General features: G+C 41.0%; 5 protein-coding genes and 1 long non-coding RNA gene across 10 annotated transcripts; 2 read left to right on the top strand and 4 right to left on the bottom strand.

Moving 5' to 3' along the window:
* Nucleotides 1-9,157: 9,157 nt before the first annotated feature.
* Nucleotides 9,158-21,976, bottom strand: tspan31 (tetraspanin 31). The gene is made up of 6 exons (XM_026154172.2): nucleotides 21,394-21,976; nucleotides 16,001-16,168; nucleotides 12,988-13,068; nucleotides 12,742-12,882; nucleotides 12,300-12,410; nucleotides 9,158-10,892 (listed from the first exon to the last, which is right to left on the bottom strand). The coding sequence occupies exons 1-6, from the start codon at nucleotides 21,454-21,456 to the stop codon at nucleotides 10,818-10,820; spliced, it is 639 nt and encodes a 212-aa protein (XP_026009957.1). The 5' UTR covers nucleotides 21,457-21,976; the 3' UTR covers nucleotides 9,158-10,817.
* A 5,131-nt stretch (nucleotides 21,977-27,107) lies between these two features.
* Nucleotides 27,108-32,783, bottom strand: LOC145422870 (uncharacterized). The gene is made up of 3 exons (XR_013904076.1): nucleotides 32,570-32,783; nucleotides 29,270-29,521; nucleotides 27,108-27,316 (listed from the first exon to the last, which is right to left on the bottom strand). It is a non-coding gene; the product is annotated as an uncharacterized LOC145422870 (long non-coding RNA).
* Nucleotides 29,380-63,334, top strand: agap2 (ArfGAP with GTPase domain, ankyrin repeat and PH domain 2). Of its 5 annotated transcripts, XM_026154100.2 has the most exons (20): nucleotides 35,501-36,669; nucleotides 36,788-37,907; nucleotides 43,005-43,063; nucleotides 47,673-47,760; nucleotides 47,913-47,998; nucleotides 48,131-48,266; nucleotides 49,318-49,452; nucleotides 49,613-49,731; nucleotides 53,768-53,920; nucleotides 54,070-54,144; nucleotides 54,482-54,586; nucleotides 54,928-55,108; nucleotides 55,553-55,681; nucleotides 55,813-55,947; nucleotides 56,290-56,349; nucleotides 56,642-56,793; nucleotides 58,547-58,637; nucleotides 58,781-59,003; nucleotides 60,375-60,654; nucleotides 62,124-63,334. In XM_026154100.2, exons 1-20 carry the CDS (start codon nucleotides 36,610-36,612, stop codon nucleotides 62,322-62,324), a joined length of 3,588 nt encoding a protein of 1,195 aa, XP_026009885.1. In that variant the 5' UTR covers nucleotides 35,501-36,609; the 3' UTR covers nucleotides 62,325-63,334. The 5 variants fall into 5 exon arrangements, with proteins under 5 accessions (XP_026009888.1, XP_026009889.1, XP_026009885.1 ...); XM_026154103.2 differs by lacking the exons at nucleotides 35,501-36,669; nucleotides 36,788-37,907 and adding an exon at nucleotides 29,380-29,653; XM_026154102.2 differs by lacking the exon at nucleotides 53,768-53,920.
* Nucleotides 63,335-65,619: 2,285 nt separating this feature from the next.
* On the top strand, nucleotides 65,620-71,743 carry zbtb39 (zinc finger and BTB domain containing 39). The gene is made up of 4 exons (XM_080294762.1): nucleotides 65,620-65,758; nucleotides 67,930-69,243; nucleotides 69,460-69,813; nucleotides 70,403-71,743. The coding sequence occupies exons 2-4, from the start codon at nucleotides 67,963-67,965 to the stop codon at nucleotides 71,378-71,380; spliced, it is 2,613 nt and encodes an 870-aa protein (XP_080150888.1). The 5' UTR covers nucleotides 65,620-65,758; nucleotides 67,930-67,962; the 3' UTR covers nucleotides 71,381-71,743.
* A 3,027-nt stretch (nucleotides 71,744-74,770) lies between these two features.
* Nucleotides 74,771-77,526, bottom strand: ackr5 (atypical chemokine receptor 5). The gene is made up of 2 exons (XM_026154503.2): nucleotides 77,390-77,526; nucleotides 74,771-76,304 (listed from the first exon to the last, which is right to left on the bottom strand). Exon 2 carries the CDS (start codon nucleotides 76,299-76,301, stop codon nucleotides 75,225-75,227), a length of 1,077 nt encoding a protein of 358 aa, XP_026010288.1. The 5' UTR covers nucleotides 76,302-76,304; nucleotides 77,390-77,526; the 3' UTR covers nucleotides 74,771-75,224.
* Nucleotides 77,527-83,193: 5,667 nt separating this feature from the next.
* On the bottom strand, nucleotides 83,194-98,391 carry pip4k2ca (phosphatidylinositol-5-phosphate 4-kinase, type II, gamma a). Its single transcript, XM_026154362.2, has 10 exons — nucleotides 98,088-98,391; nucleotides 96,026-96,123; nucleotides 95,672-95,768; nucleotides 95,142-95,288; nucleotides 87,762-87,908; nucleotides 87,468-87,506; nucleotides 87,243-87,356; nucleotides 86,710-86,974; nucleotides 85,627-85,730; nucleotides 83,194-85,227 (listed from the first exon to the last, which is right to left on the bottom strand). The coding sequence occupies exons 1-10, from the start codon at nucleotides 98,244-98,246 to the stop codon at nucleotides 85,147-85,149; spliced, it is 1,251 nt and encodes a 416-aa protein (XP_026010147.2). The 5' UTR covers nucleotides 98,247-98,391; the 3' UTR covers nucleotides 83,194-85,146.
* Between the last annotated feature and the right edge of the window lie 4,612 nt (nucleotides 98,392-103,003).

Genomic DNA, 103,003 nt, shown 5'->3' with positions numbered 1-103,003 from the left:
TTCTATTCAACACAAATAAACAGTAAAAGCTAAACTCTGCTCTTCACATATTTACCTTGAGGTCAAACTATTAAACCAATGGGGCATGTTGATTTAGACTGTACATGAAGGGACAGAAATAGACTTTAACTGCATCCCTTTTTCTTAATGCACCACTAATACTACTGAAGCACTTTTAAAGGTGCTTACTTTAAAGTCTTGTGTGTAAAAATGGATTAAAACATCCCCAATCACCAAATGCTTTGAACACAATGTAAAGACATAATCACTTTGACTCTATGTCTCTCTATTTTGTTGAAGAGATAGCGACTGCAGTAGAAACAGAGCTGGGCTGTACCGTATTTTTCAGACTATAAGGCGCACTTAAAATCCTTTAATTTTCTCAAAAATCGACAGTGCGCCTTATGTATGAATTGTGATTGTGCTTCCTGACCTCGAACCGATTTTATGTGGTACACGGCGCTCGAAAAATCTGTCAAAAAATGTTTTAGTACAACTTTGGAAGACATAGGTGTAACAATTAAGTTTAACATCCAGGCATCCATGAAAACAGAATTTATTAAATTTAACGTAGTTAGCAGGAAGTTAGCTCGCTAGTTTCCACCTAAACATGATATCATGTAGCATGTTCTGACTGAGAGATTTCTGAAAAATTGAAAACGTACAGCTCTGCTATCACTTACAACATAAATGAAGACAGAAAACTAAACAGCAGTGACTTTTGTAGGGTTGCTGAAGTTTGGCTAGCTGGTATATAACGATATAAAATTCTGAATTTCATGTCACTTTTTTACAAAGTATTCAGTGTGTAAATCCTCCGAGCCCTGTTCCATGACAAAAATATACTTTTGTCATATTTTGAGTTTAAAATGACCAGTTTGTAAGTGCTTGTCTTAATAAGAATAACTTCCTGTCTGAATGTATGAATCCTGCAAACTCCAACAACAAGCAGAAGAATGTGCAAGTTGCTGTAAGTAAACTTATATGTTCTAAAGGCTGGAGTCCTGACTGTAACTCTACAAAATAATATTATTATTATTTGTTTGTTCAATTAATTTTGCTAAGGAACTGATGTGTGAGAATGTAAAAAACCAAGATATTAAACAAGCTTTTATCGTCAAATTGCCTGTCTTGGACAAAAACGCTGTTCTTTCAATGAAACTGAGCGATACTCAAATGTTTTACTTTACTTCAAAATGAATTCTATATGATTGGGTTCATGTTTGTTTTGGCCTTTTTGCCAGTATCTATGATCTCTCTTTGCTTCTGTCTCTTTTCTCATTCCCCTCACATTCCAACCAGTCATGGCAGATTACTGCTGGTTCTTTCAGCCGGTCTCTTCCTGTTAAAAAGCAGTTCTTCCTCCCCACCATTCCCAAGTGCTTGATCATAGAGAATCGTCAGATTGTTGGCATTCTCTCTCTTCCTTACTTTACAATATTAAGAGCTTTAAGATGCCTGATGCTGTGAATTGGAGATATATAAATAAACGATTGTGCATAATAACAGCTACAGTTTAACCAAACACAACAGAAAAATATATATATTTAGTGAGCAGTGCATCAGTTTTCAAACTCCAACAATATAAAATATAAAGTTCTGATAAATATTCCTGTAATTCACTTCTTAAATAAGACTTGCATAGTATGTTATATTTTTAATTTACATGAATAAACCGAGGCTGCTCCTTTATTGATACTTGATACTAACGGACCCTGAGATGAGATTAGAATTCATTACATTTGAGCCAAAACACACCACCCACTACTCTGTAATACAGACTTATCCTCTATAAAGTGGACCTCAGCATGCCTAAAATCTCTATTAATATCTGCACAAAACTCTCAGAGTTGGCCAGTCGCTCCACAGGCGTTGTCCTTGTGTCAGGTTGTGAGGCTGTAAATGATGCTGTAAAGAGGAGAGGAGGAAGCCGCCGCGCTGCTTTTTATCAGGATGGTGCGACAAGGTAATTAGGGAAACATCAGAGACTCGGGTCAAGAGGTCACTTTAATCTGCAGCTTTCAGAGAAGAAGATGCCTCATTGCGTCTCCCTCTCCTGCTCTCGCACACTTTGTATTCTCCACCGCCGCAGCACTTCCCACAAAATCCCCTGTCACATTGATCTTGATTGATTTTTCACACTCTGCTTGTTACAGTTATGGATTTATTTTAAGCGTAACATTTGTTTTGAGATACGGTGCCAGACTTCAGCTATCACGCCACCGTTTCCTTGTATCTACAGCTATATTTGTATGTGCACTGTTGCAGCGAGGTAATGATTAAACCGGGATGCAAGAGAGCGGCCCAGGTGCTTGTTTATAGATTTTTGACCATCGCAAAATTGGTCAAATTCAATATGCTCACATTGTTTTCATACAGAACGCTGGAAAAAAGTTTAACACTCGTGATTTTTCTAACATAAATTAGCATTAGACAGCACAGAAATAAATGATTTTGCAAATAAACTATTACATTGTGTGGGAGGGCTTGTTATGATGATGCTGTGGGGGGTAAAGTAGGCTACTAACATTTATGTTTAATGGTGTGTAAACTTGATTTCCTCAACTCATCTTCTACCTTTGCCTTCCCCATTCTTTCTCTGCCTCCTGTAACTCATTTTTAAAACTATTTTCTTTATATTGCCCATCAACTGCAGCGCTTTCTCCCAAATGTTTTTTGTTCTTCTGATGTATCAACAGACTACCTAAACTACCTCCTCACCAACACCACCCACTATTTTCCAAATATGTCAGTTAGACTGATATTGTCCCACCATATTCACCACGCCATTTATTAATCATTGCTTGGTTGCTCTCATTAGATGTTTGCATAACTACCTTGGAGTGGGAAAAACCAGACATTTCAACCATCTGTCTGGTAGCCTCAGATATAAAAATATCACAAGACATTACTTTTACCCAAGTCACTACTTGAACAGTTTTCATTATTCTTATGAAAGCATTTGTATGGCTTATCCATTAATTTTAATAATCTGAGACGTTCATCTATTACTTACGTCTTTCACTAAAATAAAAGTTGTAGCTTCAGCAGGCTGTGTGCAAAAACAGGGCCATCCAATAGCAGACTGACAAAAAAAGTTTTAACCATAAATTTGTGTTTTCTGGAGCAGTGATCCAGACTTATTTTGAAGTAACATGTATGCTGAAATTCATGGATTTGAATATATTTCCAATCTATGCTTCCGCTTGGTTGTCAAGTGTGTGTGTCCTGTGTTTCCTTTATTCTTGTCGATCTGTCCCTCCGACAAAAACATTTATCCCTTATATTTGGCAAACTATTTGAATTTTTATTCTTGTAATCTTAGCTAATTGTTTGAGCTGTTTAGCTGTTACATTTAAATATTTAAGGTTTTTAGCAATTATTTTTATTATAATCACTCAGTTTAATACACAGTAATACGCATATATTATTCTTAGCTATTTCAACAGTTTATCTAACTTACTAAATCTGTTACTTTTAGCTAACTTACTCTTACTTATAGCTAATATTACTAAATTGATTTATTTGTTATTTAACGCTAACTCACTAAATGCGTTACTTTTAGAGAGCTTACTAACTCTTGAAACTTTGAGCTAATTTTGTTAGTTGTAGCTATTTCACTAAAATGGTTTATTTGTTACTTTTAGCTAACATACTAAATTCTTTTTTTTTTTTAGCAAACTTACTGAAATTTTTACTTTTAGTAAATATTAACATATTTATTCATTCAATATTTAATATGTTTTGCTAACTGCTGAAAAATGGTTGATTTATTAACTTCACACATTTAAAAGTGTCTACACATTTCTAAATATTTTAAACTATATCTTAAAATTTTGTGATAGCTTTTGGTTACAATTTGGTTTATTCTTCACTCTTAGCTAACTTGAATGCTTGAATTACTTTTACCTTAGCGAAAACTAGTTGTAAATGTTTCTAAAAAGATAGCTAAAGATTAATAACAGTTTAAGGAATAGATAATTCTCCCAGTGGTTAGTAAATGATGTCAATAATTTCTTTGCTATTAGCGAGGCAAAATGAATCAGAAAATCTCCCATAACTAAATAATTTGGGGATTGTTTCTTCACGTGGAGGTGAAGGCATGAAAATGGAATATCTTATGAAAGTGAAATACCAATTCAAGACCTGAATGCTCAGAATAACTTCTTATATCACCTGCACTGCCGTTCCAGCTAAGATCTAACAACATGCATCCCTGCTCTGTTTCATTATTGATAGGCAATATTGACCTGTTTGTCTCTCTTAACTGATGAGAATGATTTACCTTCCTGTTTGTCCTCGCTGAGCTGTGAGAAGAATCTAGATACAGACCCAATAAAAGCATACAGGTTTATTCTCAGTAACTCCCAGCATCGAGGACAAACTTTCACCATTGATGCAGCAGGTATGTATACAAAAACACATAAAGACAAATTTATTAGACTACCACTGAAAGGTTTATACCACAGCTGTCCTAAATTAACAGTATTGGTAATTGCCAAAATAATGTTTAGTGTTGCTGTAATGATTAATTCACCAGTAGGAACAAACTCTTTTATCAAAATAAAGTTTTTAATGATAGAATATAATTGTTTTTGTCCATGAATTTTAAAATTTACTTGTTTACTAAAAAGCTGAAAAAGGCACATTATTACCTTTTGATTAAGATGCCAAATTACAGTTATTTATTTGGCTCCCTGAACAGAAAAAAATAGTTTTAACAGTTGAATACACTTGATTAATTTTTGACTTCTCAGAGAAGTCCAGCGTCAGCTCAAATTTGGATATAAAAACGTGATATCTTTAAAATATTTGTGTTTTGCTTTAGTTTGTTAGTTTGTTTTATGACAGGCGGTCACATAAATTTCTTAAGCACTGAATTCCATTAAACTAACAGCTTGTTGGGGTCCTTTGGTGGCTCTGTGAGTCTGAGACGTCATAATACAGGGTCAGTGAGGTCAGTTTATATTTTATCATAAGTCATCTGGTATCAGTTTTAGTATGTACATGAACTGGGAAATTATGAATGATAAAGTTTCCAAAATGAACATTTATCTTTACCTTTTTACATTTCAGCATTTATCATATTGTGACCCTCTATTTTTTATAAATGTCCCTTTGAATGGGCTTAAACCCCAGTTTCAGAATCAGTACCTAATTGAACAACTCTTAATACCAAAGAGTATGTTTTATTTGTGCAACCCGACATATTTTTTTTGGATCTCTTCATTAAAAGATTTTTATTTTGTGGCCTAAATCAAATTTGCATCGTTAGTGCTCAAATTTAGCCTTGGGATGGACACAACTATTTCATCCCAGAGCAGAAAAGAACAGCATTCGTGAACCTTTCATTAAAAAAGTAACCGTTTGAGTGCAACTCGCGGTAGTTGAGGTTTATTTTTAACTTTGGTTTGCCAGTTTGTTTTTACCTTAGGGGCTGGTTTGTTTATATTGAATTTGAAAAAAACATATTTTAATATATCTTTGAGCCTTGCACTGTGAACTCCAGTGGATTCTGAATGCAGGGCTTTTAGTTGTAATAGTAGAGTATCCTCTGCTGGAAATACTATATAACAGGAAGCAGTTTGTTGGTCCCTACTGATCTGAATACCATGCCCCATGCTGACAAGCTATACATAATTAGTTCTGCCTAACGGACAAGCCCTTGTAAAATCCATTCACCAGAGCGCTGTGATATAATGGACCAAATGTTTTAAGATCCTGTCTTGATGCGCTTGCAGAGCCCATGCTATATCTGTAAGAGGACAGATGGCCATCCCTGTTGGTGTGATTCTCCACAGCTTCTCCAAACTAATACACCCGGCATATGGACATGCAGCACAGGGTGGGGGACTGGCACCGGGCCCTTGGGACAGCACGCTGACAGGACAGGGGACAGTTTCTAAAATGCTGGTTCCCAGCCACACTCAAGACCCAAAGCCCTTAGCAGGCATATTTCACTTACATAAATGTTCCTGCGTCTCAGGGAAACGAACCCGCAGGTGCTCGCTGGCGGGCTTCATCCAGCACCAGAGATTAGGTCACGGCTTTCATGAAGCAGGGGGCAGTGGTGCTGGTGACAGTCTGGCATGGGCCATTAAGATGAGGGCAGAAGAGCAGTTTATCCTCATTTAGGATAACCTTGGTTGAAAGGTATCAGGATAATTTCCTTGTGTGTTATCTCTATTCTCCTATCAGAGTGTTCTTGAGCTCTCCTTCTGCTCTCGCCACACTACCCCCCTCCCCCCAACCCACCCAACCACCCACCCACCACCACATTTCTGGACCGATCCCAGCTAAAGGGATTAATGGCCTTCTGAAGGAATATCACAGGATATAACAAAACCTACTACCAGAATGAATTCATTTCACAGCTGCCACATCGATGCAGTCCACCTTCAGCTGGGAGGAAATCAATCTGTATGATGCCAGTCACAGGGAAAAGGCACCTCTGTGTAGAGATTCTTTGCTTGTCTCGAGGTATTTACACATGTCAGAGCAGGGATGAAATAGCAGTGAGTGGCGGAAAAAGAAATGGCAGCTGCACAGACTCTATACTGCCATCATGTGGCGCAAGGTGGCACATTGAAAGTCTCAACTGCAAGCTGGCTCCACAGTTTAAATCAGCTTTAAAGGAAAAATTCACATTACCATTACGAAGGTGCAAACGTGTTGTTTCCACCACCGGGTTGCTTTACACAGTGACAGCATAAATAAACTAAGAAGAAGCTAAAATGAACGCGTTCTGTACCCAGTAAAAATGTTTACTTTGTCACAATCTTTAAATCTATCAGCTGATGAAGGCTGCGAGGGTCTGGGCTTTCCTCAACTATAGAGTGGAGCCTCCTTTCATAAAAGAGCCATTTGAGGTCATTCAGCCATCTGACCAGGTTGGCTCCTGAGCAGCATCAGAACAGAGAGATTACATCTCTTGGCTGGCTGAGGAACTCCTCAGTGTCTCCCCAGAAGAGCTGAGGAGGTGGCTGGGGTGAGGGAGGTCTGGGCATCTTTGCTCAAACTGCTGCCAAGACCAGGATAACTGACAGAAAATGGATAGATGCAGCTGTCAGCAAGTCACCCTGGTATTTGTAGGAGTGATATCTGCAGGGCCGTGCCTAATGTGGAGCACAGAATTTAATCCACTGCCTTTTTTTACTACTAACATCCATCCTCCACTTTCTTCCACTTATACAATTCAGGACACCCTTGATAGGCAGGGCTAACACAGAAAGACAATCCCTCTGAGTTTGAACCCAAAACCTTCTTACTGTGAGGCAGTGGTCTTAAACCACTGTGCCGTCCTGTGGCAGAGCTAGAAAATTTTACATGGGTGGGCAAAGGAGGGGCAAGAGGTCTAGGTAGGGTAGCGCATACCCCTTCAGTGAAGTATGTGAAAATCCCCTATATGCAAATTAAGTCAACAAAATATCCACAAAACTGTTTATTGTATCTTTTCTTCAAAGAAAACAGACAATTTTTTAGGTTTAGACAACTGGTATTTTAAAGCATTTTAAGGACATAAAAGTTGGGGTGCAGCTGGGGGGGAAGAGAGGCTCTACAGCAGTTGCCCCTTGCCCCCCCCCGTGTAGATCCGCCCCTGGTGTATTGAATATTATCTTGAAGTCTGGGTTGCATGTGATTCACGCTGATCCTACTTAAAGTGCTTTCACATAGGGTCTGATGAGATGTTTCTCACTGTAACAATATCGCCTGGTCAGCAATGTTCCGGGGAAAATATACCTCGGGATGTTAATCACAAGTGAACAATGGCTGCAGATTGATTTACTTGAACAAAGCTCTGATGAGTCAGTGAAATCCACCCGACTATCAGCTGAGCACCGCTACAACGGGAAGGTACAACTCACGGAAATCTGACCTTTTGCACGTAGTTAACAAGCTCAGTGTTGCTAACCTGCTTCAGCTTGATTGACGGCCTTGAAACAGGATCCGAAACATTTCTTCAATTTACACGTGGACCCTAACAAATGCCTGTTGTCCGTAATTCTATTAATGATTATTCATCAGCCGACTCCCTTATCACCCACCAGGTCACTGGCAACCCACGATAACGGTTGAGTTTTATTTTGCAATGTTCAGAAACTATGAGATAAACATTCAAAACAAGTTTTTTCTTTAGCGTTAGTTTTTCTGTTTAATGCTTTTCCATTTGGTTGCTACATTCAAAACAAAATTTAACCCTAATTGTAGAAGGGCTGCCAAGAACTTAGTTTAAACATCATGCATTTATTAAACTTTAAAAATGCGCATTTTGACAGGGGATTCCTTTGAACTTACAAAATAACTGGAGAAAAATATTTTAAATAAGATTTTTTAGTTGTATGAAGTTGTCCGATAGGTTGGCTCAGAATAGCCGCTGTTTTTGACTGAAAAGTTCATTTCACAAGGTACAGTCCTTATCAACTAACACTTTGGTCACATCCCACCCAAAGTGGATCACCTGAGACTCTGATATCTACAGACAGGCAGATGAAGGCAACCATTAATAATCCTCCTACAGAATTATCTACGGAAACCTTTTACGTCTCATAAATACCTTTAGTTTCCCCCTCCAGTATGAACCAGTGGACCGAGTGCTTCGTTGTCACAAGAACAGGAAATCTTTCCTAACAATCTTTGATTTTAACAGTTAATTGGCCTTTTAAAATGGTCATTTGATCTTACTTATTTTAAAATGCTATAACAAACGGAACCACAAATACGCAATAAAAAAATAAATAAAAAAATTTGAATGTTAAATATACCTTTACAAAGCAGTGAGTGTCTTAGGTGTTTTTTTACAACACCACTGTAAAACAGGTGTGTTGATTATTGGCAAGATGAAACCATCTTTTGTTTTTATTTATTTTGACTGTCTTGTTTTAATAACTGCAGAAATATATTGGCTTTGGGTGCGTGACATTACATTAGTGATTCAGATCACACTAGTACCATTTTAGGAATGAATTTAGATAGGGTTCCTATTTTGAAAATTGACCACTCCATTTCTATCTTTGACTTCCTGCTGCCCTCATTTGCTACATGTTACAGTCCGTGGGGCGTCTGGTGGAATTGCAAGCATCACGTTGGCTGGCTTTATCAGAGCTAACATGGCCAGTGTGGACCCAGTCCTTCAAACAATGACTCAAAGAAAAACAGCTTCCAATTTGAGATTTTTATTATTTGGAAAAATTAAGTCTCAAAAATTCAACTTACATTTGAATAACAACTGCACGCAAATTCAAACTGAGGTGTAATATATGGCATAATAATGCTTAACATCTGTCATAATGTTTTGCTTACGACGAGAACTCCAAAGCAGCAGCGAGGAATCCGTAATCATTAAAGTCGACAGGTTCAAGTAAGACATGTAATTACAGCTCGTTAGTCCTTTAAGTTAAAAGCAATTCAAAAGAGGGGAAAATAAAAAAAAGTTTAAAGAGAGGCTGAGCAATTATTTATCAACAGGAAACGTTCCATATCGAGCAAAGCGATATCAAAACTACAACAAACCGGCTGTGCATCGTTAAACTTAAATAGATACGGAAAATATTTAACAAGCACATTTTACAAAGCATTTTAACACTGATGAAAAAAAGAAGCTGATGGCAAACAAAAAAGAAAAAAAAAACTGCACCAAAGAATCACAAGTTTTAAAATATTTAAGAAAAAGAAAAGGATGGCAACAAAAAGCACATTCTCACAATTAACACTATAAAAACCAAACTGGATTTTCAATAAACAGATTTGGCCAAATTCACTCGATTACTTCAAATTAAAAAAAAAAAGCACGTATTCAAGTTGTGTTTTTGAGATTTCTTCCAGTTATACAGAAGGTAACAAGATGTACCTTAATCCACTTGTCTACAACCAGAATCTACGCTAAGCGACGTCACTGTGCGACACTGAAGAAAATGTTAAATATAGGAAGAGGTGAGGATAATTCAGGCTTTCAGAGACTCTGAAACTGCAGGCAAACCTCATAGCAAGAGGTGGGAAACTACACAGCAAACCCATCAAGTACACTTTCTGTGAACTACAGTATGCAAAGACTATGTACAACATCGAGGCTGCAGCCCGTCGGCATTTAAAAGTTAGTTGGCTCAGTTACAGTTCATAAATATTTGAACTTCAAAGACTAGCAACTACATTTCCTAAAATAAACGACCTAATCCAAATTCCTGTTTTTTTGTGGAAAGAAAAAAAATTACATACATTTTTAACCCTTTCAAAAACTACTTTACACCACATGTCCAGTGTGTGCCTTCTCACCCACCTTGCTGACTTTCTCATCATGCTGGGACATGTTTGGATACACATCACATTACCAGGAGTATATTTGTCGTTAAGAGGTGGCACTACATTAGAGGAAAAGTCAAGGTGCATACAAGTTTATCTGTTGGACACCGCACAGTCGTTGGGTTGGATTGTGGAACAAGATCAACAAAGAGGCTGTTGGTCTGTGCACGCCTGAGAGGACGCATGCAGAGAAATCTTGGTGCAATCGAGAAATCTGATACTCAAATCAAGGCTGGGTTGTGATACCGACAAGTACCACTTCTCATCCTTTCACACATAAGTATCCAGGTCTTCCAGCTTGCATTTCTGGAGTTTGTTGGAGTTTCTCAGTCTCTGGTGTATGTGTGTGCGTTTTGCTTTTCTCAGTGTTTTTTTCAGGTGCTGCGTGCGCTTGTCCATTTGGTGTTGTGATGGTTGTGGCTCTGTATTTATATGCCCGAGTGTCTGCCTCTAGATGTGCGTTATTCTGTGTGTACCAGTGTATCTGAAACTGCACCTACTGCGCCGTGATGTGAGACAGACTATAGGAAAGCACTTGGGTTTGCTCGTGGATCCTTCTGGTTTCTGTAGCGCACAGCAAGCCACACTCCCAGGATCTGTTAACAGAGGATTTACATGTAAGAGAACAGCATTAAAAAGGCCCTTAGAAGTTATTTTTCTCACCAAAGCTAGACCACAACTCACCACAAATGTGCTCATCATGTAACACAAAAAGAAAGGACAACAGTGAAGTGAAAATACTGGACAAACTTGAACAAACTGATAGCGTCATTTGCAACCAGTCTGTGCAGGAGGGAGCAAATGTGTAGCAATCACGAGTCATTTTTATTTAAAAGAAAAAAAAAAAGTGAAGCTGTCTGTGAAACAGTCACAGCTTTTAATCTGTTAGTAGGGCAGCTGTGGCTCAGGTGGTAGAGCAAATAATCAGGAGGTCAGCGGTTCGATCCCCACCCCCCCCCCAAGTCCATCCTTGGGCAGGACACTGACACCTGAATTTCCCCTCATTCATTTACAGAGTACTTAGGCATGCAGGGTGTATGAATGTGTGCTTAGCACCGGCAAATTCTTCCCTTTAGTGTTACTGATACTTTGTGGGTTTTTATTAATGTGTGCCTCTGATCACAGATAGCCAGTAAGGATGCCAAGTATGGAGCAGCCACAGCAGGAGAAAGACAGGTTAGAGAAGATTCATGGATGTAGTGAAGGAGGACACGCACAAGATCGATGAAGAAGATGTGAGGAATAAGGCGAGACGAAGGCAGAAAAAAGTTGAAGTCTGACTCATTATGGTTTAGGCATTAAAATGACTTAAGGTTACACAATAAAACTACTCAGTTAACTTTCAAACACAGTGGTTGCTACTTTGTCCAAGGCTGTATTTATTGGTTTGCCACAATGACACGTCTCCCTGAAGAGTCTCATGAACATTCATGCTGCTCACTCTAATTACACTTATTACCACACATTACTTAAAAACAGTCATGAAACACGACTATTTCATGGTTTGGCATGAGAGCCATCTGGTAAACCTTCAGCACAGTCCAATAGAGTGGAGACTGCATAAAATGAATTTCAAAGACTGCATATTTAGATTTGGTCAGGACATTGGTAACAACTCCAACACTGTATAAATCATCTTTATTCCAACAGAGCCCAAAAATGTTCCGTTTTCCTTAGAACACCAACGAAATGAGAAAATAACAGTTCTGAAAGTAGGTCTTTAGAGCAGAATATCAGAATTTTACAATATGAAAATATATATGTGTTATATTATATGTGTGTGTCATCATGAAACAGCACATGGAATATGTGCTTAGACTGTTCATTAGTGAAAAATGAATTACACAGAAAAAAAAGCACATTCACCCACTACTTTTAGATACACCTGTTCATTAACCCAATCATCTAATCAGCCAATCACATGACAGTAAGTCAATACATTTAGACACATAGGTGTTGTCAAGCCAACCTGATGAAGTCCATTTAAAGGATCAGATACAAACCTCAGTGAAGCTGAAAAAGAGCCCGACGCCTCCGAGGATCTTCAGAGCCTCTGTGGCATGATCCAGCATCTTCGTTCCACAGGGCACACATCTACCTTTCGTTGTGCATGGCTAGAGTGAAAGAGAAAGGCGTTCTGTCTTTTTGCACTATGACTCAACGGGTTGTCAGCTAAGCCAGTATTAGCTACCAAAATCTATTCTGAGAATAACAGTAAGTGCCCTACTTTTTCCTAAAGGAAATGCTTATGTGATTTTTGCTTGAGGCTCATTGTGTAACTGGAAATACAGAAAAAAAAATCATTGATAGAGTGGGTAAAAAACAGAAATAAAATGGGGTTTATTTAGGCAACAACTGAAGTATGCACCTAAACCTTTCTAGTGGGTTTTTCCATGACTGTGTTTTTCTTTAGTTAATGAAAAAAATGTGATATTTGAGGCTTACAGCACGACAGCTCCCCAAGTCCTGGTTAAACTGCTGCAGTTTGACAGTGGTGTTGAAGAGCCCACAGCAGTTGAGTTGGGTCTCCAAGTCTTCCTTGGTCTTATTTTCCATGATTCCCCACGCAGAGTTCAGAAGTGTCTCCTGGAAAATGTAAACATGACAAATAAAAGCCAAAGGCATTAAATCATATACATTTCATATGAATTCAGAAATGCAGATTTTGAAATAGACATTATGTTGGCTCACCTGCTGCCCACGGTTCATTGCCAAGCAGGAACATGAAATTCCAAATTGGAAGAGGAAGACAATGAAGAGAATGACCATGTACTGAGAAGCAGGGGTCAAAGAAACAACGGCAGCAACTCCACATTTCAAACAACAAAGAATAATCATCTGTGAACTGGGAGGGATTTCGGCCCTGATTTCTTAAACTGTATGTAAAAGATGGATGTAGCCACTGTGACGTCATCCAGCGGTTTTTAAGATCCTGTTTTTGAAGCGGAGTATTTTTCCCATCTGCATCCTAGCTATGCGAAACCGGATCAGAGCATAGGATGGACATGACTGAGAAACATGGGTACACTGCATGCTCTTATGGCAGTGATTTGTTAATTACACTGTAGCTCTGTTCCAACTTCAGAAATTGTACTTCATGTTGAATCAAACAAGACTTGGAACTGAAGCTCAAAGCCGAGCCCGAAAAAAAGCTGATCAGATTAAAAAGATCAGGGAAGTGTAGGGCCGTTTTCCCATCGAGTTTTATAAAACCATGCTGCCCATTAAGGCACTTCAGCACTGGCTTTACATTCCAGGCTTAGTTCTCCAAACTATCTTGCTGCCCAGATATGAGCTTGTCCACTGTTGGGACGTTTGAAAGGAAGCTCCTCGACACACAGGTGAGGTAAAGATAAACTGTTACTAACAGGTTGTTTTACCTGAAGGCAGAAGAATTTGGACCAATAATTTGGGGGCTGTAATTCAAAATGATGTTTCTTTATGCACAATCACTCCAGATCTGACACAACGAATAGTGGCATTAATGTGCCACTCCAGGCTTAAAAAGACTGCCTTTATAACCCAGTAGCAAATATTTAGTTTTGTTTAACAGAGTCTAAGAGACGATCATTTGCCACTTTCCGTGTGTAGTTTTGTTTTTTAAAATTCTGCTGCTTCTGCTTTATTAATGCCAATACCAACAATTTCTTTTATTCTCTCAACTTCAGGCAGAAGAATGAGTCACAGTAAACCTACATAAAGGCCCACTTATGCAGGAATAATAATTCTGTTGTACACTGTGATGCTGCCAGAAACTTAAACTAACAAACATTTTTGGTGATACAACCCAGCACCTACATAAACTACATCCTGTGTTAGGTCTGACGGGCACCGCAAACCTTGAGACAGTTCAAAAGTATGGAAGAAGACTGGATGGGACTTAGGAAGGACAAACATTTAAACCAAAAGATAAGTACCGTATTTTCACGACCATAAGGCGCACTTAAAAGTCTTAGATTTTCTTCAAAAAGTGCGGCGCGCCCTATAGCGCGGTGCGCCCTATGTGTTGTAAGGAGGACGTAGTAGAGAACACCATGAGAACGTTAAAGGGTGAAGTGTGGGCGTTGATCGTATATACCGGGACAATCGCACATACCTGTATAAAAGAACAGGTATGTGCATTATGCAGGACATCGTTGTTTTAACAACCCTGAAAATGGCAAAGAGACAGGCTTACGAAGCACAGTTTAAACTGAAGGCCATCAGCTACGCGGAGGAACATGGAAATCGAGCAGCGGCGAGAGAATTTAAGATTAACGAATCGATGGTTCGCAAATGGAGGAAGCTGGAAAACAAGCTCCGGCAGGTCAAGAAGACGCAGCTGAGTTTCCGCGGACATAAGGCGAGGTGGCTCGAGTTGGAGGAAAGACTCGAGCGGTGGATCATCGAGCAAAGAGCGAGCAGGAGAAGCGTTTCGACGGTCACCATTCGGCTAAAAGCAGTTTCACTTTCACTTTTTATGAAACGGTGCCATTTTTCCATCCGGACCAGGACTACGGTAGCGCAGCAACTTCCAGCGGATTATAAGGAAAAGCTGGCCATCTTCCGCTCCTACTGCAGCAAACACATCGGCGACAAAAACATCCAGCCCAGCCACATCACAAACATGGACGAGGTCCCGCTCACTTTTGACATCCCGGTGATTCACACTGTGGAGAAGAAGGGGACCAGCACGGTAGCGATACGCACAACGGGGTATGAAAAGTCTTCTTTCACTGTTGTGCTTGGCTGCCATGCTAATGGACAGAAACTGCCGCCTATGGTGATTTTTAAGCGAAAGACTTTGCCTAAAGAGAAGTTTCCAGCAGAAATCATCATTAAGGCAAATGAAAAGGGCTGGATGGATGAGGAAATGATGAAAGACTGGCTGAGGGAGGTGTATGTAAGGAGACCAGGTGGTTTTTTCCACGCATCACCATCGCTCTTAATCTGTGACTCTATGCGTGCCCATCTCACAGCCGATGTGAAAAAACTAGTGAAGCAAATGAACTGTGAGCTTGCTGTCATTCCGGGAGGCCTGACAAAGGAACTCCAACCGCTGGACATCGGTGTGAACCGCCCGTTCAAAGTAAGGCTGCGAGCGGCCTGGGAGCGATGGATGACCGGTGGAGACCACAGTTTCACTAAGAGTGGAAGGCAGCGCCGGGCGAGTTACGCCACAATTTGCCAATGGATTGTAGATGCTTGGGCTAACATGTCTGCTGGCACTGTTGTTCGAGCTTTCGCAAAAGCCGGCATCGTTTCCGAGGAGCCGCACGGCACGGAAAGTGACTCTGACGGTGAAGACAGTGAACCTGGCATGTTTGATGGAGATTTAGCGCAGCTGTTCAATTCAGACACAGAGGATGAGGACTTCGATGGGTTTGATTGATGATAAAAATGTGAGTACCAAACTTTGTTTTGCTCCTGCTTTATTTTTAAATACGCACACTTGTATGCTTGTGTGTTGTTGATGATGACGATTACCGGCATAAGGTACCGAATTCAGGTTTGCTCCCGCTTTATTTTTAAATACGCATACGGTACTTGTATGCGCCCTATGGTCCAGTGCGCCTTATGTGTGTGTTAAATACAGTAAGGGCACACATAACTGAGACTGCGCCTTTTAGCACAGTGCGCCTTATGGTCGTGAAAATACGGTAATTTTTCCCAAATAACCCAGATCTACTGCGAACTTGTGCATCAACAAAGCTATAAAGGATACAAAGAAAAGCATGACTTGGTGGTGGTGCATGGCTCCGATCAGTCCTACAACAGCGATGAGCAGCAGGAAGACGCCCACTGCAATGACCCCTCCGATAATGTGGATACTGGACACCAGGCCGTAGCCCTTCCCCCATGCCGCGACTCCGATCAGCAGCAGCCCAACCAGCTGAAGGGAGCAAAGGGAAAGAGGTTAACCACGGTCAGCTGAGGCAGAGTGCATCAGATGGATCACAGCTTATCACGAGGTAACAGCACTGTGGTTTGATTACTACAAACACAGCTCAGTCTGTAGAGAAGAGTTCAGCTTTGGAGTTCAAGTGTGAGAAAGAGGCCGACTAAAAAACAAGTTTAGTGTTAAATACCTCACACAGCTTGAGGACATGAAGCTGCTGGTCCAGGACAGTGTTTTATGTATTTAAAAATGTATTTTTAAATCATCTGTAACCAATTCCAAACACAGTTATATTTTAGAGCATTTTTTATTATTCTTTCACTTCAAAATTGCTGAAATGAAAAACAAAACCATCTATTTAAATTGAGCACAAGCTGGTCTGGTAAACTAATGTCTTCAAGGTTGAGCTGATATGTTTGCCGACTCTGACCCTATTGACTGATCTCTGCTTGGTCACATCAATTTTGTGACGGCGCATGAACTGCATGTCAAAGAGTTGAAAGACACGAAATCACTACATGACAAAAATCTGACTTCTGTATTTGTGGAACAAACAGGGAAATTAAAACATCAAAAACTGAAGTCAACACTTCAACCTGCTCTTTCAGTTCAAAATACAAAAATATTGACTTACAATCATATGAGCTTTACGAAACTAGCAAAAACTCACCACTAAAATGTTGCATGAGTGATATTTTGGCAAAGAATAAACTACAAATTAAATATAAAAAAATAGGGATGCTCAGATCTGATATTTGGATGGGAGGCACGTCCAACGCGAACTCAAAAAGCTGGACTGAACGTCCGTGTTGATCCATTTAGCCACACAACAGTGGGAAATACAAGTAGAGCTAATATAACATGAAGGAAGATAACTGCAGTCTGCAGGCATTTCACATTGTGACACAAACTGATATTCTTCACATGTTGCAAAACTTTATATAACTGAAAACTGTGGTCAAAGGTCGATGCTTTGGCCTTCCCCTCTCACGTTTACTTTTGCTCGTTACATAATGTCTTTCTGGTTTAATGCAAGTTAGCAACACTTGCTGGAAAGCTTTTATTGCACTTACAGTAACAAAACATTGTTGTCAACTCAATATTTCACTGCTGCCTCTATTCAGCTCTAGACATGAAGCGTGTACGTGTGTGTGAGTGAGGAGACTGTAAATAAATGCAGATAATGCCTGAATACACTTTTTTCTACTGTATTCTATAAATAATCAGTTGCTTAAAGTTGTTGAAGGCATCATTTATTCTTCATCTCGACATTTCCCCAGTTGGGAATGGGTCGTTGTCAGGTGACCGAGTATAACCATGATCAAGCTGCATATTTTTTCCCCTCTCCTTCTTGGGTTTCTTGAAAGGCGCTATACAAATCTATATTATTATTATTATTATTATTATAATAATAATAATAATCTAGTTAAAGCAATGAGTCACTGTTTAAATCTATAAATTAAACTTTTTTGTACTCCCCCCCCAATTAATGTGTTAATGTTTACTTCCTCTCTCTACTTACATCCATTTCAGAAGTAAATCATAATCACAGATCCTTTTGAAATTCTACACCATAACCTGACATGCACCTCAATAGAAACCCAAGTTCAAGTCGATCGACGCAGCTTGGGACTATTTTGATTGATCTGTTCAGTTCCATCGAGTCCATCATCTATGCATTTCTGGCTTTTTCCCCCACAGGTATTGAATAATCATCGCCTCGATACAAGGATGTTAGCAAATTCCTGGATGGAGACTGCAGAATACATCGCAACATGGAAATGTACCAAGAATGAAGAAAAACGGACAACCGTATCATTTTGTTTCTACTGTGGCTGCCATCACATATAAAAACGTCATAAATGATACCAATGGCCACTTACATAGGTTATGATATAGGTTCTACAAAGATTCAGTGCAGACGTTTAAATAAGCATCGCAGGTATCAAAGTGTTCGTGTATTCAGCTCGCTGACGTCTGTTCCGATTCGATCCTGATTTAAAAACAAAAAAAATCTCAAACTCGTGACAGATGCGGTGACTCAGCCATCAACAGGACTGGCGGCATCACGTTCCTTTCTGACTGGGCAGGTCGTGTCACAAGTATTTCACTGGGCACCGAGTCGACAGGGACAGCGAGGTCTCTGTCCTGGTGTGTCAGTAACAGCTATGCAAACACCAGCTTTACTCCTGTTTTCACCAATGGCACACAGCACAGACGTTCGAGAGTTCAAAAGTTTATTTAGCCTTTTTTTCTTTTGCTTGCTTTCTTGACTAGTTTATTGTTAGCTTCATTTATTTTTACACCTGGTAACCTCTTTTTTTTTCTCCATTTTTAAAGTAACCTCTGCTTGCTGTCATTGGGCAAGGGGGAAGGGTACACCACAGGCAGACAAACACATTCACACTTACTACGTATCCTAACCTTAAAAACATGCCTTTGGACGATGGGAGGAGCCAGATTACCAGGCGCAAACCGACACAGCGAGAAGAAACTCCAAAACGACAGGTACCCGCTCGATTCAAACTAGGACCTTCTTACACTGCAGCAACCATTTCAACCACTGAAACTACCTAAAAATACTTTGGGTTACTTTCACTCATCATATTTGGTCAGAGAGACTTAATAAAAGGCAGAAGCTACTTCAAAGAAGGACAGCATTACGAAGCAGAGCAGGGCTACAGGTATTGATTATTTTAGTAATAAACTATTCTATCAACTACTCCTCCAAGTAATGGGATAACAAATATTTTGGCTTTACTGTAGATTTTCACTGTTTCACATCAAACAGGTGGCCAGATGAAGAACTCATGGCCACCTTTTCTCAGCAGTAGTTTTAATGGTGGTTAAAGGAAGAAGCTGAGTTCTCTGTCTTGGTAATGGCTCCACCTCTTTGCTGTGTGTAGACAGACTCTAGCATCACGTTAAACTATGACTTCATCGGCTTAATTGCTGCTGTTGTGTTATCAGCCCTTTTTGTTAAGAAAACTGAGGGCTGCTTGGGCTTAATGTTGTAATACAATATTATCATGTGTTCTCCTGAACCTGCCCACGCTCAGATGGTGAATTCTAAGAAATCGTGCATTAAACAAAGCATCGAAGCAAAAATTTGCATTTTATTTTTACTCATAGGGAGAGACCCTGCAGCAGGTCTCTCCTTATGAGGCAAAATTAGTCTACTGCAAATACATTTGCTGATCAACTTAATTTTCTTAAAATATTTGATCCATTTTCATTATTTCACTTTACCAATAAATAACAATTCAGTAAATTTATATTTGTTGATGCATATTTTGTCACATGAATTACAAAGTAGGAAATCCATTTAGGCTGAGCTTGATGTTTTCTTGTACATAAAGGATGATTTAAATTCGCCTCCTCACAGTGAGGAAGACAGATTATTAAATTTAACACTGGAATCAGTTCAGTACTCCATATTAGCAGACACCCAAAGCCGAGACATCAAACTGAAACTGGAAACTGCTGGATTGGTACATCCCTATTGATTACACAGAGTGTGACTGGAACAACAGAAACAACATCCTGCTGGCAATTCTAATGGCAAAAGAGCCAAACGGGACAGGCAAAAAAAAGAAAAGAAACAACATCCTGCTTAAACCTACCGAGTTTTTGTACTGTTACAGTACTGTGCAAAAGTCTTGAACCAATTTTGCTAGTAAAATGGGATTTAGGTTCAGAGATTCATTGAAGCATGTGCAAACATACATTTAAAATGAAGCAATAAAACTAACAGTCTGTGCTCTGTCCATATTTGCTATGACCACCTTTATTCTTCAGCACAGATCTTAAGCAAGCTTAATGTAATTTGTTTAAGTAATCTTCAGGAAAGGTTCTCCAGGATTCTTAAAGGGCACTGAAAACTTTTGTTTGGATGTTGGCTGGCTTTCGTCATGTTCTGTGCCAAGATGATCCCACACTGCTTCAGTAATGTTTAGGTCTTGGCTCTGGCGAGAGCAATCATTGGCAGCATGTCTGGGACCATTGTTATGATGAAGAAGTTTTTGCCAGACTCTTTCCAGACAGTACTGCATCGTGGATCAAACTTTGTACTTTTAAGAGTGTTGATGAGATCTCCTACACCACACCACTGACTGACATGCAGCTCTTAACCATGACAGACCCTCCATCGTGTTTTCCGCATGGTGTAGGAGCTCACAGTTGTACCCCTTGATGATATTCAGCAAACAGTAGATTTTTTTTGTTTCTAAAGAAAATTGATTTTTAAATACTTATTATATGCTGCAGTGTCCTCCACTTGCCCACTTTCCTCAAGAATTTCCTTAAGGAGACACTGCACACCATACTGAGACATGCCAAGTTTTAGGCTCTCTGGGAATCACGTTATTTTTGTAAAAATACTAAAATGCTTTGTGCCTCTAACACCATGGAACATTTGGCATTTACTAGCAGAATGAGTGCTTAAAGAGGCACTTTTTTTTGTCTGTTATGTGTAGACGACATAGACTCTTCCTTTCAGGTTTATGCTTTAATAAATCATAGGTTTGTGTTAAGTGGCTAAACAGACACCACTGTATAGTAATCAGAAAGGGAATTAACATAGCGTATTATGCAAACAAAGCAAATTTCAGCCTGACAACGACCAGTCAAATCTTATCTTTCTTCACATTTATAGTCTTTGAATGTAAGAAATGTAGCATTTTCTCAGAAGTGGTGATCTGGACTTTGTCAATGAAGGAAGTATGCGTTTGCAGATTTTCTGATAAGAGTTTATGCTAGCTGAACTGAAGACAACATGTTGACCATCACCACTCACATGACTGACACAAAGGACAAAGGCAGACGCGCGAGCTGATTATATTCTCTTAGCACACACCCAGGTGACCGACAGCAGAGCTCATGAAACCATATCAAGCCGAAACGTATTAGTTTCACATTTTAGGTCAGCTGGCCTCGCAGGTAACGGGATCTTTCATACGCATAATGGCGATAGCTAACAAGCTAGCCGCTACTTCTACTCAGCTAACCTACGCTACATTACATTACCACTGTGCTATGGTAATATCAGAATATTTTACATACCAATAACCATCTGTAGAATGAACAAAGAGGCATGCCAAATAAAAAGTTAAAACAGGTCAGTACATTTCTTCGCCAGTGTTTCGCTTCTTCATTCACAAGCTAGTTAGCTACAAGCTAATGTAACCAGCAGAGACTTAGCATCCGTGTTACATACTCACCATGTAAACCACATTCAGGGAGCACAGGGCGTTTTTGGAACAGGTGAACCCGCCGCACACCATCTTCGAAACACTTCCTCCAGCTAAGCGAAAAAATACAAACAACCTGAACTAATATCCCTGATAGCTCGCTCTGAGAAACAGCTGCGCTGATTACTGGAAGCAAACAGCACCGAGGGCGGATGACGATGGTGCATGACGTCAGGGCAACGACTCACGTCATCGTGTAAAGTTGAATAACCATTTTTTTTGCTTCCTCCTAAACGCCAAATACATGCATGGGGTTAACTGCTGACTCTAAACTGACCACAAGCGTGAGTGTGAATGGTTTCCTGACCAGGGTGACCACTGACCCGGTGATTCCCCCCACCCCACGAACTGAATAAGCAGATTGGACTTTATTTGTAATCCTGTCAGGGAATTTTTTTTTTATAATAGTATGCTTCTGTTAAAGGTAAATAAATGAAAACATTTCACAGTATACTGAAGCTCTGACAAGAAAATACAAAAAAAAAGAAAAAGAAAGAAAATGTCAACTTTTATGTACCATACTGATAGAAATGTAAATATACATCACCTGCAAAATGTTGCTGGTGATTCATTTTTTTTCCCTAGAATGCAGTTACAGTAACTCAGTGTTTTTCAGAGATCAATATCTCTGAAAAATACTTTGTCAGGAGTGTCAGGAAAAACATTTGTTACTGCATATATATATATATATATATATATATATATATATATATATATATATATATATATATATATATATATATATATATATACATATATATACATATATATGTATATATATATGTATATATATATATATATACATATATACATATATATATGTATATATATGTATATATGTATATAGTTATTTTTAAAAGGAAACAAAGCAAATACAAAAAGAAAATGTATAGAAAAGGATAGAAAAGGTTTTATCAGCCCCCAGTGTGTGATCTCTGTAGTGATGGCGGGACACTTGTTGTAACAGAGAGATTACAAAACAGGCTTGTTAATACATCAGGGATGTATGTGTGTGATACCATATGACAAAGGGAAACACAGATATGTTCAGTTCCGCTGGATAAGCCTGCCTGACTAAAAAAATAAAAATAAAATCCCCCACAGTGTTTAAAAGCCACAGTTTAAAGCAGTAGGTCACAACCCTTTGGTGCGTGTGATGCTTTTGAATGGAGAAACAGTGCTGTTGTGACCTCACGTCACTGACCTTAATGTAGATGGGTAACTTTTCCCTCAGAGACAGCTTCATTTTTAGGTGCCTCAGGAGGTTGATGCATTCAGCAGATCAAAAACAGTGTGAGAAAAGTCATTAATTATTTTTATTATTAATACACCTCCAACAGCTGACATTAGCTGATGTAAGTACGATCAGACTAATAGGAATCATCAATTAACATCATGACACTGATTTTGAGCTTGTAAACTAAGCTATAGCAATTCTTTTTTCTCCTTGACAACATTATACAGGTACATGTAGGCATATATAGATGAATGGATAACACAGCTATTGGTGTCACAAGCCAGTGTACTCCTAGTGCATCTCTCAAGCTAGGTTAAGTTGGGAGGAGGGGCATTTGGTGTAAAATATTTTCTAATTTTCAAATATGTGAAAAGAGTTCACATCAGATGGGTCAAGCCTGGGTTAACAGCAACCACCACTGCTGGTGTTGACTGGAGCAACTGGAGCGGCCTGCTTCAAATCCACCTCCATCGTCCCAATACCCATCAGTAACTAATTACTGATTACTTCCCCAAAAAGTAATCCTGTTACTTTACTGATTATTTATTTTCAAAAGTAATTAATTACTTAGTTACTTAGTTACTTTTTAAAAACACGATTTACAACCTGAATAGGTGATAAAGCAGTACATCTTTCAGCCCAATTTTACTTTTTCTGCATAATCTATCATACAAAATGTAATCAAATGGAAAAGTCTATTTTTAAAACTTGTTTTATTAGTTTTAATCTTTTACTTTATGTATCAAGCAAAAATTTAATTATATGCAACATTCTCTGACTGGAAGAAATTTGTTTAACATTTAAACCTATTTTCTGCACATTCCAGCACATAAAATAAAATAGTTTTTGTGTTTACGTCTTTCAAATAAATGTAAGTGAAACACAGCAGAAAATAAACAAAATCAAAGACTCAGCGGTCCTGTTGCTCTGTTTTCACCTGTATAGCAGGCGGATGTTTGCCCTGGTGCAGGTGTGCCGCAGCGGTCAGTGGAAGAATCCGCGAGTTTGTCTGTGAATTTCCCATTCCGTGGTTATTGTACTCGGTGCTTGCTCGGAAGTTAAGGGGTTTTTTTTTCGCTGTAAAAAGAAGTTTTCTTCCCACGCAGTGAACAGCGGACAGCAATGTTTTTGTCACTTTTTACGGAATCAAACTCAAAGTAAGGTCAGTACTGTCACGCTTTAAACGCTGCACGCTCATACTCTCTCCCGCACTCGATATATTATCCATTGTTGATCTGCACACAGCTGTTGCCACGAACGTCGCACTCGCTTACGTCATTGTCATGAGACACTCTCGCAAAAAAATCACGGTTTTAGTAACGCAGTAACGCAGCGTGCTCACGGGAAAGTAACAGTAATCTAATTACCGTTTTTGCAATAGTAATCCCTTTACTCGTTAATTGAAAAAAGTAGTCGGATTACAGATTACTGCCCATCTCTGGCCCTCACTCCCATCATCACAAAGTGCTTAGAGCACACTTCAAATCCTGTCTCCCCCCCACCCTGGACCCCCACCAATTCGCATACTGTCAGGACAGGAGCGCAGAGGATGCAGTCTCCATCGCACTGCACTCTGTCCTCTCACACCTGGACAACAACAACCCCTCACCAGAGTGCTGTTTATAGACTTCAGTTTAGCGTTCAATGCAATCCACCCCTCACAACTCATCAGGAAACTGACAGACCTGGGCATCAGTTCCCTCATGTGCAAATGGTTACTGGACTTCCTGACCAACTGCCCCGAAACATGTCCGGCTGGATAACCGCTGCTCATCTACAATCACAATGAACACCGGTGTACCACAAGGCTGTGTGATGAGCCCTTTCCTTTACTCCCTCTTCACCCACGACTGCAGACCTGCTGATGGTTCCAACACCATCATTAAGTTTGCAGATGACACCACGGTGATTGGCCTCATCAGTGACAACGATGAGGCCGCCTACAGGGAGGAGGTGGATCGTCTGGCTGAGTGGTGCGACACAAACAACCTGCTGATTAACACTGAGAAGACCAAGGAGCTCATTGTGGACTACAGGAGGAATGCTGACCCACATCCACCCATCCACATTAAGGGGACGGCTGTGGAGCGTGTGAGCAGCTTCAAGTTCCTGGGAGTCCACATCTCCGAGGATCTCATCTGCACGACCAACTGCTCCAAGCGGGTCAAGAAGGCTCACCAGCGCCTCTTCCTCTTGAGGACTCTGAGGAAGAACCACCTGTCCTCAGACATCCTGGTGAACTTCTATTGCTGCACCATCGAGAGCATCCTGACCAACTGTATAACAGTTTGGTACGGGAACTGCTCTGCCTCGGACCGGAAGGCGTTGCAGAGAGTTGTGAAAACTGCCCAGCGCATCGCCGGAGCACCACTTCCTGCCATAAAAGACATCTACAGGAAGCGGTGTCTGAAAAGGGCTGGGAAAATCATCAAAGACCCCAGTCACCCATCACATGGACTCTTCACCCTCCTGCCCTCTGGGAGGCGCTACAGGAGCCTCCAGACTAAGACCACCAGGTACCGGAACAGCTTCTTCCCCACAGCTGTCAGACTCCTGAACTCTGCCTCCTGACATCTGACCCACATTAAACACATGGACAGGACATACACACACCCACAATGGACAAAAACAAATAATGGACAACTGTACCCTCATACACACAATAATAACATGGACTGAACCACCACTCACAACCACTAGCACTTTATATAGCCTCTTTAGAAATTATCCACATATTTCACTTATCTTACCTGCACTACTGTATAATTCTGTATAAATAATCATTCTGTACAATACGATAATTTTAATTCTACAACTGTTTATAACTTGCATAGTTCACATTTCTGTATAGTTTTTCATATTTATATCCTGTTCATGGCCTCTACATAGCTTGTACACCACTACAGCCTGCACATACTTATAGTTATAGCATATAATGTACATGGTACCTTCATACCGTGTACATTATAACATACCCATAATAGACCCATATTTTGTACCCTCATACCTACAACAGACCCATTTCTGTCTATATTATTGCTAATATATATTGTAATATATCTATATCATGGCTAAAGCACTTCTGGATGGATGCAAACTGCATTTCGTTCCCTTGTACCTGTGACATGACAATAAAGTTGAATTCTATTCTATTCTATTCTATTCTATTCTATTCTATTCTATTCTAGCAAGACACAGGTAGAAACTATGCTACTGAAGCCAGAGGAGGGTGAGGAGGAGAGAGGGAAGGTGTATTCAGAAGCAAAGAGAGAAGGAAAGGTAGGCATGTGGGTCTGAGAGTAGGGTTTTAAATGTCCGTAGTGCAACAGAAAAGGGAACATATGTATGTGTTGCCTGCACAGGAGATCAGGTGGAAGGGAAATAAGGCCAGAAGCATCGCCAGTGGATCCAAACTGTATTAACATTGTGTAGATAGGAAGTGAAATGAAACAGGGGTAATCTTAAGCATGTGAAGATTTTCATTGGGAGTTACCAAGAGAGACAGGATTAGAAATGAGTACATCAGACAAACTTTCAGTTTGATCAGTTTGGAGACAAAATTTGAAGAAGTAAATGCCAGGCAGGAGAAAAACAGGAAAGCCTCAGAGAAGATTCATGGATGAAGTGAATGAGGATGTGCAGAGGGTTGGTGTGACAAAGGAAAATAGGGGCGGTATAAAGATAATCCATTGTAAACGACAAGCAAAAACAATAAAGAGGAGATGATTTCCAGTTAATACTTATACTACACTTTATTCAGTAAGACTTCAAACCAGCAACTGAACCAATCGATCAATCAATACGGCGTTTACTCAGGTTACAAGTCAAGTGAGCCAAGAGCCACTTTTCGATGGACTTCTTTTTGGAGCAAGTGTTGCCCCCTGTTGACCATTAGAAAAACTACAGGACTAAGCATTTTGGCACTGGCTTCCTTTCTAAGGAAGCAAGATTCACTTTTTATATAAAAAGCTTGAGAATTTTGTAAACCTGCCACCGGATCATGAGTGAACATCTTCAGTCACATGGGGAGGATGCAAAAGAGCAATGTTCCAACCACTATCAGGCTTCTGAACACATTATGACCTTTTTATTTATTTATTTTAATTAGTTGTCTATTGCCAGACATGCTCCAATATTTTTGTATCTAATGGTGTCTTGGTGTGTTTCTTTTTATTGTGATCTGCTATTCCAGAGTTTTTTCACCCACTTTTTTACTTTTGTTAATCTGTGATGTGACAATAAAACCGAATCTTAATCTGAAATCGATTGAGTAACAGTGTCCCTATACTGAAGGTAAAAAAGTACAGAAAACCTATTCTGTCCTCTGGTTGTGGCCAGAGATTTTCCATAAATGAGACCATTGTTGCTAAAAAGATCACCTGTAAGGATCCAGTACACTTACATAATGTGAGCAAACTCTGTAATAATGATAGGCTCAAAGATATTTTCATATTTAATATCAGTTTAATTTTATTCATGCAGGCACTTTATATTATAAGGTGAAGATGCTGAACATTATAGCTAGAAACTCAAAAATCCATTCATGCCAAATGACCAAACACTTGGTGACAGTGGGGTTAAAAAAAAGCTTTTCTTTTAGCTGGAAGACATCTCCAGAAGGACCAGGCTCTGGGAGGGGAAGCCATCCGTGACAGGCTGGGGGATTAAGAGAAAGAGAAGACAAAAAAGAAGAGCATAAAAACAGACGTACGACAAACAGGACTAAACACAAACCACAGGAGACGGTAGACAAGCAGTTGACAGACCTTCCTGCTTGCATAAACGGGCAATTAAGAGGTACAACTGCCCCATGATGATATGACCAACGTAGTGAAACACAAGATTCAAAGACTGTGAAGAAGCTAACAGTTTGGTCCTGACTGTAATAATGTTTTAAGGGTAAAAAACACTGTGAGGCCTGTGAGGACGAGTCTGTCTTTAAAAATATATTTTGCACCAATAGATAGCACAAAAGCTTTCTGTGTCTACTAATATATATAGGAATGCATATAATCTGGATATAAGCTGTGAGTAATATGAATTGATATTGACAGTGATGTGCAAGGAGAGCAACACTGTTCCCTTTATTGCCCTGCTAAAGCTAATTTCTGACCCATGAAACCACGATTTTGAAGAGAGGAAACGTTCCAGGATGCCCCGACTTTAGCACAACCCCTAAAGGTAAATCATTGCATTACATGGTCAAGTAGTCTGAGCCCATAGGGATGGTTAAGAATCACCTGTTGGCTGTACACTGGAAATAACTGATCTTAAGTTCAAACACACACCTACCTCTCATAGGCCTCAAAATGTGTACTTGCCCCACCCATTTCTCCCTCCCTCTTTTCCTATTTGTAATCCTCCCTCATAGCAGAATCTCTTGGCCCTGAGGAGCCACTACAGAGCATCACAGATCATTCGTTCTTATTTTGTGGTGATCTTGGCAGTTGTTAGTTCTGTCAAATCAAAGTAAGAATTTCCTGGGTTTGACTCCACCGGCTGGCCGGGGACTTTCTGTGCAGAGTTTGCATGTTCTCCACATGCTTGCAAGTGTTGTCATTAGGTCCACTGGCTTCCTTCCACAGTCCAAAGATATGTATGGGTTAGGTTAACTGGCATTTCTCTAGGTGTGGATGTTTCCAGCCTGTTTACTGTCTCAGCATCCTCCCAGCTTGTACCCTGCCTTTCACACTATGACAGCTGGAATAGGCTCCAGCCTCCTCGCAACCCTGAATTTGATAAATTCAAGAAAATTGATAAATAAAAAGTTTTAAGCCAAAAAGTAGAGAGAGTAGGCTTAAAGTGGGAGCTGGTTGTACAGGAGAGGGGTCTCACAGGTGAAGACGCTGCCTCCCATTCTGCTTTTCAAAGCTTCACAAAATGAAAGTAAGCCTGCACCCTGAGAGCAAAGTGCTCTTTTGTGATAATATAATGTTATGAGACATGAGACACGATGATTCAGGACTTTGTACGTGAGAAGAAGGATTTTAAATTCAATTCCAACCTTAACAAGGAGCCAGTGAAGAGAAGCTAATAAGAGAGAAATATGATCCTTCTTTCTGGTCCCTGTTAGCTATCTCTCTACAGCATTTTGGATCCGCTGAAGGCTTTTCAGGGAGCTTTTAGGGTGTCCTGTTAATAAAGCCTGTAAGTAACAAATGCATGGTACAGCTTTTCTGTATTGCTCTCTAATTAGAGAACAGTACAAATACTGTATGCACCAAACAACAACATCAGTGCTACAAAGCTGCTGCAAAGATTGGGCAAAAATCTGGTTATGGTGAGATCCTGTGCACGTGACCAGCATGTCTGACAGCAGTGGATATTTGCTCAGATGCCAGCCAGTCTGCAAAACAGTGACATATTTAACTATTAAAACACAGAGTCCTCTAATGTAGGTTCAATATGTGACTAACACAAACTGTGATAACAAACTGTGTCTCAGATTATCATGCTTTATAATATTCTTTCCTTGGTAGTAACAGTTAAGGTGTTATGTGAGTTACATGGACGCTTCAGACGCCTTTTCTGTCGTGTGAAATGACAGCACTTAGAGCCGCCTCACAGTGAAGATTTGAAATAAGGAAGTGAATTCAGTTCAGTTCAAACCTGCAGAGGAAACTGAGACGTGCATTGTCGTGATCCGACTTTGTGGTCTAGAAAGACAGAGCGAGAGAGAGCGAGTGAAAGAGAGACACCCCGAGCCGCCTTTGCTTCTTGTTTCTGCTCCATCTGTGCGTCTGGAGCTCTTCTTGTGGAACAAACAGCCAGGAGTTCAAATGGGCTGAAGCAGCTGTTTGCTTCACTTTACCACCGATCCATGTGTCAGGATGACCAGCAACAGCAAAACGGTGAACTCCGCTGCAATAAAAGCAGAGATCAAGAGGCATGATTCCCTTCAGACTGCAATCAACAGACTGGCCAAGCAGTTTGAAAGGGTGGGGGATCAACAGCTGCGCTCAGGCCTTAAAGTTTACCTCCACAGTATTCAAGGTAAGCTCCTCTTTCTTAAGCTTGGCTGCTCTTTGTGATTGACCTTTACCTGTAAACTGCAAAAGCTGTTGTCACAATAACAGGATATTCATTTTAGTGTTATTCTTGGCGTGTTAACATGGGAAAACAGCTTACAAATGATAAGTTTTAATGCTATGGTGGGTGAGAACAAGACAGTTTAGGTGATTTATATCTTCCCCTTCACTTCCTGTGTCAGTCGGTGTGACTCTTCAGTGGAAGAGAGGCTCATTTCCATTATCGTTTTACTGTGAAGGAAAACATTTACCACGTTGCTGCAGGTGTGTACTGGCATTTATTTATCAGCCAGGCTCTGGACATGGGCAACCAATGGCGACACCACCTCAGCAGCCATCGCCATGGCAGCAGCATAAAACCTGCTGTGCGGCCTACTTCCTTTCTGCCAATCTGCAACTGCCCTCAAAGCCACTTCCTTTCAAATAAACAGGGCCTTACATGTAACGCTGATCAGTTTTACATCATTTCCTCATCCTACTTCCCACCTTTTCTTGTTAATGTGACACGAGTTACTGTTGATCTACCTGTGATTTTGTTTTCAGATTTCTGTGGAAAGGTAGTGCACAGTAAGTGAGATGTAAAAGTAGGGGAAGTACTAAAATTGTATGTTTAAGTTAAAGGAACAAGAGCACAAAAAAGCTTTTGTCACTGCTGCGTGGAAAGGACCCGGCTTCACAATTTGATGTTGCATTGTCAGTTCAGTTCACTTCAGTTTTTATGTGTATAGTGCCAATTCACAACAACAGTTGGCTCAAAGTGCTCAATAAATACTTAAAGCACATTTAAGTATGCCAATTAATTGTACTCACTATATAAGTGGTGCAAAGTAGGGCAAGGTCAATTTAGTGCATGGCAAACACACAGCTCATCTTAATCTCAGCTAGCATAACCACTGCATATTTAAGAAACAGCAATCAGAAACCAAACACGTTCATGTTTCCATTTCCTTTCATGTAATGAAGTAAATCCTAAAGAAAAGGTCAAATTTAACTAACCACACATTTATAAAACTGATGATTAGGAGCCTCAGACATCTTAAGCAAAAAGTCTGACTTAATGTGGAAGTTAAGTCAGCCTGCTCTTACTATATGTGACTCTTTAAAGGCACAATACCTTCACACTTTGTTATTAGTTAAGATTCAGAGAACTTGCTGAGATGCTTTCCACTGATTTCCGTTTCTGTTTAACACTAGTGGCGTCACAAACAACAGGAGTAGTAATGCAATTTCCTGAAAACACATTTTCTGTGATTCCCACACTTTGATGTTACTTTCTGCCCCACCTCGGTGCCTACTACACATAAGACCAGCATTTAGGTTAAAGGTTATTTTTAAATCAGTGTAATTGGCCGATGACCGGTCCACTGTGTACCCTGCTTCTCACTACCTGTGAAGGACGTGATGGACTCTCAAAGCTTTGATCACTGAGTCATTGCTTCTGTGTGACTGCGAAAAACACACACATCAAACACTTTCAGTTAGTCCTCTGTTCAGATGACGGTGGTTTATGTTGCCAGTTGAGTAAAACAGGTTTTAAAAGAAAAAGAGGAAACATCTTTAGTTCTAGTTTTGGCCAGTTAATATAATTTTAGAAGTATAACAAACATGAAGAGGCTTGATATATAGTTTGGGTCTCATATTTTCACTGAGCATAGTTTTGATTTTGATACCAATTCTTTTTAGATCTTCCTCTGATGAACCGCAAACTCACACTGAAAAAACTTAAAATCAAACTAAACATCCGTGGACTAAACAGGAGGAACTCAACACTCCTCGGAAACGGACTGAGTCGAAAACAAAAGTGGAAAAATGAACTAATGAGAAATTTACCGTTAACTAGCAGTGTGGTGAACTGTTTAGTCTGCTGTGACAGCTAGAGGAGTTTCAAGATGAAAGGAAACGCTCACATGGTGTCATCCTGTGCAGCTGTGGATGAATGAAATGTGCAGTAGTATGCGAGTAGTATCAGTCTCTCTTTGCTTCCCACAGGCCCACAGACTGACTGTGAGAGGCAATGTTTTAAAGGATATTTTGATATTAAACAACGTACATAGTTTAGTTCACTGACCTCTTTTTATAAGGCCAAGCTGTTAACAGTTCCATCCATAGCTTGTACTTAAAGACGAACAACAGATCACCATTATAATGGGAATGGCTGAGACTATTTTATATATATATATATATATATATATATATATATATATATATATATATATATATATATATATATATATATACATATTATATATATATATATATATATATATGAACTGACCTTGTCATTTTGAAATAGCATTAACTTACTAATTAACAGATCCTTGCTTTAAGGTTAGAGGTTTTTTTTCCGGTCTGAGTATGAATTCTATGCATCTATAGTTTTCTTTAGCATTAAGTATTACATTAATGAATACATTAATCATCATTAAGTATTAGAGCCAGTCCCAATGAATTTTATCCATTAGATTTAAGCCAAAATTATCGTTTAATTTAGCCTACAAAAATGAATTTTGTAATAAGAATTAAGATTTTCAGTTAACTGAAAATAGAAATGTTTAATTCCTTTATTGTAAATCGCTAGTCAAGGCCTATCTGCAGTACCTTCATGGTCCACAAGGGGGCCAGAGAATGCACTTTGGGATTAACTGACCTAATGAATTCAACCTCTCAAGTCAATCATAGCTATCATTTGCTAACCTTGGTCATCACCTCAGAGTTGAGAGACGTTTAACTTGGGGTTCGCCCATTTTTTCTTGCTCACAGGTCTTTTTCGTGTCGTTGCTTCAAGTTTCAGAATCTTACATTTCTTTGGTCACTGTTCTTATCTTTCTCATATGATTAAAGCTAAACTAAGCAGAAATCTAGAAAAGGCCAAAATACAAACCCAAGCAGATCTCCTCCTCCTTTTTCTTCATGCATCTCCTTCCAGAAAAGCAGAGTCCTGTCCAGGTGTGTCACAATAAATAAAAGATTCGTCTCCTAATTTTGTTTCATGTAGGATTGAAACTCCACCCTATTAGGTGAAAGCCGTTTGCTTAATCCATTGTATCAACACAACACAACCAGATAGATTTTCTGATGCCTGAAAACAGATCCAAGAGGAGGTGCAGTCGGGTTCACATTATTATCATTTTTTCCCTCTAATGAAAAAGAAAAAATCACAACCACTGCTTTATTCAGAGCAAATCTCAATTATGCACACTTTTTTATTTTCTGTAAAATAACTCATCTAAGACAATCGGATCTTTGTTCACTTTAAAAGTATGGAAAAACTTGGGGAAAATGCATTTGAGCAACATGGCGTGTCATTTCGCCCATTCAACTAAGTGAAACACAGCTGTTAACGTTTTGTTTGTTTGTCACGTAACAGCTCAACAAGATGTGCAAAAAACAGCAATCCCACAGTTTTTAGGTGGTTTCCATTGTCATTTGGGTCACTGATGATGAGCTAACGGGGTTACATGCTAGCCTGTTGCTCTGCTCGTCTGTGAACTGAAGGTCAGTAGGCTCCCTGATGGATTCTTTTGAGCTTTGAGGTCTTTTTAGGGCCTGGCAGATTTTGACACACTCTCAGAGGCATCCCCTACCTCTAAAAACATTCAGCTGAATTTTCTGTGTAATTAGGCTGCTGGAGTGTTGGCGCTGTAGTGAGCGTATCCTCGGCGGGGGCCTGGATCTGTGAGTGTGAGAGTTCACTGCTGCTAAAAAGAGAGCCACCGCTCGTTTGGACTTAATGAGCGAGTGGGACGTGGTCGACTGACTGTGTGCCAAGGAAAAGGCTGAAAAAAGGCAGAGGCGAGGCGTAAGAAAAAGGTGCTCCTGGGAGCTAAATGAAGACATTTAAATGTGAATCTGACTGGTGTTCACTGCAGCACGGCAGCAGAGCGAGAGGCTGAGGTGGGGGGAAGAGAGTGAGGGCAGCTCATAGTGAAGGAGAAATAAAAAATCACCCAGCATGACCACTGCCCTTGGCCACTGTCCATCTGACAGCACCCGCTGCATGAGTGTCAGTGTGTATGTGTTTGTCTGGGGGTAGCTTTGTCTGCATGCATGCCAGTGACAGTATTTATGTGTGTCTGCCTAATTTGGTTTTACATGTGGGTGTCTTTTTCCCAATAATGAGATTCACCAACTGCAGCACCCCAGCCTGCACTTTCGTGTCGTGTCCCTGCTCGCACTTGTTAAAAATGGATTTTACACTCACATAATGTCACAACTCGGTGTGTGTGTGTGTGTGTGTGTGTGTGTGTGTGTGTGTGTGTGTGTGTGTGTGTCATTTAAAAAGCAGCTCAGCTTGATCTTCCTGTCTGAGGTTTTGATTCATCGGCCGCTGCTCCTCTCAGGTCGTGTGTTTTCCCCTTGAGCCAAAGGCTGGTTGTCAGAGGTCCTTTGTATTCAGCGCGAGTAGTTATTGCCCTCTCGCTGACTGTGGAAGGGAGGGGGAGCGGGCTGAGCAGGTGGACAGTCACATCCTGTATTATGGGATGATGGTGGGAGGTTGAGAGTGGTGCAACCGTGCCGGGAGACATCCTCTGATTTCACTTTTTTTTTTTTTTAAGTCAGAGAGTAATTAACACAAAATTACACCCGGTAATAACTCACGAGATGGATGTGTAATCATGTTTGCTGCAGTGCTTCTGGTGTTGCACACAGCATAATTGCAGCAGTTCCTCTTGCGCTTTTGTCTTAGCCGGCGAGATTAAGATCAATCAGCCACTATTTTAATATTAAATTCCAGTTTTGAAGGAGAACAATGACAAAAATCTATCTTTCAATCTCCTCAAATGTGTGAATTTTCTGTCATTAGAGTGAATGTTTGAAAGTTTTAAAAACCAATTATTTTATTATATATGGCATTTCATTCAGATGTTCTTGCATTTTTGCACTAGTTTCCGAACAGTGAAGGTGTAATTATGAAAACAGCAGACAAGTCTTTTTTCCACGTGCTGTTTGTGCACAAGTTTCACTCACAGGCGATTTCCTGTATCTTAAAACACAAAGAAAATCTTTTCATCACATGAAAAAAATGCGAATAAAACATGTGTGATTAATTATTCTGGTCATATTTTCCACTCTGCGGTTCAAAAATTGATGTCCAATACCCTCTTATCCTCTCATGCTGTGAGCCCACCCACTTCTGCTAATGAACACACGCCGTAAAAGGCAATACACTGCAGATCAATACACTCACAGGAAATCTCTTTCACCCACACACACACACATGGACACACACATGTTCACAAAGACTGTTTTTTATATCCAGGGAGCAATTGTGATAAAGGATGTACAGAGGGAAAGAAGGAGGAGGAGGAGGAGGAAGGACATGGAGGAGATGATTGTGCCACCAGAGCCAGGAAGATTGTAACACCTTAGCAACAAACAAGCCAAGCCTCCTACTGAGGAGGAGCTACACGAAGCCCCACACACACACACACACACACACACACACACACACACACACACACACACACACACACACACACACACACACACACACACACACGCACATTCACATAAATAGACAGCTGAATGATCTTGATGAAGATTTTCTGGCACTTGGAAAACACACCCAGCCCACAAACACACATCCTTTTCCCACTCTTTGTCATTCTTGGCTGAACCCTGCACACTTGCCTCTCCTTACCACTGATCTCTTCTACTGCAGCCTCCCCTCATTTAGCAGGTCCAGTTTGTGTGTGTGTGCATTGATGATTTACCACCAGTCCCTGCCTCTCACCCCCTCCTCATCCTCTCTGGCATACAGGGAGAAAGATGGAAGGGAGGGGATGGGGATGAGCCGTAAAAAAGCAGGGACCCTGCACTGTCTGAGAGGAGCAGCAGGAAAAGCAGAGGGAGAGAAAATAGAGGAGGGAAAAGCAAGGAAGGAGAAGCAGGATCGCTCTGCATTGTATGGATCGCCTATTGGAACAAGGAGGGGCATGTAGAGGGAGGGACATCAGAGATTCCTATCAGTGAGCGGAAAGGAGAGAGAAACGCAGAGTGCGAGAGAGAAGAGCTGTGCATGTGTGAGGGTGCGTTGCATGTGTGTGTGTGTGTGTGTACGTGATGCGATTTGGACTCGCTGAACCTGTGCGACGGTGTCTCTGTCAGAAGGCTTCACAGGCAGTCGAGGAGCTGTGACTCGCCTCAGCGTCTCCACTTGTGCTTGGCGCCTGATGCGCTCACAGGACACTGGCTGCCCAGGAGACAGAGAGAGGGGCGTGATGGCCGGACGCGCCCTCGCTCGGTCATGCATTTCCCCAGAATTCCATCCATCTTCTCCTGGCTTCTGCTCCCGATCCCCTCCAGCCCTCATCGGTGTCCTTCCTGTGCGTCTCCGTGAGGCTGCTTGCTTTTTTGCCGCCGCGCTCTCTGAATGGATGCTGCTGTCAACACGCATGTGAGGTGTGCAATGAGAGCCCATGATTTGGACTGGACTGCATTCAGCTCTGGAGGTTACTGTGCCATGCTGCTTTAGGGTGACGCTAATGAATCTTTAAAGACTTCACCTTTTCACTTTACAGCTGCTCTCCAGCACATCCTTGATGACGTATGATGCAGGGCAGCTGTTATTCCGAATGAATCAAGATTTTTGAAGCGGTTGGACAGAGCAACATGTAAGCTGAGGGAGTGCTGCACATAAAATAAGGTCATGTAAATGATTACCATAAAGAATGAGGCATCAGACACCATAATGAAGATATTTTTGTCTCAGTGGCTGCATGCATGTGTTGTGGATACATTTTAATTGGGTGTTTTCTAGGAACAAAAGAGCTGCTTCCACTGTACTGACAGTGGTCCTGAAGGTTGTCAGGAAGGGTGGGTTTTGTTTTTGAATCACAGAGAAATGACAATTAGAGTGAGAGAAGAAATCCGTGACGGAAATTAAAATCCGAAACAAAGAAAGAGGGATTTGGGGGATGGATGAGCCCAAGAGTCTCTCTGCTGTTGTGTCTTCCGAGGAGAAACTTAATCTTCCTCCGTGTAAGTTTTTCGTCCTTGTCGTGTCGTCAGATTGTTTCACATCCGAACACGCTGGAAAAGCGTCAGTTGCTCATGTTGCTCTGTCTGGTTTCATTCATCTACTGTGTGTCTACTGAAGCCTGACCACATGAGCGGAGGCGGCGCCCTGCAGCAACGCACCACCTACCTCATTTCCCTCACCCTGGTCAAGGTAGAGGCTGTGGAAGAGAATGGAGATGAGGCCAAGAACAGCAACCAGGGGAAGGAGGTGGAGGCCAGACCAGGAGATGAGAGAGTGGAAGCTGAAGGTGGAGCTTCCACACGGACTGAAAATGGAGCTGGAGTGGTTTTAGGGGAACCACAAAGAGCTGAAGATGCTGTCATTGTGAAAGGGGGCACTGATGAACTCAAGGAAGGAGAGAGGAGATCCCTCAGCCCTCTGACAGATAAACTACCCTCAAATGTCCCCAGTAAAGTGGCTGAAAAGCCACCATGCAACCTCTCTATCCCCTTACCTGCTGAGAGAGTCACGATTCAGAAGACAAAGTCAGCAGACGTAGTCGAGAAGCCGTTTTCCAGCCCAGAGGCAAAGCAATGCAGGTCTCCATCTCTAACCACAACACCCCCTATGGAGGTGGCCGAGCCCAGCCGCACCCCAACCAGGACCAGCCTCCCTATCCGCCCTGCAGGACAGCGGCCCGTGAGCCTGCTCAAGTCTCACAGCAGCGTGGCCACCCGCGGCCGCGACTCCCGGGAGGGTAGAGAACGCAGCCCTACCTCAGCCCAGAGCCTCGATCGCAAGGACTGCCGCGTGACGACGCGCTCGCCAGGCCCCTGCAGGGCCTCCTGGGCCGAGGCGAGCAGGACCGAAGGATGGCGGGACCTGCAGGATGAGGCTCAAACTGGAATACAGCTGGAGATTGGAGGTGGCATGGCTGCAGTGATGAGAGACATCCCCAGAAAGGACAGGCTAAAGAGCGGCTCAACCTCCCTACCTGCACCTCCTACCCAGGCCCCCAAACCGGCTCGCAAAGGCAAAAGCCGCACGCTGGATAACAGTGACCTGAACAGCCTCTCTGAAGACCTGGGCCTGGCAAGAGAAGCTCAGCAAGGACAGCAGGGCCAAAGAGGCTCTGCTAAAGACAGAAAGATGCTCAAGTTCATCAGTGGCATTTTCACAAAGAGCAGCTCGGGGGCAGCGGGGTCATCCTCCACAGCGCCTCCCGTCTATATACAGAGAGACTCCAGTGAGGAGGAAGGTAGGAGGTCACAAACACATCATCACTGTCACCTCTTCAACTTCAAATCCATCCTTCAGACAGGGACTCCTGTATGCAGCCAAACATTTATCAGCCTAGCCCCTTCATCCGTGCACGGGCATCCATTAGAAATGATTTGGGTGGGGTGGGGTTGATCTTTTTAAAGAAGCCTGCACAGAATCTATCTGCAGGCTTTAACACTGTCACGTTTCCCCAAAGCCATGTGCGTCTGCAAATTGATGATAGATGAAGTTCTTTGATCTGAGGATTGACAATAGAATCATCTTGGACAGTTTTAACCTAATTCCCCTTAGAGCGCGGGGCCAATTTCACATCGCTAGAGGGGTAATCTGCACGCACAAACACTGACACTAACACCCCCAACACACACACAGTTAAGCAGTGTTCCCAGCATGGCTTTAAGTCTCCTAATGAAGCCAAAAGGGAGAGGAGCTGGTGGTCGGATTGCGTCGCTCCATAAAGCTGGAATGATTAGAAAAGAGGAAAGACATAAGATGATATTCGTTCACCCACGTCAAAAAAGGGAAGTGAGGATTCACAGCGAATCAAGAACATCTCTAATCCTGTCTTTGATAGTCCACCCACTGCATGATCTGCCACTATAAGGAGCTTGATTTTTTTTATTTTTGCACCTTCTTTCTCACCCTCTTTGTCTCCGTCAGGTTGAATTTAAATTCATGTGTGAACCTCAGTGTGCCTTTTCTAAGCTTTAGGATTGTTGGGTTGTGAGTTGAGTGGCTGCAGCGTACAACAGTGCATCTCTTTCACCAACATGTTTGCTCAAAGACGAAGCGAGTGTCGGCCTGTGGGAGCCAGCGAGCGAGGGAGTGTGTGTGTGTGTGTGTGTGTGTTTATGCATTCATTCACTCATTGTGTATTCACACTGTTACACATGCACACTGTGGATTCACTCAAACAGTCAGACCAGCCTCGCCGACCGTGCACACACACACACACACACACATTCACACACATACTCAAGGCAGGAGGAAGTGTTGCCATGGCAACCGGCAGGACTGCTGCTTCTGCTGCTGCTGCTATAGAGCCTGATGAAACATAGGGTGGAGGAGGTGTGTGTGTGTGTGCGTGTGTGTGCATGTATGTGTCTGTGTGCAGTGACACATGCTTGAGAGACAAAATTTCCTAAAAACAGAATTAAGTTTTGGATGTCAGCTACAGGCTGCACACAAGGGATGTGAGGGATCACTCGTGATTGGTTTGGAGAGGGTACTGAGGATAATTGGCTTTACGTAGGCATGTGTGTGTCGAAGCAGCAGAAGGATCACATTGTCTGATCGTTTTTGGCACCAGCAGCAGGCCATAAAGAGAGCTTTGAGTCAGAAAGACAGACAAAGACATGCAAAGTCTGTGTGTGTGTGTGTGTGTGTGTGTGGTAGGAGTTGGCCTTTTTCTGAGGGAGCTGGCTGCAGCAACAGCTCGTGTGTAAGTGCCTTTTTTAATCGTGTGAAACACATCATCGCTGTGTGTGGTGTTAGACTTAGAACCAGGCCTGAGTTTAATCATCATCTGTTTTTGAAGGACACATCACACATTCACACTGAGGATAATGGGCAGTGTATCTATCAGGGTAGTCTGCCAAAACCTCCCGGTCTCCCGTTGTCTTCCTCTAGTTCCTTTCCTGCTTTGTATTTTCTGATAAATGCTTTTTCTTTATCAGAAAAACAAAAAACAAAAAAGGAGAACACAGGCAGCATGGCTCCTGAATCAAGACTAATGCCTACCGTTATAAAACCTGAAAAACCTTGTAGAGGCATTAGTGGTCCTTGAAGCTGAAGATTCAATGTTGTTTGAGAGGAAAGCCACTCTGCAGCAATCTTGGTTGCGAACCAAGATATTCTACAATCAACCCACAGCAAGAAGAAGTGTAAAACTTTTTTTAACCATGGAGATGGAGCCCTGTGCAGACAGCTTTGCAGCTGTGTGTACTGATCTCCATCAGCCACCACAGTCATCACTGTTTCAGCCTCCAGATCTTCATCTTCAATCTTATCGGACTATTTGAGGCTAACAAGACAAAGCTCATATCTATACAAGAATAGCCTAAGACTATGTACCTCCACCAAGGCTGAAAATGTCCTCCACACTGTGCATCAAGACAATATTTCCCAGTTGTTTTTCAATTTGTTGCATATATGTGTCCATAAAGTCCAAAAGTTAATAATTTCCAAGTTGGGCAAGACCCCGCCTCTAAAACTGTCGTCCAAAGGACTCCATAACTTTTCTCCTGCTAACAAAGAAAGAGTCATAACCACCTTGATGAGATGGAGATGTTAAACTTCTACAAAGCGTGTGCAGGATTAATGGCATCACGGCTTCAGTCCAGAGTGCTACCTGTCAACTAAGCCTGCTTGACACCTGCTAAACATCAGAATTAATGCTGCTACCGTGAGCATGTTTATCCTGGCTTTAGCATTACAGTGCACTCAATCTGAGCTGCTACCATGTCAGCAGACTCTATTGTACACCTAACAAAAATAGGAATCCAGTCTAACACGACAGTCGTTCAGTAAATCCTTTTTTATGAGGTGTTACTGCAGGACTGTCGTGTTTCACTCCTCTAATCTTTGTAAACACACTCTGTATCTGCATGTGAGTTTGCAGATATCTGTGAGCAATGTTTGGTCTTTTTTGGTTACTGTTTGTTGTCTGAGCCGTATAAACCAAACATGTTTGATTGGGTTTGGCTGCATGCAGGTAAACAATCCATGAGGAGAGTGGAGAGAAAAAAGAGCATTTTGAGCCAAGTACAATGCTGAAACCAGCATTTGACCTGTCTGCAGCCTGAAACAAACCCTTAGCTCTCTTCCCTTCCCTATAACCTCTGTGATCTCTGATAGGCTAAAAGTGAGATGACCATAAAAGGGCCACACTGATGTAATTATCTGAAACTTGGCCATGTTTAATACAAATCCACCATCGTAACAGTATGACAAAAAAAAAAAAAATACAGGAAAGCCTAGTAGGTTCCCTTTGATGTCTGCATTCATAGTAAAATTGTGAAATCACACGCAGTCTGTGAAACGGGAACTTTAGGGCAAACTATCAGATTTCGAAACATCTGCTGGTTACACCGGAAGCTGTGAAACATCAGCCGCTGCCCCCAGAGGATAGGTCATTAGGCAAGCACTGATGGGTTCCCAGACAGAGCACCTAAACTGGCCACTGATGCTTTTTATGTCTATGAATCAATTTTTCTGTCTGTCTTTCCCTCCAATGGCTCTGGAGCTGCAGCTGGGTTTCTGGGTGTTGGCATCGCATCATATCGGGTGTATGCCACCTCTTTTGCCCAATAGGAACGCTGGCACAGCTGTCTGCGACCGAACCACTGCAGACGACTGTGTGCCACAATCACAGACACAATTTCAAGCCAAGTTTGCAGCTAAAATTGGCCCCTGATGATTTTAGAATTAGTCGATTAGGTAAGTCGCTGAAGAGGAAAGGAACCCCAAATAACTTTTCATATTTATTTTATTTATCCAGTAATTCCTGCCATTTTATTTTATTTATATAAAGTGAAAACTGGATTTTTGGAATTTTGGGCTGTTGACCAAACAAACCAGACATTTATATGATCTTGGTCTCTTGACTCTCTATGACTTAGACAGATACATGCATAGATTATGAGTTTTAGTTTTAATGATAACCTTCCTTTAAATTTGAGAACTTTAAAACAAACTATTTAATATATGAATGTAGTCACTGTATCGTGTCCCACTGAACTTGGACTCAAAGCCTCGAAGATGGACAGACTTATAAAATATACACAAACTTTGCGCAGCAGGTCACATTATCTCTCAGTTAATACCATTAAAAATGCTCCATAAGGCAGAAGTTTGGTGTAGATTTCCAGTTCAGTGGCTTCACTTAGCAGACAGGTAGCAACTGCACACCGGTCATTTAAGATAGCCAGACCCCTAAGTTTAATCCAAACTGGTGATATACTAGAATTTAGGTATATCATGTTAAAACAAAAAGGCAGTTTTATTGCCTATAATAAGTCCAGATAATAACATTAGGTTAAAAAAAAAACCCCAAACAAGCCCTTTAAGGCACAAGGGGTTGAAGATAAGGAACACAGAAATCCACAAAAGACAAGCAGACAATCCAACAGTGACAGAGGGAGAGCGGAGATTATGTATAGACAGAAGGCTGATTGTAAAACGAGAGGCATGAGGGAATAAGGCACAAACAAACAATCACAAAGCAGATGAAAGGAACAAAAAGCAGGTAGTAAAACCAAAACAGGGCATAGGAGAGCACTGAAACACAAGGGCTGACACTAAACAAGGAAGACGGGGGAAAACAAGACAAAGACCTCTAAAAACTGAAACAGAAATCAGCTAAACAGACCAAAATGTTTTATTTATTTGTTTATTTTCATATCTGGCTGTAAACATGATTTTCTTCATGACCGTACAGTTAATACTGGTGGGGGCTCTGTGGGAACTAATTGGTTTTGCAGGCAGTTCATTAGAGGAATCACTGTTTTTTGGCACTCTTGTTTGTTTGTTGTTTACCTCTGGATGCTGCTGCTTGGTAGAAACTGTGCCAGCTGTCAGGCAGAAAAGCAGTTGAGTCACTGAAGTTATTCTATTTTGGTGATCATACTTTACTTTCTCTCATACGCCATTTATAGCTGTTTCACCTCCACATGTGTCCAGGTTATAATTTCATCACGAGTCAAATATAAATATATTTAGCTGTAATTTCTTTTAGTTCAAACCTAAAAAGGTGCCTGACATCTTTGAGCAGCAGCAAGTTGAACACTAAAGGTTTCCATCGCTCAGCGCACAGCTGCCCGTCATTTCCAGCACGGGGAGAGCAAAGTGGATAAAGAGCGGTGTGGCTCCACCTTGTTGGATCCCCCATCGTGACTGAAAGGTTATATTCATTAAGGCGACCTGCCAGGCCGCACGTGAGGCCAGTCACGCAGCAGCTGTGTGATTTATTGCCCTCCTGCAGGCTGTTAAGATGGCTGCCCTTTTTACTGTATGTAATCTAAATGATGTGTCACCGCCTCGCTGACTGTTTGTCCCTGTCTGTCTCTCTCTCTAGTAAATATTGCCAACAGCCAGGAGTGGACGCTGAGCAGATCCATCCCTGAGCTGAGACTGGTGAGAAAACCCCCTTCACTGCCAGAGCATTAGAAAAAGAGGAATCTATTACAGTAATTTATAGTTAATTATCTGTATTGGAGATGAGGCTAATGCAAAAAGATATATGTGTATATGTATATATATTTAATGAAAAATGAAACAATCATCAGTGAACCACTTTGAAGAGAAGACTTTTAGAAACAAAATATGTCACATCTTATGTTCTGCTGTAAGATTCTTCTTCTGGTGTGTTAAACAGATACTAAAATTACACAGTTTTTGGTACAACATACCTCTAACCTAAATCTGAGATTTTAATTTGAGATGAGAGAGGATCCTCGGGATCCAGGACAAAGAGGGAAACAAAATAACAAAAAAGCTGCAAATTAAAATCCAAAAATTAGCAAAGACCAAAGGAAACAAAGCAGGAATCCAAAACAAGCACCAGGTAAACTGGAGGGATGGGTTAGCCAGCTAAAAGAGCTTAAAGTCCGACTTTTCAGTGTCATAAAAGTGGCTCTCTCTTTACCTGTTAGATCACCACGGTAACTGATGCTGAAGACATCACCTGATGTGCAACAGGTTCAGAGTTTTTGGTTAAAATCAGATGAAAAAAGTGTGAAATCGTTTCTCTGCTGCAGGAATCTCATTTATATATGTGACTTATTGAGCCGTACCATGCCAGCATCACCAAATGAATCCGTACTCAGTGTACTCAATGTACAGGTAATAAAAAAATGTTTCTTTGACACTGTTAGAATGAAAAGAAAAGCAGAGGCGGCACAGAACAAAAAGCAGTTACCAAAATAAAACAGGAAGTGGAAAACGCTTCGCTTGTCTCTGAACAAATAGACAAGTCAGGGGGAGGTAAGGGTAACAGATAACAGGAAGTTCAGAAACATAAGAAAGGAGAATAGATATCAAAGAAACCAAAACAGGAACCAAAAATACTGTACAAGAGTCAAGGACCGTGAAAAGCAGGTCAGCAGAGATCTGTTGGATATTACGAGCTTAAAAAGGTAAAGATGATTTTTTTTAAGTCCCAAGTTCTGTCTGCAGGAATGAATTTCCAAACTAGGCAGGACGTTTGTGCAGAGTAGAGGAAGTATTCAAATTCTTAAACTAAGTCAGGGGCGAGCGTAGGGTCAAACCTCAGTTTCCAATCATAATGTCATGCATGCAGTGCACTGTAATTAATATTAATGGAACATGTTGTTTCCACATTTGCAAACCTCAGTTCAATTGGATAAACATTACAATGTTACCTTCAGAAGCAGCCTAGTTAAGTGGATGACCTTTTGTAGTGTCTAAGAGTGAAACTAGTACTACTTTTTAGAGTGAAAAGTCAGAGAGTTCAATCTAATCGACCCGTTTAAGGGTGGAGCCTTTAGGCAAAGATACAGTCATTTAGGAAGTTAAAGAACCATTTGTGAAAAAGCAGATAAGATAAGAAACATTATTTCAGTCTGTTAAGCACATAGAGGCAGTCCACCCAATCATCAAGCACTTAAAATATCATTATTCAGTACAGACACTGGGGAATCACCCTGCCAGTCTGCAGACCTGTACACAAAGCAAACTGGTAATAGAGTTGTTTTATATTAAAGTGTTTTAATTCAAACTGTACAAGCCCTCCTTTTAGTATGCAGACTTGTGTGCTACTGGAAAACACACAAAGCCTCCACGACTTGCATGAAAAACTACTTTTGTTTTTCCAGCTAACTTCACTTTTTGGTCTCTCGTTCTTCAACCTCTCTGTCCCCCCCCCCCCCCCCCCCTCTCTCTCCATCCTCCTCACTCAACTAGACACTAGAAAATGACAAAAATATAAGAGCAAGAGGGAGATGCACAATCGACAACAGTACAGCAGACTGTTTAGTTATGTGAAATCATCATCGATGAATGTGTGTAAAACAGAAGCTGCAGCGTTATAATTCTTGGTGAATTTAAATGTTGCAGTGAAAAAATGAGAGAAACTGTAACCTTAAACATAAACCATATCAGCTGTACTGTAAACAAACACTGAAGCCCAATTTGATCAGAATAGGAAAAGAAACTTTTAACAAACTAAAATAATAATACACATCAGCTCCTTGGCTGGCAACTCGCAATATACCAGCCTGACTAGTGGATCAGAAGGTTAAAATGAGCTAATAATCTCTGGTAATTTAAGCTATATTAGTGAACGTGTTTGACACTCTTTAGAGAACTAATAAAAATAAGCAGACACAGTAATGTCCCCACATTATCAGAACAATTTGTACTTTGCTATATTTTAGTTAAAGTCTGTTTTAAATCTGCATCACTGAAATTAGCACTTGAGGACCTCTAAAAAGGGTCTAAATGTACCTGTGAATTAAGTAGAGGTACTCATATTGCACTGCAGTGATGCTAAATAACAATTAAAAAGCCTGGATTAAAATGTTCTGTGAGCATGGCAAATATTAAAAGTAGAAACACTCAAATAGCCAAACAAGCCCTCTGACTAACATCATGTTAATTTATTTTGTAACCGTTTTTGCTGATGAGTTCATTTAAACGGCATTTTACTGTTTTGGTCGGTAATTTTAACTGTAACTAATCATGTTTTTCATAATGGATGCTGATGCTCATTAGCTTCTCATTTGAGTCGCAAATTTTCAGACAATGGTGTGAAAATCTTCTCACAGTTTCCCACAGTCCAAAGTGAACAATGCCCTTTTTTGTTTAAACAACGGAAACTATTAAAGTAATGAAAAGGGAAGAGAACAAGTCCTCACAGCAGAAAAGCCAGAATCTTTAACAACGGGCATTTTAGCAAGAAAATAAGTATCAGAATAGCTGCTAATTGATTTTTCTGGTGGAAAATACTTGCTCATGTATATATTGGTAGTACTTTGGCTTTAATGGAAAATCTTAATTTTGTTCACCCCCTTTGAGTGTTAGTAGAAATGACATGACATGAAGTGTGTAACCTGAGCGGTGAAATCCGCATACTGACAGAAGCATGTCTTGCAACTCAGCAACCATCTGGGCAACAGCTCAGGGCCGTGATTTTGAACCTCCCAAATAAATGAATGGGTAAAAATCCAAAACCTTTATTTCATTGGTCACTAAGGCCATAAACCCTGTACAGGATCACAAATCACAACAGAAAAAGACAGTCCGAAAAGCTCTGAAAATTTGTCCCAAAACTAGATTTACCCAAGAAAACAATGAGTACATTTACCTACATTCTCAGAGAGATACTAAGGTTGCCACCGCACACCTGTCTTCACTCTAGGCAGTACAACACAAAGTGGTTTTAACGATATTTTATTATATAATTATGACCACTGATTCATAGTCCTGCACCTAAAAATTCCCACCTTTATTTTCATATCCCTAAACATTTTGTCTGTCCGCTCTCATATAAACTGACTCAGGTCCATGTAAACAAAATTCCTGTTTTCCAATTTAAAAAAAATTCCCAGTTGAAGGCCAAAGGGGCTGTGATAGCGATTCATTTCCCTGCCGACACCAGACTCACAAGTTTGAGTCGTATGCTACATATTTTTCACACTTTAGCCAAAATTATCTGGTCACGTTTAATCATAAAAACTACTGGGTTTAGTTTAGAAAAAGATTAAATTAAATTGTATTTAAATAGTGCCAAATCACAGTACCAGTTGCCTCAAGTTGCTTTAGTTTTCCTAAAAAATGAGCAAGTACTCTGTGACAGTGGGAAGGAAAAACTCAGGAAGAAACCTCCGGCAAAATAAAACACTCAACACTTTTTGCATTGTTGGTTTTTTTGGTCGCCATGTTAAAAAAGTAGCTCTATTTTCTGACTAAAAAACAACTTGACTTGAGACTTTGCCAGTGAGCCCAGAAGTTCCGCCCACCTGCCATCCAGACCTTCGGTTTATGAGAGGCAGCCAATCAGAAGGAAGTTGGCTTGAAGCAGTTAAGGATTAAAAAAAAGGGAAAAATATAAAGTGAAACACGGTTAAATGAATAAATGCTGATCTCAAATTAACTAATGTTCAGTTATAGCCATTTTTATTTTTATTTTTATTGTTATTGTTATTGATTGTTCTCTTGTGTGTGTCTGGCTAAAAAAATGGAGCACATGAAATGTTATGTGCCACAAAGAGCTTTAGAACCATGTACAGAGCGGTTCCCAAGCTCTTTGAGTGCCAATACAGGTTGTTTCAGACACCAGATGAACTGAGGTGCTGCACCAAGCCCTCGTACTGAGCAGTGAATCGTACAAAGCCTCTCTAGTGAAATCCAAAAATAAAAATATGGAGCTAAAAATGGGCATCATACTTTCCCCGTATATTTTTGAACACGGGACTTTTACCAGATTGTATTACAATGAAGCACTTTTATAGCACTTTCAGAATTATCTTCACCTACTCACTGCTGCACATTTCTATATGTGGATGACAAAGCAGTCTACAGGTGGAAAATACAGATTAAATAACAGACAGTGTAAACTGCCTAAAAGGAACCAAAGCTTATCCGATGGAGGAACTGAAAGTCTGTGTCTGATGCGTTTTAATTTAGTCTGAGAGTTATATTTGCTGCATGGTGCTGTAAATGTGCATGCAGGCTGAACCTGAATCAACTTGTGTGTGCTGCATTTCCTTCCTCCTTCTCTCAGGGTGTTCTGGGAAGTCTGAAAAGTGGCAAATCGGCGCTGGTAAACAAATACATCACAGGCAGTTACTCCGCAGTCGAGAAACCTGATGGTAAGACACAAGCACATCCTATCTAAAAAGTGGCTTCTTGTGTGCGTGAGTTTTGTATCCCTAACCTCAGAAACCTGGTGCGTGATATGGCTTCATCCTCGGGGTGTCACTCTGCTGAATAACCTGTCTGTCACTGTCACTGTTCCTGACAGGTGGACGGTACAAAAAGGAAGTGCTGGTGGATGGTCAGAGTCATTTATTATTGATCAGAGAGGAGGCTGGACCACCTGATGCACAGGTGCTTCTTTGTGATGATGTGTATGTGTGTGTTTGTGTGTGTGAGTGTGACAGACCTGTAACACTGCACATTTCATCATCCATCAGTGCACAGTAAGATAACATCTGTCCATCTATCCTTTTCCTCCTGCAGTTCAGCAGCTGGGCTGATGCAGTCATTCTGGTCTTCAGCTTGGAGAATGAGGCCAGTTTCCAGGAGCTCTACCAGCTCTACAGCCAGCTCAGCGCCTTCCGCTCAGACATCCCAGTCATAGTGGTCGGCACACAAGGTAAACGCACAAATCAGTCATGTACCCTCAAATATTCAGAGCCCAAACCTTTATTAAGTTAAGTTAATCAGTCGGTCACATGACAGGAACTCAGTGCATTTAAGCTTAACTAATGAGAGACTGTAATATTCAGTGAGCAGCAGTTCAATTCAATTTAATTCAATTTTATTTATGCAGCGCCAAATCACAACAACAGTCGCCTCATGGGACTTTATATTCTAAGGTAGACCCCACAGTAATAAAGAGAAAAACCCAACAAACATGACCCCCTATGAGTAAGCAACAGTGGGAAGGAAAAACTCCCTTTTAACAGGAAGAAACCTCCGGCAGAACCAGGCTCAGGCAGGGGCGGGGCCATCTGCTGCAACTGGTTAGGGTGAGAGAGGGAAGACAGGATAGAAGACATGCTGTGGAAGAGAGCCAGAGATTAATAACAAGTACTATTCAATGCAGAGAGGTCTATTAACACATAGTGAATGAGTAACTGAAGGGATGCATCATGGGAATCCCCCAGCAGCCTACACCTATTGCAGCCTAACTAAGGGAGGATTCAGGGTCTCCTCCCTTAGCAGCTCTCTGGGTGTAAATGCCATGTTTTGCCAGAGTTCAGAGGAAAATTGTCACTGCTGCAAGCTGATAGGAACGCTGCAATAATTCAAATAACCACCCGATACAATCAAAATGTCCAAAAGAAGCTCGATAAATGCACAATCCGTCAAACCTTGAAGCAGCAGAGACCCCATTGGTTGCCAGTCCTGTTAGTTAGGAACAGGAAATTGATGCTATAATGTACACGAGCTCACCAAAACTGGACAACAGACAGTCGTCACATGCTCTAATGAGACTGAAATTCTGCTTCAGCATTAAGATGGCACAGTAAGAATCTAGCACCTAGTTGAATCTATGCCATGAAGAATTAAGGATTACTGCCAAGATGTGCAACGTGTCCAGCGAGTTGCATTCATAGGAATGGGTTCCTAACATCCACAACAAAAGAAGATGCTTATGGGACAAGCAGGTGTTACAATGTTGATATTGTTTCTTTCTTTAGATAAAATCAGCAGCACCAACCCTCGCGTGATTGAAGATCAGAGAGCCAGACAGCTGTGTATTGACGTGCGTCACTCCCTCTTTTACGAGACCTGCGCCACCTACGGGTTCAACGTTGACCGAGTGTTTTCAGAGGGTGAGCTGACTCACATTTTATAAGTGATATCAGCATCAACAAAAGAACAGGCTTAAGGATGTGATTCACAAGGAAAATAAAATTTAAAAAATATCCACCCATTACTATTTACACACTGACATTTGAAACAGACTCAACTGTTTGAGTGTTTGTTTTTCAGCTGCTCAGAAGATTGTAGCTCAGAAGAAGCAGGCAGCACTGCAGGCCTGCAAGTCTCTGCCTAACTCACCCAGTCACTCGGGAGGCTCCACACCTGGATCAGCATCGTTCCCTGGACAGGTAACACGTCCTTTTTCGGTTTTACTGCTGGGTCACTCCCATAGGAGATACCCCATATTGCATTTGCAAATTTAATGGTTAATGAAACACAAACCACACTGATAGCCTTATCTTGATAATCCTGACATTTTCAAGCCTTTTTCTAAGTAACTACCTAACTTTTTGCATGTGATCGGTGGACTTTGTGTTACACATTTTGAAGAAACTGTGGCAGAAAAGTGGTAAATAAAATGAAACAGTTTTTTGTTTGGTAAGCAGAACAGATCCGTTTTCAAAACTTAGTGGTAGAAGATCTTATCTCACCACATAGAGCTTTTCACAAAAATGCTCAGCAGGTGTTGGGGGTAACTTCCTTTTGAAATAAATTTTTACTTGTTCACTTGTTTATATCGCTCAGTTATGTGATGATTTTTCTTCCTGACTAAAGAAACCATTCTTTAATGGGGTCGTTTTAGACTGAGCGCTAGTTTCTCCTTAATATCCAACGATGGTCTACCCGGTTTGGAGAATTTAATGTTCACCATCACCATCACAGGGTAGCAACATGTCAATCACTGTGGCTAGGCCTGAAGGTATATCATGCATCTTCTGCAAAATTACGTTTTGCACAAACGAAGGTTTATTTATCTATTTATTTATAATAAGATTGGCATTAATGCACCAGCCAGGAGTCGTGTATAATAAAAGCTTTCTGTTGTGGGACCAAAACTAACTAAACACACTTCCTAATTTTGTTGGTTTGTGAAACAGCCACAAACCAACCAACTAATGAAGTGGCACCTTTCCCCCCCCACCTTCAGATATCCTGTTGGTCAGGCACCATGTCTTAACAATACCAGTTTCTATAATGATGACCTTTATTATTACACATTAAAAGGACCTAGTACTATATTCCTACTTTATTATACTTTAAGGTTTAGAGCATGATGTCAAATGTCTTTGGACTGACAATAATCTAATTTATGTTTTTACTCTAAAATATGAAAAAGCTCGCTTCATAACTGAGGCATCTTGTGCTTTTGACTTCACATAGACGCGGAAGAAACTATAATGTAAAAGTGTATAAATATATATTTAACTGAAAACTTACATCTATTAGATATTATTATTTGATCATTAATAATATTGATATTAATGCCATAATGTGTAAATTATTGTGTGCACTGTAACAGGTATGTCTCACAGCACAGTGTTTAAAACCAGGCTGGCTAAACTGTGAGATCCTTAAATTTATGTGGATAAAACAGAGCGCTGTAACGTGCTGTAACCATTTCCTGGTAAGAAATAAGTGAAAATGAAAGTATTCAAACAAATACACATAAAACCTAAACTCAAGTTAAGAACAATATGTAAACATATACCGTACAAAATATTCTGTGTACTGTGGAGGCTTGACTTTGCCATTTAAAAAAATATTTTCTGTCAGAATTTGCTGTTATTGCATAAAAATTTCTAGTTAGTTTCTCAGAAGTATGATTTTTTTTTCATTGTTGGAAAAAAGCACAACACAGTTTGCTGTGAGATATACATTTATATATTCTACATTCTTCTTCTGCATGAGTTTTTTCACCAACTACAGATGTTTCAGATGAAAATGTGGATATTAAGTAAACCCAGTGAGTTAATAGTGCAATATATCCCTCTGAAAAGCAGACGTAAATTAAATTGCAATACCTGAAATAACGGTAGTGATTGCTTGCCACCACACACTCAAAAAATATTTATCCCAAATTGTGGATTTTAAATAATTTGATTACATATAAAATGTTCAAAGTAAAATATCAAATTTAACAGAATCTGGTCAAATGAAATTTACGTGATTGTTTTACATTCATATCATCTAAGCTTATTTTCTACAATGATTAATTATTTGAATGAATAAACCTTTGATTTTTTTATATTTAGTTGAAATTTAATCACATTATTTTGCTTCATGTTTATCAGGGACAAAACATGTTTTTGAGTGGATATTCTATCATGTATTTTCTACTTCAGATAATTATTTGTCCGGATTCAATTATTGATTCAAGTATTTCTTGGCCCTCGTTGCTGATTACATCTTCTTTAAATTCACAAAACAAAAAGCTCAGCATGTTGAGCACATTTAAAGAACTGTAGAAAGAGAGCAGTGACTATGACTGTCAGGTGTGACGCCTTCTCGGTAGTTATTAGTCGACTGTTTGAGTAAACACAATCTTCTTTCGGTCTAGACAGATATTACATAAGACATGATAAATATAGGACACTGATGAAAGTGTTCTGCTGTTGCTATGCTGATGCTGTCTTCAAAATTAAAGCACTCTTTCACCGTTCTTCTAATGCCAGCTGATCATGTTTTAAGCTGTGCTAGCAGAAAGACTCTGGGGATGTAAGTCAGCAGCACACCAAATGCATTGCAAGGAAATTTGGCACACATATTTATTTACTTACTTACCGTCAGACTGGATCAAAATAACTTTAGTGATTACTTAATCAGCAAATATTCTTTATGTTAAAGGACGTCCATTGAATACATCACATTTTGCTCAAAGACAAATCCAAAATTTATTTTTCATGAGTAATAACAAAATGTTGCTTATACTGCTGTTGGACTGGTGCCATTTTGTTTTCTGTAGCCAGAAGTGACCATATTTAGATAAAAGGGTGACGTACGCATGTTGCATAGATAAAATGTACAGGTGCAATGCACAGAAAAGACACCAATTAGAGCTAAAAGGCAAATAAAGCATACATGCTCCAAAAGGCACCGGTATTACAGGTGGAGAGGTTAGTCAAAGCAGCCACGCCCCTAACTCCAGAATCCAAGACCAGACCCCAAACTGTCCTTTGTCAGACTGTAAGTACGTTACACAATGATACAAATATGGACACTTTAACATGAGAGTCAATGGAGGTTGACTCTCATCCAGAGTCACCTTCTAGTGGCCATTAGGGGAACTGCAGTTTTTGTACACTGGGGTCATTTTTCCTCTTAGAGCAGGTTTGCGGGAAAATAGTCACCTCTGGCGAGCAACATACAGTAATAAATCATGTTGCTGTTTTTTGGAATCATAACTCCTTTTTCTCATTTTTGAATATGTTGTTTCATGATGACCTGCAGCAGTAGTGCCACTTGAGCAGTTTCAGGTTATGTGACATGTAAGTGAACTTTCACTGATCGTGTGAGCAGGTGGAAGTGAGCATTAACCTCAAGGCTTCGTATATTTGTAGCGCAAATATAATCAAAAGAGGATTAAATATATTGTATATTTAAAAAATACATTTTGAAAACTTATGTAGCTTTAAGCAGTGGTGTGAAGCGATACATTTACTCAGGTACATAAGTCTAAATGTTAGATATTTGTTTTGTTTTTTGTGATATTCAGAGGGAAATATTGGATTACTTTGAAAACAATCATGAATCAGGGGGAGACAGAGACAGGAAGTACATGTGAACTTCAAAGTAAAATAGAAAATAATCATAAAACAGACATGAATGCTAACATTTAACAAATTGTTGCTGGTGGACCAAAGCATTATCCCTGGAAATATCCCAGTGACTATAAAAATAAAACCTAAACTCCAAATATTATGCGTTTATATTTATCTCAGAAATATAATCTTCATCTATTACTGGCATCAAGGCACTGATGTTAAAAATGAGCCCACCCTGTAGAGTACAGTACATCGGACACGACTTCCAACTGTTACTATTTTCCTGTTTTTATTTAGAACATATGATTTAATCGTGATATTTAAAATGTAAATGACATTCAAAGGATCATCTAAGGTTGTGTACACCAACGCTTGTGTCGTGTTTGATTACTTTAGCTTAGTCAATGAAAACACAGCCCGCCCTGTTCTTCATCCATCAGTTTCCATCAATCACACCGATCGACTGAAGACTTCACGTTGTCACTCATCATCACCTTTTTGTGACTCTGTTTCATCTTTCACCCCATCCTCACTCTCTCCATCTCTTCTCATTCCCATTCCCATCCTGCATCCTGACCTCCTGACCTCCTCCACCTCCTCCTCCAATTCCTCCTCCTCTCAGGCCAGTAATGGCCCCAGTATCGGCTACGCCTACTCCCTCCCCTCCACCCCTGTGGTGAGCCACAGAGAGCTGCGAGTTGCACAGGGAGACGGGGGAGGCAGCGTCAACGCTCGCTCGCTGAAGAGCATCCCCAGACGCCCCTCGCTCTTCAAGGTCAGTCACCTCCAACTGCTCGTGTCTCACACCTTTTAGTCTCCTTCATCTCATTCTCATTTCACTCCATTCGCCCCCCTCTGACTCTCCTCGCTTAAATCGTCTCCTCTTCTTTCTTAACACTTTAAATTCTGTTGGATTCGTTGCAGAACCGGGACACAGACAAAAAAGGTGGCGACGCTAAAGGCGACCTGAGCAGCCTGCGGGGCGTTCCGATCAAACAGGTTTGGTTTCCGTTACAAGCAAAAATAAGCCGAATATCCAGTGATGGGGGTATTTACACGCTGCAGTTATAACAATAACACGAGCCAATTCCCTTGTCGGAAATAAGATGGGAACAGAAATACATTTGTCTATTTATTTTGTCTTACATAAGCAGCACAGAAGTCTGTTGTTTCATCCTTTTCAACCTTTCTCAAGGGTGTTCTATTAATACAAGAGCTCTCAGCTATTGCTGTCGAACTCTTTCTGGTACACTTTGAAGGGGCGGCTCTAAATTTAGGCAGATTCAGACTGTGGTTTGCTGTGACTGATGCGACCCCCGGTTGATGCTTTTGACAGGGCATCCTGTGGAAGAGGAGTGGGAGCTCTCTGAATAAGGAGTGGAAGAAGAAATATGTCACCCTGTCCAACAATGGCACGCTGTCTTATCACTCCAGCTCCAGTGTAAGAAAACACCACAACACCGATCAATGCAACAGTAAACGAGCAGGGGGGAGAGAAGATCTGCAGCTTTTCACATTTAAAGGGACCGGTTATGCTTTTAGATTGTTTTTGTTATTGGTTTTTGAAAGAAAGACCCATTCTTATTTGTTACATCTACAGAAATTTAGGTATTCTAGCAGAATTCATGAGATGTGATGCTATTTGCATCATATTTTAATTCAGTTGTTTAAATCAGGGCCTTTTGAGAAAAAAAACCCCCCATGACTGACTTAAAGACTGTTTTGGAAAACATTACAGATCACTAAGATGATTAAAAACATGCAACATCTTGTCCTCTTCAGGACTACACGCAGAATACCCATGGAAAGGAAATCGATCTGCTGCGTGTGACTGTTAAAGTTCCCGGGAAACGTCCTCCAAGAGCAGTCGCACCGACAGGCCCCTCGCCTGCCCCCCCTGGAGCTGTACCTGGAGTCAACGGGCTGAGTAAAGAGCTGCCAGCCGCTGATAGCACCAGTACAGGTATGTCTTCTTTAGGAGGATAAATAGACCATACTTTGAAGACTGTATATAAAAGATGGACATGTCTTCTTATCTTTTTGATAAATCCACTTATTTAGAGTAGATCTGACCAAGAAATCGAGGATTGTTGTGTTTACTTTCTCCTGAAACACACCCTCCTTTATCATGCGTTTTAACTCTTAACTGTTACCATAATATTATAAAATGCTAGTTTTGTCATGGCCTTTGATACAATCTGCTTTTTGCACCTAGAGGAGTCGCCCTCTGCTGGCTATTAAAAAGATTGCAGGTTCTAGTTTTATCTTCCTTCCATATGTTTGTTCCTGGAATTTTATACTTGAAAATAAAGCTTTAGATAACAATAAATTTACATTTCTTAGCCTGAAAGATCATAAAAACATGGCCTATTGTACATAAACACTTCACTTTCTCTCTCTTCATCAGTTCCTCAGTTGTGTCCAGCTACCCTCTCTGTCGTTGCCGATGACCGGTCTGGCGGTTTGTCCCCTCAAGGAGGTGAGCGAGGACTTCAGCGCTGCCCCTCCTCATTGTCCACCAAAGCACAAAGTGTCGGTACGTACCGCAGGGAATGAAACCTTTCAGCCACCATCGCCGGCTCAGACACTCTGGGTGCAGCCTCAGCTCCGCTGCGACTGAAAACAATTCCGTCATGTATGTTTTGTTATGTTTGCGCCAAATGTCAGATGCCCTGGAAGCGACAGCCGGTTCGTTTGGTGGAAAAGATCCCAGCCAATCATCTCCCATGAGCGACAGGAAGAAGAACAGGAGGAAGAAGAGCATGAATCAGAAAGGGGATGCAGCCGTCGGGCAAGCCGAAGGTAACATCATCATTCCACAAGGCGCAACTACTGATGCTAACAGTTTAAGTTAAATAAGAAATTGGGTTTTCTATTTGCTTTATATATACAGAAACAATTTTACTCAAAATAATAACTAAATAAAATCTTTATTCTTTAGTTCTGAGAGATTTTTATATTCTTTACTTTCTACTAAGACACACTTGCTTATATTCTGACTTTTCTTGTTTTCCCGTTCTTTCTCTTCTGTGTGGATAAAGATTAATAAACGTGCTTGTCTTTCTCTGAATATTTCGTATCTGCCTTTTTTTCCTAACACTTGCACTCCTCTTTCTCTTCTCTTGCTTATCTCTCGCTCTGCAGCCAAACGCAAAATGTGGAAATTAAAGAGCTTTGGTAGCTTGAGAAACATTAATAAGACAGGTAACAAGTGAGGGTGATGGTGCTGACACAGCTTGTGCTCTCTGACTGTTTTCCTTCCCTGTGTGCCTGTCATCCATAATCTACACCCCATTGTTTGTTTGAATTACCCTCAGCGTGAATAACCCAAAGATTTTTCTGTCCTCATGTCTCAATCTAAACCACTTTTTTGTTTTGTTTTGCTTTTCATTCATTTTTCCTCCACCGACTGAAAGTTCAATGGATTCATTCTCTCGGTTTGTCGAATGCAGCAAATCTCATGTCATGTTTCTCCGGCTTCACCCTCTCTTCGCAGAGGAAGAGAATGCCGACTTCATCATAGTGTCGTTTACTGGGCAGACGTGGCACTTTGAGGCTCCGAGCATGGACGAGAGGGACTCGTGGGTCACAGCTATAGAGAGCCAAATCCTGGCAAGTCTTGGTTCCTGTGAGAGTGGCAGAAACAAGGTAAACATGTACAGAAAACACATTTCAGAAATGGATTCTGTACTTATTCTCACCATTTTTCCACCTAAACTAAAATGATTTTGCTGTCTAAAAACATCATTTCTTGGAGGCTTAAAGAGAAGAATATTGCGGCAAAAATAGAATCCACAAGCTGTTCCCTGCTCTTGAACTTTTCCTTTGGATATCTGCGTGAAGGTTTGATTGACTGATCACAGCAAGACAGAATGAAAGTGCAGTGTGGGGGCAGAGAGCAGAGCAGGAAAAGAAAGCTATGCCAGGAAGAATACAGGTCAAATTTTAAAAACACTTGAGTCAAAATCTGATGGTGCTTGAGTCTCTGCTGTCACCGATCCCAGTCATATCCGATCAAATCACACCCGCACAGTCTCACACCTCTTTTCCAATAAAGAAGACACATTTTTTAGAGGCGCTATATATTTGCAACCTAAAAGAAATTCACCAGAAATCCAGCCCACGAGTTATGTGCACGGTGATTTCCAGGGAAATCACCGTGCACCAAACTTCCCTGAACTATAGCCTTATGAACCTTTTGGTTCTCAAATCTGTTAAAATTTAGGTTGGTTCTTAAAAGGCAGGTGGGTGGGAAACGAGCATTTACCGCGCAGATTACTTAAAGGTTTTGAAAGATAAGGTTCGTGGATGAATTTTTGCAGGTAAATTACTTCAAATGGAAGCGCTCTTAAGTGAAGAACATGCAAACCTACAGTAGTCTATATGCATCACAATCTTAATTTAATTGTTGGAGTGAAACCTTAATGGGAAAAGTATGTCTAAAAGATTTATTTGTTTTTGTTTTTGTTTTTTAAATAAATTACATATTACAATGTTTCTAAAATCATCCACTCTTTCTGTGACACCACAGAATACGTCTCGTACAACTGCTCTCCTGTTTTGTTTAAAATATAATCATAACATTTTAATACTGCAAGTAGGGAAGAGAAGCAGGGAACTATATAAACCCAGGAGAATGATGCACTAAACAGGAGGGGGAAAATAGCACTGATTTAAACAGATGTCCTTAACTCTTACCCTCATAAAGACAAACTCTGACAGCCTCCTCTGTGCCCTTAATTACTACATATATGACACCTAAGTATATATCAATAAAGATTCACTTTACAATTAGTTGTAAAATCCTGCAGTTGCAAAAAAAGAAGAAGAAGCTGTATAGTTTGATCTTTGACCTCAGTAAAACTTTCCTGATGACTTCATGGGCTCAGCTGATAGCTTCAAGTTGTGGTAAATTATGGTCTTCATTAGGGGAAATTAGCAGAGTATATTTAATGTTGGCGTCTAAGTGACATGACTGATTATTCTGTAAACTACAAGAACGTCTGTTTGGTCCATGTGGCTATCTCTATCTTTAAAACATCCTCATGTTGTGCTGCAGTTATTTTGGCATCTTTACAAAGCCTTGCATGATTGGACGGTTAGCTATGAGTTGTTTGTGCCAAAGCAGAATTTCTAAGTGAAAACATTTACTCACTCCAAATTAAGGCTCTCAAATAAAATGTCAGAAAGTAAATGTTATTAACTTTAAAAAATAGTTCAATTTAAAATGTCTTTGTTTTGCAGTTTTAATGCCACGTGGTGTCATAATCTGCTCTAATCAATGCGTGTTACTATTCATTGTGTTTACTGAGGTAGCGGTTGGATTTTAAGCACCACTTGTTTATGAAACAGAAACACTTGTGTGGATATGAATAAATGATGCAAATGGGTGTTTGTGCAGGCGCGGAGGAGCAGTCAGAGCGAGGCCGTAGCGCTCCAGGCCATCCGAAATGCCAAAGGCAACAGTCAGTGTGTGGACTGCGAAGCACCGAGTGAGTTCCTAAACGTTGGCACGTTTCCCGCCAGCTGCACATTTACTCTGGAGCATAATTCACACCATGCACAGACTGTGGTGGTGCAGCCATTGGCTCATGGTTTTTTCTTGCTAAGCAGTCTCTCTTCTCCCATCCTGAAGATCCCACTTGGGCCAGTCTCAATCTGGGTGCGCTGATCTGCATCGAGTGCTCAGGGATCCACCGAAACCTGGGGACTCACCTGTCCCGTGTGCGCTCGCTGGACCTGGACGACTGGCCGGGAGAGCTCACACAGGTGCTGGCTGCCATCGGAAACCACATGGCCAACAGCATCTGGGAGAGCTGCACCCAAGGACGGACCAAACCCACACCGAGTGCGACACGGTGGGTGGAGCCAGATCACAGCACACGTCAAAAACTGCTGTAAACTCCTGTACACCCTATACAAGTTTTAAGCAGATAAAATAATAACGAATTGGATTTATATAGCGCTTTTCAAGGCACCCAAAGCGATTTACAATGGCACTATTCATTCACTCTCACATTATCACAAGCTACGGTTGTAGCCACAGCTGCCCTGGGGCAGACTGACAGAAGCGAGGCTGCCATATCGCGCCATCGGCCCCTCTGGCCAACACCAGTAGGCAGTAGGGTAAAGTGTCTTGCCCAAGGACACAACGACCAGGACAGAGAGCCCAGGGATCGAACCGGCGACCTTCTGGTTACAGATACGCTTCCCAACCCCCTGAGCCACGGTCGCACATTAAAAATGTACAGAATCATTTTAATAAATTAGAATAATAACGAAGTCTAAAATAATATTAAATATGTTATTTAAACAGATTTGTACACAAATGATTACATTTGTGTTTAGAGCTACTAAATGAGATTTAAATTATGAATAAAACTCATTGATGTCCATTATTAGGTTTATTAGTAGGTTTAAAAAAAAGGTTCATCAGTCAAAATCAAAATTGATTCATTGTCACAGAAGGGCTAAAAGTAAATACATTAATGAGTAATATTATTTAATTTACCCTAGTTACAGCCATTTAATTATATTGTTGTATGTTATATTATAATGTTGTCAGGTTTCCATCACAGTGTGATCAAAAAGATTTCATTTGGACAACGATCCAACGATCTTCTTCAGGCCCTTTCACTGAAAGCTAAAAGCCAGCCTCTCCCTTAAAACTTGCAAGCGCAAATTTACGGGCCACAAAAAGTCTACAAATGGACACGAGTAGTTAGAGCAGGACTTCTAACAGGAGTACTGGAAGTGCACCAGGAGACAGCTTTGAAGGGGAGATCAGACAAATTTTAATCCTTTTTTTTTGCATTTTATTTTTTGTTTGTTTTTATGGCCGGAGTTGCAGAACTTTTTTGCACTCGTGATTAAACATATATGAAATGCTTAAACTGCATCTGCTCATATCTAATGTACATTTATTTAAATAGTTAAATATGGAGTCAAAAGTGATGCAGAGAAGTTGTCGGTGGTTTCGTGTGCTTGTGGGAAAAATCAAATCCCAGACCCAAGAAATAAACTAACAGAAAGCAGGTAAAAATCTGATCGCTCAATATCCAATGTGTACAAACGTGAACAAATAACACCCATGGTGGAATTTCTAAAAACCTGCAGATATGTCAAGTTTTAAATGTAAGCAAAGTTCTGATTCGCTTACACTGCAGTGCTTCTAAGAGTGTCTAATCTTACATGTGTGTGTCTCCTTTGTATTGTTTCTGTTTTTCTAGAGAGGAGCGAGAGTCATGGATCCGTGCCAAGTATGAACAGCGAGCCTTTGTGGCGCCTCTTGTGCCGGCCTCAGGGGCGCAGCTTCCAGAGGATGGTGTGCCGGTGTGGCTGCTATCTGCAGTGACCGACAGAGATCTGCCCAGGCTGCTGCTCCTTCTGGCCCACAGCACTAAAGAACAAATCAACGCTCCGCCGGCCGGCTCGCCTTCGCTGCCGCGCACGGCTCTGCACGCTGCCTGCCAGCTGGGAGATGTGGTCATGACACAGCTGCTCATCTGGGTGCGTATCTTCTTTGTGTTCACACTCATTCATATCGGTTTCATATTTCCTCAGGCCCAATGACGAGTGTAGAACAACACAACTAGTTCATTAGTCCTGTAAATCACAGTAAAAGAAATAAGGGTGGAATAAACTACTTCAAAAACTGACCGGTAGAAGTGTGCATGCATGCACACCATGATCGTGTAAATGCTTAGTGATGGACTCTTCTGTGCTTTCGAAACTGTGAATGCCTCTGCAGACACGTACCCTTGCCATTCTGTGATGAGTGTTACTCTCTGTGGAGTCATATTGGCAGCTGCCTCTTTTTTCTCTGAGGGAAACAGGAACTTTCAGTCAGCATTTGCACCAGTTTATACCCTTATCAGATGTGCCTTTGGAGTTTTTCTCAGGTGCTTACAACATTTCAAAAACATGCTGCCCTCTTAATATTAAATTGTTTGTTCTTGTTTGTCATTATTAGCTTTTATAACGACATTAAAAAGCTGCTGTACTTTGCACAGTGTGGTTAGAAGCCTGCACTCCTGCAGACTCCGTGTTTGAGGGCTTTATAATAAGCACTCAGTGTGCCAGACTCTCCACAAAACCCACAGAGTCGACGTCTATAGTGAAGGGTGTAGGAGCTGTAACTAGGCCAATAGATATCTGTCATCAAATATCTGACCAGACATGTGGCATAGATAAGATTACAATCATATGCAGGAGATATTCATCACTTTACAATAGTGTTTGGTAATGAAATCACATCCTGTGTGAACAGCTGACCCAAAAACTTCAATCAAAAAGAAAAAACTATGTGCGTGTAATTTCAGCCAAGCATTAGTGATGTTAAAACTGCAATTCTATCCAATTTAATGTAAAAGAACTGAAGCTGAAGAACACTGTCTCATTGCTAATCGCAGTATTGCCAGCTGGCCTCTTCACTGAATGTGCTGACTTCAGTAACCTTCAAAAGAAATGATGACAGGCTGTTTTTAGTGCACCTGGACTCTGTGCTGGGATCTCCACAGTGTTCAGGTGGTATTTAATAAATGTGCTCTACCCCTGGAGTTCTTCTGTAATGGAATAATTTTCCCTTACTAGACTGAGTCTGTGTTAACAGACACTCAGCGCACGTTAAAACGAGTAAAGCAGTTTGAATAACAAATTAGTTTAAGAAAAACTAAATGTTGGTCCTGAGATCTGATGACCTGTCATCATAGACAACACTGAACGTCAGGGAAGCAAGTTCTGAAAAATCAGTAATAAATCAAATTATGATTATGCTGGTTAGACTTATTTATTACCTTAACTCTATATACTGTCTATGCAAATCAAAGAAAATCTGTCCAACAGTAATAGAAGAGGAGCAGCACATAATTTTTCAGCTGTATGCTCCACTTCACTTCAAACTGTTCAATCATCTAATCAATATCTAATCAATAAACAGGCTTAAATATCATGTTCTGTCCTTTGCCTCTTCCCTGCAGTATGGAATCGATGTGAAAGCGAAAGATAACCAAGGCCAGACGGCCATGATGCTGGCCACGAAAAAAGGGAGCAAAAGCTGCATCGATATTTTGCTCCAGCACGGCTGCCCCAACGAGACGTCGCCCACCGCTGCCACGCCCATCCTCAGTCGCCGCTCCAGCACCGCCAGCCTGGGTCGGACCAGCTCCAGGAAACGGTAGCGTGGACTGAAAACGCTGCCACAGAAAACATTTTTAATGTGTGGAAACGGGCAGAGCTGATCGTGGAGAGGGGTGTAGTATAAAGAAATGACAGCACTGGATATCATTAGTATAACGGATGAAAAACATTGTTTCTGAAGACTGAACAACATATCAAACCACTTAAAAAGCAATATTCATTCAATTTGTTGATTGCAGGCATATTGCTGAGTTATTGTGCCGTTGACCTCATTTCAAAATGACTCAAGTAGACCTGTAGCGGACTGCTTCTGTTTCACTTCCTCTGCAAGAAGTGCAATAATTCAGCTACGATGATGAAAAGCAACAAATTTTAGTGCAGATGACTCAACTCAGTGCATCCAGAGGGTGATGCTTTTATTCAGACCTGCTGTGACTGGACCAAAACTGCTACTTTTTTTTCTTCCTTGGCTTAAACCAACAATATGTCATGGTGTTAGTTATGTGAGCCTGTCAGTTCGATTGTATAAACTGTTTTCCAGCAACGAATCAGCTGAGATTATTCTACTTAGACTAGAAAAATGAATGGTTTGGAGTATGACCTATGTCAGTGTTAGGACCACAGGTCCGAGATATGACGTTTTATTCTACTATAAATGTATCTAGACTACATGCTTAATGTTAAACTCTGTAACGAAGACACAACTGAAAAAACCAGACTGCATTTTGTAGTGATTTCTTACTGGTAGTTCTAAAAGCTTGTTTTGTTTTGTTTTCCATTGTCTTTTATAATTTCTTATTCTCTCACATAAAGCAGTAAGCGGATGGTTTTACAAGTATGTAAACATGTGGATAAAGTTTTATTTGGGATATCGAGAGCGAATACGTGAAGACTGCGACATAATTCACATTCATCTTACTGTTGTATAGGTCGATCCCATGAGTTTACAGTGAAGCGGCCGAAGGTGAGTCATGTGAGTCCCTCATGAGCTAAAACAAATGGTTACCAGAATAAAGTAATAAACTTTTTTTTAAATAAGCATTAAAAAAAATGTTGTTTTTATTGTCTTTGTGTGTGGGCCTATCTGCTGCACAGATTTATTTGACTGTTTTTAGCAACGTTTGGGTCAGAGTGGTATGTTCACCATATAGACTGTATATAAAGTCAAGCAGAGTTTTATTGTCAACCCAACAATATACAATCAAGTATACATTGGGACGAAATTTCTTCCTCCTGGATCAAAGGTGCAAATGGAAGAAATAATTTTGGGAGCCTCACCAACAAGTGACCATACTAGAAAGAGATATAAAGCTATCAAGCTCGGCTAGTAAAACGCATCTATTAATTGTTCCAGTGCTATACACTGAATAGATGCCTGCTAAAGAAGTGAATTATAAGGTATTTTGGACATTTTGATGCTTCCAACTTCGTGGGAACAGTTTGGCTGTTCCACTATGACCAAGGCCACGTGCACAAAGCATGGTCCATAAAGATATGGTTGGATGAGTATGGTGTGGAAGAACTCGATTGGACCACCCACATCAAGAACCTTTGGGATAAGCTAGAATAGAAATTGCAATTTAGGCTCCTGTCAGAGTATTTTTGCTTTCTAAGATTTTATTATTCATATAATGATCAGCTAAGAGTGTTTATATTTCTGTTCTGTACTCAACCAGCTGCATATTTTAATTGCTGGCTCCCTACTTTATAACGGAAACTGCTTGCCTTCACATTATCAGTCTTTGCCTTCACATTGTCACTGTTTGCCTTCACACTAGCAGGAAACCGCCACCCACGAGTAAGAAACAACCTTGTAGAGAACACGAAGTTTTTTGATAAACCACACCTGTTTTCTTGACAAGATAAGGATGATATTTCCTTTTTTGTATGCTTCATGATGTGTATAAATAAAGCCAGACTGCACCAAGGAGGTGTGTGAGTCTCTCCCTGAGTCTCTCACCCGTGCACGTTTAAAACTGCTCTAAGTGTCTGAGTGATATTTCATTGCATCTGAGTACTTTGATAATAAAATATCTTTAACAGCTCCCTAGTTCAATATCAGTGTCTGACCTCACAAATACTCTTTTAGAAAGACTGGGAAATTATCCACACTCCCCTCCTGCAGTCAACAGCAGGAGTTCTATGTTTTGTGGACTAGACAGTGGTCGGGGGCATAGGCCCTGGTAGTCTAAGCCTTGGTCGACAAATCTGGCTTAAGGAAAGTCCTCGGTCATTTAGAGCAGGTCTGGGGAACTCCAGACCTCAAGAGCCGGTGTCCTGCAGATTTTAGATATCACCCTGGGCCAGCACACCTGAATCAAATGATTAGTTCATTACCAGGGCTCCGGAGAACTGCAAGACATGTTGAGGAGGTGATTTAGCCATTTAAATGAGCTGTTGGATCAAGGACATATCTAAAACCTGCAGGACACCTCCTGAATCTCCGTTGTTCCACTGAAGGAAAAAGCACCCCAGACCATTATGGTTACATCTCAGGTGGGATCTGCTTGTCGTGGCAGTAACTTTGGAAACCATCAGGACCATCAAGGTTCAATTTTTTCTCATCAGAGAATAAAACTTTCTTCGATCAATGTCCTATGTTTGGTGTTCTCTTGCAAAGTCCAAACAGTCAGTTCTGTGGCGTTCAAGGAGATGAGGTTTTTGGGGGGTTTTTTTGAAGCCCTTCTGTCTCAGATTATATCTGATTGTTGTGGGGCTGCAGTCAGCACCAGTAAGGGTCTTAATTTGGGTCGGGGATCGCCCAGATGGACAGCCAATTGGATCCTCCGGCTCCGTGCTGGTGAAATTGTCTTGGGTCTTCCACTTAACTTTTTGTTCCATAAACCTCAGGATCATTTAGGAAATTCCAAATGACTGCCTTGCTGCGTCCCACCTCAGCAGCAATGGCGCACTTATGCAGTTTAACAACCTGACCATGTTCAAAAAGGGAAAGGTTTTTTTTGCTTTTGCCATCAGACTGCCATGGCAGTGTGACTACCTGACAGAAAATGACAATGAATCCATATTTTTGCACAGATTGGCCTTTTAAAGGCATATGGTCTTAAACTTTTGATCAGCTGTCAAAACAGCCTGTTTCAGTTTAAGTGTTGTTTTCAATAAATTGCATGATCAAAAAATGTTTTGTCTCACTCCCATTTCTTCTTGTTGCATGTTGAAGCTCAACTTGGAACCTTGTTAACATCCAACCATGCAAAATATGATTTATTTGTTTATTTTTTGCCATTTTTCAAGTGGTCTTGAAACTTGATGAATTCTCCTCCCTGCAGTGACGCCTCCGGCCTGCAGGGGGCAACGCCGCTCAGCTTTGTTGACATGCGTCACCAAACTGCGACGGATGGATGGACCATAAGAGCAAAGGCTTCTAAAATGTAGAATGAGTGCCTGAGCGGTGCAGACCGAATGAAAACAAAAAGGAAAAGGGGATTTCTGAGCGCCGGCGGACACGTCTCAATGGGTGAGTGATGGTAACAGCAACGAGCGGGCCTGCGCTCACAGTAGGAGGATTATTTTTTAATAAAACCTCTGGTTTGGGTGAGTAGAGTTACCATAATGTGTCTGGATTGTCTGCGATAGAGAAAAAACTGTCTGGGATCCTCTAGCTTCTTTTTAAACTGCGGAAAATTAAGAGTAATTGTGCTTTAAACACAAAGAGCAGCAAAAACAACGCGTTAACACCGTTTAAAAAAGAAAAAAAGAAAATTTAATTTACAACATCTGTTACTGCAGAACAGTTAGATCCTGCTTCTTTATACAAAAACATAAATGCTTAAAAAATAGAATCTAAAGGAGTAAACTGTCATTTTTATAATACCTCTGTTATTTATAAAAGTGAACCTATACTGCTTTTCTTTATTTTCTGCCATGCATAAATAAAGAACATACATAAATGCTCCTGTTAAACACGGCCAAAGTTTCAAGCAATGAGAGTAATCCGTACCAGCTAAGAGCTCAGACTGCTATAAACAGTTCGTTTAAAATAACTTTTTTTTTCTATTTTTGACTCTCTGTAATGTCAGGGAAAGGGTATCCTTAATAGCCCCCCCCCCCCCCTTTCAGTTCAAACCTTCTGTTTGTAGTGAGGGGCCAATCAGAATAAGGTTTCTGTAACGAGGGAGGAGCTAAAATTCCTTCTTTCCGACAGAGAGTCCAAGTCCAAAAGTCAGAATGGGAGATGCATACATGTTGACTATCATGTTGAAATGTACTATGAATCATCCAACTAACTTCAGGTTTAACTTGATATGATGGTGGTTCACGTCTTATGTCACCATGGTAACTTGTGCTGCTCTGGAGCAGGTTGTGTTTAAGATAAGAGATCAACAGTAATAAAAATCACAGCCTGTTGACAAACCAGTTCTCCAGAAACCATTGCTGAAAGATCCCTCAGACCTTGCATTCATAACCCCCGGTTTGTTCGATCACAATGGGGGCTTTATTTACCTGTTCCCATGGCGAATCATGGTATCAGAGTGCAATTAATGGATTTCTTTCATTACTTCCTCATACAGCTTACCTCAGAGTGGATCGGAGAAGACTGAACCGATTCTAAATCTGAAAACTCAGAATTTAGATTTAAACTGTTGTTAAACCTGTTTTATAAAAACTGGAGTGAAAAACTGGTTGCCACATACTGGACTGCTTTTTGACAGCCACTTTACATATTTTATCATGCAGTAACACATTTTATCTATATAGAATTCAACTTTATTGTCATTGCACATGCACAGGTACAGGGCAACGAAATGCAGTTTGCATCCATCCAGAAGTGCTTTAGTGATATAGATATATTACAATATATATTAGCAATAATATAGATATGTGAGTATATTACAGAAATGGGTCTATTATAGTATGTTATAATGTACACGGTATGAAGTATGTTGTGAATATTCTATAACTATAAGTATGTACAGGCTGTAGTGAGTACAAGCTATGTACAGGCTATGAACAGGATATAAATATGAAAAACTATACAGAATATGAAATAAATAACTTTACAGAAATCTGAGATATACAGCTATACAGAAATGGGAACTATGCAAGTTGTAAACAGTTGTAGGATTAAAGATTATCGAATGTACAGAATGATTATTTACACAGAGCTATACAGTAGTGCAGTTAAGATAAGTGAGGGTGTAGATAGTTTCTACAGAGGCTATATAAAGTGCTAGTGGTTGTGAGTGGTGGTTCAGTCCATGTTATTATTGTGTTTGAGGGTACAGTTGTCCATTGTGGGGGTGTGTATGTTCAGTCCATGAGTTTAACGTGGGTCAGATGTCAGGAGGCAGAGTTCAGGAGTCTGACAGCTGTGGGGAAGAAGCTGTTCCGGTACCTGGTGGTCTTAGTCCGGAGGCTCCTGTGGCGCCTCCCAGAGGGCAGGAGGGTGAAGAGTCCATGTGATGGGTGACTGGGGTCTTTGATGATTTTCCCAGCCCTTTTCAGACACCGCTATATTTAACAACTGGATTATCACGCTGTTTTTGTTGTTTGTTTGTGTCTTTTCACTGCATCAGCGTATGAATACATTTTCATTAGTGATCCATCTACCACCAAAAGATGGATGACTAATCACCGAATATTTGTCCCCTGTACTGCTCTGATGATTCTGCATTTCCTTCCCTGCAGTTGGATTGTAGTGCATTAGGAGCTGCGGCAGGGATGAGGATCCGGCTGCAGTGTCCCGGCCACGCTGCCAGCCTTCTCTCTGAGCTTAACCGTTGCCGCCAATCACGTCAGTACTGTGATGTGTTCCTGCAAGTTGGCAACCGGACATTCGCAGCCCACCGTGCAGTGCTGGCCTGCGCCGGGACGTACTTTCGCAACTTGTTCACTAGAACTCCCACCGCGTCCAGCGCCGCCTTCTCTTTGGAGTTTATCTCCCCAGCTAACTTTGAGAAAGTGCTGACATTTGTCTACACCGGGGAGATAGTGACTGATCTCATAGATGTCGGGGTCCTGTACGAGCTGGCCGAGCGGCTCGGGGTCAGTGAACTGGTGAAGGCTTGTCACGCTACCTTCCCTGACCTGCAGGCTTCTGTGTCTGCAAACTGCAATGTCAGCAGTCCCGGTGATGTCACCCTGGACTCCAGCATGGTGGCCGCTCCACCCACAGTGGTTGCAGTTAGTGCAGCTTCTGTGCCGTCTGTGTGCTCCTCCGCCGCCTCCTGCTCCTCTCTGTCTTCATCGGCTGGCCCGTCTGCTGCCCCGACTCCTGCTGCTGCTCCCTCCCCTCTTTTCCAAATCAGGATGGGCAGGTCAGGCCGCGAAGTTCAAGCCGGGCCTCTGTCTCTGGACCTAAAGGCAGAAGATGTCCAGTCACATATCGGCTACGGGCAGATGGGAGCAGATCATCAGTTACCAGGAGGACCGCCTTTAACCACCAGCAGCAGCAGCCTTTCCCTTCAGGCTGACGGCTTGCAGCCTGTGGGACCTGTGCTCCAGCTGAAGACCGAACACGGGCTGAACGATGGGGAGGCGGGAGGCTGCTGTGAGGATGGTGACACAGATGGTCAAATGGTTTCTGAGAGCGCGGGCGACTCTTTGTCCCGGAGCAGCAACCCTGTTACGTCTGAGTCTTGCTCCCTCCCTGACTCTTCAGCTCAGCTTGGCGCTGAAGCCTGCGCCCCGACATCATCCTCAGGAGAGTCTCCAGGCAGCCTTCAGGTGGCAGCGGTGGAAGGTGGCGTCGTCGACGTGCAGCAGGACAGCAGGCTGATGTTTGGGGAAGTGGAGGAAGGAGACACTGAGGAGGAGAGGGAGGCTCTGCAAGGTAATGGAGCAGTGGAGGGAACAGAGGAAGAGCAGTGGAGACAGTTGGCAGGAGAGATCATCGAGCTGAGCGATGATGAGAACTTCATGGAGGAGGGAGAGGAGGAGGACGAGGATGAAGATGACCTTGTGTGTGTGGAGAATGGAGATGGAGGGAATGCGAGTAGCCAGGTAATGTTTCTGTTTGTGAGCAGTAGAGTAGTTCATGTAAAAAGTCATTCTGTATAAAATCAAATCAGCTGAAGTTCTGTAATGTTTGTATTTCTAATGAAGCGACCAAGATTTGACATCGTGCTCTGAACGTTTTCTGAGCTACAGACCTTCAGAGGACACAGGGATGGGTCGTATTTTTTTCCACATAGGAAATAATGGTCTTTGCTCCTCCAGGTGACAGGAAGCACGGTGACATGTAAAGCTTGCACAGTGGCACTCCCAGCAGATCCAGCTGCCATCAGAAGACACGGTGAGACGCACCTGACGGAGCTGGGGCTCTGCAGGGTGTGCGGAGCCTCTTTTCCAGACCGTGCTGCGGGCATCGCCCACTCCTTCACCCATGTGGGAGTGCAGCTCTTCACCTGTGACATGTGCCACTTGCAGTTCTGCAGTCAAAAGAAACTGCTGCGGCACCACCGCCAGACAGCATCCAGTTACACCATCCCACAGGGGGCGCTGACCAACAGCAGCCACAGCCAAGAGCTGCAGTGTGCTGTATGCACCAAATCCCTCAGCAAGGACTTCCAGGTTAGTGGATATTTATGGAGTGTTTTTTACATAAGTCAGACACTTTAAACGATTGCTTGATACATAAATGGCTCCATATGTAAACAGACACTATTTAGTTATGATAAATGCGGACTTGATTTTTACATTAATCGTTAAGAAATTACAGCCATTTCTATCTCCATGAACTGAAATGAAGTCGGGCAGTTCATTAAAAAGCGGTTCTTTTGTTTTATTCACAAATTATTAAGATAAAAAGCCCCAAATGTTGCGTTGGCCTTTGTAGGCTCTTTCTGTGAGCCACAACATGCTGTCGAGCTCTCGTTCATTAAACTGTGTCATGAATGAGCTCACTGTGGTTCACTTTAAGGTTAACTGAAGCGTTTACTTTGTAAATAACGCAAGGACCAGGTGTGTCTAAGAAGCACAAAAGTGAGACTTGAGTTCACAGTGAAACCCACAGGAAGTCTGATGTTTGTATGAACAATGCCTGACAACCGGTTTGGTGGCAAACATGAGCAGGAAATAAGAATGAGGAGTCCCCCTGCTACACACCTGCTTCCTCAGTGAGGCTCCTCAACTTTTAGTTTTATGTTTCTCTCCTCCTCAGACTCTCAAAGACCACCTGCTGAGCCACGTGTGCCCCCAGAGCCTGAGCTGTGGCGTGTGTCACCTCCCCCAGCTGTCCCTGTGCTCCCTACTGTGGCACGCCCTCGCCCACCTCTCCCTGCCCGTCTTCACCTGCCCGCACTGCGCCCGCTGCTTTGTAGAGCGCGCCCTGCTGGACAGACACATGGCTGTGCACGCTGAGGAGGCGGCAGCTAAGGAGAGAGAGCAGTCGGCGCTGAGGGCTTACGGAGTCAAAGCAGATGGAGGTGGCAGTGGAGGAGGAGCGGAGGAGCTGCATTGCTTCCTGTGCCCGCAGACGTTTCGCTCGTCCTCTGCGTTTCAGTACCACCTCAGTCTGCACACCAGCGACTCCACGGGGAGCGGAGGAACCGCTGGCGGCCAGGGGTGGTTAGGGAAACGTAAAGCGGATCAGTCTCTGGAGTGCCCGCCGTCTTCCTGCTCCTCCTCCTCGTCACGGGACGTCAGCGGGCTCGTTAAAATGAGCAACTTCGGTTTGGGTTTGGGAATGGGCATCAGCGTGTCAGACAAGTTTTTTCAAGGGCCGATGCACGGCGTGTCCTCTGGAGTCCTGACGAACGGAAGCTCCAGTCACGACAGCGGTGTCGGACCTGCAGGGGTGCGTGGGAAGTGGTACCGGTGTCGCTACTGTGGTAAACGTTTCGCTCACTCGGGGGAGTTCACCTACCACCTCCGTATCCACACCGGGGAGAAACCCTACCAGTGTAAAGTGTGTCTGCGCTTCTTCAGGGGGCGCTCCACCATGATCTGCCACCTGAAGACGCACGCCGGCGCCCTGATGTACCGCTGCACCATCTGCGGCCTTTACTTCTCCACGCTGAAGCTGGTGTCGTCACACATGGAGCTCCACAAGGACCACTTACCGCCGGACTTCAACATCGAGCAGACCTTCATGTACAATGATCACTCTAAAGAACCGCTGCCCACTGTGGACACCTGATCAGCTCCTCGTTTCCTCCCTGACTCTGTGTCTGGTTGTCGTGGACCACAAGCTGCTGATAGTAGACTAGAGCTTTAGCTAACTGATGCACCAACATCAGTTAGCACCTATCAACAGATAGGACATTTACTGATGACTCATGCACATCTGTCTTGTTACATCAATTTAATGCCGGCTAACTGTTTAAAAAAAAGTCAGAAGCGCTAGAAGTTTCCATTCTTGTTTTTATTTGGAGGATTTTTTTCATTTCCTGGCACAAGATGCTTTGGCTGAAATATTATTATAAACACTGTTATTAGCCCAGTGCAGTGATTTTTCTAATGTTTTTAGTTAATCACGTAGTCTCTAAATTATTGTAAAAGATCTCAGTATTGCTTATTTTGTCCAGCTAACTTTCTCAAACACACAAATGGAACCAGAACTACATAAGAACAAAACCTAAAAACTCTAAAACTAGCCATTACTATGGATTAAAGATGGACGATTCTCCTACTAAAGACCATTTGCACTGGTCAGATTCTTGACTGAGTCTGTTTAAAAAAAAAAAAAAAAGTAGCATCATCAAAATGATTGTCTTAATATGTGATTGTAATTACAGTGTAATTACACTGCAATTACCTCAATGTAGAAAAGTAGACAAACACGAAATATTTTCATAAATGTATTATTTTCTTTCCACAGTGTTTTAAAGCATTGATTCCCAAACAGAGAGCGGTACGAGTCACACTGAGGGGCACGTAGCAGGTTTTTGAGGGGCTCTGGGGTTTCACGTAATAATGACATCGCGATTTGAGCGGTGTCTTCTTTGTGTAAGTCCAAATTTTACTTAAATGAATTTAGAAAAAAAATTAGAAATTACAAATCGATAATAGAAAAGCTGTCTGCACTAACACAACAACAACTAGTTAATTCAAAACAGTTCACTTAAGATGTATTTATGTAGCAGTAAGTGCCTTTTATTGTAAGGTAAAGCCTTTTAAAATCTTAGTTAAAATAGCTGAACATAGTGCATGAAAAGGCTAAAATATGGTTGTATTACATTAATAAATTATCAGTATATACGACTACGATTATTTGAGCTAAAATGATGACAATAGTTTTAATAAAAATGCTACGGGTAAATGTAAAAAGCGCAAAACTGGCCTCAAAAACTGTCAACTCTTGCTGGAAGTGCACACTAACTGACTGATAACTGTATAAAATGAATTTTTAACACTATTTAAACTTGACTAAAACAAAATGAACAGTTTTTGGAGTATTATGGGTGTGTGTGTAAGTTAGCACCCAGTACAGGAGTCCAGTCAGCACATAAATGAGTCTCCCCAACAACTTTAACAGAGAAGGATGCTACTTTGGGAGTAAAACAGCTGGAAGAATCATCTCCCTAGACTTTTAATTAACAAAGTCTTCCCAGCTACCTCACCCCCACTGGCCAACTCCATCCCCCCTTTCTCATTTCTTAGTTTCTACATCCTTGCATCCTCTCCTTCCGTCTGGTCCCTTCCACCAGAGATCCAAGCAGAGGAGAGAGGAGTCAAGGCAACAAGGATAAAGTCAGCTGCAGTATCTATTGGTTGTGTTCGTGATGTGTGTTGTAAATGGCGACTGATTCCCTAAAATCCAATACATGTGAAGAATTTTTTTTGAGTTTTAGTAAATATGTAAAAAAAAAAAAAGAAGTGGGGACACTTTTAATCATTCACAATATAAGTATGAGAAGATATACCCTTTTTGAGCCGTAAAGGGCAGAAATTCCATCCCTCAGTGGCTTGGTCCAGGTTGCAGGTGCAGCACTCTAAGCAGATATACTCAGATTTCCCTGTTCTCAGCCGTCTCCTCCAGCTCATCCTGGGAGACACTGACGTGGAGGAGTCGTCCCTCCCTAATGACCAAGCTCCTCACCCAGACACCTGTTAGAAGCAGCCTATTTCAGTCATTAGCCAGAGCTTCTGGCCATAGATGTGGTTAGTAATGTAAAACTGTATGGTTGAAACCATCCCTGTGCAAACTGGAGGTTCATTGCTTGAAGCGAGTCATCGCAGTGATGCTCCTATGCTGACAGGCACATTTCTGCAGGAGGATGCAACCCTGCTGCTTACAGCTGGTTTTTGAGGAGATCTTCCCCCCCCTTAAAAAGGCCTCCGAGAACTCTAGCATCAACCTCTCTTTTTTTTCTCTTTTCTTTTTTTGATATAGGCCAGAAAAAAAATTTTTAAAGCTGGGAATCACTGTTTTAAAACACAAAATTAGTATTTTTATAGAATAGAAGTAAAGAAATAGATTATTTTTCACTTACATCTGATTATTTCTGTATCTGTTGATCGACTGAGCGTTTACCTGGATTTTTATAATGCGGTCGCCATATTTTTTTCTGTTAGATGCCGTTCAAACTGCAGGTTTGGTGTGTTTGAACTAAGATAAGAAGAAGCCACTTGGTGGCAGTGTATCCTGATGTTAGCAGGTGAAAGAAGGCAGCTGTATTATGCAGCAGATTTTATCTACTGTAATATCAGGATAGGTTTTTGATGTCAGTGATTGTAATTACAGAGTAATTACACTGATTGCATATTGAAGTAGCATGCCGTTTGTAGCATACTAATTCTATTTGCAGTCACGGTTTTAAAACCCTACAATTTTATTTAGTCTGTTCTTATGGTGCATGTTTCACTCAGATAAAACACATCCACAGTAGAGAATATTTTTGTCTTTGAAACATAATGGTGTGCGTTTGAACTTACACAGACTAATTCCATTTTAAACACAAGCTATACTGACTTGTTTAGAGCGTGTGACGTATGTTGTGCTGTAGAAATGTGACATTGAAGTGCCCATTTACACATTTCTGTGCGATTTTTGTGTCTTACCTCATATTTATGACAGCAACTATTTATTATTTTTATGCCTTTCGTTGTCTATTTCTAAAGCTAAATATGTTTATATGTTTTTTTTAATATTGTTTTTGCAATAAATGCCTCTAGGAAGACTGTTATCACCTCTGAATTATTGTTATTTTTTTATCTGTTGGATGAGCTGCTCCATCATCAGAAATTCAGTGATGAATCTGCAGAAATCTGCTTCCCCTGTTTCCAGCAGCTCAGACCTTTGCCCTTGCAAAGCCTGGTCTCTTCCTGTTATTGTGCCGTTTGTGGACACACAGACCCCGCTTCTTTTTTCCCCCCCTGCCTTCTTATTGTTTAACCTGTTGAACATGAAACATTCCAGAAACGGAAGTAAATGTAATAAAGATGAGCAGAAAGGACAAGCCATCTGCAAGAAAGGCAAATTTCCTTGTTAAAATAAACAAGTTTCCAAATGAGTGGCTGTGCTTTGTCATCATCAAATCATCTTACAAAAGCCAACTCAGCTTTTCCAGCTTGGATCGAAACCACCAGCGTTTAAGGGAGTTTTATTGTTTTTTTGTTTTGTTTTGTTTTTTTACAGGTATGACTACATCAGCATCCAGATAAATAAGCATTTAGTAACATTAAGCTTTGATTTTATGCAATTAAACAGTTACATTTTCACATTTGCATTTGTGTATACTGATATGAGGATTTCTCCTGTGGGGCACTGCAGCACATTTTGTTGACACGAATTCCTGGAACATTCACTGTGCCATGAGTTCCTGTGTGAGTTGAGCAGCTTTGCAGGAAGACATCAAACATTTCCTGCCCTCCTGTGTGTGAAACTGATCAGGTACATGCTTAACAAAACAGGAAGTGGACTATGAGAGGAAGGTATGAGCCCGATCGATGCCTGTGATACTTGGAAGCAACAGGGCTGAATTTAGTTCAGTCAAATATACCGCGACTGGAGCTTACTTGATCCTTAGCTCAGCTTCATCTTATGATCCAACATCAGAATGGCTGGTGCTGGCGTTACTCCGCTTCCCCGGGTCTCTACCGCCCTCATTTGCAGTTTTGGCGTTGGCTCTGGGTCCCACCTGTTCTGCAGTCCCCTCTCTGGGAATGTAGTTCAACATGGTGTTGATCAGGTTGTTCCGAAAGCTCTTGCTGAGGAAGTTGTAGAGGAAGGGGTTGGCAACACAGTGCAAAAGCGAAATGGTCTGCACCACGCTGAAAGAAAAGTAGAGCACTTCCACCGTGTTGCAGCTGAATACATAGGGCTCAAGGTCATCTATTATCATCAAGAACATGACCAAGTGGTAGGGGAGCCAGCACATTACAAACACAAGGGAGTATACGTGCACCAGCCAAACATCCCGTCGGTTCTGCACATCCGTTGCCCTGTTGGCTGTACGAGCAATCAGCACATTGCAGGTAATGATGACAGCAGCGGGGACCAGGAACTGGAAAACCAGGCACAAGAAAGACACAGTGACGAACCATTCGGTGTAGTTGTATTCAGGCAGCATGTAACAACCTGGCTCTTCCCACTCCAGAAGATTCACATGGACGTTCTCTAACAGAGCCAGAAACAAGGAGAGCCCCCAGAGGCCCCCACAGACCACCCACCGCTTCCGGCCTCCCGCAGGGAAGAAGCTTGATGATGACGGTCTTGACAGTGAGAAATAGCGTTCGAGGGTCATGAAGGCCAGGAAGAAGGAGCTGCTGTAGAAGTTGATCACGTAGATGAGGTGGGTGACCTTGCAGAGGAAGCGACCCCACAGCCAGACCTGGTCCATGGTCACCTCCATCATGAAGAAAGGAAGGATCACAATCACCATCAGGTCCGACAGGCTCACGTTGATGATGCAGAAGAGGACCGCATTGGAGGAATGCCTTCGGCGCCAGTTGACCCAGACGACCAGCGTGTTCTCCATCAGGCCCACCATGAAGATGAAAAGGTACATCAGGAAGAGGGCGATGCGCCGGGAGTTCGTGTTGAGCTGGAGGGTGCAGTCGAAGACGAACCATGGCGTGCCGTTCAAGTAGTCAAGCGAGTGGTTGAAAATGGTCATGTTCTGGAGTGAAAAAGCAAAGGAAAGCGTTTCATATCCTGACAGGGTTTAAATTTATTTTGAGGTTAATCTGATTATGTTTTAAGACGTTGCATAAGAGGGGCACAGGAGGAGGAGGAGGTGGTTTACTCAAAATGTTTTTGAGAGGTGAATACAAAAAGCCCAGCAGGTTATTAGAAAACTATTTCACAACCTACAGTGTTCAGTTCAGAGCAGGAGTGCCTCGCGTTGAGGTGAATGCAAGCATGGATATGTTTAGAATTCAGATTTATAGCATGTTTTTCATTCACAACGCTCCACATATATAACTCTGCACATCTAAAACACAGACGGTTTCCATTCCAAGCATTCTTCTTTCTCACTAAGCTGAAACGAAGTCAAAAACTCAGAAACACTCATGCTATGTACAATAAAAACCATGAAATTGATCTTTCTGCAAGAAGTGTTGCACAAGTTTTGACACCTTTAGATTTTATCCTCACCTCCATGCATCTTGGAGGAAGGTGAATTTGTCCACAGTGCCTTTACTTTACTATTCTCATCCAAATCAGCCTCCCACATTTTCCCAAATTGCAACCTGAAACTACTGACAAGCTTGCCTTTACACCAACAGAAAATGCCCAATTAATAGCTTATTTTTCCTGGAGATGATTTCAACAGATTCAACTTTGCACGTCTATAACAGTGAAAAAGAAAAAAAAGTGCTTTTCATTTCACACATTCTTCTATCTAAAAAAAATCCAAAGAGGTCAAAACTCCAGAAACTTGCATAAATAAATCAACACAATCTGAAACACGCTGGTAAAGCATTACACAACAGAGTGTTGCTGGATCTCTGACCTCTTCAGACTTGCAAGTGTCAGATTTTGAAGCCTCCAATCTCTTCAAAATCACCTACACCTAAATGCAACCTAACAACTGACGATCTCTATCTATATTTCTGTGTAAAAATATATTTCTATGTAAAAACAATAACATGATTTTCCACACCTGACAACAGATAGATGTATAAAGTGTTTCCCTTTAAGATCTAGACTAAAGGTAAAGTGGGGTTTAACAACCTTGAAAATGACTGAGTTTTCTCGTACCTCAGTGGCGGTGGCAGCGTACACAGGAGCTGAATGGGGAAGGTCGCTCCTGAGACCTTATCGTCTAGTGGAGAATCTTCTGTGTGAAGTCTGCAGATGGGAGATGTGCCTTTTCAGCTCTGCTGCTCAGGACTATGTGGGCAATCGAACAGGAGTTTCTACCCTCCCATTTCCCATAAACAAACACACACACACATACAGCTATGGCATCCTCAGTGAGCACTGAGTAGGACAACTGAAGTACAGAGACAGCCACAAAGCTAGTGATACAATAATTTAAATAAAGAAATAATGTATTGCGCATGAATAGAGAAGTTATATAAGGAGGATTTCCAAAAGTAATTATTGCTAGAAATGTGCAATAATGAAACTCAAGTTTCTCAGTGACCCAAGTTCCCTTTGTAAAGTTCACGCCCTCGACAAATCACAGCTGTCTTCCATTCAAGTAAACCCATATAAGTATATAAAAATGAGAATTCAATGTACAGTTTTAATCTAAAAAAATTCAAATTTGCTGTTGAATGCTGATTGTTATTAAATTACATTAAAAAAAACAGATTAAGCTGTGAATAATGCAAAGGTTCTACTAGTAGAATAAAAGTGGGTTCTATTAAACCCCTTTTAATTAAAGTTGGATGTCTGCACCTGAATCACATCGTGTCTGTCTGATTTGAGATCCACTGTGGTGGTGTACAGGGGCGAAATTGCAAAACATAATGCATCATTGTTCAAATATTATGGGCTTACCACTGGTAGTTTAAAGGCTGTTCTGTAAGAGAGAATAACTGTAATTCTCCCCCTGAAGGGAGAACGTAATCGGTTCTGGTTGCTTGTCTGTCTGTCCAGCATCCATAGTTTCTTTTTAGATATGTTTTTATGTTGTGTGATAGTAGATTGGATTAAAGTCGCACCAAATGTGAAAAAAATCAATTAAAACATTTTATTACCCACAAATTTTTATGAAAAACTTACTTTACTTCACAACAATATACTAGGCCTCCGGGGATATGAGTACCCAGGTTGGCTAAGTATTTAACCTCGACCTTTATTGTTAGTACCCAAGGTCAAAGTTGACAGTGGAAAAAAAATGTCAAAAAGAACCATATGAAGATGCACGTAGAGAGCTGCACAACACGCTTTTTTATTTTTTCAATGAGACACAATGAAAATCAAATGATGCCATAAAGTTTTTACAGCTCATAGAAGCCAAAGATTTCGGCCAATTCTGCCCCAAACACATGGGTAAAAATAATAAAATACACCATTTTAGTATGTAATGCTTCAGGACCATAGGTCAAAGGTCAGACATCAGCTTGCAGGTAGCATCTGGGTTACCTCGAATTTGATAAGCTGTCATAAGATAATAATAAATCATCATATATATGTTGTATTACACATAACAGTACTACATTGTTGCAGTAAAGTCTGGTTATTTTGCTACAGTAGACCAATGATGGTGCAATGTCGCAGCTGATAATGTTTCTAACATTTCAACATCTTTATTTTCATGGTCTGAGATTCTTTGGGCTCATTTCAAGTTTTCCGTTTATTTTTGAGTTTTTAAGTCTGGTTTTCTTTGTTAACTCTTCAAGTTTGGATTATTATTGTATGTTGAGTTTTTGTTGACTTGTTTCTGGAATCATTTTTGTTTTGTTTGAATTGTTTTTGTGTCTAGTCTCTGTGCTTTCTTGTTGTCAAGTCCCTGTGTTTGTATTAGACGTTTGTTTCCCTGTTTGAATCCTTTCTGTTCCGTTTCATTTTGTCAGTCATGTGTCTCATGTACTCCGGCTTCTTGTCTTCTTACCTTGATTAAGTTCAGGTGTGTTTTGCTCCCCATGCGTTTCCACTGCCCCTGATTAGTCTATTTGTGTGTATATGTATACATGGTCTCAATTTCCTTTTATCCTTCGTCTAAGCATTTATTTATCTTGCCTGTGTTTGTTCCTTTGTATGCATCATGCTCCAGTTTCCAAGTTTGGATTTTGTTTCTTTTAGACTTCTTACAAACTTTAGACTCCTAACAAAGAGCTCAGATTTTTATTTACCTGTCTGTCTGCAAGTCCTGCATCGTTTTATGCATTTGGAATAATGTCCTTCAACATAAAATTGTGAAGAATATGTCATTATATAGAATATATAATATAACCAAAAGAAATCGCTATGCACAAGAAACAAGGACAAAAGTTAGTATTGGATGCCTGTTATTTAGAATGGTCACAATTCGTTTTTTACCAGCTGGAAGGGAAGCAAGGACGGAGGACTCAAGGTGGATTCAAGCTGCTCTGCAATGGTGTAGACCAGGAGTGTTAAACTCCAGTCCTCGAGGGCCGGTGTCCTGAAACTTTTCCATGTGTCCCTGCTGCAACACACCTGCATAAATTAGTAGTTCATAGTAGAACCTGACTGTATCCTTAGATGGGAACCCCTAACCCTACTGAGGTAAATGTAAGGATTTAGAAAACCCTTCTAAAAGTAGTTTTATTGCACCATGTTCAATAAATCATGAGCTGCTGTGACATGAATCAAATGGGCAAAATGCCACCTCAGCATTCAGTCAAATTCTAGAGTTTTGCTAATGACCTGCTAATTTTATTCATGTGTGTTGCAGCAGGGACACATGGAAAAGTTTCAGGACACCGGCCCTCGAGGACTGGAGTTTAACACCAGTGGTGTAGACAGAGAAATGGAATAACCCTAACCTTGAAGGAATGGCATGAGAATAGTGTTGTGGAGATGAAGAGGGTGTCAGAAAAGAATGAGTTTAAAGCTAGAAACTGAAGAGTTACGTTAAATGTTGTCAGTCCCTATGCCCCACAGGTTGGATGTCAGAAGTGAAAGACAAACTCTGGAGGAAGTTGGATGAAGTGAGTGTCCAGAGGTAAGACAGCACACTTCAATGTACATGTACATGAAGGGAACGGCGGCGGTGTTGGTTAGGTCTGATGTTAAGGATATAAATGGTTTCGTGAAAATCATGGAAATGGCTGTGGTGAAGACACAGAGTGGAGGCAGGGACACACAGATTGACTGAATGCCTTGTGTATTTCAGCAAGACAATGCTAGACTACATGTAGAGCATACTTTTGTAGTAGAAGACTGCTGAACTGGCCTTCCAGCAATAATCAAAAAATACAACAAAGTCGAGCAGGCAGAATCTTGTTCAACAGCCTTGGCTTAAGTGGTTAAAAGGTTTGCAGTGACTGAGTGATGGAGGGGGAGGATGCATTTGTTAGTTATCTCACATGATCCTGTAAGTATGATGCCAGTAAGAAGAAATAGTATAAAGAGGGCCCACATAGCAGAGAACAATGCCAGGAAGCCGTACTCTGTGCTGCGATTTGCCGAGTGTAGAGCAAGGTGGGAGCCCTGGGCCACCCCAGCCTCACTGAGGAAGGAGGCTCTTTAATCTAGAGAAGCACACATCCTCATCATCACAACATTTTAACACTCTTAAAAGCAAGCTTGGCTTCATCTCTGTGGTTATGCATCAGGTGATTTAATGACTGAAGTACTGGGACAAAAGAAAGTTAAGATTGGTCTTGAGGGATGGTGGAGGACAGTGCACGTGATGAGTGAGCCCGGATAAGCCATGGCCTCACAGTTGGGGCTAAACCAAGGTCAGCAATATATGGGGAGAATGCAGGAAGGTTTGTTTTGGCCACGATTCACACTGATTAATGGGATCTGTTCTCTGGACTCAACGTTCCTACTGTCTCTGGGGGTGGTCAGCACTTTGTTGCTTACTGACCCTTCAACTGCTCCCTCTTTCTGTCTTTCTGTGCCCATCCTGTTGACTGGGCCCCCCTTCGGTTTTCTGGTGAAACAAGGAGGAACCAGTCAGCAGATTTGATCTCTGCTGATGAAACAGGAAGGAACCAGTCAGCAGAAACACATCTTTTGGAAACAGTGAGACAAAAAGCAGCCCCTGACCTTCATCACATTATCTAAGAACAGCTCTAATGTCAACACCTATGCTTTATCTGATTATTCTGACCTGCAAAATACTAACAAACTACTTCCAGGGTAACCATTTACTCGCACTGCTTGCAACTCTAATCCAAGACATTTTCACTTGCAGATTTATCACTTTATATCTGCAAACGTTTGACTGTATAGCCCATATGCAACCTCATTTTTCTTAGGATGGTTACTGACTGAGTATTGTAAGATTAACAGGTGTCCAAACACAGACGATCACCTCAGCTGATGGGGCTTTTTCAGTGTTTTTCCCATTATTTTAAGCTCCAAATAACTGTGCTTCAGCTTTAGTGAGCGAAATACTAGAATTTTATACACTTCTGGTTTCAACTGCCTACATGGTAGTTACCAAAACACCAACAATGAGCCTGAAAAATGGGCTTTATGTATATCTCTCTCGCTCTGGATAACATCGTGGTAACATTATACGCCTTTGGAGCATCTTGAAGAGGATGTGGGACCTATGGAATCTTCAATATCCAACATCCAAACAATTAGTGGCCCAGCGTTCCAACATTCTGAAAAAAAAAAAAAAAACTGCTATCACAACTGAAGATTGATGATATATACAACACACATGCTACAGCAAAAGTGAGCCAAGACATCAAAGTTTGACACAAGGAGCGTTGAGTGTGACCTGAAAGATCAGGTCACACTTGGTACCTGGACCCTCCGTAGCCAGGTACCAAGACTACCCTCTGAAGGTCTACTAGATGATGTGAATGCAGCGTTACGGACAATCTCTACAGAGACCATCATGGGAACTAACCAGCTGATCTACACCATGGTAGCAGTGGTCACGGAGATGCTTGGCTACAAGATGAACAGCCAGCAGTTCCCTCCATGGAGAAGGAGCCAGGATCACGGTAGCACGGAGGGAAGTCAGCCAATTATCAGAGCTGCAGAAAGATGCAATGAAGAAAGGGGTGCTAAGAAATACAGCAAGCTGCCCATACCTAAGGCCTTGGAAACTGCCAAGCAAGGTATCACAGCTCATCTTGTACCCGGAAGGTTGCCGGTTCAATCCCCAGCTCTGTCTGTCTTGGTCGTTGTGTCCTTCACCTACCGCCTACTGGTGATGACCAAAGGGGCCGACGGTGCGATATGGCAGCCCCGCCTCTGTCAGTCTGCCCCAAGGCAGCTGTGGCTACAACTGTAGCTTGCCTCCACCAGTGTGTGAATGTGAGAGTGAATGAATAGTGGCATTAAAGGTCTCGAAAAGCGCTATATAAATGCAAACCATTACTATACTGGCCAGCCACTTAAAGAATTAGAGATAAAAGGCAGGAGAATAAAACCAGCTGTACTCACTCCATCTCAAGCACTGATGTTAAGATTTTTACTGGGAGTAAAGAGGGCGGGCAAGATTAGAAGGCCAGCTCAGGTTGAGCGGCTTGGAGACAAAGTTAGGAGCCAAGCTGAAGATAATTTGGACATATGTAGGAGGGATAGTGGATACACTGGTCAAAGGATGTTGACGATGGAGCTGCCAGGCAGGAGGAAAAGACGAAGCCCACAGAGAAGATTCATGGATGTAGTGAAGGAGGGTATGCAGAGTGTTGGTGTGACTGAAGAGGATTCTAGAGAGGGGGGCAGATGATCTGCTGTGGCAACTCCTAAAAGGAACAGCTGAAACCGTAGAACCTCAAATCTCCCCCCCTCATTTTATCAAATTTTTTTTACATTTAGAAGTTGAGATAGTGAGCATACAGCTCTCCCCTCACCCACCACCCCCCCCCCCCCCACACACACACACACACACACACACACACACACCAACACGCACGCACACAATTACACAAGAATGATGAGTCGAACACTTTCCAGAAATTCTTGGTAAAATATATTTTGGTCCAAAAGCTGATTTGTAAAAATACATGTGCAATCATGGAGTAGATGAGGCATCATACAGAGAGTATCACTGCCCTGTCACTGTTCAGGAATGCTGTCTAATATCCCACTGCTGTAAGGCTGAGCGACTGAAATGTAGTGTTTATATCCAGAATGTTTCACACGGTACTCTGGTCATCACTAAATCTCAAATACCATTACATTACACACATGATACTTCATAATCCTAATGCTACTGTGACTCATATCGGTCATTTTAACACACAAAATACTACACCAGGAGTCAGAATCATGACGGATGGGCTCATTCTCAGAAGCTGTTTTCATATTTATTTTACAACAACAACAACATCAAAAACACATGATTTTTTTAAAAGGCAGAAATGATCCTTAAATATTTGCACCTTCATAAATCACCTTCAAACTACCGAATATCCTAACAGGCTAAGAGATGTGTGCAGGCCAAATCGTCCCATATGCTTTCTATTTTCTTCTTTCTGGTCGTTTAACTGTGACAACGTTGCTCTACACATTTTAATGATGAGAATAATGGAGGCTTTGGTGGAAATCAGCATTTGATCTGCTCAAACTGCGTTTCATTTACCTGCTCAGCAGCAAAACACTCATTCAAAGTGCAAATCCTGCTTTTATAAAGCTTTGATCCCACACATTTGGCACTGGAAATCAAATGGCGTCCATATATCCATAAATAATAATATTCTTCAAGTGCAGAACCTAGTGTACTACTGCATTTAATACCAATCTTCATTAAGCTCACAGGGTGTAGGGAATATGTTTTGTTGCCGAGAGAACATCTGCCTACTGGCACCTCTAAACCTCATCAATGACAAAAACTGTCTAAGAAAATGAAGTTGTGGTTTTATCATGTATTTAAAAATCTATTTAAAAAAAGAGATATACATCTTTTGTAGATTTTTTTTTAACTAGGTTATTATTTTACTGAGCCATTTAAGATCAGATGGGGTGTATGCAGTCTGTGAGTTGACTGACATGAAAGCATCACTGCAAGTCAAAACTAAACTCTTCTGACTGATTTCTGTCTTTTCATGTGATGAAGTATTTCTCCTGATAGCAGCGCCTCCTTCCACAGAGCACAAGGGTTCGCTGAATTCTCTCGTGAGAATGATGCAAATCTTATGCTACGGCCTTCACAGTCACCAGATTTGAGCCCAGTTCAATAAACCGAGATTTGGGACAATTTTGAATAGCATTTTTGCTTGAAATAAACCTCATTGACATTTTTGGGGGGGGTATCTGTAAAGCAGACTTGATGTGGTGCCTCAAGTCTGCCTCAATCTGAGTCGTTACACTCAGATACTGATGGATCGTTCACACAGAAACCTCTCATCTCCAAATGTATCGTCAATCAGCAGTTATCGTCCAACCCAGAGATGTTAACCACAAGGTTACCTCTGTGGTGCTTTAGAGGTGCATATAAGCAGATTTTTGTTACTTTTGGAAAGAGCTATGAAACCCATTCCCCTCTACTTCCTTTATTCTATTTAAGCCAACATCTCCTATTTATTTAACACATGAAATTAGTGTTCTCATCTAATCCTCTGCAAAAGCAAAAGTTTAATCAATCTAAGTTAAGTTCACAGCTGGAAAACCAAAGTAAAGCAGAGGAAAGAGACATAATATCTGAACTTACACAGATGCAGTTTAACACTTTCAACACTGATCAACAGCAGGTACCCTATTGCTCCAGAGTTAATTCATTAAGTGTTAACATCTACAGAAATACATCTTAAAAATAAATATATGCATCAGAAGTAGTATATTATATTGCTACAACTTAAGTCTTGCCTCAGATCATCAACTCTAAAGAATGACCTGTGTGTGTGCATACTACTTTTAGTCTATAGTAGAAGACTTTTAGCTCTCAATTGGATCGACCTGTGGCAGTGTTACGCAAATATGTTTGAGATGAAATCACGAAACCTTTTGGCGTATTGCTCGGGGTGGACTGTGGAGATTTCAGCACCAGCCTGGAACACAGGGGGGGGGGGGGGGGGGGGGAACAAATAAATACATAACATTGTCAGTAAGTAAGTAAAGTAACATTTTATTTATATAGCACCTTTCAAGATAAAAATCACAAAATGCTTCACCGAAGCAGAAAATGGACCCTGAACTTAACAGGGAGACACTGCAGTTGGATCAGCAGGGGAGTGGCATGCGAGTATTTGGGATACTTTGTCAAAAGCCTAGCAGCAGCATTCTGAACACCCTGCAGTCGTTTCAGGGAGGCATTATAAGCAAGTAAACAAGGAATTACAATAATCTAAGCGACCAGCTTCATCTGTAAATTTCTCAACCTCCGTACGGGTACAGCAGAGTGTTTCGAGCGGCTGACAGCAGCCCTCCACCTCTCTTGTGCTACTCACCCCGTGTTTGACAGTTTTTGCTGCATGAGCGGCTTTCTTCTTGGTGTCATACTGCGTGAGCACGTCAATCAGGCCCATGAAGTAGACCTCCCTCTGAGGGGCTCCTGAGATTAAAAGGCAGAGAACAATCTGGGTTATTTTACCAGGCTTGTGGTGACAGCGGCAGTCACAGGTCTCATTTAAAAAGCATCAAACCAAAAGCTCCCTGTTCAGATATTAAAATTAGAACCACTACAACTATATTATTACATTACAGTCATTTGTAAAAGGCTTTTCTTCTTTTTTTACACTGAATAAAAGAAAATCAACCAAATCTGAAACACCAGGCTCAACTTCCAAAAAGATTTCTTCAGGATCTAAAGTTGTCAGGGTGATATCTCCAGGCTGTTACACAGAACATGTTTCTCCTTTTCACAGCAATAAACAACAATTACAAGGATTAGAATATGACTTTCTTCAAAAATTATTCTCAAACAACAGACAACCTGCCTGGTTGGAGAAAACGGGTAAAAAGGAGACATTTCATATGCCACCTTCTGACATCTTGATATGACCTTTGGTAGTTTTCTCCAGACAGGAATAAGACAGGTAAAAAAAGTCACCGTCCTCTGTGTCATAGCCTTTAAACTGGTGCAGTAGTATTTGAACCATGACACATCCCATAATACTCACGCTCAAAGTTCGCCACACAACAAATCGCAGAATACAAAAACAAGTTAAGGTGCAAGTTTTAAACAGATGTTTATTTTAATCCCTAAATATTACACGACCGTCTCCTGCTCTGGCTCAAAAATGCTGGGAGAAATAAACCAGCTTGAGTGCTAAACCCACCCCCATGTACTTTGGAGCCTGGAGCTCATAAACTATTTATAGCACGACAGCATAATTTTGCATGGCAGAGACAATCGGCTGATTGTGAGGCACTGATTGATTCATCACACAATGACTCAAAACATGTAGAAACAAACGGTTGGTGTTGGTTTAAGAAATAAAATGAAGACAGAAAACAGTCACTGGTACTGGTTTGATCAATGCAGTCAGCTAACTTTCAGGTTTAAGCATCCCCTCCCCACCAGTATTCACCTGGGCAGCTCCTAACTGCATACACGTCCACGTAGGGGTCGAACTCCCCGGGCCCCAGAGGCTTGACGGAGGACATGTAACCAGCGATTCCCTCTGGAGAGTTGCCATAAGAGCCCACCGTAGGACCCGGTGCAAGGCCGTTTTCTGCCTCCGGATCTTCCTCTTTGACCTCTTCCTCACACTCCTCCTCCTCCCGTTCAGCTCGGCCGATGTCGTGGATGCCGAGCAGCAGGCTGTAGTCCATGATCTTCAGCCTCACTAGAAACTGAGCGAGGAGAGGACAGTGTTTTCTAAAAGGCTTTTATAACCAAGCTTAAAAAGAATACCTACTTCGATTTTCAAACTCTTAAAACACGATAGATCTGCAATTTCCTCATAAAACTGAAACTTCTCCTCCTTCACTAGTAATTTAAGTAAATACATTTAATATTTCCTAAACAGCAACAGAGGAGCAACCTCAGCAGGCTGATACTGCCACTGTGTGGCAGAGGAGAGAAACAACAACAACAACAACAACAAAACCGCTCACCCACCTCGACATCTCTGTTTAGCTTCTCCATGAACTTTTCCTTCTCCTCCTCAGTCACATAAACCTTCTGCATGTTGTTCCTGAAGTCCATGTCTTTGAAGGTAGGGAGCTCTTTGACCTTCGGGGTAAATTAATAAATTATACATCTCAGGAGGACTCTTGGCTTTGAGATAAGACAGAAAACAACATAATGATATGAAAAGAGGACAAAGGAAGAGGTTTCTTTTACCCTTTCTTTGTCGCTTGCTTCCCGATCCACCAGAGAGCCCTACAAAGAGAAACTGCTTTTAATATTACCACTGACACATCAAACAGAAAGAGTGAGAGACCATCTTAAAGAGCAAAACACTAAATTAAACGGATAATCATTTTGTTTTTCTAATAAAATCATGAATAAATTTGGACCATTTCCAAAATCTCAACTTGTGGAAACTAGCACGACTTCCTCATTAATTTGTGAATCACTGATGAGAAGCAGTGATTAAAAAAAAAAAGGTCAGACTGCCATGCAGTTCCTCTTCACCTTGAGGTCGTACTTCCTGTGCACCACCAGTCTGTGGCTGAACATGTTCCTCATGACCATCAGGTAGGTCTCCTCGCTGTCCACGGTGACGCGGTACATACCCAGGAACTGTGGCAGCAGCGTGTTCCCGTGACACTTCACTATGTGCTGCAAAGAGGAAATGACTGTGAATTTGCATGACAGGTGGAAAAGGAGGATTAATGTCAACGGCAGAAACAACTTCACAAACACAACGAACAAAAACTGAAGTTAAAGCTTCAAACATTCAAACTCTCTTTTGAAGCAAGAGCGATTAATAACTCTAGTTTCATGTCTGTGCTGGAGAAATTGAGATCAATGTCTCAATTTCAATTCAACTGAAAATTTAAACTGAGGGTCTTTGCAATGCTTCATATCGTCTCTCGTGGAGAAATGAGATTCATCATAAACTTTAAAGCCCTGACACATCATTATGTGTTGTACACTTGGGTCATGCTTGGTCTGCTCCTGTTTCTTACTGATCCATCCTTTGTTGTACCTACGCTGATTTGCATGCAAACATTATTTGCTTCTCTGGTAAACTTCCAACTATTTTCCGGAATATCGTCTTGGTTTGGCTGCCAAAATGTCTCAGGATAAAGTAAACTTACTCTCTGACCTCCCCCCCGCTGGTAAGTAGCAACTGAATTTTTAAAACATGAGATGGAAACACATAAAAAACAAGCAAAAATATACTTGGGCAGTCATTAATAAGCCTGGCTGGCTCGCAAGCATGCATGGGAAACGCTGAAACTCGAAGTACTTCTTGTTTTCATCTGGTACTCCATCACCAACAAACTAAAGTTAGACAGACCTTTGCACTAAGACCGGTTGAACAACTTATTTCAGCAGCTGTGCATAACGGCAGCTTTCCTAAGAACAATATACCAAATGTGGTTTACAAAGTGTTTACTTAGGCATCGAGTTTCATTCACACATCAGTAGGTAGAGGACACGCCCACTGTAGTAAGATGACAGTGCCCATCATTTTTACTGAATTAACAATTGCTTTGACTTGAGAATGGGCCAAAAATCTAGCATCGATAACTCAAAAGATTATCAACAAACCCAAATGTTAACTTCACAAGTGATGGAGGCCAATTACTGAGTGTATCAGGGTCAGACTTTTAGCTGTGCTCAGCACTCGCTATAGCAGTCAGTTAAAATAGATGCTTCCCTGAGACTGGCCTCATTCAGTGTCCCATCAGACCAATAGATGCTCACAGTGTTAAAAAGACATCTCTCTTTGTGTCCTAACACCATTTTCTGACCACGAGGCTGTCAGAGGATCTGCAGCTTGCATACATGTGGATGCTTTTCTGTTCAGCTCAGCTATCTGCATGACTTTTATACATAACTCGATAAATGTTGTGTCAAATTCAAGTTCAAATTGAAGCCTTGACTACATGAAGCCTTCATATTTTACACTCACTTGATTCACTGTGGCACACAAGCATTTCAAAATTATGGCTAAGTCAGTAAACCGCTCCCATCTGTGTTAAGAAAAACTTGTAATGTGTACAAATGAAAACAGTTTGGAGGCACACCAAGAAAACATGCACCATAAGCAGTGGGATATAAAACATCTCAATGTGGTGGTGCCTCACCCAACCAGCCCCACCCTGGAGTGTATCTAGAGAACATTCTTAGATAACTGCATGAACAGGCGGGTGTACATGCGTTCCTAATAAAGTGCTCATTGAGTCTACAGTGTGGGAGGTTAAAGTTTTGAAGGTGTTGTTAAAATTACTAGACACACAGAAGCTGTGCTGTTAAGATTTACATGCAAAGTGATCACAGGCATCACCTTTGCTTTCTCCATCACCAACCGAAGCCAGTGACACATGTTCAGCCAACTGTTCATTATCACAACATTATCTAGCAACAAAGCTGGTGAAATGACGTGATGATCAGATGCGCACGCTTAAACTATCTTTTTCCCACGCTGTAAATAAACCAATACATGAAACCCCAAACCAAAATGCAAATACCTACCCAACAAACAAATATCATGAGTTTCCAGATTACTTCAAATAAAATGTTAATCTGCATTTCCAAGACTATCTGGTCAACAGATTGACTATAAACAGGCGCCAGGAAACATTTGGAAGCAAGAAAGTTGCCCATTCTCTGGATGCACATCACTGTTGTGCTGATGCTCTTTTTGACAGTTTGTTTTGCACTCTTTTGTTACTACTGGCTGACGAAGACACAGGACTACACTACTATGTGTGCGAGCAAATATAATGTAATTTTATTGCAATGCATTTAAAAATGTTGCTATAAAAATCCTTCTATTTTTGACCGTTTAGCCAATGAAGCCCATCGCATTTGTCGTAGAGCGAGAGGCGAGGTACACTCTAGACAGCTCACCAGTCTATCACAGCATCAACAGACCAGATCCTCAAGACAAAATCCCTACACCTGCCAAAAAACCTCACCCAAAATATTGTCAAAATTAATTTGAGTAATGCTAAAGTAAAGTCAAAGCTCTCATGCCCGGTCCAAGCGAACAAATGTTCTGCAGGCTAAAAATGTAGCACAGAAGTTAAATATCCTCCAGAAAACTCACAATAAACAAACTGATCTACAAAACAAACTAAAATGCAGAACGCACAAACAATGAGTTCATTCAGTGCTGAATGAAGTAAACGTCCTGAAACAGAGCTGCCATTTTCCTCATCTCCCTCGCACTTTTATGTAGGCTGCACAACCACAGGCTACACATTCCACCGAGAGCCCAAAGCAGCCAAAGGTTTGCTCAGTGGACTGTTTAGCCTGAAGTGAGATCTAGTTTTGAATCATCTACATGACTCAGCTCCACCAGGCCGAACGGCAAATGGCAAATAAAACCTGACGTAAACAAACAAAACAGGAAAGAAAGCATGTCACCGCTCTGATCTCCCCTTCAAATGTACTCTGATATTTACATGAACACAGATGTGGCGATATGAACATTTGAATATCTTTAATAAACCAACAATATAGCGTGTTTGTTCAGCCCTGTGCGCAAAGGTGTCCTGTGACTGTAACAGAAAAACAGACAAACAAAAAAAAAACAACCTTGGCTAACCTTGATGATGAGAAATGCTTTGGTCTGCAGAAGGATATCGTCTTCCAGTTGGGCTTTCCGCCCACAGGAAGGTTAACGGCCTGGCTGAGTGTCTGAGAAACACCTTAAACCAAATCCAGGATCTCCATCAAGGATGATTCAAGACAATAAGAAATTATTTTCTTACTCACAGCACCAGCCTGCTGCCAAATCTATAAATAGTTGTTTTCATAATCTGCACGAAATGCTTACTTCCAGACCTCCAGGACAAATGCTTTTGTTTTTTTCAGCTGCAAAGGTCCAAATGAAGGAGACAGAAAATACGTGAAGTAGGACACGCGCAGCAGCAGACACACAGCTCAGGAAAGCAGACAGGAGGTGAGATGGACAGACAGACTCCGGGCTGACTGAATGAGCAGCAGGCAGAAAGGACTCAAGATGCTCATGGGGAGGTTTATTTATAGTTGCACTGCAGGATGAAAAAGAAACAACTGGGACAGTCTCCAACTTGCATGTCACCCTTTTATTAATGTCACTCTTCCTGCAGCTTCTCAGCAGATTACTGTTGAAGGAAACGTGATCTTTCAGTAAAGATGTGAGGTTAAAAGTCTCTTGATGTGCCCCTCACCCTATGACACTAGAAAAAGGTTGAAGTCTGACCCTAAACTGGATAATTGAAAGAAAATGGATGGATGGGAAAAAAGATAATATGAAGCAAGTCAGCCTTCGAATTGGTCTAACTTTGTTTTGACATGAATTTGCATAAACTTAACTAAAATTAGTGTTCGCTCAGCTGTCTTCTTATTATTAAAATCCAATACCTGTTCTATCAACGTTCAGAAAGGGCTTCTTCCTGTTTCTTCCTTTCACAATAAAAGGCCCTGACATCTACATTGTCTGTTTGACTCACAAACTAAGTGCTCAGCCAGACTGAAAAACAGGAAGTTAGTGTAGAGCTATACAAGCATATTAATAAATACGGGAAGCCAGACAGAAAAGAGGAACTTGTACCATATAAGGAGTTGTTGAAACTGTGTGACATGTAAAGTACCAAAATAACACCTATATGAGACACATTTTATGATTCTAATGTTAGAGATCCTGCAACTGGCGTTGGGCTGTGCAGGGCTCTCTCTTCCGGAAGATGATTGAATAAAGAATTATAAATGTTTTGACCACTATGAGTCGGGTTTTCTCTGTTCTATCATGGGGATCAAAGAATCGGGTTTTAATAACATATATATATATATAATTTTTTGTTTGTTTGTTTTTGCTAAGAATGTGTGTCACCAGTTAAATATTAACTGACATTTACAATATCAAATAAACTCTGTTCCTCAGAAAAGAATGTTTATGAATTCAATTTTGTGATCCACAAACAGGATGGGTTTGAAAAAGATTTAAAAAACAAAAAACAAATCTTAAGCATTAGTTGCATAAAATAACTATATTCTCCACCTGAATGAAAAAAAGCACAAACACTGTCAGCTTAAAAACTCTCAGCTTTCACACAGAGATATCATTCGGCTCTCTCACTATCATGTCATAATCTTGTTTAACTCACCATTTTAATGTTCTTATTTTTTAATGAGAATAAGGCTTATTTAACAGCGCTGTGTTTTCAAAACTAGCTTGATCACAAAAACCAGCCCTCATAGGAGAGTCTGGACTTCTCTGAAGTAAAGGAGATGCAAAATTAACAGGCAAATGGCTGCGTGGGGATAGTACTGGCTGCTGCACGATGAGGAAGACGCAAACAAGAACAACTGAATTCATATCCTCATTTTTTTCAGAGTCAAATCAAAGGTTTATATACTTTTAAATACTTACTAGAGTATTTAAAAGAGCAGCCATTCAGTTTTCGGGCCCCTCTTCTGTGGAACCAGCTTCCAGGTTGGATTCGGGAGACAGACACTATCTCTACTTTTAAGATTAGGCTTCAAACTTTCCTTTTTGCTAAAGCATATAGTTAGGGCTGGACCAGGTGACCCTGAATCCCCCCTTAGTTAGGCTGCCAGGGGATTCCCATAATGCATTGAGTTTTTCCTTTTCAGTCACCTTTCTCACTCACTATGTGTTAATAGATCTCTCTGCATTGAATCATATCTGCTATTAACCTCTGGCTCTCTTCCACAGCATGTTTTTTGTATCCCTTTTATCCCCTCCCTGAGCCTGGTTCTGTCGGAGGTTTCTTCCTGTTAAAAGGGAGTTTTTCCTTCCCACTGTCGCCAAAGTGCTTGCTCATAGGGGGTCATATGATTGTTGGGTTTTTCTCTGTATCTATTATTGTACGATCTACTGTACAATATTAAACGCCTTGAGGCGACTGTTGTGATTTGGCGCTATATAAATAAAATTGAATTGAATTCAGGTATTTACACTTTCTAACAACCACGCTTGTTTCCGAGAGGCACATGTCGGCCGTAGCTCAATCTAATGAGAATATGATTTAGAGGCTAATCGGCCGTCTCCTGTCATGGCAGATCAAACCATACAACTAGAGTCACTTATTGATCAGTGACTCTCCCTAGTAATGCTACTTTTCTGCAACAAATTACTCTAACCATGCAACATCATATTAGTCACTGACTTGAGTGTGTGGATAGTGTTATCTCTGATACACCACAGGTATACATTGACTAATCTGCTCATCAGCATTTATAGGGCTGTACGTCACTGACCTTCAGAGTGTATTTTTATTGAAACCATTTAACCAAAACCATAAAACTTGCAACAGACATTGCCATTGTTGTCTTGTTGATATTAGCTGTAGTCAATAGGAATGTAGGACTTCAGGCAAAACCACTTTGATTTCCACTGAACTCTTCACCAACTTTTCAAAGATCGCATCTCATCTCAAATACCTGAAATAGCTGCGCAGAGTTGTCACAGACCTGTGTTGTGTTAACTTTACCTGGCTGGACCTCATTTTCATTTTTGTTTTGAAGGAACTCTACACAGGCTTTCTGACAGACACCTGCAGCCATCTTTGGCTCTGCATGTGTTGGTACAGGAGGATCTAATCTCACAGCACCACACAGGCTTTTGTCTGCTTGTACGCGTGTGTGTCTTAAGAAAGACAAAAATAGTCCCATAAACCACTTGGGTTTTGGTTTTTGGAATTTCGTTTATTGTTAAACTTAGAAACTAACTGCTAGTAAATCTGTTTCTCATTGTTACCTAGATGGTATGTTAACACCTGTAACTAATCACTCGATCGTAGTTGAAGGAATTTACACCCATTTAACTGCCAGTGTTGTGCAAGTATTTATCTAAATATGATCTGAAGAGGCATTTGGACCGGAAATGGCTAAGAGCGTCAGACTTGACTAGAACTCGCGCAATGTAACGTGTAGTTACATTTCAGACAGGCTTTAGCTACTTCAGTTAATGACACTGGGGCGATCGTGGCTCAGGAGTTGGGAGTTCGCCTTGTAATCAGAAGGTCATTGTGTCCTTGGGCGAGACACTGTGAATGTGTGTGTGAATGGGTGGATGACTGAATGTGTAAAGCGCTTTGGGGTCCTTGGGGACTAGTAAAGCGCTATACAAATACCATTTACTGGTTCCACACAACAAGGCAGAGACCCTTTAAAAGTAACCATCAAACAACAAACAAACAAGCCACATGCCACAAACAAATGTGGCGTGTAAACTTATTAACAATAAATAAACTTTTTATCCTGCATATACAATTTTTGTCACCCAAGGCTTAGTTTACCAGACATGCCATAAGCCTAGCCCTAGAATAAAAGCAACTGCAATGTTCAAACCTTTCTTTTAGTGTTAGTCTTAGGTTTAATCCAAGTCTGGGAAACTAGCTGGGAGGATTTAAATACAGTTTTGTTAATAACAGGAAAAGCCAAAGCCTTCTGTAAGGTGAGCCAACACAGACTCTTAAGCCTCAACTATATGCAGACCAGTGCTTCCATGAAATTTAATCTCAAGCCAGGAAAACAAGGTAAATAATCTTTAAAAAAAAAAGTTTTAAATGTCATAAAATACTATAAATAATTACACTTGGAAGAGAAAGAACTAAGAAAATAAAGCCATGGGATTTAAAAATGACGTGTGCTGATCAGAGTTGTAATTAAAGGTTTGGGCAGGCCAGAAAAGCTTTCTACACGTCTAAATGGCCTGCAGACATCACTAGTTTGGCTGACCACACACACACACACACACACACACACACACACACACACACACACACACACACACACACACACACACACACACACACACACACACACACACACACACACACACACACACACACACACACACACACACACAAAATGCTATAACCATACCTGGTGATACTCTGACAGGATGTTGTGCATGTCTGCCACATCCTCGCTGGAGATCTGCTTAACCACCAGCGTCCGGTCATAAGAGTTAAGTAGCAGGCCTTCTCCCTGATCATCAACGCTGAAAGGTGGGCTGCGAGTCAGTGACACCTGGAAACGTCACACAGATTAGCACAGGCACTCATCTTTAGTAAAGTACTAAAGACAAGAAGTAATTTCAGTCATTTTTTTATGAAAACAAGCTACGATCATCCCTTATGGTGCATTCGCCCCAAACATGCAGTACCACCAATGAAAGCTCCGCCTCTCAAATGGCTTCAGTACAGCCATCCTCCATTTCTGATTGTCGGTGGTGCCAGGAGATTTACAACTAATACTTGCTGTCTTTGTGTAGCCCAAAGCAAATTCAGGTCAATTCTCTTCGCTGCGCAGACTGTTTGTACTCGAGCCAGGCAAAAACTTCATATTTGTTTTGAATGCGCCATTCAACAGTATCATCAGTGATCACCAGCCAACGACTCAACTTTACACACCTGATAGTCCAGATCCTCAATACCAAACCGTTCCCTTAGATTTCGAAAGACCTGAGGGCAGTATTCTTTGAACTTGAAATGTCCTGGGAGGTTTTCCCTGTGAGAGGAAGCAGTTAGGAAACTTAACTCATTCCAAGACAAACATGACTTATTTCTCACTAAATTTCAGCTCCAAAACATTTGTCCAGCTCTACAGTCCAACACAAACATCCAGTCTTATCACTGATTTATACCCCGATGGGTTTTTTTGTAGTTTCTCAAACGCTTCAAGGGGTCAGCAAGTTACATTTTCACTTGACTAGTTATAAATTTCAATCTGTTCCATGTGAAAATGTGCTCATTTCTGAGTCTTACTTGTTGAAGAGGTGGTTGTTGACTTTGATCTTAGTGTTGGCTTTGAAGTCATCGGGCAGCAGCATGACGGGAACAGGCACCTGGTTGAGATCATTAATCTGCAGAAAAAAAAAGAGGCAATCATTAAACAGAATTCAGTGTCTGAAATAAACCCACAACTGACAAATATCATTTTGTTTTTACAAGCAATGAAAGACAACTGATCTTAATGTTACAATGGGCTTCACAGAAAGATTAAAAATGCATTAACCATTCAAAAGAAAATGATTAAAAATACTTGAAAATGACAAGAAACAAGCCAAATGAAGAGAAAACAAGTCAGGCAATAAGAAGAGATTTTTAGAAGAGATTTAGAAAACAAACATTTGTAACTCTCAAGCTGTAAGACAGCACTGTGGGGACTTGTCAGTTTTCTGATGTTGCACAACTAAAGCGGCTCATTAATCATTTTAAGAGAATCCAAAATGAGGCCATCAAATGTCTTTCATGTAAGAAGAGAAAAAGCACCAGATTGCTGATATCTTGGATTAAAGCAGCATCAAATGTTTAGTTTAAAATTACTTCATTACTTTTCAAAAATTTCTTTCAATCTGACACTTTTTAAAAAATATTATTTGTAGTTAAGAATGAGCTACTTTTATAAATGAAGTATAGAGTGGAGCAATCCTCTTGTTACTCAAAACCACAGGCAAACTTTGGGGCACAAAGTCTGCATGGATCTCAGCTAATTTGCTCTGTGACCTCAGCAAACACCTTCTTCATGACTTTATGGGCTCATTCACTAGTTTCAGGTCCTACTGAATAAAACATGGAGTGCGGTTTATAAATTAACGCATCCACCAATAGCTCCAAGAAGAAAATGCTCAGCAGCCCATCACGTTCATTGAACAGTAGGACAAGAATAAAAAGAAGAATAAGACATTTGAGCTGTAACGTGTTTCCAATATTTTAGTTGAAATTTAAAGGCTGTTATTGTTAAGATGTGGTCATTATTTGACAGCTGTGTCAGAGTTTCTGCATGATTCAGCACGTTTAACCTTCAAGTGGAGTTTTTTAGAACGTAACAATGCTTTCTACCAGGAATCTGTTCATTTACACAGTTCTATTTTTTTTTTTGTTTCTTTACAGGAACTGACCGATCAGTGTGGCAATACTGAAGGAAACCTGTGAGGTCATGTGCACCCCACCCACAAAGATGCACCTTTTGTATTTGTAAGCATTTTGAGATATGCACAAAAGATTTACAGACTGAGCCACATGCAGACTTTAAGTGAGGATCTTCACCCTATACAAGTCATCATACAGCGATGCTGGGATAGCGTGGAAGGAGAGACAGTGATCTCAGAGAGAGATTACTTTATTTTAGTAGTCAGCTGCTCAAACTTCCAGTTTTCATCTCATCAGTTCCCTATCCTTTATTTCTAGCGCCCCACCCAAACACAACAGACTAGAACCACCCTGATCTCCCCTGCTTGACACATTTAAAGGGGGAATTCAAACAGATCTTGAAATATGAACATTTTAATTTTAGGCTGTCAAAACACAGATGGTTTCTGTGGTCTTATAGCCCCGTATGTGCCAAGTTTGAATGTTCTTGTATTAATGTATACTTGTCTTTTATGTTTGTTTATGCCATTCATTCATCTGTTATGTAGAAATTGTGACAGGTGTTGTGACCCCTTCAAATAATATATACATCTGAAAGTTCATGAATATTAAACTACACCGGGAATTCTTTAGCCAGGATTTTATGTGAATGATTTTCACTCGTGAGAAACTTCAGCAGGACAGAATCACATTTACCTGCTTTGTAAATAAACTGTACGACTATAAAGACCTTTCAGCCCCGTGTGCCGCAAAACAAGTTCCCACCGTTTGTGCAGCTCTGTAAACATCCGTGTTCTTCTCCAGGTGAACGTGTACTGTCACTCAACCAGACGGATTTCGATCTAACACCCTCACCTGTCCGGGGATGTTACCTGTACTCTGGCTAGCTTTCATGCTAACACTGAGTTAGCACCAACATTAGCATTTAGTGATACGTTAGCTAACACCGACTCACCGAGTGATTAACGCCCCACATGAAGACGCTCAGCACGGGGTCGCTAGCCCGGAACACCTTCACCTTCTGCTGCACGAAGTGCTTCTTCTTCGTCTTCGTTTTGGGCGCCAGGATCACCATAGGACTGGAGGTAGCCCCCGTGTTACCGAGGGCAGCCATAGCCGCAGACCGTCTCCCCCTTGTGCCCTGCTCCGACTGGCGCTGGTGCGGGCGGTGACGCCTCTTCCTGACGGCTGCCGTCACCCGGAGCTCTCAAGCTAAAGCGGCTAACCTTCCTCGCGCTGTTCTGTCCAGGCTCGCAACAACTAAAGGTCACCAGACCCGCTCAGCTGGTGTCAGACTGACGCTGTTTCCCCAGAGCACCGCTTAACGTTTAAACCGAGGAGATGAATCATTACTAACTTCACCCAAGCGTGACTTCACAGGTCCATGTAATCACTGACAGACAGTCCACCACCGCCCCCTCGAGCCCACCTGTGTTATTATAGACCACGTGGTCAGTGTACGATTAATTTCTCCGTCAGTTGGATACGGTTTCTTAAAAACTGGATCATATCAAATGTTAATTCATCTCTGTCATAGATCTGAAAATGAGAGTAAATATTATCTTAATACTGATATATAGTAATGTGCAAAAGTCTTGAAACAGCCTTCATTTCTTTATATTTTGCTTCTAGGCAGCCAAACTTTAGAATAAAGTTTTTTCAAGTGGTTTTGAGCAACAGTTCTCCAGTTTTTCAGTCATTTTCAGAAATCTGAAAAAAAATAAGACATCCCCACTTTTTCTCTCCTAGTGGCTCTAATCCTCTTCTGTGCTAAAGAGCAATTATCCAAAAACATATTTCAGCTAGGTGTGCAGTGGCTTCCAGTGCTGAGAGTGGTGGAGGCTGAGACATGTCCGCCCATCCTTACTGCCTGTGGTCTGCCAGTTAGAAAAAATTAAGGAAAATTGAGAAAAATGTATAGGTGGAGAACAAAAGAATAAGTTGAAGATGTAATAATAATAATTATGACAAATAACAAAAAATATTGTGTGTGTGTGTGTGTGTGTGTGTGTGTGTGTGTGTGTGTGTGTGTGTGTGTGTGTGTGTGTGTGTGTGTGTGTGTGTGTGTGAATATGAATATGGCACAATAAAGATTAGTATTATAATATAATACAGCTGTTTTAATGCAATAAAGTAGTGTTGCTATTTTTAATGTCTTTAGCTATTTAATAAAAAATAGAGTAAAATAAAAATGACTTTGTAATTACAGTTAACAGACATAAAAAATAAAACAAGCACAGTAAATATATGATGGCTTTTAATTGGTTGATAAGGGTGTAAATGTGCAAATTGTAGTAGACAGAGTTGTGGGTGATTGCCATAAAAACACACAGAATAACATACAGATTTTTTTCTGTCATGATTTTTCTTCTTCTCCAGGTTCTGCTGCATAAAGCAGATTCCTCAAAACCAGCTGAAATTCTATTTATTCCACCATTGTGGTGCCAGTGCTGATGCAGAATCAGTTCTTGTGTTGATATCTTCGGAGAACTGGCCCACATTTTGACAGGTTTGAGAACGAATCATTATGTATTGTGGCTGAAAGAAGTTAGTGTAATTTATCACTTGTTTTATAAATGTTGTTTGGACATTTCAAGGGGGTTTATCCAAGCGTAATACAATTTTCAGCTCTTAATTTCTGTGGAAATTTAGAAATGGACAGACTCCATGGATTGTTTCTGATTATCATTAGAGAATTTCTTTCAGTAGCCTGTCCCATTTGAACCTACTGATGTCATTGGTTCAACTGGTTTTGTGATACCTTACTAACACTGGCATTTTTCAGCATAAATATGTGCTCTTTTCGCCAAACTATGTGGATCCCAATCTGACTGAGCATCTGTAGAATGCTCTGATAAAACAGATCTGATACACTGATTCTCCAGCCGCACAGCCAACAGAACCTAACGGTTTTACCTCCAGCATCCCATCCTCAGAGGTCCTGTGTCCAAGCCCTGAGGGACTGGAGATGTTTTGAAAGCATAAGATGGAACCAATAAGTATTAGGCAGGCATTTGTTACTGTTGTGACGGATCTGTGTATAATGGGGGCCATAGGGGCCCAACAAGAAATTGTATTTATATCATTTGACTTTGGGACTGCTATGTAAAGATATGTAACTCACTTAAATAAATGCAAAACGTTGCCTTTATACCACTATACAGTAATCTTTATAGTTTCCTTTTTTCATATTTAGATGCGTAACCTCTAGGGGGCAGCAAAACCTCAAAATTCTGTGAGGTTACTTTGTGTGGAGGTCACTAAGAGATCTCACAGAAACAGCTGCCTTGCTTTAGCTTGTCTTTAAAGGGACACTGCAGCCGATTGATATTGTACTTCTACAAAGCCTCTGGACCTGTTGGACCAAATCTGTGCAGAACAGTCTCTTGAAATGTCCTGATGGGATCCCAGACTGCTGGATCCCATTTTGCACTAAACAGCAGAGATGAAAGATCCATATCTTTCAAACTCCTAGCTAGAATATGCAACACAAATGTGTTTTTAAAAAAGCTAAAAACCTGACATAATCCTGTTTGCATTACGAAAATTCACAAATGAAGTGCTTTGCAAGGTGCTTAAGACCAAGCAAGGTATCTGTTATAAAAACACATGAAAATAATTAACAGTTTCCAACAACTTCAACAAAAATTTATCATTTTATCTCATTTAAAACCAGAGAATTGAGTTGACTTTTGATTCAAATATAGAAATAGGACACACATGTGATTTCTGCAAAGGATCATGTTTGCGTCTTCATTTTCTCCAAGACCTTCAATTCATATTATGCATTTATAAAGAGATATGAGATATTCTATGCTGTTACCTTGGAAACAGGCATGTATCTGGTCCCTGAGCGGAGAAGCAGAAGAAAATTATCCTTTATGTGCCTACTAATGGCTTAAAGGCAGCATGACTCTAATGTGCTCTAATGTGTAATTTCTGTTTCGCTGCTGGCAGCTGGTTAGTGTGACTGCAGAGGGGATTCTCAGAAAATGGATATAAGCACAAAGCCTTAAATCCAAGAACTACACAGTACCATGCTTGCATGCAGGTAATGATTCAAAGAAGTCTTACTTGTTCATGATTAGAAAAATGCGAAAGTTCATAATGTTTGCGTAGCAGTGCCCAAAAAAATGAGACTTTAGTGTTTTTCCCTTTATGAGATCAGATTTGATTTGTCACACTTTATTGTTCCCTTTCAGGCCTAAGTATTTATAGCCATTAAGTACACACTTGATTTAAGCTTCTCGTGTTTTGTTTTGTTCAGAAAAACCTGTTGTGGAAATTGTTTTTTAATTTTCAAGTGGAGCCTTCATCCCTGAGATCAGGACAGAATATGCAGAGTGTTTAACAACAAATAAGCTGCTGGGGCCCATTCAAGGGCCCTTTCTGCAAAGATTCACTGGGAAGTGTAACTCAACATTATATATGAAAGTATTAATTTTATGCCATTACTGTGTATTCAAATTATATCGATAGAAGCACATATAGTTTTATACAGCATAGTCTTTAATGCTTTGAAGATTTACTATGTTTTACTCATAGGCTGTATATAAAAGATGGGAGTCATTTCCAGGTCTGACAGTGAAGCCATATGTCAGCTTCGAAAGATACTTTAGGCCGTGTCGGGTGTTAGAGGAGGATGCAGAAATGTGGAGGTAGACTGAGTTCAATTTCAAGCAAGCCATTTAATGACTGTTGCAAATGAGAGACAGCTGAACTAAATCACAGAAGCAAAACAAAATAAAGCAGGAAGTGTGATAACTAAACTAGGAAAGCAGACACATGAGTGAGCTTTATACTTGGCTCGACTCAAGACGATTGACTACTGAAAATTCCAAAATGGACCAAGAACAGGACTAACTACAGTAATGCGGGCAAATAGGTAAACAATATAAACACTGAGAAAACCAAGAATTACATAGAGTAGTTAAATAAACAAAACTTGAACGTCTAAAAAACTCAAACAAACACCGGGTAAACTGACCCAGGGTCATGATAAGTGCAGTTTAACTGCCTTGAAACTGTATTCTTTTCAATATCCATCAGAGGGTGACTCGTGTGATGGCTAAAAGACTTCTGGTTGTTTAGAAGTCTAATGAGTTTTCAGCTCCTTCGTTTTGAAGCCTCAGTAAAAACTTTCCTGATGACCTCATGGGCTCTTTTGCTAGTTTCAGGTCAAACTGAATGAAACATGATGTTCTTTTGGTAAATTGTTCTCATTATTAGAGTCACGGTGGACGGAAAGTCTGGGTTTTGACAATGAGGGTGCACTGTCAGCTCAAGGTTTCACAGCAGGTTGTCACTAATGAAGAGCCGGCATCATATCAGCTACGTCCATCGTTTATATACAGTGTGAAACAGGAAGTCGCCAAATGACCTATTTAACACTGACTGAAGAGTTAGAATTTACCCAGTGACTTTTCACAAGCAGTTCAGGACAGTGCAGTTTATTTCATTCCCCAATAAACAACAATGGTGAACTGTTGTTTTGATTCTTAACCTGCACATTAGATGCACATCATTTAAACCACACTAACAAGTGACTGTGCGCTTTGTGGTAAGCACTGCAGTGAAATTTGCAAAGCAGTAAGGTCGAAGTTTCAAATACAACTCAGTTCCCTGTGTTCGTACTAAAGAGCCGTTAAAAAGAATCAAATTGTATTTAATATCCACATTTTAGAATCACGTTCATGATTTTAAGTCTCGAGCAGTTATAGGCAATGACAAGATTAAAACACAGGTTTGGTAGATAAGTCCTGGCATGCAGTTTTGAGATAAATACATATTATATGGACTGTTTTTTGTTTTATAAATTAGTAAATCCAAATACTTTTTGACAGTTTAAGTAGTGACGCTGTGCTCTCTCTC

This window comes from Astatotilapia calliptera, chromosome 20 (assembly GCF_964374335.1).
Source record: "Astatotilapia calliptera chromosome 20, fAstCal68.1, whole genome shotgun sequence".
Lineage (NCBI taxonomy): Eukaryota > Metazoa > Chordata > Actinopteri > Cichliformes > Cichlidae > Astatotilapia > Astatotilapia calliptera.
Note: the sequence above shows the minus strand (reverse complement) of the source record. Positions and strands in the feature narration are given on the sequence as shown.

Excerpts from the sequence above, each read along its gene's own strand:
- zbtb39 (XM_080294762.1), top strand. The coding sequence starts at position 67,963 with ATGAGGATCCGGCTGCAGTGTCCCGGCCACGCTGCCAGCCTTCTCTCT. Across the intron at positions 69,244-69,459 it reads GAGGGAATGCGAGTAGCCAG|GTGACAGGAAGCACGGTGAC; the intron begins GTAATGTTTCTG and ends TTGCTCCTCCAG. Across the intron at positions 69,814-70,402 it reads CCCTCAGCAAGGACTTCCAG|ACTCTCAAAGACCACCTGCT; the intron begins GTTAGTGGATAT and ends TCTCCTCCTCAG.
- tspan31 (XM_026154172.2), bottom strand. The coding sequence starts at position 21,456 with ATGGTGTGCGGCGGGTTCACCTGTTCCAAAAACGCCCTGTGCTCCCTG. Across the intron at positions 16,169-21,393 it reads CCCTGAATGTGGTTTACATG|CTGGTTGGGCTGCTGCTGAT; the intron begins GTGAGTATGTAA and ends TGCTCCCTTCAG. Across the intron at positions 13,069-16,000 it reads ACCAAGTCATGCTTTTCTTT|TACATGGTCATTCTCTTCAT; the intron begins GTATCCTTTATA and ends CCTGCTTCTCAG.
- pip4k2ca (XM_026154362.2), bottom strand. The coding sequence starts at position 98,246 with ATGGCTGCCCTCGGTAACACGGGGGCTACCTCCAGTCCTATGGTGATC. Across the intron at positions 87,909-95,141 it reads TCCTGTCAGAGTATCACCAG|CACATAGTGAAGTGTCACGG; the intron begins GTATGGTTATAG and ends TCCTCTTTGCAG. Across the intron at positions 86,975-87,242 it reads AGCTAAACAGAGATGTCGAG|TTTCTAGTGAGGCTGAAGAT; the intron begins GTGGGTGAGCGG and ends CTCCTCGCTCAG.
- ackr5 (XM_026154503.2), bottom strand. The coding sequence starts at position 76,301 with ATGACCATTTTCAACCACTCGCTTGACTACTTGAACGGCACGCCATGG.
- agap2 (XM_026154100.2), top strand. The coding sequence starts at position 36,610 with ATGAGCCCAAGAGTCTCTCTGCTGTTGTGTCTTCCGAGGAGAAACTTA. Across the intron at positions 43,064-47,672 it reads CCATCCCTGAGCTGAGACTG|GGTGTTCTGGGAAGTCTGAA; the intron begins GTGAGAAAACCC and ends TCCTTCTCTCAG. Across the intron at positions 56,350-56,641 it reads GAGAAACATTAATAAGACAG|AGGAAGAGAATGCCGACTTC; the intron begins GTAACAAGTGAG and ends CTCTCTTCGCAG.